The sequence below is a fragment of the Schistosoma haematobium genome, chromosome 2, assembly GCF_000699445.3.
Source record: "Schistosoma haematobium chromosome 2, whole genome shotgun sequence".
NCBI classification, from domain to species: Eukaryota; Metazoa; Platyhelminthes; class Trematoda; order Strigeidida; family Schistosomatidae; genus Schistosoma; species Schistosoma haematobium.
Window position 1 is genome coordinate 32,545,532 of NC_067197.1, and position 126,730 is coordinate 32,672,261.

The 126,730-nt window shown below is 34.2% G+C and overlaps 4 protein-coding genes across 5 annotated transcripts; 1 reads left to right on the plus strand and 3 right to left on the minus strand.

Moving 5' to 3' along the window:
* Positions 1-15,272: 15,272 nt before the first annotated feature.
* Positions 15,273-16,248, minus strand: MS3_00006744 (uncharacterized protein). The gene has a single exon (XM_051214976.1). It carries the CDS (start codon positions 16,204-16,206, stop codon positions 15,832-15,834), a length of 375 nt encoding a protein of 124 aa, XP_051068163.1. The 5' UTR covers positions 16,207-16,248; the 3' UTR covers positions 15,273-15,831.
* Positions 16,249-20,020: 3,772 nt separating this feature from the next.
* On the plus strand, positions 20,021-100,780 carry MON2_1 (Endocytosis and vacuole integrity protein; the record flags this gene model as incomplete). Of its 2 annotated transcripts, XM_035734253.2 has the most annotated exons (33): positions 20,021-20,087; positions 32,276-32,391; positions 32,423-32,486; positions 32,523-32,650; positions 32,682-32,813; positions 33,801-33,960; positions 34,249-34,325; positions 35,021-35,146; positions 36,314-36,631; positions 37,698-37,822; positions 40,678-40,799; positions 45,725-45,842; positions 46,508-46,777; positions 50,585-50,751; positions 52,599-52,951; positions 56,939-57,249; positions 59,384-59,471; positions 60,803-60,904; positions 66,024-66,134; positions 71,104-71,282; positions 72,250-72,412; positions 74,869-75,105; positions 77,333-77,531; positions 79,977-80,341; positions 81,577-81,879; positions 84,090-84,257; positions 85,342-85,470; positions 88,296-88,476; positions 89,728-89,797; positions 92,239-92,299; positions 93,919-94,559; positions 98,401-98,486; positions 99,899-100,780. In XM_035734253.2, 33 exons carry the CDS (start codon positions 20,021-20,023, stop codon positions 100,183-100,185), a joined length of 6,024 nt encoding a protein of 2,007 aa, XP_035588993.1. In that variant the 3' UTR covers positions 100,186-100,780. The 2 variants fall into 2 exon arrangements, with proteins under 2 accessions (XP_035588993.1, XP_051068164.1); XM_051214979.1 differs by lacking the exons at positions 20,021-20,087; positions 99,899-100,780 and having other exon boundaries at positions 32,232-32,391; positions 93,919-99,646.
* On the minus strand, positions 62,156-64,074 carry MS3_00006747 (uncharacterized protein; the record flags this gene model as incomplete). Its single annotated transcript, XM_012943608.2, has 1 exon — positions 62,156-64,074. Exon 1 carries the CDS (start codon positions 63,857-63,859, stop codon positions 62,156-62,158), a length of 1,704 nt encoding a protein of 567 aa, XP_012799062.1. The 5' UTR covers positions 63,860-64,074.
* A 6,857-nt stretch (positions 100,781-107,637) lies between the features above and the next one.
* On the minus strand, positions 107,638-108,194 carry MS3_00006748 (uncharacterized protein; the record flags this gene model as incomplete). Its single annotated transcript, XM_012943610.2, has 1 exon — positions 107,638-108,194. Exon 1 carries the CDS (start codon positions 108,013-108,015, stop codon positions 107,638-107,640), a length of 378 nt encoding a protein of 125 aa, XP_012799064.2. The 5' UTR covers positions 108,016-108,194.
* Positions 108,195-126,730: the final 18,536 nt, after the last annotated feature.

The window sequence follows — 126,730 nt, forward strand, 5'->3', positions numbered from 1 at the left end:
AGTTTTTCCGCGGTAGAAACATAATTGTTCAAGGTATACCGGAAAATGCAGACCCTACTCAATCACATTCTGACATCAGGGAATGGAAATTCATCAAACAGTCCTTGAGGCTCAAACACATACTGACTACCATGTACACCATAGCATATACAACCTTAGTGAGAACTAAGCTTGAGAACTGCGTTCAGGCCGCAAGCACGTTTAAAAGGTGACTCGGATATCCTTGAAAACAGTACAGAGGGAAGCTACCCATGCAATTCCAGGACTCCGGGGTTTACAGTACAAAGAGCGGCTTGAGAAGTTAGACCTGTTTTCTCTGGCCTAGAGCAAACTAAAAGGATTTAATTTTGATGTATAGGATACTAAGAAACGATTTTTGACCTGATATATTCTTTTCTTTCCATTATATCGGAAAATCTCAAACGATATAGCAGGCGAGTAGAAGGGCCAAGAACTAACAAAATACCCGTGGTATCCAGGTTTTCACATCGAGTCATCAACACTTGGAACCTGTTAACCGTAGCAGTGGTGTCCGCACCTTCAGCTGAATCATTCAAGAAAAGACTGGACACTTATAGAAGTATACGAGAAAAGGAATAACATAGGCCATAGGCCTTCTGTCCTCACTAAACAAATCTGAATCTGTAGTTTGGATGTTTAAAACTTGCTTTAATTTGGTTGTGCTTAAACAAAGGATAAGGGGGACGTGTCAACAGGATTGTACGGACAATAAGTGGCATGATGGCTATAAGGATCTAGATTATCTAAAGATTTGGGATTATTTAGTCGTTAATTAACAAGTATTCCTTGGAATACTTGGATCGTGGAAGTTTATCTTTTACCGAAACACCATCAATTAAGAAGTTAGTACTTACTTCTGGGGTGCCCTCATTGTTGTTTAATAAATGCTGTTGCTTGAGTGGGCTTTTATGCGAGAAATCATTCCAGTTGGTATTTGGTATTGAATTTCTAGAGTAGTTTGCTTGTGGGAAATACGGCATTTCAGGATTACTCATGTTGTGAAGTCTGTTTGATACTTATAACTATAAATTATTGGGTTTTATTGTCAGGTACTCAAAAATACAAGCCACTTGAATACTTCTTTGCAACTACTAACTGACTAACATACTTGATTAAATAACCCTGAAGCCGCACCACGTTAAACAACATCATTGGCAAATTAAAAATACTTGTCGCTCAATATCCAATTAAGGTTTGTAACTCTGTTGAGCAAAATTACTGGCCTGTGAGCTCTATGGAATGTGTCTGGATTACAGGAGATGTTCCTTTTGCATGAAAATGTTCATTTTCTGGAAATCTGAAGTAAATAATTTTTATGTGAAATTGGATTAACGCGACTAATATTCGTGGTGCAGCAACTGTAGCTGGTCAAACGTGTGTCAAGCTAAACTCCTATTCTTGTCATGTCTACGGATTTACTCCGATGTCAAATCTAGACAACCGATCAAGTTGAGGAAATTCTCAAGTAATTTTGTCTATGCTCCTTTAAGTTTTCTTCCAAAGATTTATCCTCAGATACGTTTTCTGATAATAAGAATGTATGATGGAGGTTTTAGACAATACAAACTACTCTGGAGTTGCCTTTTCATCTTCAAAAAGATAGGAGACTTCAAAATGAGTTTAACAAGAGGAGGGTTTCCGTTTTTACTTAAGTATGTTGAGGTACTGATTCCAATCCAGATCTCTCAATAACTTTGAGAAACAAAATAATTTTTCACAAACACATAAGTTTCTGCTAGCTTTAACGGATACTAATATGTAAAGGCGCTCGGCCAAGCATACTCATCAGCTCAGTGCGTGAACTTAAGTGGGATGTTTCTCTTCCTTCAGATAGTTATTTTGGAATTCGCAACCTCTACTACGTAGCCATGGATATCTAGTCTTAGTGCTATATCTGGACATTTCTAAAGCCTTTGACATGGCTAGCCACGAACTTCTTATAGGTAAGCTCGCATCTTATGGGGTTCAAAATCCTTTGCTTGCTTGGCTTGATTCCTTTCTCTGCGATCGATAACAAATAGTTAAAATTAACTCTTCATTGTTTAACGCTGTCCCTGTTAGAAGTGGAGTAATACAAGGTAGTATCTTAGGTCCTTTGCTCTTTTTAGTGTTTATCAATGATATTTGTGAAAGTTTTTGTGTCGGTAAGCCCTTTCTATATGCAGATGATCTTAAAGTAGTATATTCATTTTCTCCACATGAGCTGAAAAATATGCAAAATTGCATCAGCATGGAGCTTAACAAGGTAACACAGTGGTGCTTAAAATGGCAACTGGAGCTTAATATGGCTAAATGTGGATGGATATGCTTCGGCGATACATCACTCAACCTAGACATTACCATAAATGGTGAAGTGCTATCTAGGTTACATACAGTAGTAGACTTAGGGCTTAGATATTCCCAAGACTTGTCGTTTACAGAACATATATTAAAACAGACCTCTAAGTCTCAACGTCTAATAGGTTACATAACTCGAAATCTTTACAACACTGAGTCACGTATTCTAATGTACAAAGTTTGTGCTCGACCTCTTCTAGAATATTGCACGTTTATTCTTAGCAGTGCGCTCATAAAGGATAAATTAAGGCTGGGATCAGTACAGAGACGATTTACACTTCGTATTCTTGGAGCTGATTGTACCTTAACTTATAATTCCAGATGTAATAAACTTGGGGTAGACCCTTTATGGAGGAGGAGACTCAAACTAAATCTTATCTTTTTCTTCAAACTACTTCATAAACTATCGTTTACATCTGATCACACGATTCAATATGCAGAAACCTCTCATTATGACATCCGTAATTCCTTGGCACTAGTGAAACAAACTCATTCTAAATCATCTCTTTATATGAATTACTTCACCTGTAAATTTTCTAGACTCTGTAATAACCTACCACAACCTATCCGCACGATAAAATCACTCCCATTATTTGTTCGCTGCATCGATGCATACTGTTCTTCTGAAAATGCATTGAATGGTCTAGCGCCTTTAAGTGTATCTCATTCCACAAGTGATATTTTAGGAACCTTAAATGTTTAGCCATCTTTATTAGTGAATTCCCTTAGTAAAACCACCCACTTGCTGTCAATATGTCAACACCGCCCCTAGCAACTTTAACTAATTTGAATAACACAAACAGTATATCACTGTGTCACATGACACACGCATTTAGGTAGACCTGATTGATGTATTTTAATAATTACTTTTTTGTTGTTCCGTGCTCTCTGTTTTCGTTTTAATTTCTCTAGTTGTAGATAATTATCATTATTTCGATCTGGCACACGAATTGACCTTAATTACACCGTTCATAAATCAACAGGCTGTTCATTTAAGAAATATAAAAATTCCCGGCTGATGCTTTGGATCACTGTAATATATGTACTACTTAAACAACTACTGAACTAGTATACTTAAAACTTTCTTTTATCAGATGTTTGTTCTGCACGTCTAACGTTATTACTTATATCAAACTGATCACGCCTGTGAACTGGCGTGAATTCTGTAATTATTATTTTTCAGAATATAAATTATTATTTATTTATTTATATATCGGCAATCGAATGTACTTCCCATGACGTAAAGAGGTACAAGAAAATCATCAGAAGATCACTTATTCTGAATTGAGTACATCTTCAAAAGATACTTCGTGGCTTTTATTGACGCGCGATTTTCGAACGGGAAGTTTAGTCCTAACGTGATTTGCATTTATCAAACTTTTGCTGTGTTCTTACGCAACAAAAGTACCATTTCAGTTCTAAAGAATCTATCCTGAGCTATACGTTCGGTAGATTACTTTTTTTGAGTCTCACTATATTAAATAGTTACCTGTGGTTTTGCCTCAGCTTACTATTCGGCTTTTTTTGTTTTTCACGTATAGACTAGTTTCAGTTTATATCACTCGTTTTGTCCATTTTTGTCCGTTTTCAGTGTGCTTTTTAGTGTTTTTTTAAAAGGCTTAGGCTCTTGCAAGCATCTATAACATAGTTTGCTTCAACACAGTCATGAAAAACTCATGCAAACGTCCGGGATGCCGTTTTGCTGTCACAACTGACATGCAGTGCGACGACTGCAAAGGTTGGTTCCACGAAGCATGCACAGATCTGACAGCAACTTCTTACAACAAACTCAGCAAGTCAGACCAAAAGTGGGTATGTGTCACGTGCAGCACGGACGCAGTTGTCTTGCTGAGTAACATCATTGTCCTACTGACAGGTCTTCGGAACAAGTTGTCAGTTAACTTGGATAACACTAGTAAAAAATCCGGTCGACAAACAAGAGCGTGTGACGGACTCAAAAATAGGGATGTCGACAGGCATACCAACGATGGAGCATCCATCAACACTAATGACGACGTGTTGAGGCTCAGCACCATCATTACGTCGACAGTACTAGACTCCCTAAGCAAACTCGGGTCTCCCAGCTCAGGGTCCCTGGACACAACAGTGGTTCCCAAAAACCCTGTAGGTGATTCGACCCACGTTAAGAGAGCCCATAAGAACCAGGCATCACCGCCTAAGCCGAGCAACCCAAGTGTTGCTGCACGGAAAATAACTGGTGAGTTGGTCGCACAGTCTACCCCGAAGACTGTCCGTCCGGTCAATAAAGAGCCCAAGATTCGAAAACGCACACTGACCTCCAAACAACAAGTTATTAAACCTGAACTCATCGTGAAACCTGGTAAATTAACAACAGTTCGTGACGATTCTCTCATTATCATGAACCTCGTTGACAATCCTGACCTTCCTCTCAGTCTGCAGGACAAAAACGACAGGATGCTCTGGAGTGAATTGAACAAGAAGCTTGAACTTCCTAGAATAGAGCCTTTAACGGTCACCCGGCTCACTCGAGGAAAGGATTCTAAGCATCTAAATCACCCGAGGCTTCTCCGAGTAACATTTAAGAATGCTACCGACGTAGAGGACGTCTTGCTAGCAAGTCACTTGCTGAAATCAGATGGTAACGTAAGAATATTGCCCGACATACCGTACTCTGAGCGCAATATCATACGAAACATCCCTAAAGAATCTCGCGAGAAGTTTTTCCGCGGTAGAAACATAATTGTTCAAGGTATACCGGAAAATGCAGACCCTACTCAATCACATTCTGACATCAGGGAATGGAAATTCATCAAACAGTCCTTGAGGCTCAAACACATACTGACTCAGCATGTGACGAGACTAGCCAAGAAGGACGGTGACCCCAGACCCCGTCTAATGAAGATAACCTTCCCATCTTCCCACATGGCGGCTGCAGTTCTGGAAGCATTTCGTGCTAATAGACGTCGATTGCCACCTGGAATCCACATGCACCCGGATAGGCCATACGAAGTTAGGACCATGAACAAAGGCAAGTTGGAGCTGACCATTCCACTTGTGGACTGTCTAAACGATAAAAAAACGTGTAAAGGACAGGGCCTACCACCTCGGCAAACCTCATATAGGTGGGCTACCTGTCCATTCACATAAGGTTCATACAGAAAAACAGGACGAAGCTCACGCGTTCCAAATTGAAAGCATAAACTGCTTATATATGAACGCCGCGAGTCTACCAAACAAACTGGATGAACTACGTGAACTTAGCAACGCTAATAAGGCCTATCTGATAGGAATATCTGAAACCTGGATATCTTCTCAGTTCTCGGACCAAGAGTTAGCATTACCTGGGATGACTTTGTTCCGCAACGACAGAACAACAGGAATTGGGGGCGGAGTAGCCATATACATAAGCTCTTGCTTGGAGGTGCACCAAGTTCACAACCTCGAGTTTAACAATCTTGAGGAATCCATATGGTGCTCTGTAAGATTGTCTAGTACTTCGAGGTGTCTAGTCGGAGTCATTTACAGAAAGCCAACTGCCGACATCGAGTACGATAGTCGTATGCTGGAAGGACTATCCCGCTCTATCCGTCTCGGTTTCACACACATCCTGATTCTAGGGGACTTTAATCTCCCTAGAGTCAACTTCGCGGAACACACGTACACTGGAGGCGACAACTCAATTGAAGCTCGGTTCTACAACCTCATCGATGACTTGGGCTTATATGAAAACGTGAGGTCGGCAACTCGTTGGAGAAACTGTCAGACACCATCGCGCTTAGACTGTGTATTCACTAACGAAGAATTCCTAGTCGACAACCTCTCAATCCTGGCTCCTCTGGGAAAGAGCGGTCATGCCGTCATAGCCTTCAGTTTTGTCATCAAAACTAAGCTAAGGCATCCCAACAATAATTTGCGTTGGAACTTTAAACGGCTGAACGTCCCAGCTCTACATGACTATCTACAACAGGTGGTTTGGGATGTTCACCCTCAAATCGATGTGGATGGTCATTGGGACTTCTTACTGCACACGCTCTTATGTGCTACAGACCATTCAGTTCCTCAAACGGCTCCCAAAAGCTGCAAGCCACCTACAGTAATCAAGAACCGTACCCTTCGCCTGCTAAGCCGCAAACGGCACTGCTGGGCGGAATACAAACGAACTAATAACGATGGAGCGTATAGGCAATATAAACATACATGGAACATATGCACGAAGGCTATAAGAGAAGACAGGCTTCAGTACCAGACAAAGCTTATGGACAAATTCGCCTCTAACCCTAGAAGCCTATTCCGTTATGCAGCCTCTCTTCGTCAAGCCAAAACAGGAGTTTCTCAACTGCTAGGTCTTAACGGCCCGACCAACAACGATGGCGACGCCGCTAACCTTCTGGCGGCCCATTACTCTCAAACATTTCAACCGGCTGACATCAACTTTATTGACGACAGTCTCATCTCCAACTCCACAGGACTTTCTGAAGTGGACCTAAGCGCTGACTTGGTGTTCCGGAAATTGCAGCACTTAAGACTTGACACTTCTCCTGGCCCGGATATGGTTCATCCTGCCATACTGAGGGAGGCAGCCTCAATCCTGGCAACGCCGCTTAGCGTGATGTTTTCACAAATGCTTAGCCGAGGCAAATTACCGGAAAACTGGAAGTTGGCTCACATCACACCAATTTTCAAAGGTGGTCGACGCAATGAACCTTCAAGTTATCGGCCGGTGGCTCTTCTGTCATTACTTTCAAAACTCATGGAGTCCCTGATATGCGACGGTTTAAATGACTATCTACTGTCCTTAAATTTCTTCTCACCCCAACAGCATGGTTTCAGGAAGGGTTACTCTTGTATAACCAACCTGCTGACTGCGGTGGACAGATGGACAAGCATCCTCGATTGCAAGGGAAAGGTTGATGTCATCTACCTTGATTTCTCAAAAGCTTTTGATAAGGTTAACCACATGTGTCTTATCAACAAGCTCAGACGACTAGGTATCAAACCACCCCTAATCGATTGGCTTACTTCATACCTAAAAAATCGACACTTTAAGGTTAGGGTTAATTTCACTTTATTTCAGGCTATGGAATGTCCTAGTGGGGTCCCCCAGGGCTCAGTACTAGGGCCTCTTCTCTTCTTGATCTACATAAATGATCTTCCACAGCAGGTAACGTCAGATTTATTACTTTTTGCCGACGACGTGAAACTTTGGAGAGAGATACGCAACCAAGACGATACACAGGCACTTCAGGAGGATCTGACTCGACTTCAAAGTTGTGCAGACGATAACGGACTTACCTTTAACACTTCAAAGTGTAAAGTAGTCCATCTGCGACATGTTGCAAACTACAGTTACAACTTAGGAAACTCCTCTCTAGTAGTATCCCAAGTCGAAAAAGATTTAGGAGTCCTGGTGCCCGATGATTTGAAGTCTTACGCCAACTGTGACAAAAATGCCTTCCGAGCAAACCTTGCACTGGTAACGTTGAGGCGCATTTTTGGACAGTTTGACGGAAGAACTTTCCACACAATCTTCAATAGTTTCATCCGTCCCCATTTAGAGTACGGAAACATAGTACTCCCCCCTCACTCCAAAAGGACAAGGTCACTTTGGAGCGTATCCAGCGGCGAGCCACGAAATCAGTTCGAGGACTCAAATGTAAGCCTTACGAAGAACGCCTCCGTTCACTAGACCTTTACCCATTAGAATATAGGCGTCTTAGAGGTGATTTATTAATGGCTTATAGTAATCTTAACACTTCTGGACATCCTCTTAAACACCTACTTAAGCTTAGTTCGAATAACAACCTAAGGGGTAACACCCAGAAACTGGAAACACAACATAGCAAGACGGAATGTAGACACAATTTCTACTCCTTAAGAGTTGTCAAAAGCTGGAATTCGCTGCCAGCCGAGCTGGTCCAAGCGACTTCTCAGGAGTCCTTCAAGAGGCAACTTGACCTATTCTTAAGGACCAAGAACAGCATCACATTATGATTTACCAATCTCTTTTCCTCTTTTATTGTTAACATACCTAGGTTCCTGCCTGGAGGATTTGGTGATCCCCTGCTACTAGACACGGAAGCCTGTTAAGCGAAAGCTTCTTCTATTCCGTCCACAACCATTTGAACCATTTTGTAAAGAGATTTATATTTGGAATTTTCCATAAATATTTCTTTATAGTAATATTATCTACCGAACGGATGTCTAGCGATTGTGAAAAACACAAAAATCAGACATTCTGTATCGAAATGAGTTAATTTCATTCCAGGCGCTAAAGCAGTTTGTTCAAAGTCAAAAGAAAGTATAATCATTACCTGATCTAACGCCTGAATTCAATACAAAAGTGTAAACATATTAGCAAACAATCTAAAGATCGAAAAACTGTTTGAAGTTTCACAACGACATTATGCGTAACATCTTTGTAATCGTAGTATGCCAACTAAGCCAAATCAGAAGTCAAAAATGATGGAGTTCGAAAATACATATGGAACGCTAACGACATACCGAGAAGCTTTTGATCTAGGTAGGTTGGCAGTTAGACGGAAAGAGTGCCAAGGCGTATTCACTAGCCATCTGGTGAAGATGAGTGACCGAGCGCCTTCGGCTAGGCACATCCAGTAAAATTAGTACGGTGACCATCAATGTCGAACATTTACAGTACTAATTCTTTCGGGAATTTATTAGCCGCTACAACTCACTCCCCATCAACTAGGGCTGTGATGACCACAAGACGTGGACGGTCACAATTTTAAGCTCAACGAGCCTGTCGTTGGTAATCACTTATCTAATAGCTTGCCATGTTCAGCAGTGTCTGGTCGTCCGTCCCTAATATACGGGGCCATGTGCTACAACACAACAATGACAAATATCCAATGAAAATTTCTATTCGTCGTTTTTTGTCGCTTCATCCTACAAAATTAAGCCAAAGAAATTTTAAGTGCGTGTCGAAAAGCACTCGCACGTGAGTAACGACACAAAACGGACGAGAATAAGAAAAGTAGACTGGTATATATATAGAATTGTGGTCTAGTTCGTCATTTTTATCGCCATAATACTGAACCTAGATTGTGTATTTGTCATCGTGTAATTACCTAATTTTTATGATCTTTTCATGTTAACTGTTGAATAGCCATTTTCCCATTTACCACATGTTCAAATTTGTGGATTGTGTGGTTGGTACCAATGCCACTACATACATGCGCACTATTACCATACTGTAATGTAAAAACATTTTTGCATAATTATAGTTTTCGCGTTTTCTTAGGAAACAAATATACACACATATGTGAGTATATTAGAAAAAATGATGTTCGTTTTGGGTCTTTTCACAAAGTAATACAAAAAATTGAAATATAACAAAATGCTGTACAGTGTTCTACGCACAACAATTGTTCAAGTGTTCAGGAAACCTTATCTATTTTCCAGAGCTCGGTCTTTTGGGCCGGTTGTCAGATATCAGAGTAGTTTCTTCGTGATTATTTATTATCGAGTGATGTATAGTAGTTATGAGGCTCGTGTCGTTCGAGAATATCGTAGGAATATCAACAATATTACGGTTTCCCTCTAAATAAACAACATTAAAACGGTAGATGCTGACGTTATCACTTGTTCTATTCTATCGACTATATAGTGTTTAGGTTAGTGATGTGGAGCTTTGAAAGGTCTTTCGTATACCCTTTCCGAATGGTCGTCGTAATGAGTCGCGACATACAAAATTGTGTGTACTATGTTGTAAGTCGAGTCGAACGACAACACTCGTTGGCTGCTATCGAGTGGAAACAGGTTTAACCAAACGCCCGGCGTTTTCATCCATGCTTGAGTAGGATTTCGGATCCTCATTCATTGAGGATGAAGGATCTACGAATACTCCTAGAAGTCGAAATGCCGTTCCCTAATCCAGTTGACCTGCAGTGAATCCAATGTCAGATTTCACTGCATTGTGAATGCCAAATAAAACGAGCAGAATAGCGTCAAAACACTGTGAAGCATTTACTGCTGAGAGTGAAGCTTTCAACTGTCGGTGAAAGCGTCCTAACAAACCGTTCGCTTGTGAATGGAAGGTGGTTGTTCGGATTTGTGTGATTCCTAGTAGTGTAGCAAGACAAAGGAAAAGTCCAGATTCGAACCAGAGTCTACGGTCTGTAGTGATAGGTGAAGAGCAGTCGAAATTTGCTACTCACCGCTTGTCGAAAGCGCAGGCCACTCTATCAGTAGTAATGTCCTTGATGCTGCTGTTTCTGGCTATCGCGTGAAGTCGTCTACACAAGTTAAGGCGTAAGAATATCCATTTGAATCTGGTGAGAGTCCTACCAAATCCAGATGAACATGGTCAAAACGAGTGTCTGGAGTTCTAGATGAGCCTGAGGGATATTTGTCGTGTCTAATCACCTTGAATTTCTGGAAGCTCACACAGATGCGTGCACACTTCATTACGTCTTTGTTCATACCAGGTCAGGAAACTAGTTATGTGATGAGCATGATGGTTGCTCGAACACCTGTATGCGCAAGGTTGTGCAGCGTATTGAAGACATTGCGTCGATCATGTTCCGGCAAGACTGGACGGTCCATACCTTTAGATGTGTCACATTTCAAAGTTTCTTTACTTTTTCCCATGTGTTTAAATACACAGTTCCAAGGTTGTCGAAGATAACTCGGACTGAACATCAATGTCTTCTTTTGAATAGGGAAGAGCTTGAGAAGGTCGATACCCTGGAAACTGTTCTAACAGGTCATACGAGACAAGGCGTCTGCTACTACATTGTTTATCGTTGAAATATGTTTTATATCTGAAATGATCTGTGAAATATAGTCAACTTGTCGAGACTCACGACGAGAATACTTGTCTGTATTCGGGATTAGAGAAAAAGTAAGCATTCTACAATTCATAAATAGAGCGAATTCCTGACCTTCTATATAAAGGTGAAAGCGGCAACAGCACAGTACATGGCTTGTGATCCCTTTCTGAAAATGCTATACCTCGATTCAGTGTCGACCGTGTCGAGAATAATGCTGAAAATTGACAGGTGTTGTTTACCCATTTTCATAAGACTCCTTTGATTGCTGAGTCCGAATAGTCCTCTGAGACATTAATGAGTTCTTTGATGTCCTTGTGTACACGCGTCGTTGCTTTAGCTCTAATTTCCCTAACTGTGGAGAATGTCGTACAAATCGGTGAATTTTGCATCCCTGCGTGGTTGATCTGTCAAGGGTCTTATGATAGACGGGTAAATTGATGAGAACCGTCGATAAAAACTTACCGTGAGCTCAAACGTGCGTAACCGTTTGACTGCGGTCGTTTCTGGGTAATCCAGAATGGCCACTAGTTTGCTCTACAGTAGGCGAATACCTTGCGCATCAATAGTATTCCTGAATAGGTCCCGTGAGTCAGCTCCGATCTAACATTTCTGAATGTTAACAATAATGTGATGTGTGTAATGTGTGTGCACATAACCGAACAATCATGTCTCTTTCTTTACAATTGCTTCAGTGAAACGATAGATATTGAATAGAAGTGTGGTTATATATGTAGGGCAAGTGAAATGTCACTGAGACCTAGTCAAATCATCCGGCATTTGGGTCACTGAATATCAAACAAATCATCGATCCTTGTCAAGATCAAGGACAACCAACGCTCATCAGCTGGTCGTATGTCATAAACTGGCTCGTACGGTGGTGGGCTCGCTATTTCTTTGTGCTCATTCCTACTAACGTGTTTCCATAATAACGTCCTTTGTGTTATACGGTCTTCCAAGCAGCCATAGTACTTTGATACGTCAAAGGAATAATCCTGCAGTGGCATTGGGCCCTAACCACACAATCCTCAAATATGAATACGAGACAACTGGGAAAATAGATATTCAAGATCTAACGTGGAGAAAAACCCAACGATGGAGAAGGCGGAAAGAATGAGTTGAATTTATTCCAGTTGATCGGATGGCATGGCTCGGCCCCGTAGGCATAGTCGCTCTGTACAACTTGCTGTTACTCATATTAAATATATTGTTCTATCTCCAGCCTGAATGTGTTCTTCATCATATATTGGTAACTGTTACGATACGATGAGTCAGTGTAGACATTGATGTGACTTCCACGTAAGATCTTATAGATCAGGCAGTTACATCGTAACAAATCTGCAACTTAAGGATTAGGTCTATTATTAGAGCAGTACTGACATCATAGTGGACCATAATTCTACAATTCACGTTAGATGCTGACCGCGAGGTGTGACTTCGAAGTTGGTTGGTTCGTCACACCATCCCCATATAACTCGAATATGCCTCCAATAAGTCGATATAAATCATCTACGGTGGTGATCCACATATATAAAGTGTGTCAAATAGGGAAAGTGCGGTTTTATTTGGTGTTACAAAAATAATTGAATAAACATGTCACAATAAGCCTAGTTGTTGGCGGTAATATATACTGTACAGGATTGCAAACGATCCGATAACAGTTAATTAACAAGGGTGTGTGTTCGATAAGGCTGATTTTTACATTGGATAAAATAAAGACTCATGCTTACACCTCCTAGTGTTTGGGAAATATTTAGTACACCAATTGGGAATGAGTGTTAAAACTGTTGTGCACAGTCAACAATCATACAAAACTAGAGACAGTTTACAACAGTTGGTAACGAGCAGGAGAAATGTGTACATTTTTCAAATACTAGAAGAAATGTTTCGAAAATATGAATTACGTGTAACATTTTTACGGGTGTGTGTAGAAAAATAGCTTCTGTGCGTATTTCCTATGGCAATAGTCTTTTGCTTCCCTTCAATTATACATTCATTTTATTCAGTTCTGTGAAGTGTTCTTTGGTTCGAAATAAAATTATTACCTATAGATATCTATTATTATGGTTTTGAATTCACAGCTACTTCAACGGCTGCGTTAGTTTTGTTTTACGTAGGCTTTCGTTCTAACAGTTGCCATATTTGTTTTATCGTGGTCTTTAGTACCCTGAACTGATTAGTTGTCAAGCAAAAAGAAGTGGTCCTACCACGATAAAACAACGCTTTGACCTAAAAAGAATATTGATCAGTCCATTTTGCCTAAATTCTGAGTAGTTAAACTTATTGAGTCAACTAAATATTACCAAGATCTAGTTGACAGGACTAATTCATTTTCGACTTGAAAATAGCAATATGGAACACAAGAAAGATCAGCAAAATAATATTTAAATATGAACAATGTTGGATGGTGGCTAGCAGTGGAATCCAGCTTGACGCAAGTCTCGTCCTATTCGGGACTCGTCAGCTGGATGTACCTGCAGCTCAGGGTTGATGTTCACTCTGGGACTCGAACCCAGTAGCTTTCGCTTCAAACGCTATCGCGTTATTCACTTAACTACTGAGTCCTGATAGCCACTTGCTTGTGCAATGGGGTGAAGTTTAATTCACTTGGTATTGTTTTACTTGAATCTTCCCATTGATGTTTAGGACTGAACCTGAGCAATCTCTTATTGACATATGTGCATACTGTGAGTATTGCCTCGATATTTCCTTAATTTGCAAGCATTATAATGTGATAACTATAAGTATTTGAATTATAGTATGAACTAAGAATCCCAGAAATAACGTAATCGGACCAAGAAGTACTAGATAACCACAAACGAATGTACTGCATTTAGAATTCGAAATCAAGCATTCAACAAGTACAAAGGAATCATCATTTCATTCAAACACCACATATAAGCAAAGATGGATCAATTTCAGTCCTAAACATCAATATGAAGTCTCAAGTAAAACAATACCAATTGAACTAATGCTTAAATAGTTTATGTTTGACATCGCTATGTACGATCACAGATATAGCTGATAATAAGTTGCAGCTGAATAAGCAACACATAAAACAACATAAAACCACAAAGATCTATAAACACAGTCTCAGGCTTATCATTAAACATTGAAAATCAGTGGAATAGAAATATAGTCAACGATTTATGAAGTAATAGAATTGAAACAAAGATCAATGGCTGGGAACGTGATTCACACACCAGTTACGGAAGTCATAAAGCAAAGTGCAGACGCAGTAGAACCACAGAGCTCCATCTCCTGGAAACATAGAAAAACAAAATCTACGGATCCACAAGCAACAAGCAATGACGGTTTAGGACAGCACAAACAAACACACACAACAAATAATGAAGTCACAATCCAATTAAAAAGTCATTCAAAAATAATATCCCCCTAATCCATACAACTCGAACATGCAAATGAACGGTGAGTGGTATTCACACACAAAGTTGTCCAACATTTCGGAAAGTATAGATGCAAGGACATCCGACTAAACTAGCAGCATGTGAAAGCGAAAAGAAGTGTGGTGAATAACTGACAAATTTAAGATGGAATTAAATATTTAGTGGTGTGTTCAAACCTACCAGCACAAAATATTACAATTTCATACTGCCTACGTAAAACTCAACATCTTATTTGAGTGCTGTCAAATTTCTAGAATTATTGTGATTAGTAGCATTTCATGACCTCTTCTCAAATCCATAAAAATCTACAACTGATGACGGTAATTGAAATGCAACAAAATGGATAACATCACTCATAACTAAGTTGTGTCGTTCTTAAAAATCATATTCGTCGTCACACATCCTTCTGAGTTTTACCATACATTGTCCGACAGTTGCTTAGGAAATTGAAATAGACTTATCTAAGAATGTCAAATATTCTAGTAGACTGTAGGCATCCTTCCCGATGGTTGTGAGAAAATAAGCCATAATTTGAGCATTCTTAACATCTATCCTGGTCATAACACAGATTTCGAAACATCCCATGTAATGTTCGAAAAATTCAGAATTTAAATACATAAACAACTATTCAAAACTACTCACCATTGAGGTGCCAATATGATGGTTAGAAGTATTCAAATTATTGTACTAACCAGGAATTTCCAAATTAATGCAATTAACTGTAAGTAGGAAACGATGAGCACAAATGAACGTTTTGTATTTGGAAATCGAGATGTACACTGAATCAAATGCAAAGGAGCATTGGTTCGTACAAATACCACAGGTTCACATTACATTATCTGACACTACTAAACACGGTTTTCCAGACGATTGACGTCTATTCTATCGTCAATGAAATCCATACTGTCACACATCAACTCTTCCGTGTTCCAATAATCACCCTTACATACTTGTCCTCTTCCATTAAACACTGAGCATTGAGACAAATTTACTTTGATAACATTTGATTAAGAAAACATAAGACAAACCATTCCTCAAGTGTCATTTCCCATCCTGAGGTGATGAACGAACGACTCATTAGACCGATTGTCGCACAAAAATAGAATCCTCATTCGGAAATCCTGCAAAAATACATTCCGTCATTGCATTTATTGTTCACATAAAACAAAATGGTGCACAAGGACCCAACAAAATCAGATGCGAAAAGCACAGTTCAAATTCAAAAAAGTGAAACATTTATCAAGATAACTACATCAATACATCGATCAGGTCAATCCTGTTCAACACTGCTTCGCTTATATCGACTTATCATGAAGATCGTTCAGTGTTGTTGAACAATAGTTTGTGAAACCACAAACGTTCATCTCCCCTGTTCGAATCACTGACTTGTACACACGTCTCACGATTAAATACAACACAGAGTAGCTCAGTAAGATGTCACCCGAAATCAACACACATATTCCAGTAGCATATAGAATGACAGATCGGATTTGCTGGTTATCGATCTGATGAGCAAGAGCTTCATTCACGTCAACTGGTTGTGAATAATTGTATTTGTAGTGTTCAATGGGATGTAATAAGTGAATGTATTTGATGGATGAACCAAGTGCGTATAGCAAAAAGACAAGCGACAACGTAATTCTAAATGATGATTTATTATTTCTCAGCATTTTTGATTATGCGTGTGAAATGTGCCCACAAAAATACAGTGTGATCGAACAAACGTTTGATCTTTCTGAGTGCACTTGTACTCGGTTAATCATTGATTGTCTGCTCAGTTTACTCTTCATAATTTCATGTTTTCCTACGTACAAGTGCTTTTTGTATTGTTTCAAAAAATGTTTGTAGTGTAGTATTATTGTAATTAATTGACAATTATTGATCGACGTCGTGAATATTTGTCATTGTTCTGTACATCCGTTTTGTTGAACTAGGACTACATTTTCGAAAATCTTGTCTACACATCAGAGCTGAAAACATAAGCGTGATTCTCTGTTCAATACACTTAACAAGACTTCAAGTAGCATTGAGGTTTTACTTGTATAAACAGCTTGTACCAATTCATTGTTAATATTTAGGCGGATCTGATTGACCAGTCGTTTCATGGTGAAAATACTCGTTGTTGATTTCACTGCTACTCATCAGACGACATAACAGTGGCGATTTTTCAGAGTACATCATACCCAATAACCACTTATCACTAAACTACTTCATCTCATTGGATGCTATATCTGAAAATACTGCATTTGATCAGAATACACCGGTAATCAACTCGGATGTGCATTCCATATAAAGTCTGATTATGATAACTTCGTGATTAACAATAACAGTACAATCAGTGGTCTCGTGAATGTAGGTTGTCTCGAACAACTCGTAACAGTTCCGTGTAATCCACCACTTCTAATGGCATTATCTTACAATCAGAGTGAAGAAAACAAATAACCAGATATTCATTTATGACAAATTGCTTGCATGGGATTTGATTTATTCTAACACTCTCAGTGGCTAAATTGTGGTCTTGGAGGGATATTTCTCTAAGTCTATGACTAGATTATTTGTTGGACAGTGTGCATACGAGTTACGAGTTACAATTACCTACTTGAAAATGACGATTTGTTATTTCTAAGCATAATTGTGTTATGTGTTTGAAGCGAGTCAATATAAATCGAAATATGATCAAAGAAGTGGAAAGTTTTCCTGAGTACATTTACTTTCCGGTATTTATCGATCCACATGCAGTCAAATAAGCTAGTACATTCAACATGTTGGAATGAACAAATACATGTAATCTCATACTATCTTTCGATGTAACATGATCAGGGTGTATATTCATTTAGTTTTCGATGTGTTATTGGTGGACAATACAGCAATTATATCGATTAAGATAATCTGGATTGAGTCGTTCAAATTTATATTATGTTTAGGTAAACTCACACATAAAAGCTTTCGCAAATACTAGCCGAATATTCTAAACGCTGACTATCAATAAGACTAGTCACTGGTGTAGTCCACACTACTTACATCTACAGTCGTCAATTCTAGAATGGACCGAATCGTGACATACGTGGCAAGTACTCTCTCACAAGGGTTTATAGTTAATGCGTTCACTCGATCCGAGGATATTTTAAGATATTGGTTATACCGTGAGTTAGGTGATGTGAAACATGAACTTCTATGAACTTCTCGTTTCGATTAGTATGCTTTTGTATGTGTGATCAGGTTATATGACAATCGTTACTTGAACTACATGAAAACTCGTTAATTTGAAATGTTGCTATTTAGTTGACGAAATGTGACCTGTGTAAACATGGTATTACAGAGATAAAACTAGAATAATGCCTTTCAGCAAATGTGGATCGATGAATAATCGGCTCACCACAATTGGCTTTTTTAGGCGATTCTCCATCAGTTGAGGCATGTTCGAAGTTGTCGCTGACCAGGTGTAGTAGTTTCGAGTCGCAAATGACTATGGTCACCACTGCAGATCGATTATGTGCCAATTACCAGGTTGTATCCCTCCCAAGGATAAATATTATAATGACAGTTGTAGATTGTAGTTTGGATATATTCGTTGGTGATGTCGTGGTGTTGAAATAATACCGAGATAGTGCCAAAGTTTACAGGTGAGTCTACCATGCGTACGTGAGTAAGCTCAAGGTCACAAAACAATGGAAAAGGTATGTTTTTTTGGTACAATTAAATGAAAAATTACAGTAAAACAATCACTGATGCAGTTGGTTACAAGAATAAGTGTTTCCATTACACCAACCGCGCTCTTTTCATAAAAGTAGATCACTACAGTTCTCAGGTAATCTAGTTTTGGAACTAATCATAGTTCTACCTCTTACTGACAACAACGAGTAGAATTTTTCGAATCCGTATTTCTGCATGACATTTAGTCTTTTCTGATTGGTCGTCATTACTTTCGATTTTTTGATTTTCTACGTGTTTCAATGTCATAATTTGCTATCATGTGTAGTGTGGCATCGAGTCGCGGTTGACTATGATCACCACTACACGAAGACTACATGCAAGTTAACCGATAAGATCCCCTGTAAGCCAAATATCAGAAGGCAGTTGATGGCTGTAGTCGAAATGCATTAGTTGGCGATCTCGTGGTATCGAAAGAACACCGAGATTGTGCCAGGTTACAAGTGTGGTTACTGAGCGTAACCGGATTCGTGCAAGGTCACAATCAACGGAAGAATGAATGTATTTTGGTACAGTTAAACAAACATGTACGGTAAAACAATCGCTGGTACAACCGGTTATAATAGTAATTGTTTCGATTACACCAATCGCGTTCTGTTGATAAAAGTAGGTCACTACACATGTATATATGCCTGTTACACCAGCGTTTGTTCGAGTTATCGAGTCCTTATCAAAACGATTTTCTTCCTTTAGGGTCTTCTATATCGACAATTATTGTTCCTAAGTCATTCGTTAGTTGCTACTTGGTTGAATTAGGAATAGGTTCCATTTGCGTTAAAATAATTTGCAAACAATGGTGGTCTAGTTTCGAATGACTCATGATTTCAATCTGTGAAATTCTAAAATTTCCACAAACCCCTTTTGAAAATAATGATTACCAAACCGAGACAAATAGAAATATGTAAAATATACCTGAATGACTGTTTAATTTCTTGATAACATCAGTCCAGAGTTTCGACTATCTATAATTTTGATACTAAAGAATTGATTCCTTGTGCAAAACCACCAATCAAACCGTTTACCATACATATGTAGAAAAGTTTTATTAAATAATCTAGGGTGTCATTACAAATTATTTTTTGAAAAATTGACGACAATATTCTAGACTTAGAAATAAGTTATTATAAAATTATTCAAATTAAGATAACCATAATTCTAATTTATAAACCACAAAATTACACTTCTTATTTATTTTGTAGTAAGTATTTGTGATGATTAGGAGTATTTGAATTATAGTATAAACTAGAAAACCCAGGAATAAAGCAATTTAATCAAGAAGAGCTATATGAACACGAACAAACATAACGTATTTGGAATTCGGAATCAAGCAGTCATCAAGTATAAAGGAATCGTTAGTCCAGACAAACACCACAGTGTTCTTCATCGCAGGGGTGAAATTCAATTGCTTTTTTTCTAATTTTCCTTGAGAAAATCGTTTGGATTGGCTTCGACATAGATAATTTTTGTAAAGAAAGACATGAGTTTCGTCTTGAAGATTTGTGTGACGAGTTAGATTGTTTTATCTTTAAAAAACCTTAATTACTTTCACTGTTTTTCAAAGATGTGAATGTTTGTAGTTCACTTACTCACGTAACAGAAAAGCATTATTTTCCTAACCGGATGCAGATATCCGGAATTATATGATTTTCTAAAATACTTGATATGAAATGTTCTATATAATGTGAATTGTAACAACACAAACAAGTATCATATACTTGAAAACTTAATTTTCATACAAATCAACACAAATCATAAACACCTGTCTAAAATTTAATGAAAATAACATTTAACCGTCATAGAAATTCACATGAAGATGTGGAACGCGTGTCTACTCTAGAAGGTACGTTGAATTATGCGTCGAAATAGTATTATCACTGCAATACCATGTTTACACAGGTCACATTTCGTCAACTAAATAGCAACATTTCAAATTAACGAGTTTTCATGTAGTTCAAGTAACGATTGTCATATAACCTGATCACACATACAAAAGCATACTAATCGAAACGAGAAGTTCATAGAAGTTCATGTTTCACATCACCTAACTCACGGTATAACCAATATCTTAAAATATCCTCGGATCGAGTGAACGCATTAACTATAAACCCTTGTGAGAGAGTACTTGCCACGTATGTCACGATTCGGTCCATTCTAGAATTGACGACTGTAGATGTAAGTAGTGTGGACTACACCAGTGACTAGTCTTATTGATAGTCAGCGTTTAGAATATTCGGCTAGTATTTGCGAAAGCTTTTATGTGTGAGTTTACCTAAACATAATATAAATTTGAACGACTCAATCCAGATTATCTTAATCGATATAATTGCTGTATTGTCCACCAATAACACATCGAAAACTAAATGAATATACACCCTGATCATGTTACATCGAAAGATAGTATGAGATTACATGTATTTGTTCATTCCAACATGTTGAATGTACTAGCTTATTTGACTGCATGTGGATCGATAAATACCGGAAAGTAAATGTACTCAGGAAAACTTTCCACTTCTTTGATCATATTTCGATTTATATTGACTCGCTTCAAACACATAACACAATTATGCTTAGAAATAACAAATCGTCATTTTCAAGTAGGTAATTGTAACTCGTAACTCGTATGCACACTGTCCAACAAATAATCTAGTCATAGACTTAGAGAAATATCCCTCCAAGACCACAATTTAGCCACTGAGAGTGTTAGAATAAATCAAATCCCATGCAAGCAATTTGTCATAAATGAATATCTGGTTATTTGTTTTCTTCACTCTGATTGTAAGATAATGCCATTAGAAGTGGTGGATTACACGGAACTGTTACGAGTTGTTCGAGACAACCTACATTCACGAGACCACTGATTGTACTGTTATTGTTAATCACGAAGTTATCATAATCAGACTTTATATGGAATGCACATCCGAGTTGATTACCGGTGTATTCTGATCAAATGCAGTATTTTCAGATATAGCATCCAATGAGATGAAGTAGTTTAGTGATAAGTGGTTATTGGGTATGATGTACTCTGAAAAATCGCCACTGTTATGTCGTCTGATGAGTAGCAGTGAAATCAACAACGAGTATTTTCACCATGAAACGACTGGTCAATCAGATCCGCCTAAATATTAACAATGAATTGGTACAAGCTGTTTATACAAGTAAAACCTCAATGCTACTTGAAGTCTTGTTAAGTGTATTGAACAGAGAATCACGCTTATGTTTTCAGCTCTGATGTGTAGACAAGATTTTCGAAAATGTAGTCCTAGTTCAACAAAACGGATGTACAGAACAATGACAAATATTCACGACGTCGATCAATAATTATCAATTAATTACAATAATAATACACTACAAACATTTTTTGAAACAATACAAAAAGCACTTGTACGTAGGAAAACATGAAATTATGAAGAGTAAACTGAGCAGACAATCAATGATTAACCGAGTACAAGTGCACTCAGAAAGATCAAACGTTTGTTCGATCACACTGTATTTTTGTGGGCACATTTCACACGCATAATCAAAAATGCTGAGAAATAATAAATCATCATTTAGAATTACGTTGTCGCTTGTCTTTTTGCTATACGCACTTGGTTCATCCATCAAATACATTCACTTATTACATCCCATTGAACACTACAAATACAATTATTCACAACCAGTTGACGTGAATGAAGCTCTTGCTCATCAGATCGATAACCAGCAAATCCGATCTGTCATTCTATATGCTACTGGAATATGTGTGTTGATTTCGGGTGACATCTTACTGAGCTACTCTGTGTTGTATTTAATCGTGAGACGTGTGTACAAGTCAGTGATTCGAACAGGGAGATGAACGTTTGTGGTTTCACAAACTATTGTTCAACAACACTGAACGATCTTCATGATAAGTCGATATAAGCGAAGCAGTGTTGAACAGGATTGACCTGATCGATGTATTGATGTAGTTATCTTGATAAATGTTTCACTTTTTTGAATTTGAACTGTGCTTTTCGCATCTGATTTTGTTGGGTCCTTGTGCACCATTTTGTTTTATGTGAACAATAAATGCAATGACGGAATGTATTTTTTGCAGGATTTCCGAATGAGGATTCTATTTTTGTGCGACAATCGGTCTAATGAGTCGTTCGTTCATCACCTCAGGATGGGAAATGACACTTGAGGAATGGTTTGTCTTATGTTTTCTTAATCAAATGTTATCAAAGTAAATTTGTCTCAATGCTCAGTGTTTAATGGAAGAGGACAAGTATGTAAGGGTGATTATTGGAACACGGAAGAGTTGATGTGTGACAGTATGGATTTCATTGACGATAGAATAGACGTCAATCGTCTGGAAAACCGTGTTTAGTAGTGTCAGATAATGTAATGTGAACCTGTGGTATTTGTACGAACCAATGCTCCTTTGCATTTGATTCAGTGTACATCTCGATTTCCAAATACAAAACGTTCATTTGTGCTCATCGTTTCCTACTTACAGTTAATTGCATTAATTTGGAAATTCCTGGTTAGTACAATAATTTGAATACTTCTAACCATCATATTGGCACCTCAATGGTGAGTAGTTTTGAATAGTTGTTTATGTATTTAAATTCTGAATTTTTCGAACATTACATGGGATGTTTCGAAATCTGTGTTATGACCAGGATAGATGTTAAGAATGCTCAAATTATGGCTTATTTTCTCACAACCATCGGGAAGGATGCCTACAGTCTACTAGAATATTTGACATTCTTAGATAAGTCTATTTCAATTTCCTAAGCAACTGTCGGACAATGTATGGTAAAACTCAGAAGGATGTGTGACGACGAATATGATTTTTAAGAACGACACAACTTAGTTATGAGTGATGTTATCCATTTTGTTGCATTTCAATTACCGTCATCAGTTGTAGATTTTTATGGATTTGAGAAGAGGTCATGAAATGCTACTAATCACAATAATTCTAGAAATTTGACAGCACTCAAATAAGATGTTGAGTTTTACGTAGGCAGTATGAAATTGTAATATTTTGTGCTGGTAGGTTTGAACACACCACTAAATATTTAATTCCATCTTAAATTTGTCAGTTATTCACCACACTTCTTTTCGCTTTCACATGCTGCTAGTTTAGTCGGATGTCCTTGCATCTATACTTTCCGAAATGTTGGACAACTTTGTGTGTGAATACCACTCACCGTTCATTTGCATGTTCGAGTTGTATGGATTAGGGGGATATTATTTTTGAATGACTTTTTAATTGGATTGTGACTTCATTATTTGTTGTGTGTGTTTGTTTGTGCTGTCCTAAACCGTCATTGCTTGTTGCTTGTGGATCCATAGATTTTGTTTTTCTATGTTTCCAGGAGATGGAGCTCTGTGGTTCTACTGCGTCTGCACTTTGCTTTATGACTTCCGTAACTGGTGTGTGAATCACGTTCCCAGCCATTGATCTTTGTTTCAATTCTATTACTTCATAAATCGTTGACTATATTTCTATTCCACTGATTTTCAATGTTTAATGATAAGCCTGAGACTGTGTTTATAGATCTTTGTGGTTTTATGTTGTTTTATGTGTTGCTTATTCAGCTGCAACTTATTATCAGCTATATCTGTGATCGTACATAGCGATGTCAAACATAAACTATTTAAGCATTAGTTCAATTGGTATTGTTTTACTTGAGACTTCATATTGATGTTTAGGACTGAAATTGATCCATCTTTGCTTATATGTGGTGTTTGAATGAAATGATGATTCCTTTGTACTTGTTGAATGCTTGATTTCGAATTCTAAATGCAGTACATTCGTTTGTGGTTATCTAGTACTTCTTGGTCCGATTACGTTATTTCTGGGATTCTTAGTTCATACTATAATTCAAATACTTATAGTTATCACATTATAATGCTTGCAAATTAAGGCAATATCGAGGCAATACTCACAGTATGCACATATGTCAATAAGAGATTGCTCAGGTTCAGTCCTAAACATCAATGGGAAGATTCAAGTAAAACAATATCAAGTGAATTAAACTTCACCCCATTGCACAAGCAAGTGGCTATCAGGACTCAGTAGTTAAGTGGATAACGCGATAGCGTTTGAAGCGAAAGCTACTGGGTTCGAGTCCCAGAGTGAACATCAACCCTGAGCTGCAGGTACATCCAGCTGACGAGTCCCGAATAGGACGAGACTTGCGTCAAACTGGATTCCACTGCTAGCCACCATCCAGCATTGTTCATATTTAAATATTATTTTGCTGATCTTTCTTGTGTTCCATATTGCTATTTTCAAGTCGAAAATGAATTAGTCCTGTCAACTTTCGATGTTTTCTCATGCTTCTTCTATAATTTCTGGTACCAATATATACTTGCGTGACTCATTCTGAATTTTAAACGAACCTGATTCAGTCATACAGCATGCGAAAATTGAGTCAAGTTAACCTTCTTAATAATTTCATTGTTCTATAAGAAGTTATGACCTTCAGTGCACATACATGTCTTATTTTTATTTCCTTATATGTCTGTGTTAACGTATTTTGTATGTGCTTGTGCATCCATCATATATTATTTTATCCAATCCTTGTCTCCTTGCCACACTACGCATTGTATATTTGGAGTTAAATTAGCGCTTATTATGAGTAGTACAGAGATTTCGTATGTTTGCTTCCCTTCTTTATTTATTATATTATTTGTCTAGGATAACGAGTTTATAAAATGTGCAAACACAAAACTCGTTCTCGTAATTGACCTGTTTTATTCCATTATTCACGGACACGAATTGTGTCGATGATTACGTATGAGGGTAGGGGGCATGTATATGTCGTCAAAATCATCACACGATCGAATTGGAGTCAGATCGTTTGCACTAAAAATTACTGTCAGTAAGTAGATTTACTTCTACTTGAAATATTTAAGAAACTATATACATAATTAAAACCGAATTGATTTATTACTAGTGTACATTATCGACATGCTAAATGTTTATCAGACAAATCAGCTGATGCAAATAATGTTTGAAATCAATGTAGAGTCTTGTGTTCTGAGAATGTCACTATTTTTGTATTATATCCAAATTCCTCAGTCACTTTAGCATTTACTTAAATATACATTAACATACGAGTTTATGTTGATTATGGTGTTACTGAACAATACTTTTATAGATTTACATGGCCAACAGTTTTTTTGAAGACCTTATACAATCTCATATTTTTCAAACAAGATACGTACCCGTATCCGTGAGATAGAAGTAATCAGGCAACTGGAATCCAACATTCAACCACCAGGAGTCAAGACGATAGTCGTCAAATTAAGAGGTCAGGCAGAACAAAATTAATTCAGCTAGTAAAGCGCCAAACAAAGCCAAAGAAATCATACAAAATGTAAGAGAGTAAACAAAACGATGGGAATAACCTTTCTTGAGACATAACCAAGTCATTTTACATGTGACTGCAAAGATTTAGGAAAGTAACGCCATTCATGTGGAGACGTAGAATTACTGTAACAAGGAGTGCAAACATAAAGGGATTTTTGTACATATGCATACAAAAATATAAGCGACATGTCAGTACTAAGATGAATGGGTATGCGAGTTACAAATTATTAATGGGACATCTTTATAAGCACTAAGACCGAAGGTAGAGATGTCAGCAGATACAAGTACTGAGATAAATACACAGTTGCATTCAAAGTATTGAATTAATACTAGCATATAATCCTGTTAGTGAATTAGGTAAAACATGACTGAAAAAATGTTTGGAAGAAAACAAGTCGGTATAAATTATAACGTATATGGATTTACTACTTTAACGTCCAAACTGCTGTATTTTGTATTTCTGTGAAGAGGAGAAGCACTCTCAAGCAATCTGAGGGCGGAATTCTACCGTCAAACTATATGTCGATTCAAGCATCAACAACCCAAATACGAAGGAGTAGTATGGGTTTATCCTTCTTTACACGCGGTGTGTCAATCATGTAAGAGGACACTTAGTAATTCGGAGAACTCCATTTGTGATGCTTACCCAAAACGTAATTCCCAGATAGATTTCATTTACATAACAGTTGTCATCATATTGTCGTCTAATATGTATATTATCTTGTACGTGCTGCTCTTCCTGTTTGCATGCTGATAAACAGTTTGTCATCGTACTAATTGTGACATTCATGTTTTACTTGAGATCGTTCTTTGTTTTACTGCCCTTTGATTGGTCATGTATAGATTGCTTAGTTTCGCTCCATCTAACTGAAACTGGGGTGAGTTCATTGTTTGTTAGGAATTTTTGATGTTGTTGTTGGCCGGTGATTGGTCAAACGACTTTTGTATTTCATATACCGTTATTACTTATTACTTGTAGAGCACCAACTTAGGTGACCTGTTTGGATGATCAGGCTTTGCTCCTGTTGGTCGCGAATGGTGTGACCTCCTAACTTATGTCGGAGTCATACCATAAATAATACCTAACCTGCATCATCGTATCATAATACTAGCTTTCTCAACTGCTTGGAGACTGTCCAAAATAGATTACATTACCGCTAAAAAGGTGCACTAATAGGAACAGATTATTGTAATATAAATGAGGATGCGTGTGATTGCCCATAATGTTGACATGACTAGTTCACGTTAACCAACCTTGATCTTGACGGTTTTCGATAGGCTGTAAAACGTCAATTGACCTATCGTACAAGGTAGCAGAGGTTCAGACTGATGGACGATTTGACTAGAGCTTGGTAATGTTTAGTTGACTCAATAAGTTTAACTACTCAGAATTTAGGCAAAATGGACTGATCAATATTCTTTTTAGGTCAAAGCGTAGTTTTATCGTGGTAGGACCACTTCTTTTTGCTTGACAACTAATCAGTTCAGGGTACTAAAGACCACGATAAAACAAATATGGCAACTGTTAGAACGAAAGCCTACGTAAAACAAAACTAACGCAGCCATTGAAGTAGCTGTGAATTCAAAACCATAATAATAGATATCTATAGGTAATAATTTTATTTCGAACCAAAGAACACTTCACAGAACTGAATAAAATGAATGTATAATTGAAGGGAAGCAAAAGACTATTGCCATAGGAAATACGCACAGAAGCTATTTTTCTACACACACCCGTAAAAATGTTACACGTAATTCATATTTTCGAAACATTTCTTCTAGTATTTGAAAAATGTACACATTTCTCCTGCTCGTTACCAACTGTTGTAAACTGTCTCTAGTTTTGTATGATTGTTGACTGTGCACAACAGTTTTAACACTCATTCCCAATTGGTGTACTAAATATTTCCCAAACACTAGGAGGTGTAAGCATGAGTCTTTATTTTATCCAATGTAAAAATCAGCCTTATCGAACACACACCCTTGTTAATTAACTGTTATCGGATCGTTTGCAATCCTGTACAGTATATATTACCGCCAACAACTAGGCTTATTGTGACATGTTTATTCAATTATTTTTGTAACACCAAATAAAACCGCACTTTCCCCTATTTGACACACTTTATATATGTGGATCACCACCGTAGATGATTTATATCGACTTATTGGAGGCATATTCGAGTTATATGGGGATGGTGTGACGAACCAACCAACTTCGAAGTCACACCTCGCGGTCAGCATCTAACGTGAATTGTAGAATTATGGTCCACTATGATGTCAGTACTGCTCTAATAATAGACCTAATCCTTAAGTTGCAGATTTGTTACGATGTAACTGCCTGATCTATAAGATCTTACGTGGAAGTCACATCAATGTCTACACTGACTCATCGTATCGTAACAGTTACCAATATATGATGAAGAACACATTCAGGCTGGAGATAGAACAATATATTTAATATGAGTAACAGCAAGTTGTACAGAGCGACTATGCCTACGGGGCCGAGCCATGCCATCCGATCAACTGGAATAAATTCAACTCATTCTTTCCGCCTTCTCCATCGTTGGGTTTTTCTCCACGTTAGATCTTGAATATCTATTTTCCCAGTTGTCTCGTATTCATATTTGAGGATTGTGTGGTTAGGGCCCAATGCCACTGCAGGATTATTCCTTTGACGTATCAAAGTACTATGGCTGCTTGGAAGACCGTATAACACAAAGGACGTTATTATGGAAACACGTTAGTAGGGATGAGCACAAAGAAATAGCGAGCCCACCACCGTACGAGCCAGTTTATGACATACGACCAGCTGATGAGCGTTGGTTGTCCTTGATCTTGACAAGGATCGATGATTTGTTTGATATTCAGTGACCCAAATGCCGGATGATTTGACTAGGTCTCAGTGACATTTCACTTGCCCTACATATATAACCACACTTCTATTCAATATCTATCGTTTCACTGAAGCAATTGTAAAGAAAGAGACATGATTGTTCGGTTATGTGCACACACATTACACACATCACATTATTGTTAACATTCAGAAATGTTAGATCGGAGCTGACTCACGGGACCTATTCAGGAATACTATTGATGCGCAAGGTATTCGCCTACTGTAGAGCAAACTAGTGGCCATTCTGGATTACCCAGAAACGACCGCAGTCAAACGGTTACGCACGTTTGAGCTCACGGTAAGTTTTTATCGACGGTTCTCATCAATTTACCCGTCTATCATAAGACCCTTGACAGATCAACCACGCAGGGATGCAAAATTCACCGATTTGTACGACATTCTCCACAGTTAGGGAAATTAGAGCTAAAGCAACGACGCGTGTACACAAGGACATCAAAGAACTCATTAATGTCTCAGAGGACTATTCGGACTCAGCAATCAAAGGAGTCTTATGAAAATGGGTAAACAACACCTGTCAATTTTCAGCATTATTCTCGACACGGTCGACACTGAATCGAGGTATAGCATTTTCAGAAAGGGATCACAAGCCATGTACTGTGCTGTTGCCGCTTTCACCTTTATATAGAAGGTCAGGAATTCGCTCTATTTATGAATTGTAGAATGCTTACTTTTTCTCTAATCCCGAATACAGACAAGTATTCTCGTCGTGAGTCTCGACAAGTTGACTATATTTCACAGATCATTTCAGATATAAAACATATTTCAACGATAAACAATGTAGTAGCAGACGCCTTGTCTCGTATGACCTGTTAGAACAGTTTCCAGGGTATCGACCTTCTCAAGCTCTTCCCTATTCAAAAAGAAGACATTGATGTTCAGTCCGAGTTATCTTCGACAACCTTGGAACTGTGTATTTAAACATATGGGAAAAAGTAAAGAAACTTTGAAATGTGACACATCTAAAGGTATAGACCGTCCAGTCTTACCGGGACATGATCGACGCAATGTCTTCAATACGCTGCACAACCTTGCGCATACAGGTGTTCGAGCAACCATCATGCTCATCACATAACTAGTTTCCTGACCTGGTATGAACAAAGACGTAATGAAGTGTGCACGCATCTGTGTGAGCTTCCAGAAATTCAAGGTGATTAGACACGACAAATATCCCTCAGGCTCATCTAGAACTCCAGACACTCGTTTTGACCATGTTCATCTGGATTTGGTAGGACTCTCACCAGATTCAAATGGATATTCTTACGCCTTAACTTGTGTAGACGACTTCACGCGATAGCCAGAAACAGCAGCATCAAGGACATTACTACTGATAGAGTGGCCTGCGCTTTCGACAAGCGGTGAGTAGCAAATTTCGACTGCTCTTCACCTATCACTACAGACCGTAGACTCTGGTTCGAATCTGGACTTTTCCTTTGTCTTGCTACACTACTAGGAATCACACAAATCCGAACAACCACCTTCCATTCACAAGCGAACGGTTTGTTAGGACGCTTTCACCGACAGTTGAAAGCTTCACTCTCAGCAGTAAATGCTTCACAGTGTTTTGACGCTATTCTGCTCGTTTTATTTGGCATTCACAATGCAGTGAAATCTGACATTGGATTCACTGCAGGTCAACTGGATTAGGGAACGGCATTTCGACTTCTAGGAGTATTCGTAGATCCTTCATCCTCAATGAATGAGGATCCGAAATCCTACTCAAGCATGGATGAAAACGCCGGGCGTTTGGTTAAACCTGTTTCCACTCGATAGCAGCCAACGAGTGTTGTCGTTCGACTCGACTTACAACATAGTACACACAATTTTGTATGTCGCGACTCATTACGACGACCATTCGGAAAGGGTATACGAAAGACCTTTCAAAGCTCCACATCACTAACCTAAACACTATATAGTCGATAGAATAGAACAAGTGATAACGTCAGCATCTACCGTTTTAATGTTGTTTATTTAGAGGGAAACCGTAATATTGTTGATATTCCTACGATATTCTCGAACGACACGAGCCTCATAACTACTATACATCACTCGATAATAAATAATCACGAAGAAACTACTCTGATATCTGACAACCGGCCCAAAAGACCGAGCTCTGGAAAATAGATAAGGTTTCCTGAACACTTGAACAATTGTTGTGCGTAGAACACTGTACAGCATTTTGTTATATTTCAATTTTTTGTATTACTTTGTGAAAAGACCCAAAACGAACATCATTTTTTCTAATATACTCACATATGTGTGTATATTTGTTTCCTAAGAAAACGCGAAAACTATAATTATGCAAAAATGTTTTTACATTACAGTATGGTAATAGTGCGCATGTATGTAGTGGCATTGGTACCAACCACACAATCCACAAATTTGAACATGTGGTAAATGGGAAAATGGCTATTCAACGGTTAACATGAAAAGATCATAAAAATTAGGTAATTACACGATGACAAATACACAATCTAGGTTCAGTATTATGGCGATAAAAATGACGAACTAGACCACAATTCTATATATATACCAGTCTACTTTTCTTATTCTCGTCCGTTTTGTGTCGTTACTCACGTGCGAGTGTTTTTCGACACGCACTTAAAATTTCTTTGGCTTAATTTTGTAGGATGAAGCGACAAAAAACGACGAATAGAAATTTTCATTGGATATTTGTCATTGTTGTGTTGTAGCACATGGCCCCGCATATTAGGGACGGACAACCAGAAATCGCAGAACATAGCAAGCTATTAGATAAGTGATTACCAACGACAGGCTCGTTGAGCTTAAAATTGTGACCGTCCACGTCTTGTGGTCATCACAGCCCTAGTTGATGGGGAGTGAGCTGTAGCGGCTAATAAATTCCCGAAAGAATTAGTACTGTAAATGTTCGACATTGATGGTCACCGTACTAATTTTACTGGATGTGCCTAGCCGAAGGCGCTCGGTCACTCATCTTCACCAGATGGCTAGTGAATACGCCTTGGCACTCTTTCCGTCTAACTGCCAACCTACCTAGATCAAAAGCTTCTCGGTATGTCGTTAGCGTTCCATATGTATTTTCGAACTCCATCATTTTTGACTTCTGATTTGGCTTAGTTGGCATACTACGATTACAAAGATGTTACGCGTAGAAACATTACCAAACTCCGACTACGTGAGGCTTATTTCTCTGCTTTGATGACTGTACAACACAAACGACATTATTACAGAAATACATTAGTAAGAGCACTGTTAATTCTTAACTGCGGTGGCGTCATTACATATACCTGAATGATCTGGCAGGCAGTAGATACGAAAAATTCCTAAAACATAAAATGGAAAATATACAGACGTCATAGTGAGCGAAAACAAGATGTTTCTAATGGAGCACTTGCTTTCCGAACCTTATTCAATATGACAAAGGGATTTATACATAGTAGTTTAAACCACGTTTTGGAGTCATTAAAAAAAATCGAACAAACGAAATGACATCTCGAAAGCTATAAATAAGGATGATAATCGTTCACAGATGAAGACCAAGGTAATCATCCTTGCAGGGTCTCATCAATAAGGACCAAATTAGAGGTTTTATACATAATAATCCATTACATATCAATTATTTCAGCGTTTACACAGTCTTGAATATATGTGATCTAGGTCTCAGGAAAACAATATATTAATTTCCAGTTCAGTTTCCTTTTGTGACGATCATTTCTTATAACAATGCAGAGAGATTTGTAAGGTTGGCCCCGCTGCATTCAAAGCTTGAACTTGTTGTTAAATTCTGTGTGAGATCTACCTATGTCGGACAGAGACACTGCATCACTGCTCAAATTCACGGAGAATGTGCTTCAAGATTATCGCAGTCTTATTTCAGAAACAAAGCGGAGATTTGTTCCTATTAAAGAAGTAGTCACATTCAAAATTTTGACATTTCTAGGCAACTGAATCACAAATTCCTAAATTAAGAGCTATCATAAACAGTGACACTGAACTCCGTGGAGGTTAGTTATTATTTTATTTGTTTAATCATTGAATAGCCTTACAGGGATCGTGCAGTTCTCTAATTTCTCCATTTTTAAATGGTTGCCTTTCGAAAAACCAGAAGATAATAGTATTGTGTCTAACGGCACTTCAGCGTTTCATCAATCAGAGGTGTTTATCAGAGGTAAATTATTTGTTGTCTTTGACTTGTTCAGGATGCCTCTGAAGCTATCGTTAGTACACTTTGGCAGCTTGCGGAGTCGAATATAGAGGAATTACGCCTACTTCAGACGACCATATTGCTTCTCACAAGCTCATCCTTGATACGTGGACCTCAACTTGCGAAAGTAAATCGTACACCCTGAACATTTTTTTAATATTTTCGAAACATGCTGATATGGACGCCATTAGCTAGGTTTTGATAACCCAATTACATGTGTTTGTGGTTGTGTAAATTGTAAATGGAGTCCAAGTTAGTATGTATACCTCTTTTTAACATTCCCGTATTTGTGTCCTCATGGTTTTCTGACTTACTTTACAACTAAATGAAAATCTTTATGCAGTGAATATATTAATGGCTCGAGGACTGCTTTTATTACTCTTGCCATTAATAACCATAGCTAAGCAGGTGATATAATTACTGTTCATGATAATTAGAATATGATTATTTTTTATCTCCATCTGATAAGCACAGAGGAATGTCATTAAATGAATCGTCTATAGTATCATGTCAATATCAGGTTTTATCAGCTCTGAGCTTTCCCACGCACCATTACCATCTTATTTGTCTAAACAACAAAAATATATCTTAATTAAAAAGTGGCATAGGTTTGCGACATTAGTGGCTACATATTTATAGATCTGTTGATCATACAAATGAGATATGAGTGTAGAAATCACTGGCTTTAGATTGTAAGTGATCAGCGGTCAGATAGGACCATTTAGTTCTTGTATTGTAAAGTATAATTTTCTTATGGTGTTACTATGTATTCTCATCTGGTTACCGTTCTCGCTATTCCATCCTTAAGGTATCCTGAAATAATTTGGGTCTACAGAAATCACTTTGATCGAGTAAGTTAGGATAGCACCAAGTAAGACGTTCTACTTGTACACACTTGCTACAAAATTAGTTTGTTAACTGGCACTAAATATTACTCTGTAATCTTGCCAATTTCAATTCACTAAGCTATAAGGAAGATCTGATGTGCTCAGTCAAATTTGAATAAGTAAGCGCAGTTTGAATTCCTGAACATGCTTTGAAAATAAGTCCCTAAACCATTAATGTGTTATTTCTATGCTTGGATTCTAAAACTGTCTCCTTATTTTTCTCTTAGGCCTTCACCATTTGTTTGAAGCTTCATCTTTCGAAGTCACCTTCCACTGTAAACACAGCAGCAGCAGCTGTTCGCCAATGTGCAAGTGCTATTTTTGACCGTGTGTTCAAGGAAGAGTTGATCATACAACCTACGGATTCCAGTAAACAAAAAGCTACACGTAAGTTCAATCTTCTCCAATTAGCCAGAAAATTGTGATTTTCGGGACTATAGTTATTAGTATTACAAAAACCGTAACTCAAAAAAATTATCATCGGATTTTCTGCATTCCATCAGATACTTCCTCTAATTTGTTCTCGAAATTACATTAGCGTTTCCCAGCGAAAATGAATTGTTTCTTTAGTTCGTTTCTTATATAGGTATCACTTTGACTTCCACTTCCTTGATAGTGTTTAATATCGGGCTCTAGTAATTTTTTATATTACGTTTTACACTTTCGAAATTTTAGCCGGAGTCGACGATATTCTTCCTGTTAACCCTCTGGACTTGAAGTCCTCTGAAAGGGATGCCTATATGCTTTTTCAGGTAAGCAGTTCCAATCTCGATCGTTTGTAGTTAACGCCTAACACTTCCAAAGATTTTGTTTGATGCATATATCACAGTTGTTAGTTTATTTAAGCTGTATGTCGTTTGTTGTTTTACTGTACACGTTTGATATACTTCTGTGGATGGTATTGACTATAGTTTACTTCCTGTCCTTTACATGTACAAATTTTCTATAGATAATCTTGAGTTTAATTCATAATTCGGTGGACTTGTTTTTAGAAAATCTTTAGTACTTGTGGCAGTAACTAAACATAGGGAAAACCCGAATTTTTGAATCCCGGTGGCACCGAACCTATCTGTGAGTTTTACGGTCAATTGTTATTAAACTCTATGCTAATAATAATGAAAGATGAGCTTTGTATTTCGGACACAAATTTTACAATGTAGATTATTGAAATATGGCATTCTTTCCAAATCTGGTGATTACACCATATCTCTAAGTTGTTGAATTTTGACTGACACTGAAAATTTAGATAGACTGATTTAGTTGGGATCTAATGGTTGTTTCATATAAACAAACGTTCCTTGCTAGTGTAAAAAAAATGTTTTCAAGTAAATTGTTTTTTACCTTGTTATATATACTGGCAATTGATATGAGTTCAATGAGTGTTCACTTGTTTCTGTACATATTAAATCATCAGTAGTTTGTTACCGTTCTGTTAACTTTTCTGTAGGATATTTGCCTACTAATAAGTGACGATACATGTATTTGGTTGTGTGGCACAATACAGATAAATAAAGTCCTGGGTCTGGAGCTAGTTGAATCGCTTATCTTTTCTTATCCTAGTTTATTTTGTCAGGTGAGTTTTAATTTGGCTGTGTTAGTAACTATGCTTTTTGTTGGCTTCCATCACAATTGCGAGGTACATTTAAAAAGCCAACTCTAATCACATCTTTGTCTGATTTCGGCATGCGAATAAGACTAATAATATTTTCAACTCTTATGAACAACGCATACATGTATAGAAAAGTCATGTTCCCGCAGGTCATCCCGATATGTATAGTAATAGTATTTTTGAAAATAAAGTCAAGCATAAGTATTATTTTTATAGATATAAGATTCGTTCATATTATGAGTTTGAAGGAAAATGTAGGGCATATCTGTTGTAAATTCTCTTCGTACGACCCAGTTACTCTTATTGATTAGCAATCTCGGACGCTACCTCACTCGACAAGTCCCCAAATCAGAACACGGTTGAACAAGAGCGTAGTTATATTCCAAATAAACACGGTTGGATAAAAGTAAGAATCGCAATCAGGAAGACGTTAGTATTCTAGAGTCTTCTCCAAGTATCCGCTACCGCTAATTGGTTAAGGAGTAGCCAGTCAGCGTGCCTCAACACATTCCTGCGTGGGAAATGCTTTAATCCAATCCATATCCTGCTAACAATATTGATTTATGATGAAGTGATGAGATTGAGATTATTGATGACTGGTTCTCTTCACGAAAACTAAATTCTCAATTGAGACTAGGCTACTGTAAGAGTGTTTCTTCAGCAACTCATTATGAATTATTAACATACTATAGTCGGATGCGTAATGGCTTTTTTGAATATCCTTCCCAAGTGCATCAGGTTTCATATCACTATTACACAAATTTTGTCTGATTGACTGGCTTCAACTGTACCACATCTCAACTTCTTTGTTCTTAAAGTAGTTCAACTGATGTATCATGTGCTGTGCAGCGTTTTTGAGTATAAAGATGAGGACCAAGAGTAACAAAAGCTTGTTCTAATTTGGTTCATAGTGTAGGAATTTCATTAAAAGGCGAGTATTTTACTAGTAAATGTTAAAATAAGTGTAATATATACTGGTCGTAAACTATGAAGATGCGCTGGAGTTAGGAAGAAATAATTGCTTATTACGTTGTAGTTTTTAGCATTTGTTTGGTCGTTATCGGTTGTCTACTACATACTTGTATATGGTATTTAACCAATGAAGCCTGTTCTTTTTACATTCCAACACAGCATCCTGCTTTTGCATATTTACTGAAAACGAATTTATGCCCACTGGTGATAAAATTATTTTCTCCAAGTTTAAAATTGCACTTAACTCCATTGGCTACGTCTGGTGGTGGGGGGATAACAGATGTCGCCTCAGCTGCGTTCGCTGCTGCAACGGCTGCATTAACTAGTGTCAGTGGAGTGACATCATCGTTGTCATCACTATCATCACCGTCTGGTGTTTCGAATGACGTGATGAATAGTGAAAAACCGAATTTCGCATTGTTTGTTCGTTTGAAACGTTTGGTCATTGTCATCGTCAATCATTACTTCCATCTTTTGGTAAGTTGGGTTAGATTCAACTCTGACGAAGTGAATATGTATGATTCAATAGCTTCAGTTATAAACATGGCTTTAAGCATGAGTAAGATTGCACTTCTAGTCAAAGCTTTCGGCTAAAATACTTTTGAATATCGTGCTAACTATCATCCACATTTAATTCCTGTTTGATATTGAGTAAAGTCTTCTACTGCTGTCCCTGATGGTGAGTGGTTTTAGTGTTTCTGAGACATTCGTAAAGAATCAAATTACTGTTATTTTCCTTGCTTCACTCAGCCTTTTTAGTGACTATAAATAAACAATACATTTGTAATATCCCAGTGAGTAGAAAAATTAAATGTTCTGACGTTTCGTAACTTAGTGTAAGCCACTTCGGAGAATAAATAAATAACCAAATCAAAATTAATCCAAGTTTAAATAGTACAAACGAAACAACAAGTATATTATGTTATAATATCTTGGATTACGTTTATATTTTGATCTGTCCGTCCTCTTGAGGATGATTTAATCCACATAATATGTTTATCATATTCACTACTTCGATTTTTATTTTTCACAGTTTTGTGTTGATTTTTTCCACCATTGATAACGTGTTCACAGATGCTGTAGAATGACATTTCCACAACATATGTCCAAAGGCATTATAAATAAATAATTGCATTTTTGCAATAGTCATTAGCCTAGTTTAGTCTCATTTAATTTCTTGAATAAATGCTGTGTTGAAGATTGAACTTTTGTTTTGTTTGGTTACCAGATAAATAGGTTGCAAATTGTACATGTTTATTATCCTAAATATTTGAAGTTAGGAGTATTCATCTGTATAATCAAGTGGTATCACGTACTTTCTAATCTCTTTCCAAACTAATTATACTTCAACCATCATTGAGAAGTCGTTTTATGCAACGAAAAAAATTTTTTATAGCCCTTTTAGAAAAAATACCATAATGCTTTCTTTTTGCTGATACTTTAAGTAGTATTCCAATTATTTCTGTTTGGATAGTCAAATTTTTAACATTAAAGAAAACTACTTTTTGTTCTGTTCATATATATTTTTAAAAAAAATATTCAGAATACAGAATGTGAAATCTATCTCTCGTTGCTTATACGATTTTTGGATGTGAATAAGTTATTGTGGCAACGTGCATTGGCATTAGAAGTTCTATTTAAAATTGTGGAACAACCTGAATTAGTTAAGTAAGATTCAAACTACTTAATTATACTTTGATATACCAATTTTTTAAAATGTATAATTTTAAACTGAATATTCATTTTATTTCATGGATCTTTAAAGTTAGTATATTTGATGAGGTAAACATTAAGTCGAAAATGAAAAATATGTTTTTGATTTATCAATCAGGAAATCGGTTTTTTTAGAAGATTAACATTTTAGAATATAACTACCATAATCAAAGTGATTATGAACGAGGGAGGATTTATGTAAGGAGTATACTGTTCATTGGTAAATCAAAAAGTTACTGAAATTACTTCTTGTAACTGGCCATAAATGAATAGGATTATGTATCTATTTATTTAAACACATGAACATTTGTACAAAGAAGCACCACACAAATAACTGAATCGTGTGTAATTCAAAATACTCCCCAAGCGCCCAGATCAAAGCAGATAGTTTTAATAGGGGGCCACATTTTGACGCTTTAACTTGGAAGTCTAATCCTTAAGGCAATGGAGCAATGTTGGAAGATTGCACCACAAGTAAGCCGGCAGCCAATAATAGATTCATACGCCATTTGTCCCCTCAGAATTCTTGATCCCATGTTCATCATCGGTTTGGAGACAGGGTTTTCCAACTCCCTCAAGTGGATGCTCCGTATTCACTAGGTCAGTTTAAGTGCCACAAGAAGGCACTGAGTAGGACTTCCGTGAAGTGACTTTATACACGTTACCACATGAGGGCATTTCGGTGTGGGTGGAGGACGGACTCTCCTCACTCTCGGCTGTATCAGGATTTGGCTACAAACATGTAAATGGGATTACTTCAAGTATTATCATTTCATAGTAAGTTATTTGTAGTAAGATGTTTATTTTTATTGCGTAAATTATCGTTGTTTTGTTATGCATCTTTCACTCTGTAATAATCTTTAATCAAAAGTTTCTTCACTTTAACACACAGTAAATCTTTGAAATATTTACTGTAGATAATGCTTTTCATATCGTAAGAATGAACTCTATTCGTCTCATCAACTGAATCATTTTTAACTCAAAAAATGATGGACTTTTACATTGTGATTTTATTCAGTAGTTGGGGTCCTCGATTATCAACCTATACATGTGACTTGACAGTTCATTCAGTTTTTTCCAGTTTGTCTGTAACTCGTCGAAAAATTTGTTTAGGAGTACAAAACTCATTACTATTTCGGATTCCTTTCCTCAGATCTCTTTTTACCACATTTTCTTGAGAATATGTTGAGGGTATGGAAGCTATGGATTCGATTGAGAAGAAAACCCCTAAAGTATGTAAATCGGCCATGACGCTTTTACGTCGGTCTGTAGAGTGTCTTTAGCTTTAAACTAAACTAGTGTTTAGAATTAAACCACAGGCTAACTATTTCTTATTCACTTTAACGGTTCTAAAATCAAATCTCGAAACCATTAATTTGTTGATGGATCTGTAATTGTACATTCTTCGATTTACATGTAATTAACCATGCCTGATTTGTACTGTATTTTTGTGATGTTAATAAACATTTCACATAAGACTTAGATGGTTCTGAAATCTTGAGTACTGTAATAACTGAACACCTTTGTATAGAGATTAGTAATCACCTACTATCACAATCGCTCATATTCAGCATTTAAGCATAGTTATTGCCTCTGAATAAATATTGAGTAAAGCGATTTACTAAAAATAGTTATTACTATACAACTTATCGATCATTTCATTACATTTTGAATAGTTGAAACCTTTAGTATTGTGATTAACTAACCGTTGGCATCATTTTGTGACATACTATTTTCATATTTTGTTTTGACAATTTGCTTTACAGTTACAAATCTGATTAAAATTTATACTAAGTAGAGAACATTCAATAAAGACAAGTGTTTATCTTCAATCTCATGCTTTTACGGCCAGTCTTTTTAAATAAATATGGACTTTGATGAAATGTTTCGTGAAATATTTTGTCATTTGTACTGATAAATGTACCAAGGTCAAGTATTATTAACTTGGGATCTCGTAGGTACTGGAATTATTATTATGAATAAGTTTATAAAGATAACATTGATCAAGATGCTTTACATTTCGTTTTAATGTTAAAGGATTTAAGGGTATCAAAAGTAAGTTCCTAGCTTAGGCTTCGTTCATTGGCATTCGTCGACATGATGTATCTTCAAACACGCGGTAACTGATGTTCCTTGTGTTGTAGTTACTACCCTATCGCTAAGTTATTTGTATTAAAACTTATCTACTGTAGAGTTGGTCACTGAGTCGTAAACAACGTTTAACCTGGTTTTTATTGCTGATCGAATTATTATCGACCAAGTTAAAATGTAGTCGTTTGTCTAAAAAACTCGACAGTGCATAATACTACTACATTGGGTAGAATGTATTTGAATCCTTCAGGGAACATTCGTTTTCCAAGGATTACTGATACATCTTGTTGAAGAGCGCTATTTAACATGAAACCTAGGTCATTGGCTCTCTGTCGCTTACCTTTGATCACCGAATACCAGGACATAGTACATGCTGTTTTGAATCGTGTAACCTAGTAGTTATATAGAAACTTGATTGAAAGTATTCAATGAACAGGGAGGATTAAAAAAGATGGTATATATAATAATTTATGTAACCAACCAATATTATAGAACTTCTTTCCTTACATGAATTCTTTTCAGTACCTGAATTCTCAATTTACAGAAGTGTACCTCGAGCATTCTTTCGTTCACTTTAAAGGATAGAGACTAACTCTTGTAATTAGATTACAACATGTGATGTCATTTCCAATTTCTAATAGACTCGTTTACGTTACAATTTGAGCAAAATATGGCATCATTTATTATTTCGCTTCTCAATTTTGCTATTTTTTTTTAAGGCATATTTGTATTTCATACGATATGAGACAGCATGCAACAAAAATATTTCATGAGCTTTTAAATGCTTTCGGACAGTACATACAAACATCTTTAGCCAATCCATGTCCAGGTGATGAACTATGTAAGTATTTTCCTTTTAAATGTATTTCTTTTTATATCAAAAGTTTATGGCTTTGTTTGTTGCTCAGTATTCATATTTAGTTTGAATTACATGGTTTTATGTCATGGTATAATTAGAAATTCCTGTCGGTAATGTGCATGTTTCAGGCTTTATCATGAATAAAGTATGAAATCTTGAGTGTCTATTCATCGATCGTAAAATGAATGTTACTATCATAAGATTCGTTTCATGCTTGAAAGAACTCACTCCTATCTGACATTGTTGACCGGAGTTGTTTCAATGATCATTTGGATTTAAGTTTCAGTTTATTTATATGAATAAGTAGGGAAGATCTTTTGTTATCAATATTCACTGTCAACGATCTTATGGTTCTATTCTAAGTCAGTTAGGTATGGTCGTTTCATAGGGAAATGGAGATATCCTAAGAGTTGAAGTTGTGTGGTTGGAATGTAAAAAAATTGGGATATAAAATAAACAGTATAAAATAACAGTATTTTGAAGATTTCAGATTAGGGGATGTATTTATTCGACCGGGAATTTTTAAAAACTGCGTGAAAAACAGATTCATTTATTTCGGTTATCTTGCTAATTGTATTGATTAAATCTAATGTTCCATATCTAAATCAAACCATCAAATTTAAACCCTCGCATATAAGTTCCGTGTCTTAGTCTATCCGTCCACCAGTTTCTTTAAGGAATTTGCATCAGTCTCTCTTGTAAACAACAGTGAACAGACAGAAATATTCACCGAGCTAAGTTGTCACACTTCATACCGTTATAGGTGTGATGTCACTTAAAAGCGCTTATTTCGAGGCTTTGGCGACTGTTTTCCATTTTAACTGACTATCAGCTGTAACTTTTCAGGGGAATTTTGACCATGCTAGTAAGTGTTTAGAATGTTTGTTTTATTTGTAATAGCGTCTCAATCAGACATTTTAAGTAGTATCTTTTGGTTTTTGTATATGAACGAAGTAATTAGTTGGTTGCGGATTTCTTGTTTCTATATCTCCCGCAAAGTTTTTTCTTTTTCTTTTTTACTTACTTATTAAATGTAAGTAGTCAGAAATGTCGTTTTGAAACACATTGAAGTACAGTATATCATAGTAGAAATAAAGATCGTCAATCAGTGTCATTGTTAGCTGTTGCATACCAGTGATACTCATTCTATAATACTTGGTCTTTTTCTAGCTTCTTAGAATCGATTGTTTTTTCATCTGTTCAGAAAATGTCTAAGGATAAAAATATTAGTGGAAGTGTCATTTTTTAACTATGTTATAAATTGTGTTCCCTCATAATCATGGAAACTTTCCCTCGCCTCAGTGGATATAAAATTCGATTGTATTTTTCTACTAACATAATAAATAAGTCCATGAAAAGAATTTTATGTGAAACTATTCAAATCAATATCTAAAACATGAATTGTCTTGTATATTTCCAGAAACAATAACACATCGAATTAGAGCAACATTATTAATTTCAATTTTTTTCCGTAAATATTGGGTTGATACCTGTTAGAGAGTACTGAAAAGCTTGTCTTGATTCCGATTACATTGATTTTTATAAGATGAAATATTGGGAGATAAGTCAGTGAATAAGGGGAAAGATATATGTCAGCAACATGAGTTATTGATCGATGCTTGATTCCCCGTAAGAATTTACATTATAAGGCATAAAGCAAGATTCATAAGACATTCCTATCGATTACATGGAGTAAACATCCCGTCTAAACTACATATATGTCGAGCAACGGAACCTACTTATTTAAACAGTCCTCTCAAATATTTCTGTACTGCCAACAAGGGAATCTTCTATACAGTACCATATTGTTGCCTTTTTTCCCCGTACTCACTTTGCTCGGTTATCAGCTTTAATACATTACGTACTTACTTACTTACGCCTGTTACCCCTCGTGGAGGGGTATAGACTGCTCACTAACATTCTCTATCCAACTCTGTCCTGGGAAATCCTTTCCAGTTGCTATTCATCCTGTTGATGTCTGCTTCCATTTCTCGACGCCGTGTATTCTTTAGCCTTCTTCTTTTATGTTTCCTTTCAGGATTCCAGATTAGCACTTGCCTCGTGATGCAGTTTGATAATTTCCGAAATATAGATCCTATCCACCTCCAGCTTCTTTTCCTAATTCCCTATTCAGTTGGAAGCTGATTTGTTTCCTTCCACAGTAGGCTGTTACAAATGGTATCCAGTCAACGCACATTCACTATCTTGCGTAGACAACTGTTTAGAAATACTTGTACATTCTTGATGATGGTTGTAGTAGTTCTCTATGTTTCAGCTCTGCACAGTAGAACTGTCTTGACGTTCGTACTGAAAATTCTCACTTTGATATTGGTTGACACTTATTTTGAGTTCCGTAAGTTGTTTTGCCCAAATGGAAATAGACATGAGAAAAATGAACAAGAATTGGATGGAACTAGAAAAGAAGGCCCAGGACAGATTGGGTTGGAGAATGCTGGTCTGCGGCCTATGCTCCATTAAGAGTAACAGGCGTAAGTAAGTAAGTAATGTTGTTTTGCCGATCCTCGCCATTACGTCTGCATCAGATTCTTATTGCCATGGAAGTTGATGTATAGTGATGAGTTCCATTCAGTTGATTGTTCAACGGTGATCCATAGTGTGGCGATTTGGTCTGTGTACAACAGGTCCTTACGGAGTCCGGTCTGTTGATCTCTAAGTTAGGTGTCTACGGAATCTTTCATTGGTATATTTTGGTATCTTGGTGATGTGCCATTCTTTTGAGTTTGTCTGCACTTGTTCCCCATCCCAAATCGTACAAGATAGAATGTGGAGCATGCTTCCATGTCTGACTTTAGCGTTTCAGGTGGTATGTTGTCAGATGCTGCTACTTTCCCACTCTTAGTTTGTCTGATGGCCATCCTGATTCCTTCGATCGAAGTATTCTGTCCAACTGAACATCTGTCCTTGAATCTCAATGACTCTCTTGCTTTCTTTGTGCTTGACTGACCTTCCTGGTTTACTATATTTCCATGCCAATTTCTTCGTCTTGTCATATAATTTCATATTTCCTTCTGTTGCAGCTTTTTACGCTGTCATTGCTAGCTCTTCCACATATTTCTACTTTTCAGCTCTAATGCTCTTGTTCACTTGTTTGTTTGCTTCTGTGTATTCGGCTTGTGCCTTGACTTTCTCTGTTCTTGTTCGACTATTGGTAATTACTATCTTCTTACATTGTTGAATCTTGTTCAGGGTTTCGATAGAGATCCATTCCTTATAATGATGCTTCTTGCTGCCCAGCACCTTCTGACATGTTGAAGTTAGTGCTTCTTTGATCCCTTTACAACTATCCTCCATAGTAGTTTTTTCTTCGAGTGGATCTTACGAGGCTTGGAATCTGTTGTTGAGAGTTACCTTGAATTCGTTGAGTTTGTTAGTATTTCGAAGGAATGCTGTTTGGAACCTTTGTAATGCTGCTTGTCCAGTATTTCTTCAGCTTCAGCTTCATCTTGGTCTCAATCAGGTGGTGATCTGAAGCTGTGTCAGTTCCTCTCCTGGTTCTCACGTCTTCTACTGATGCAAATATGATCGGTCGTCCATCAGGATGATCAGGTCATTTCCTGGTAACTTCTGTATGATAGATTTCAGTCTTCCGTAAAACTGGTTTTTGTCGTCGTCGTTGCTATCACTGGTTGGTGCATGACATTGGATAACATTCATCGTGATTCCCTTCTTGTTTGTTTTGAATCATGCTTTGCTAGCTTTGGATCCATGAGATCCCCACTCAATGAGTGCATTTCGTATTTCTTTGGACAGCATCGGAACAACTCCCTGAGTGTGTGGAGCATTTTCCTCTTCGTGACAAAAGTACAGCAGCACCTCTCTCGTATCTAACCTTTTCCGTCCAGCTTGGATCCAATTGGTTTCGCTGATTCCGAGCACTGCCAAGTTGTATCTCCTAATTTCCGTAGCTATTCAATTGGCTCTTCCGGTCTCCCACATTGTTCGAACATTGTATGTGCTTACATTAATTATTGCTCTGTTTGTTTGAGAGGTGTCGGCCTCGTGACTTCCGAAAGAACTCGGCTTTCATCATGAGGCGTCGTAATTGTTCCTTCAACTCGGGAGGTTGAGTTCCAGTGGTTTAATTTATTTGTTCTGGTTAGTGTCTTTTTAGCAAGGTTGTTTTCTACGGGGCGGGTTAGCCGACTCCATGCTCAACCCTTCTTCTTTATCCGGTCTTCGAACCAGCAGTAATTCTAGAAGAGCTGCAGGCAGAGTTTTTCATACATTTCATTTTTTATTTAATGGTAACTAACAAATTTGTTGCTATAGCTACTGGGATATTGTTCACAGCCTTTTCATTTTTTTACCCTTTAAAATCAACTATAAACACAAGCAAATGAATTAATGAATTTCGCTATTATTCAGTTTAGTACTTATCATCCTCAGATTGTTTTTCCAGTTTCAAACAAATAAAGTTATGAGTTAGATTTAATTGGTAGTATTTAAAAGTCAACTATTATTCATCTACAAGTTGTTATTACATTTTGATCCGCTGTCTTTAATAATAAATTTGGTTATTTATGACGAAGCTGATTAGAAATTGTTAGACTTATTCGTAACGTAAATCCTTGTATGATTATTTCTGTTTATTATTTGTTGGGTTTAAATCTGTTGACTGAATTTCTTTTAAATAAATAACTATATGTTTCGATAAAAAATTGTTACGAATGACTTGGATTCCTTCATATGTCATTCATATGGACAATTGATATTATTATCTCTCATATATTGTCATGTCTTTTGGCGCGTCCTATTTACCATCCTATACATAATTATTTTGGATCTTAAATTAATTTTAAAATACCATTCACTTTCGTTTCTAACGTTGCAAACGTAGTTGTGGTTCATGTTTTTCCATATTCTCTTAATCGATTACATTTTAATAGCTAAAGATAATGCTAATCAAACACCGAATCAAACGGTTCATGTTGGAGGTATCAATCAATCCATGTTATATTATAAAGGGAGTTATTTTCCAATCAATATACAATCAAAAGGAATGCTGTAAGTCTAAATTACTGTCCATAATAATAATAGTTATCATTATTATTATCATTGTTATTAATTTTTTGGTTCATATTTCCCTTCAATTTAAAACAATAAGACAAATAAATCCTGGACATATGAGCACGTAGTGTTGACCTGCATACGCTGATAAACTAGATGCTGTTACATCCCGAAATAGTTTATGGTTACCGTTTTTGATATTGAGATAATGATACGTAAATCATTCATTTGAAAATCTTTCATTGATAACCATTGGAGTTTTTGTGTAACTCCTGTTTCGATAGCTTCTTTTAACTTCTGATAATCCATTCTTCGACTCTACTGTAACAGGCTTCTATCTGTGCTTTACAGTGTGTCATAAACTAATTTTAGCCAAACAACTGCATAGAACTAGGAAGCATTACCGAGTTCCGTCCTAGTATGAGACCTCTCAGAAGCGAGGACCCATGACCCTACTGCTATCGTATTCAGGACATTCAGGTGTCGTGACGAGCACTTAACCCTTGGACTATTGGATTGGCGTTTATGTTTTAAATAATGCAAAGATGATTTTAAAATATCCATGTTATTTATTTTATCCTTTTACTTGTCTCTGTATTTAAGTTGCATTTTCATTCACTTAGATCTATTGTTTCTTGTTTTTATATTCGATTATTCCTTAGTCTTGAGATGCTTGATCGCAATGAACCACCAATTTTACCTGATGGTTATTGCCTTTCATTGGCTTTAGTATGTCTACGTAAAACAGTGGACTCACTAAAGGTCATCATCAATGCTAATGTTCCTGAAATTATTAATCATGGTGATGATGACATTAATAATAACAATGAGGATAATACTTCAAAAAAAAATGATATTGTGTTTTGCAAACAAATTGTATCTAATTCATGGTGCAGTATATTATCCACGCTCAGTTTATTACTTGAATCAAGGTAAGTATATATATATATATATCGCTTAAAGAATTTCAGTCATCTGGTTCTGATTATGCAGTGAATCTTCATATCCGTTCTACTCTAATCAACTTTCCATACAACTTAATTGTGTACCAAATGACTCAGTAGTTCAAAAATTTGATTTCCAGATTTTAAATTTCAAATCACCAACAGATAGTCGCATGCTATAAACAGCCATGTCATTTTATGCAGAAAACACCAAATGTCCTTAATGAATGCTTAGTTATAAATATCGAAATTGTTGTATTTCAGGCCATATTGTGTGAAGAGATCCTTTAGTGGAACTATACTTCTCTTTGGAGCCGAATGAGATTTTTAAATCTTACAGTTAGAAAGAAAATTTGCTCCCTTTAATGTCATAATATTATTAATTTATAATCTTAGTATTAACAGTGGCACAAGTAAAAAACCTTTAAGACCTGAAGGTATGATCTGTTAATACTCAGTTAACTGACGAAAATAGATCCATGGAAATCCTCAAAAAAGAGAACTTACTGTAATATTAATTCAATAATAAAGCTATCTACTAGTGGAAAAAAATAGTTCACAGATCATTAATCATCAAAATGAATAATGTCGCATACATATAAGAGATTTAAAAAAGAAATATAAATTAAGGTTTCAACTTAAAAGAGCCGAATTTCTACTTTGTATAGTGACCATAACTGAATAGCTTAATGATGACATTTGAAATGATATGTTAGCCATTGTTTAAGATATAAAAAAAGATGTTTGAAATAGTTTATAGAACCTAAATTTTTGGGAAATATTCAGGACAAGTTACAAAAATACATCCTTGCGTTATTAAAATTATTAGAAAAAGAATACATGTAAAGCATTGACAAGAACTTACTTTAAGAAGGCTCATAGAATAACGTATATCAAGTTGCGAAATTAAATGTTATCTATTAATATGTTTTTTTCAAATAATTTCTATTCTTAAGAATAATTCAGTGAATGAAATATCACGAAATAACTAGGCAAGGCTATTGGACAAAAGACATTTATTCAAAGTAGAAGTAACCGGTTCACAATCTCAAATTTTTTAATGCCGATCATAAGATAGTTGTTAATATTTTATAATATATCGAAATAGTGCGACTTTCGTAATCATAAAGTAATGATGTATTTATAATATTCCGATGAGTAAGGAATTGAATTTCTGAAGTCTTAAAATTTGCATCTTCTTGTAGTCAACAGCTGTATAGAAACTGAACTATCTCCATTTACACACAACTTGAGCGAAGAAATAGTGTTTTTCGTAGTTCTTAAATTATAAACTGATCTTAGACAACCATTGAAGTCCTTGAAGCACTGGACGGTCGTTTCATCCTAGTATTTGACTACTCGGAAGTCCGCATTCGTGTGTACGAATAGTGCTAGCGAGCAAGTCTGATCGTTTTAATATCATGCTGTTCAGATCAAAGGTAGTTAGAGATGCGACATGTTTGTGGTGTATATGATGATTATAGTAAACTTGATATCAATAATATAAACGATTGGTTCAATTCGTATATGTATTTGTGGTGTAAGTTTTGTTTGACAAACTATCTTATGAGGTAGGGGGAATTAAATATAGAAATTCTTGCCCATTTTATCTTTGAAAATTATTCGTCTGATTGGTTTGATGTGATCCTTCGCTTATTTGGTCACTAAAGGATATAGCCCCACCACCCTTTTATTATTTAAATCTGGTTACTTAAATGTAGTGTAGCGTAGGCGCGTTTTATTGGATATTGGGATTTGTAATTTTGTATCTAAGTGAAGTCAATCGCTGCCCGAATAGCTCAATAACAACGTTTCAGGCTATGAAGCTCGGGGACGCAGGATTGAGTCAACCAGGGAGCATCAGTTACCACGATAATACAGGTACACCTTGCTAAGAGTTCCAAATTGCATGAAATATACATCTAGGGTTTCCTGTCGGTTAATTCCAACCACCTAAAATTTCGACATATTACGCGATGTTCATTCACTTAGATTAATGGCCACTTTGCAATTCGATTAGTATTAAAGGAATAGATAAACATTCGTCAGTCAGTTGGAACTCATTTCGTCAACCATTTATAAAAATAAGATTTTCAAATAACCAGGCTCTAATTTTTCATAAATAAAGATGATAAATTATATCAAATTAATGTCTCAAAGAAAACAGAATATTCATTGGGAATCTCTAATATATTATCTTTTGTTTCGAGTTTATCGGAACCGTATCATTTATGTTATATACAACTTAAAGGAAGAAATAAAGTTTTTACGTTTCAATGGTGGAAACTGCCAAACTAATAAAAAAAGCTTAGATAATAAATAAAATGAAATTCAGAATATTATTAATTAATTAATTAATTAATTAATCACATCTACACGAAACGAGGTATTTCAAGCCATTTATAATATTTTTCTTTCGTTATCCCTAAAAGAATAAATTTGTATCTGACATATAATGTCAATCGAGTGAGTAGACATATAATTCAGATAAAAATTGAGGAAACTGATAATTATTCGCTTTTTCATATCCACTTACATACAGATGGATACATAAGGACATATTACACAACTATCCTTGACCTGAACACTTTTACCTATATGTTTCAGATTGAAGATTACTAGTTTTTCGGGAATAAGCTCTCTTAAATCAAAACTATCTGTTAACATTATTATAATTAGATAACAATAAAAAACCATAATATTTACTTTTGAGTTTTCTTACTTAGAAATGAAAATATAAAAATGATGTCTAACAGTTAATTATTACCATTTGAATGGTCTATATTATCAAATGACTCATATAATCAGGTTTCTTTTGTTGCTATCAGGCAGCTTAGCCAACGAGTAAGTGAAAATCTTCCTGGGTGGTGTGGAACAAATTTAATATATAGCTCTGTTCTATCACGTTTAGTCAGTAGTGGTAATGTGGCAAATAAATCTAAATGATTCCTAGTGACATTTTACCTGATTTTTAGTAGGAGCTATAGCGATTTGAGGACGACTATATTCACTGTATTCAAAAGAAATTTATGAGATCTGTATCTTTTATTGGCCAAGTTAAAACTTGATAGTCGACTTTGCTCGTTTTTTTGAAACCTTTGTGTCCTTACCTTACTTATTTCGTGCCTTTTCACTAGTTATATTTTTAAATAGATTAATCACAGATTTTGTTTTGAGTAATTTTTATTGATTTTTATTTTAATAAGTTTGTCTTCCCAAGTTTTGACCTACTTTTTATGTTGAAATATTTATTCAAACTGTCTTTGTTCTTGTCATTCAGTCGTTTGTTCATACATAACATAGAACATAACAAACGTGAATCAGTTGAAGTTATTGCAATACATTAGCACGGCGAGATGAGATTATTATGACAAATCCCTGTGTAACAGATGTACTAGTACTAATACGTATGTCATCTTACTGTCATTTTATAGTCTCTACTTATTATCGCTAGTTATATAATTTATTCGATTAATCTTTATCACTGACTCCCAATGTGATTTGATTTGTTTAATATTTCTCATACATGCATATAAATATTACTCATATTAAGTTTTATTCGCTGATGTGTCGTTCCAACAACATAAATCTGTGTATTGTATCTGAAAAAGTCAATAACAGTCAAGGACATAGCACAAACACACCCGTTCAGGAATTAATTTGGTCCCTTTTGACAGAGTCCAGAAACTATTTCTCCATATAGTTAGTCAGGCACTTATGCAATGTATTTTTAGGATGAATTACTTAGCTATTTTAATTACTATTTTTTAAAATCTATACTTCATTTGACTACAGTGCTGATCATCACATAACATCAGGTCTTCTTCAGTCTTTGCAAATTATGATTGAATTAAGCGGAAAGTTACATTTGGATGAATCTCGAGATGCTTTCTCTATAACTATGTGTAAAGCTGCACTGCCGTCTTCATTTGGACGTTCTTTATTGGCAACACATTCTAAAAGTATGTTCTATCATTTGGTGAATAATAAACCCACTATTTCTATATCAAATTATAAATTAAAGTCATGTTATGAGTAGTGATTAACATAGGATCTCGTCCCATGTGTTACTCGTCAGATATATGTATCTGTTTCCTATTGTTGGTTTGTCCACTAAGACTTAAATTATTTACCTACCGTTTTAAAAGCTAAACCATTGTACACCGAATTATTAAATCACTTTAATTATTGATTTGTTCAATGAATACAGTATTTTCACCTCCCTATTCGTAACATTCAGGATTGAATTCAATACTTCCATAATTTTTTAACCATGTGTTGGGAATTATGCCTTAGTTATTTATTAAATTACACTCGGGTCTGTAGCAATATTTACTGGGGTTATGAACATTAGGAATATTTGTGCAGCCCAGCTAACCGTTATCAACTAAGAGATACAAATAAAGTCAAAGTATCCATTCAATTAACCCACGTACTAAGGAGAACTAAATAGATGGATTATATGTGAGTTTTAAACGTTCGATTTTATTCGCATGTTAATACATGAACTTGTACTAAATAATTAAACTTTATTATTCATATTCATTGGCTTTAAGATATCAATGTCAAGGTTGGACTTGATAGTTCCAAATAAATTGAGCATTGGGTAGATGGTTAGTAATAAATATATTTTTGTTATATCCCAGTGAATAGGAAAATTGTATCTCTGGCGTTTTGTGACTTAATGTAAGCCACTTCTTCAGAGGGAATTGTATTGTTTCTTCTGTACTATTTAAACTTATGTTAATTTAATTTCGGTTATTTATTTACTCTAAAGAAGTGGCTTACATTGAGCCACGAAGTATCAAGAATACAATTTTTCTATTCATTGAGATATAACAAAAATATATTTACTAGTATAGGGGTTGTGGAGATTATTAAGTTTTTGATTGAGATCATGAACCGATTGACGTTAGACCACCACAATTGAAAACCTGGAAGCACTGGACGGCCGTTTCGTCCTATTGTGGGACTCCTCAGCAGTGCGCATCCACGTGAGGGAATTCTCGAAGTTCGAGTGAGAAGCCGTGACTAGTGGAGCTAGTCCTTGTCGGGTAGAGACAGGTATCTACCTCAGTACAACGGAAGTTGGTCGCGCAATTTCGTGGATTGGTTGATGTTAGAAACTATCACCATTGGATGCCGGCTCAGTGGTCCAGTTGGTTAAGAGTTCGCACGCGAGACCGAAGGCCCTGGGTTCGAATCCCGCGAGCGGGATCGTGGATGCGCACTGCTGAGAAGTCCCACAATAGGACGAAACGGCCGTCCAGTGCTTCCAGGTTTTCAATTGTGGTGGTCTAACATCAATCGGTTCATGATCTCAATCAAAAAATATATTTATTATTCTGTAGTTTTAGGTTTTGGTAGCTCTTAATTCTAGATAAATGTTCACTGTGTATTTGTTTCTTTTTGACAAAAAATGCTTAAGCTTCAATTAATTTCTTGTCAATAATGCAATTTCACTGTTGAATTAATGACAAATAGTTCCATGTGAAATCAATTAATCAAAAAAAGGAGTTCGTTTATTACATTATCTCAGTTTTAATCAATTTGTTCTACTAGTAATGCACACATCACAATTATGTAACAGTTGTTACTTTTTTTAAAAATTTACTATATCATCACTTCTGGATTTGGTTGTGATAATTTCTTTTTTGAAGTGTTGTTGATCAAGGAAGGAGAAGGAAACGTTAAAACATTTTTAATTTCGAAACTATCTTTTCAAATTATCTCTTTAACTAATCACTCTTGATTTCCTATACTTATTAAAATTGATAAAAATATATATTTATGGTTTACTTCTATGTAGATTGTTCGGTAATATCTCAGTTATCTCCTAATTTCAATGGTGCAAATAATCATGATGATATATTTGAACGTAGTGGAATTGCTTTAGTGATTTCTCAAGGTCCTGGCCATACTGTTCATATTAATCCACCTACAAATATCTCATCTATTCTTCAAAACATATCAAGTCAGACTACACCTACTGGACATGTTCAAAGTGGATCCGGATCCACTGGAAATACCGATTCTTTGTCATCTGGAAATATACTTCTTACTATTAAACATTTACAAGCAGCTTCTGCTGTTTTAACAACTGCTCATGCACACGGTGATGTTTTAGATTCATCATGGATTATATTTCTAACTACAATGCAGGTATATTCCTCTTTTTTCAACAATCTTACTTTTATCTAGATTATTAAATTTTGACTTAATTAGATTTTAATATGTGCTAATATTCATCTATATACTCAATATATGGTTTTTGATCAATGGTTGCAACATATCTATTGAGAAAATTTATTAATTGTGAAGAGTCCACAAATATTTTTCGGTAAAGTACTATATAGGCCCAGAAAAAGGATAGAAATGTTTTATCCAGTCAACATTGAATAGAGGCTTATCAGGGAAATCTAGAAAAATAAAGAATTATGTGTTGCTTTTAAATTAGATAATTACTTGTATTGTTGTGATACGAACTACATTTCCAGACTTTTTTTAGAAGGCCAAGGTTATACAAAACTATATAAATGCACTCGATTTCCTGTACACAAATTATTCTTTCAGTAAAGCTTTTAATTATATTCTAGACTTTTTTCTATTGTTCATTTTTAGATTTGGAAGTACTCTATCGTTTTAGTCATCCATTCAGTAGACTTATCATCAGTATTCACAGTATTTTTGTACACTATGTTGTATTCTACATGTTTATTGTTTATTTACACAGCATATAGGTTCTTTGTAAATAATTTTAAACTGTGAAATTCGGGCAATAAAGGTAGAGGTGTTGTGTAAGTTACAATTATTTGACCACAGTAGACTTTAAAACATCACTTGTTTTCGGTGCTGAGGTTAAGTTTAGGATCCTAGATATAAGCTCTAAACATTCATTGACTAGGGACATGTATTGTGCACGCTTAGTCACTTCCTTGGCTGAAAGAAAACTAAAGACACATTAATTAATACAAAGTTAGTCGATTAATTCATTTGTCATTTGACTGAACTACGCCTCACATATAGACCTTTAGGTTGGTTTGTATGCAAAGTTCGTAATCTATTGTTAATATCGTTAATTTATCTTTTCGAAAATTAGTCTCATTATCAAAATTCCGTCCATTACTTATCTGACTCGAATGCTAAAATTTCATATATTTTTGATTATTTCCCTTTTTTCATGTCATTCGTTCGTTTTGAAAATATATTTTTTATTTTATGTTTTTTAATACGGTTGATATTAGTTGCCTTTTCTTTAGTTTTCGTCACATTTATTAACTCTTCCCATGTGCCACCGGCATGATTTGTAGTAATCTTAACATTTGTGTCAAGTTACACATCGTCTATGACTGCTTTGATTAATACAACTAATCTTAATTTCTAGTTTTAAACACATAAAAGTTTTTTATCATTTTAACTGACTGATGTGTGCTTGTTTGCTTTTTGATAACAGTTTGACCTTTCAGTCATTAATAATAATAATACTAATAATGATAATTGTAGTATCTGTTATCCATCCTGGCAGCGACATCCCGTTTATGGTCAGGATGGTCGAGCGGTCCAAGGCGTTCAGATAGCGGTCCACTCTGTGAGCGTGGGTTCGAATGCCACTGCTGACACTAAACTTAGCCCTCAAATACCCTGGTACGACCGAGGGTGGGGAGAGTCAGCTCTTTCTCGAAATACTCTCACATGGCCACGCATAAACAACCACTGACTGACTGACTCAATTCCTTGTTTACGAAATTGAGACAATGGAAAGCAAATGTCCGGCGTTTTAACCGGGTTAGTGGACGCGGAGAGTCCACCTACGGAAGTTGGAAAACCCTAATTTTTAACCAATGGTGCACATGGTCTCCAGGTTCTTGCAGGAACAAATGGTATATGAATCAATTATTTGTCACCGGCTACCATGGGACTGTATCTACTATTGTTGTTCCACTGTCTTGCGGATCAAACCTTTAGGCTGAAGGCTCAGTGTGCGACTCCTTAAGAAAACCACCTGCTTCTGTCTGGACACCCGGACATTATCATAGCCCACACACAAATCAAGTGACTTGTGTGGCGCATATGCATTCAGTGCCCCTTTGTATCAATATTTATGTGTTCAGAAAAATAAATATCCATGAGTTTTATTGTTATGATTGTCAATGATGATGGAATATTACACTCATTAAAGTAAAAAAACCTCTTTTTAATACATTCAACAAAATTACTTTTGAGAGATGCGACAAATTAAAAGCAGTAACTTGATGCAGAATTCAAAAAGACATGACAATAACTGCGATTTCTGTCCTTTCATTTCTGACATAATGATGAATAGACTGTATTGAATTGCACGTAAATTTGTGTAATGTATTTTCTCTTTGTGAACCGCAATTGACAGTTAGAAAATGGATTATCTGTGTAGTACGTAACAGAATGATATATGCGTCTCAATAGTTTATTTCACGATTTTACTGTTAATTGATGCGAAAATTTAATCTGAATGTTTATTCCAAACTTAAATAAATGACAGTTTGTTTTATTCTTTAATTTAATACAAAAGTTAATTTTTACTTTTAAAATCATTAGGATTTTTTTTGATGGTTGTAGAAGAAGATTTCAATGTTTAGTTAATAATTTACCATCATCTATACATTATCCCTGACCATCGGTCATTAACAAACTTTCTCTGGAAGATGTGTGTACATGTCAATATTAAGGATTTTTCTTGCATTAATTGCTTAAAATAACCATTTCATGAAACACATCATTAATCATGTTCCCTCATAAAACGATGTTTTTTGTAGTCTTTAAACTATCTGATATTATCAGATTGGGAGTTTGTGGAGATTGTATTAATTTAATAGTTGGGTTCCTGAGTCGATTTCAGGTAGACCACCATGGAAAACCTGGAAGCACTGGACAATGATGGACGGTCGCGCAATGTAGTGAATTAGTTGAAGTTAGACATTAACACTGTTAGATGCTGGCTCAGTGGCCTAGAGGTTAAGCGATCGTGCGCGGTCCCCAAGTTCCTAGGTTCGAATCCCATGCGCGGGATCATGGATGTGCACTACTGAGGAGTCCCTTACTAGGGCGAAACGGCCGTCCAATACTTTTAGACTTTTAATGGTGGTCTAGTTTTAATCGACTCATGAATTCAACTATCTACTATTATTCATTACTAGTAGTAGCGCTGAAATAACATTGTTTTTAACAGTTCGTTATTCTTATGATCATTTTGTTTCTTGGTTATCAGTTTTCAGAGTAATTCTTAGATTGATTCTGTCCGATTATAAACGGGTCATCCGTTTTTTTTAAATTTCTTAATGATTATTCCTGAATAATTTACCCTGTTCATTTGTTATAGTTCGACTTGATGTTTTTTATTTCATGGGATAGTTAAATTAGTTCGTTAGAAAAAATTAACTTCCGTCGTCGAAAAATAAGTTTTGAAACTTGAACCAATAATTAAATGGTTAGAGTATTCAAACATTCGGATTATAACTTGTAACTTGTTTCATTCACTTCAATATATGCAGTCATGTACGTCAAACTATACTTGGTTGCGGAGTTTTATTATTCTATGAAATTTTAGCACCAATTAATTCCTTTTTGTATTGGATATATATCTTGTTGTAATTTTCACCTCAAAAAGAGCCAGGTTGGGTAGTATCCAGTGTCAATGGACTTCAAATCATAACAATAAATTTCTATTTCTCACAAATTTTAACCCTTAATTTCTGATTTAGACTAAATTAGAGTGATAATGTTTTGACATATAACTTGAGAATTGTTCATTACTGTTACGAAAAACTTAAAAGGTAAATTTAAATAAATCTCATGAATGACTTATCAATGTGTAAAATTTCTCACCGCTTTAATATATAATCGAAGTCCGTAACTAATTTCAGGTTCATATATTTTAAGTCATATTCTAGATGTTTGCGTTTTTGCGATACTAATTAATCACCCAAACCGAAATAGGTCTTACGAGGTTTTCACGAACAGCCTAATTGTTGAAACCAAGTATTTTAAACACTAAGTCGTATTCTTTCTTTCTTTCTTTCTTTCTCTCTCTCTCTCTATATATATATATATATATATATATCGTTCTCGTAGTTTCCCCCTTGACTGATATCTTGTTTAAATTAAAATTTACAGCATTTAGTTTGGATGTTGAACTTGAAAATTGAACCATCGGCTAAATTATTTTTCAAACCTGTTCAAGAATCATGCACAACTCATACAACAAAGGAAAATGTTAATTCATCAAGTGATACAATAAATGAAAATGCTGATACTGGAACTACCAGTACTAATATTACTACTGGTGTTGCTACTACTAGTACTACTATTACTACTAATAATAATCAAGTTCCTACACAAAATATCTCTATGACAACACTTTTCTCAGTGACATCTGAATTAACATCATTATCATCAATGCTTACACAAATTTTTATTCAGTCCAGGTAAGTAGTTACTTTTAACATTACTTGAGTTGTAGGTTATTTATTTCAAACCTTTTTGTCTAATATACGATAGTAATCCTTAAAATCACTGTTACAATCGACTAACAATACTATTTAGCGTTACATTTTAAAATTTAACTTACGAAAAAAAACAATCGAGTTAAAACAATATTTTCAGTTTGTATCCAAATATATTTACCGTTCAAACAATAAATATGTGTCATCTATAAATGTTTATTGTGACAATGATTTAATGTAGGAAACGAACCAAATGATAATAATAATAATGTATTTCATTATTTTTACTATTTAAATCGTTAAATAATTTTTAGCTTTTATTCATCTAATTCATTTTTCAATTTTTCTTAATTTCTATTTCCTCTAGATGATTCTTTTCTTCTTTTCTCTTGTCTCTTTTACTGTAAAAAAAGAGAAAATATTGTATGATAGGGATAGTTAGAGTTAGTTTACTTCTTAATGATATTCAGTCATTATTATTGGTATTGTTACTTTAATGATGTTATTTAAGATAACTAATCTCTATATCCTTTATACATCTGCTTCGGTTTGGGCACCCGGGCAGTATCACAGCCCTCACACATCGAATGAGATTTGTGTGGCGCATATATATTTGGTGCCTCCCTGTACCAATATCTATGTGTTAAAATAAATAAATATCCTTTATACATATATACATCATATTGATTAGTGTCGTGATTTAAATTAAAATTAAGCTCAAAATGTTTCATTGTTATCCTTCTCATATGATCAACTTCAGTCTATAGTGAATTGAGATTCAATGATGAATTCATCTTTAAGCTAATAAAAACTGGTTAATTTATTTCGATATCTTCGGAATTATAAAGTAAATTAAATTTATTCTGAAAATATTATCCTTTTTTGTATACTAATCGGAATGATTTTTCTGGGGGGGGGTGGCTGATGTCGAGTACATACATAATTTAATACTTTCTTTATTTATTCTTGTAAACAGTCAGGTTGTTTAAAAGTATTAATTGTTCTACGTTACCGTAAACATTAATTATATAAATAGGTTTTAAACGTTTATAGTAGTGAAGTACTTATAAATCTTACAATATTCTATTGCGTATTGTTGTTTGTTACTTAGTTTAATTTAGTCATTAGTGTAAAAATTATCCTAAGTTGATTGATTTACATTTAATAGTTTATTTTTAACTATTTGATCTCAGGTTTGAACACCATCATATATACTTCTATTTGCGCAACCAGACAGTATTTATGGTTTATATTCATTAAGTGTTGTTCATAGATGAGTACATGAATTTTTGCTTTGTAAACAAGTTGTATTACAGTTTGAATTCATGTTTCAATTAGTCTCTCTCTCTCTCTCTAGAAGCTATTTTTATTTAGCCCAATGAAGGTATCAGTGTAACTTTCACTAAACCACTAATTTAATAAGCATTGTCAAATTATATAGTAAAGATGTCATAGGTGTCATTACCAATTTTTGACTTGATTATTTCAACTAAATTGAGTATTCGGTAGGTTGTTATTGATAAAAGTAATATACTTGTAATATCCTAATTAGTGGAAAAATCAAACTTTTAAATTTTCTGACGTTTCTTGACTCAGTGTGAGCCACTTCTTCAGAGAATAAATAAACAAATTAAATTAAACCAAGTTTAAATAGTCCTTCGTACTATGTTAGTTAATCTTTTTTGGTATAATATGTCATCAGAAAACTACCACTCTATCTAAAGTAACCTAACGGATAGTATTTATGTGTGTCTGTGTTATTGTTGTCATTCAAGGCATCATTCTTCTCGTGCTTCTAACTTTCAAATTACAACAAACAAAACGTACCGTGCTCATATTCAAGAAAACATTTTACTCAATATTATTTCATTTACTATCTGATTTACATTGTATACATTATTTTCGTCCTGTGCACACGTACTTTATTACAGTCATACCACTCTCCAGTAACACGATCTATAAACTTGGTGACTAGATTTAATTTTAGTGAAATGTATCGAAATTTAACCAGTTTAATGGAATAAATGCTCAATTTTATATCATTATACTTATTTTGCACTTTTCTCTTTCTCCAATATTTTGTACATTATCAATCCCTTACAATACGTACAAAAAGCGATTTGAGTGTAGATGCTCTACACAGTTTTATCTCAGCACTTTGTCGTCTTTCATCAGATGCATTAGAAGCAGTGAAAAACAATCGAGTAAGTTCATATGTCACTTTTTATTTTCTAGAAAAATATTGACTTTTCACTCCCCCCCCCCGTTATTCGATAAGTTAAGGTTTAATTTTTGACACATACATATTGATATTTATTTTATTTTCAGTATTACGTTTGATCTGTGAGGATGGTTGTTATTTTAGCCTGGATTGTTGACAATAACTAACTAACTAACAATGTATCCGAACGCCGAGTTCATAAACCTGTACTTCGTAAATGCATAATACATTCATACTATAAGGGTAATTATATCGAAATTCCTTTCTTTTCGCATCACTTTCTCTCTGTTTTATTATAGTTATTTTCTCTAATTGTTCGAAATATATCGTGCGCATATATTTCCTCCTTTAAATAAGTATCATCCCTATTTCACTGTTTACAACTTTAGCCTTAAATAATCAGTAATGGTTTTCTTCATAAATAATCTTATTATCATATATATTCGTTTCGTTTTAATTGTTTGAGTAATTATGGGCTCACTCACATTTTTACTGCTTTTGCCCACTTATTACTAGTCTGTTTCGATTGGATCATCTTTGATTTTGTTTGCAGAAAAAACCTAAAATTATTATGAATCATTTGACACAAAAATTCAATGAAAATGAAGAAACTAAATAGCTATCTTCATTGGTATCATTGATAAACAAATAGCTGGATATAATTATTTGTAAAGGACACCTACCTACTTATGTTTCACGTTAGAAAATGACCAAATGGTGTTTGTTAGTTGTTTTAATTTTCTGACAAATCAACTTTTTCCTCATTTATTTTATCAGCATTTTATTCAATAATAACTGGAAATCCTTCATAATGGGTTGATTTTTAATCTGCTGATGAAGTTAAGTACATTTTAATCCTACATATTGGTTAGTCAGCTTAGCTTATAGTAAATTATAACCTTATATATATATATATATATATATATATATATATATATATATATATATATATATATATATATATTCTTTTGAATAGAGTGATAGTTAATTAAGTTTAACTAAAATTTAATTTATGATAAGATGAAATCGTTTATCGTAAACTATTACTAACCTATGATACAAGCTGTAATATCTCAATTATATTGTCATGGATTTCTATACAAATTAGGTCAAGAATATGTTACAGATTATTAGTTCGGATTTTACGTTGTTAATTACAACTGAATTTGTTGTATATTGAATAGATGAATGAGTACAAATGCTTGTGTTCCTTAGGGAATTTCAATGATACCATCTTTGTTTATTGCTACATTTATTTATATCATCATATCTCGTGTATCGTGTTTACACAATTATTTGTTTTTTTTTTATTAGGAACCAAGTCAGTTTCCTATTGCTAAACTAACAGAGATTGGATTAGTTAACGTGCATCGATTGGATTTATGGTGGAAAATTATATCAAATCAACTATTAACTGTAAGTCAGTCCATTATTTCGAAATGAAATTATTTTGTATCTCTACATATTATTCAGAATATAAAAATTTCCATTTTATAAGCATCCTTATGAACTTAAAATAAATGTTTAGACCTATTGAGTTTGATCACAAAAATTACTTCTAAATAAATCGAGCAATTTTTAAAATAAATTACATAAATCAAGGAGTCTAAAGTTTTAAGGAATAATCTGTTATAATTTGCGCACTTGAAATCACGAGTTGATCTTAGTTAGACCACCATTAAAAACATGGAATAACTGGTCGGTCGTTTCTTCCTAGTATAGGACTCCACATCAGTACACGTCTACAGTCCCACACACAGGACTGGAATCTAGTACTTCGAATAACGTTCTCACATTCAACATGGATTGAACTGCACTGGTCACAGCTTCTCACTAGAACTCCAGGAGTTACACCTTGAACATGATTGTTATCAGTATGGGGATTTGTGGAGGTTGTAGCATTTTCACAGTTAAAATCACGATTCCATTTGTTATAAGCTAATTTATGTATTACTAACTATTCATAATAACAATCTCAAACTTGTGTATACTATAAACGAAAAAAAACCCGATACATTTACTAGTTGCCAATTAGCAGTAAGGTTAATTTTGTTTCGATTGTATCTTACATAATGAATTCAACTGATAGGTTCGCGAAATATATAACATGTACATATATATATATATATATATATATATATATATATATATATATATATATATATATATCCTTTTCTTATGTAATATTATTAATAAATAAAGGCTTTTATTAGCAATAATAATTGTATATAATAAATCAACGCACAATCATTGAATGCCAAAACTAACAATGATGGATAAAGATTGTACATGATATCCTTTAAAAAATAAGCAAAGTTGTTTATGCGTTTATTCATGATTATGGTGTATCATGTTCATACAATTAATTGTATTATTCGTTACATTACTTTTTCAAATTTTTCCGATGGTCATTTGTTTTTATTTCACTTAATTCAATGTATACATTATGTAACATATTCACTTAATCTAAACATGAAGGATTTCATTGGAATTTTTTTTAGTTTCATCATTATTGAATTCTTCAGTAGTGATTATCTTCATTATTATTATTATTATTATTATTATTATTATCATAGTTATCCTCATTATTACGTAATATTCACAATTATACAACGAATAAATTAACATTCATAATGAATTGTTTAGAATTGCGTCAATAAACAATCATCACAATGTGAACAGTAATAATTTCTTTAATAAATTAACAAACTTTACACGAAACACTTGTGACATTGCACAATAGAGAATAAAATTAATTGAAGAATTTAATAAAACTAATAAATCTAATAAATCACCTAATGGTAAATAAATTGTATGTAGAAAACATTCACCTTTAATTGCAACAAGCGTATTGAATACACCTTGTGGTGCTTCAGTTATAACAAAACTTATTACAACTATAATAAGCATAATTGTAACATGTTGACTTTCACGGGATTTTTGAAGAAGACGACTTGAATGACGACGATTAGGTTTTGTCATTGGATTATTATTTTTTCTACTATTACTATTATTCAAGTCGTTTCTTAATTCATTACTTGGAGTTAAAGAAGATATTTGTAAGAATAATGGATTTCTAGTGGTTGTTGGTACTGTTGACAACAGATCAATATTATTATTAGTAGTATTAGTATTTATTCGATGCTGATGACTTTTTATTCTTAAATCATTGATATAATCACTATTGTTAAGATCCGAGTTTCTTGTCATTACAATACTATTCGAAGGATTGTTATATGTGATTGGACGTAACAAATTAGCTGATATTTTTCTTGTAAATATGACATTATTACTAGTATTTCCTATATTACTATTATCCAATTTTATTTCAATTGGTAATGTCTGCAATTTCCGATATCGTTGCCTTGCATCATGTAATACCATTAATATTAATACAGTGAATATAACAATAAGTATCGATGCTAAAAGTTTTACAAAACATCCATATAAAATAAAATGAACACGTTCCAATAATTGACTATTAGGATATAGCTTGAACCAATAGAAATACTGATTAGTAATGGTACTATTATTATTAATGGTAATGTTTGCTTCGACGTTTATTATTTTAATATTGCTATTATTATCATCATCATTAAAATTGTTATTGGTATTATCTAATCGTTTGTCATATTCCTTTGTCTCCAATGTTATTGATGAATTCACCACATCAATTAATTCACATTGATATAAAATAAATGTTGGCATACATAACAAACATCCTATAATTCCTGCACTAATATAACAATAAATAATAAACCGTCTATGTGAACTAATCATAATCCATGCCAAATGATGATGTAAACTTAACAGATATTTTAATTTTCTTGAATATAATACCCAACAACGAAATGCTGCCAATTGAACTAATAAACATGTTGATATTGTATGACTGCCTATACTGATTGCATGATTTATTAATATTAAGTAAACAGCTAATTGACTATGAGGATATTTGTCTGGATATGGTGATGTAAGAAAATGTAAATAGATAACTTGTAGACTGTATGCTAACATTGTAAAACTGTCTACAATTGCTACACCAGTTAATAAAGCATTTGTTGGATTACGCATTTGTTCTTGTGTTAATATAATGGAATTTAAAAGATTTGTTCCTGTGCCAAATAAGCACACTGTACAAGCTAAATAAGCGTGTATTGTTGAATAGAAAATCTCAAATTGCTTTAAACTAGGTATTATTGGACATCCATTTGATGTGGATACTGTAGATGAAGAATTGGTAGTATATAATGATCTTGACGATGTTGATGGTGTTGTTATTGATATAAAAGAAGAATGAAATGAAATATTACTACCGATAAGATTATGTAATAAATGATATTTTTCATAATTGTCACTAGTATAATTCATGTCGTCATTCAGTAGATATTTGTACTGTCCTTTTTACTCGACGAATTATATTTTAATTATCAAAATATTCCTGACACTCATACCTCTGTCTTTATTCTTCAATCGTTATGACATAAATCGGTTTATTAATATGTGAATATAGACTTGCAGATCACTAGTCTGTTGTTTCGCGATTGGTTGGTTAGATTCTTTCTTCTGATTGGTTGTTGTACATTATGGTCTATGGGTTGGCGCGTTTAGCTTTAGAGAGAAAAGCTATAATGCATTGAACGAGTATGTATCGTATTTCAATTAAAGTCGTGCCATGTGGACATAGAATTGGACTTTCTTGTTATTTTTTATAATTATTCTGTTTGCTTTTTATTCATTAAAAGTCTTTTCCATTTAACCAAAGCTCATATCAAATATCTCTCATTGATAACTCGGTCTAATTTCTTTTTCATGATAACTTATGAATTTAACTGATAGATGTCAATCATATGTTTGCTAATTGTTGTTCTTATATTTATTAGTTCTGCTTTGATATTATAAAATGTCAGTTATCAGTACGGTAAAATTCCTGTTTTCCCATTTTACAAAAATCTATGTGATTTATGATATATTTTCCTATGTGTATTCAAATATTTTCTTTTGTTCCCTTAATATCTAAACCTTCTTTGTCTAAGATATGTCTTCATTCCTTATATACAGCTTGATTTGCGAGTTATGGAACTTGTGCTTCTGTAATTGTATATTTGATCGGTATGAGTTCATTTGTGTTATACATGAGTTTCAAGTTTTACAGTATTAATTCCGGTGATCAGTATGTTCAAAAATGGTAGTTTTTTGACTGATTCTTTTTCTAATGTGAATTTCATAGTGTCAGACACGCTGTTAATAGAATTTGAAGTAATTCTAGTTAATTCTTTTTAGTTATGACATATGTGTAGTCTGGATATCCTATTCATATCAGTTTAATCATTCGTAAAACTACAACATAACTAAGTTTACAATCAATCCGGGTGCCTGTGATCACGTTGGAGTACCTTTTCTTTGTTTGTGTAGCTCTCTGTTACTCTGAAAATGTGTTGTTGGATACATGTTGGTGAGGTCATTTTACGTACTGACTGTGAATTTTGGTGTATTCTGAAAGATTCCTACCGATTTTGCAGCCTTACTCATCTCAATCGACCCGAATCTGACAAAGAACGATCTATCCCTGCTTCTTACCAGCGATAGGTCTTTACGTTTAGTCGATTCGATAAACAGTTACCATTCTACTTGCTCCTATTAAACTATGGATCTTTGTCATCTTTGCATTCAAGTGCATCTACCAGAATAGCTTGAGAAAAGGCAAGACATGTCGATTGTATAGTTTATTCTACAAGGCATAGTCAACACAGGAAACTCAATTTCATATTCATCATTTGATCTCATAAAAAATGTTTACATCGGTAACTGGTAATAAGTTCAAATCAGTAGATAGCAACAAATGTAATCTTTTTTATATTAATTAACTAATTGTTTGTATTTGCTATGTTTTAGTAATTTTTCAGAAACAGCTTGGTTTAAGCCATTCTGTGTATAAGATTTTATGTTACATATGGTTAGAACAACACTCACATATCTTGTGCAATTGAATACTATTTATTTAATGTAACTTATTAAGTATGGGTCTTCCACTCAGATCTGAGCCACATGTTTTACTTGTAGGATACCCAAATGTCCGAATCAAAGTAAGTCGATAGTTATTGGAAACTCAAGTGCCTTAACCACTAGTCCACCTTTCCAAAATTTTTCAAATTATACTGAAATATTTAAGACCAGTTATCCTTCGTAACATGAACTAAGACGGTAATCAAAGTATTCAACTTTCAGTTTCAGAGTAGCACGTTCTCATGAAGCTTTATCAATTGAGACTTGAGCCATCGTGGTGTGATTCAAAGTTGAGTACTTGAGTCTGTACCTCACAAAGAAGTTTATTTGGCAAAACTATTCCTATTTTTCGTGTATAGTCACCTGTCAGTTACTAATGAATCTCCTGTTCCAAGCGATAAAAAAACACACTTTTCTGGAAAATATTTCTCATCACGTAGAAGCGTGCCATACCATATTGTTGAGCATGACCATGTTTCTTTCTAGTGTATGAATGATTTCTTCTTAATTTTTACATAACTATATCTAGGTGTGTAATTGCACTCATGCCACGCTCCGTCAGCTATCTTCAAGCTGTTTGACCAGTTTAATCAGACAAGCAATTGCTGCTCCACAGAATCCTCCTTTTTGGCAAAATGAAGTAAGTATTCACTAGAATCAAACTATTTATATATATAGGTTACCACTAATATTTCTATTATTATTTTTACTATTATTATAGCTTTCGCATCCCTCGTTCATATATTTTGGATAGAATATAGCGTGTCACCAATTTTATTTGATATTAATCATTGTTGACTAGCAATTTGTTACTGGAATACAGAAACAGGTTTTCAGATCGCACAAAACTCAACTTTCATCATGTTTAGCGAATGGTTACTTCTAGAAAAGGTTTATGTGTTAAATGTTGATGTATCGATAAACTAAACTCTATTGTTTGTCTTATCTATTATATCTTGTACATGTAGGTTTTTGTATCTACCCAAAATCAGTACGTGTTAACGTTGTGATTGAATTAACCACTGACAATTATCTGGGCAGTAATAAAAATGTGATCCGAAAGTATTTGAAAAAGAAATAAAGGTAGGAGAATATTATACAACAGTCTGCAAAAATTCTCTACGGTGATTATAACTATGTATTCACTAGTGACTGCTTTCTGAAGGTTGTTCATTGACAGAGTTCTAGTGAGAAGTCGTGACAAGTAAAAGTCAATCGTGTCGAATGCGAGACAGTTATCTAAGAAAGCTTTCTGTAAAACTCATCTTTTACATCATCTGAGCTGCAGTCAGTGGGAGAATAGGCAGAGACGACGAAGAGGCAACGACGAGTGTCCCTATCTTTCCGAGTCCTTATTGTTCCGTTTAGTCGGACAGCGCACAAACGACTGTCTACTGGGATCCAGTTTAAGAGAGCTAGTTCTGCTCTAGGACTCAATGCTATACCTACACCGGTGTGTCCACGAGAAGCAGCATCTTGGCTTCCAGATACACGAAGTGTGAATCGAGTTGGTTCTTTGTTTTGACACGGTGATGTCAAATGAATGACATGGCTCAAAATCGTTTGCAATGGCGCAGGTGCATACACTCTTTGTGTTCTCCCAAATTTTAATCTTCTGACTCCTCCTTGTCTCTTTTTTCTCTTCCCAAATTTATTTCACTGGGTTATACTCTTTAAATAACATCTCCAAACCCTAATCTTCCTGATTACTACTTATATTCTTACCACCTCTACCACTACGGTATTAGAATCGACAACTGCATCTCTGTGCTAATGTGGTATGGCAACTCGAACTGATGTACGTACGTACGAAGTTCTACGTTGTTACTGACTGACTGACTGAGTTATCTAAGAATACCATTAGGGGATGGCTGTGCAATATCACTATTTTATTGAATTCACCCAATTAGGTGGTGTAGAGAACAAGTGTTCGCCATAACACCTGAAAGTACTGGGCTTGAATCCTAATGGGGTTATAGATATCCACTGCTGAATAGTTTCATACTAGGATAAAACAGCTATTCAGTGCTTCTTTATTTTCACTGATTCTCTAATCAAAATCACTTCATCATATCAACCATGAAAGATCTTATACAGTGTGTTGACAAGATATAACACAGAAATGGGCAATATTTTTGTTTCCAACTCTTGTATTATTCATATTTCTTCACTTTAGTGCGAAAGCATTTCATCACTGTCATTATACGTCTTTGTTTCTTTAACTATTGTTTACACAATAGTAGTGTTTGTTCACTGTTTGTCAGTATAACTAATTTGTTTAGTAATGTTTTACTAGAAATAGTAGTTATTCGCTTGTTTTCCTGTTCAGTTAACTGTTAGTCTGTTTTTAGGTTAGTTTCTTTCATTCATAATTATCTTACTTTTCCTAAGAGGGATTACTTGAAAAGTAACGATATAAAATTTTTGTTGTTGAATAAAACGTTCTCTTTGAATACGAGATCTTTTCTCTGAATATTTTATTGTTTTTTTTTGAATTCTTCAGAAATCAACGTAGCATAAGTCTAAATTATCTTGAAAATTTGTACATTGTTTCGTAAAGTAATTCATTTTGTAAAAAGAGAACAAACATTTAAATGTAAAATATTTTATACGAAGATGAAAGTAATTGAAATCTCATAGAAATCCGAACAAAATTAATGTCATTCTCTAACAATTTGTTCTTTAAGTGTTTAAATGATTGTCAGTGTAAAGTAATTAAACAAGTCTGTATCATCTCTAATTGATGGGAAAATTTAACTATCAATGTAATAATAAATGAATCAAATTAGTGTAGGTATTAGAACAAAAAAACACATTCAGTTATGTTATACTCGTTGAACTGTATTATGTAACATCTCAAATAATGATGAAATAGCTATATAAAAAGAAATAACTATGTATTAATCAATGTTTTTGTTTATACTCAGTTTATATTTTATTCTTGTTTTGGTTTTAATCATTTCAAGTGTATCCAAGTCGATTTAAATTGGATATTTGCATTTTATATATAAGGTAGTTTTCTTGTTCAATATTCATTCTTCATAATATATTCTGTTGAATAGAAAGATCCACCTAATTTTAATTATGAAATAATAATAATGAGTAGTGTACAGCTGTGCAACTTGTTGTTACGATATTTGAAAAATGTATGAACACAACATTATCAATAATTAAATTGTTAGTTTCAGAACAGTTTGAATCTAAAAAAACGAAAGAAAAAGAAACAACAACAACACTATTTACAGAGTAGTATGAATTCATTATATTTCGAAATTTCTCATTGACTAACAACGAATTCGTATTGCAATTAGCAACATTATTACTTTTTCCTTTAAAAACATTGTCGTTTTTCTGTACTCTAGTTAATGAAGCTCAGTTTGAAACAGTACGGAATTAAAATGAAAATTAGTAGAAAAATAAACTACTGGATGATTTAGTAGATAAGATGGGGGCGATGTTATAAATGTCAATCAAGTGTCGAAGTGAATGAAATAACATTTTTAAAGAGAGCGTTTGTTTTTTTGTCATGGCTTCACTCAACTGTACGTTATCAGTATTGGGACTTGTGTAGATTGTAATATTTTCACAACTGAATTCACGAATCGATCTGAGCTAGACCACCATTGAAAACCTGGAAGCACTAGATGGCCGCTTCGTCCTAGTATGGGACTCCTCAGCAATGCTCAATAGTGACTAGTTTCAAGATGAATCTCCTGGAGTTCTTGTGAGTGTCCGTGATCATTGGAGTGCAATCCACCTCAAACAATGGATAAATAGTTACGCTAGATCATAAATCGATTAAAGTTAGGCATTAACAGGGTTGGATGCCGCCTCAGTGGTTTAAAGGTTAAGCATTCATACGTGAGACTGAAGGTCCTGGGTTCAAAGAAGTGAGAGGAACAGGTGGTTATTCACTAGTTGCCAAGATACACATTTGGTGAGAGAACTAACAAAATATTTTGACAAAAGTTGGTGCGTGAATAGTTAGGTAAGAAAAAGAGATGAATGTCAAAGTTGGGTGGGAACACAAAAGTAAAGGAAATCTATAAAACGTTTGAGAAATAGGAGTAAACCAATGTTCTTTAATAGCCCACTTTTCTTTAACCTTTATCAGTGAATAAGATAGAAAAAAAAGTTGTGCAATCGTCTTCTGAGTACGATGGTCAAGTTTCTAAATGTGAATTATTATAGTTTTAGATGTGTGGACCCGTAAACTATGTAGTATATTCGATGGAATAATTTGGAGAACTTTAAAGGCTTTATTTGAGTCAGTTTGATGTCCTATGTGTGCACCAAGTGACCGATAATTACAGCCTTTATCACCCTTAACTCTCCTTTGCTCAATCAGGCGAAACGATGTTTGACGATATAGTGATAAACATGCGTGATTGTACACCCAATATAACTCATTTAACATTATACACTGATGAACATAAATTTATATGGCGACTTCAAATAGTCTGTTTTTATTTATGGTTTTCATTATTGGTCTGACAACCGCACTCATTTCGGCTACACTGAAGGTTTTGTTAGCAGCTTTTATTTACTTTTGTGCTAGTATATCACTGGCAGTGTTATTTTTGAACTGTAAAAGTATTTTCTTCAGAACACTCAATGGTCTTATTTTTACCTCGTCCACATGTTTTTCGAAGTAAATCATTTAAGCTCGATGGGTCAGTAATTTTACTTATCTTCGTTTATATCTGAGTATTTTAGAACTATAAAAATGAATATTGTCCAACTGACGATTTTCTAATTTTTCAACTAATAAGTTAGTTGAAAATCAAGCCACATAATTGATACGAAAAACTAAATTATCATATTTAGTGAATGCCAGCGTAATGTTAAAAATCTAAAATAAAATAATAAGTCATGTAATATCAGAATGGGTTTTGTGGAGATTTTCAGAAATTTCACAAGTTGAAATTATGAGTCAATGGAGGCCAGAACACCATGTTAAACCAGGAAGCACTGGACGGCCGTTTCGTCCTAGTACGGAACTCCTCAGCAGTGCGCATCCACGATCCCGCACCCCGCGGGATTAACACCGTTGGATGCCGGCTCAGTGGTCTAGTGGTTAAGTCATGTAATAGACAATACTACATCACTTTTTTACGGCAACAATAAGGGGTTTATCATAATTTCTTTATATGTACAAAGATCTGGTCGAAAGTACCTAAAGGCAATTGCCTCGGCAAAGCAGAATATGAAATTATCTACATGTCACGCTAATGGAAATTAATTTCTTATCGAATTGTAATAAATTTGTACCATTTAAGAAGATCTAAATAATTTAACTAAAAGCGTTCTGTAACAAAAATAACAAATACTTTTTCATGTTAATATACTAAGTTTTGAGGTTGTCTTTTGGAGTTGTGCTTATTTAATCCATAATACTGGATTTATTTTCATTTACATATGTCTTTCATCTATTGTTATATGATCAATTTACTAATGCATTTAGTTTTTTACATTATTGTAAATGTATCTGCACAAAATGCATGAACCTCTACTTACTTATAGAAACAACTTAAGAATAATATTATTATTTGTATACTTGTCTTATTAAATCCACTCTTACCGTTTGTTTTTTCTCGAAAAAACTTAAGGCATTAAATATTCAAGTACTTGATCCATTAACGGATTTATCTGATCGCATTATATATGATGATGTACGAGAAGAACAATTAAAATGTGTTCAACAATTATTACACTGTTGGGGTGAACAAGTACGATACAGTTGGCTTAGATTAATTAAAATTATTGGAGTCATAAGAGAAAGTTACAAGTAAGTAGTTGATTTATTATCACTATAATCATTGTTGTTGTTCTCATTCGTATCTTGCATTGTACTGTTATGAACATTAATTACTCTTTCATCAAAATGTCAGTGTACGAGTTCCATCTATTATCTATTTGTGTAATAATCAGATTATTCTTTACTATTTTTATAAGTTGGATAGAAGCTATCGGTATTGAACTTAGTTCACACAATAGTTGACACTCATCAGTATATTGTATCTACAATTGAATGGATATTTTTTGTGGGATTTGAACCCAAAAATACAGCGGAATTTCTGGTTGCCCAATGTAAATAATTACATTACAACTTGTTATAACTGGTAGTCAATTTTTATGACTGTGTCGGTAGTTGTTATGTATGAATCGCTTATTACTTATATTTGTAGAACGAGGAAGCACTGCAACTCCTACGACACAGTGAGAACATCAAGACTAGTACAAATGAAGATTTATTAGCCCCAAAGCATGACGACGACTTTAGTAGAAAATACACTCATTTATATGTTGATTGTAAACTCATTTTGACTATTAATTAGAATGAAATCACATATATGAAAATTACTTAGAGTTAGGACAAACCATATGATGCTTGTCATGTTGTGCATAGTTCATGTTAATACAAGAATATGTTATCTTGAATAAACATCACACTCAAATAAATTAATATTATACCGAATAATATAACACACCGAAGAACAGAAACATTGAATTAAAATTTCATTAATAAAAGAGATTATATAATATAGTTAATAATTATTTAATGATTATATGATGTACTTATATATATTCAGGTGATAGCTGTCTATATATATCGACCTAATATATTTTGCTTGAATCCCACTACTAGTTATGATTCAACTTTACTTAGTAATTGATTTTTCAAATGAATTTTTAGCCATTAACTAATGATTGTTTTCCCTGCTTTTGTGCAATTTTCTTTATCAACTATGCAGAATAGACTTGATCCAGACATCATTTAAATGCTTCAAATTGATTGTTACAGATTATTTATCCACTTTACCGTCGGATTGCTACTTAGCATGTGTTGAAACTGCAGCAAGTTTTGGACACCAAAAACAAGATTTAAATATTGCTTTATCAGCTATTGGGTCGTTAGTAAGTGTTATTCTTTTGAAATATTTCTTAATTTATCTTTTTGAAACAATATGAATAAATTTCAGCCTTTATGTTATATTACGCTGGTACGGCCGAGGGTGGGGAGAGTCAGTTCCCCCTCTCGGAACGTTGTCACATGGCCACACGTATACATCCACTGACAGCGAAGTCCTACTCACTGCCTTCTCTTGGCATCACTGTTGTTTACGAAATTGCGAGAACAAAAGGCAAGTGTCCGGTGTTTTAACCTGGTTGATGGATATAACGGATCCATCTAAGGGATTGGGAAAACCCTGATTCGAGACCAATGGTGCACATGATTTCCAGGATCCTGAGAGCACAAATGGCTCGTGAACTTATCGTTGATCACTGCCTCTCGTAACGTCTATCCCCTGCTTTGTGTTTTAGACCTTTAGGTCAAAGGTTTCAGGTATGGTCGCCTAACAATGTGTTGATTAGAGTTTTGTATAAATTTTACAATATAATGCTACTGATCTTTTGGTTAGCAGACAGTTTTAATGAAAGATGACTTTTTATATGGAGTGAATGATTTGTTTAGATGTATTATACCATCAAATTCTATGAAAAATAATGTGAAGGCTTGAATTTGAACTTACACGAAATACTTTTTCCGATACAGTATCTATACTTGTTGTATGTGCTTCTAACCAGTTTTATCATTGCCTTATTGATTTTCAAAGCAGTGTACTATTTTGAGCGTATTCATATCATCTGTGTATAATGTGAACTCCTAGTTGTTGGCTTCAATGTGTTACACCTTTTGTATTCAATCATTGTTAAACATTCTCTTTCCCGGTGGTCAGAGTCCTTTTACTGGTTTCTGAGATTAAATAACCATTTTAAAAATTACGGTTTAAACAAACTTCACTGTTGATCAACTGAAATAATGCTAACTGTCTGTAATCTGATCTATTATTTATTTTATTTATTTATTTGGACACATAAATATTGGTATAAAGGGGCACCAAATACACATGCACCACACAAGTCACTTGGTTTGTGTGTGGGCTGTGATAACGTCCGGGTGTCCAGACAGAAGCAGGTGGTTTTCTTATGGAGTCACACCCGGAGCCTTCAGCCTAAAGGTTTGATCCGCAAGACAGTGGAGCAACACTAGTAGATGCAGTCCCTATGGTAGCCGGTGACAAATAATTGGTTCATACACCATTTGTTCCCTCAGGATCCTGGAGATCATGTGCACCATTGGTTAAAAATCAGAGTTTTGCAATTTCCGTAGGTGGACTCTCCATGTCCACTAACCCTGTTAAAACGTCGGACATCCGCTTTTTGTCATCTCATTTTCGTAAACAATAGTAATGCCATGAGAAGTCAGTGAGTAGGAATTCCCTAGCAATTTTTGTTTATGCGTAGCCATTTGAGAGTATTTCGAGAAGGAGAGCTAACTCCTACCCTCGGACGTATCAGGGTATTTGAAGGCATACATACTGTATATTGAAGTATCCACTCCTTATAAATATACCAAAATTTTCTGTATTTTGTCTAACTGTGATCAAATGGGATTCATAGTTTGTATTAAGAAGTAAAGTATATTTTTTAAGAGATTTTGCTTACAGGAGCTATACGGTGTTATTTTCATGGAGCGTATTGTAATAAATATATTTTCTATACTACCCTAGATGTGTAATATAAGCGGAATTCATAGGAAGTGAAGCTAATATTAATTAGTAAAAAAATCATTTAATAAATAGCTTACATCACAACTATTGAAAATTAAAGGACATTAAACAACTGTTTCGCTCCAGTTTGTGAACACGGTAATGGTCATCCAACACGCCACCAGGTATCATATCCTGGGACTTTAGGCATCAAATCGGCGCTTAACCTTCAGATCACTGGGTCAAAATCCAATCGTTTACATGTCTAGCTTTCTATTCTAAGATTTTGGTCAACCGACCTCCAATACCATTAGTATTTGACTGTCTTACACTCGACATAGTGGAACTCCACTGGTTATGGCATTTCATCAGTAATCATGTAATTTCCTCTCGAATTTAGTTACCAGTAAACATATGATTATTATTAGTATAAGAGGTTTGTGGAAATTTCATTTTTGTCACAAAATGTTTTTAGTTAAACAATCATTGGATTTCTATTTCGTCCTATCAGCCTCGATACCAGTATTAATAAATAAATCATTAAACTAATCCAAAATCATATGATGCATAAAAGACTTTAGTTCAAATGCATATCTACTAGATGAAATATTTCGATATAATTTTCCAAGTGGATAAATGATGGTCATTGTCAGTAAAAATATGAATTAAACTAGAAATGATCATTTAATAACGATATTAATTAAAATAAAGTTATTAAAAAGAAGACTTTTCCTCACTACAATAGTTTCTATAAAGTTATTATCTTAAACTTTGTCTTATCATTTTCTCTCTTTACGTTGTGGTATGCTTTTGTTTCAGCTTCATTTAGCTGATTTTTTTGTGGAACAAAAAAATATTCCACTTGTAGTATCAGATTCAATTAATTCTTCAATTGATTTAAAAGAATTATGGATTTGTGTATTTCATAAATTGGCTGATTTGTGCTTAGATCGTAGACCAGCAATTCGAAAATCTGCATGTCAAACATTATTTAATACAATTGAATGTCATAGTGAACAATTTGATGAAGATACATGGTCTAATTTGCTATGGAAAGTTAGTTTATATGTATATAGGTGTTTGTTTTATCGAATCAAATCACTTTTAGGAATAATTTTTTCTCATCTCGCGTTCTCTTTTACGAAGCATCTTGATGGGTCCTAAAAAATAAAGTCCTTCAGCTGTTTTGTCAATACACGTATTAACACTTCCACATTGTTACAGTGCTGCCTATGTACAATTTTAGAACAAATTAGCGCAACATTCAAATTACAAACTAGAATTTCTCAAGCATATACTTCTTAATATATTGTTGCATTATCGTGAAGCAGTGACTATCCTTATGGATTACAGAAATTTAATCTCACATAGTCACATATGCGCTCAAAGAAATTCGTGTATCAGGCAGCATTCATTGATTATTGTAGACGGTTTATTTCATTGTAGATAAGAATACAAATGTCCTGTGTTTATTAGTCAAACTGATCATATTTGTTTGTCTGATTTGCTGTTAAATGTTTGCTGAAATAAAGTGTATAGACCAGTCAGATAATATTTATTTTTTAAACGATTCATACAAAACAGAAGTTAAACATTGTAATTGTCTGCTTATAAAATTATTTGTTGTTTTTTAGAGTAGCTTTTATCTTTCGTCGATTTTCGTTTAATGAATTGTCATATTTTTGATCTTTTTTACGATTGATGAGTTTTCAAAACTTAAAAAACCCGTACTGTTTAGGATTTTCGGTTGTTACGCTCCCATAGTATTGTTATATAGTATGACATACCTTTATGAGCTAGGGTAATTTTACATTGGTTTTCTTGAGAATCGGACACCATACAGATTTTCATGTGACAACCCAAACAATACAGCTCAGTCCCACTTTCAGGAAAACCAGACACCATCCAGGCTTAAACTTTATAACCCGAGTGGTACTGCTGGACCCCGCTTCATAAGAGAACCAGACACTATATAGGCTTTAACACTACAATCCTGTGGTGTGGACCATTCATATACATATATAAATCATATGTATAATTATTTCGATCATTGATTGCGTTAATCAATTATGCGCAGCATGAACATGCCAACGTTGACCTATTCCGCTTACACGACAGTCAAACTCATTAATGTTAGCAATGATGGTATGCCTTACAATGTCCTAATGACAATGGCTCTTGAGAACACTGAAAAGCAGCTACTAGTATGAATGAAATCGGTTAACCAGCAAAACAACTTTTGTATGTGAACAGATAGCAAAACTTGCCAGAGTAAGCCGTACAATCCACAATATCAATAGCGAACCTCCAGTGTCATATGAAACGTTCAGCTCCACATAGCAATATAGCTTAGCTTATAGCCTATACTACATACAACACATGTAGGGTGGTAAACGAAATAACCCAGCCTGAAGCGTTAGGGCTTAAAAAGCTCTTGAAATCCATTGTCTTGTGTCGAAATACAATTACAAAACCACCAATATCGTTTTTATCGCATTTGCTAAATTTTCATATCCCTTAACGTAGTATTGAATTCATGCTTATTTTGTGTACGAAACACTTCGGTGGGTATTGGGCCTCCAATATGTTTTTTTTTAAATCGAATGCCGGTACTGGTGTTGTTATCTCAATAAAATATTCCACTGAATACGAAAGTAGAAAACCGCTATTATTGGAGTAAAATAACTATACCTTCGATAAAAAAAACTGCGGTATATTTAGCGTTAGATTGATACCAAACTGGTTCTTATATAAGTCAGGACTTCATTGATTTTAGAATAATTAATCAGTCACGGTCAACGCAGAAGCTGGTACATACATACTTCGGCCATATTATACCAGTGCAGCGATCTGAGATTATGAGGAAAATGCTGGATTAGTAGATGGAGTAGAAAAGATTAGGCAAGGACAATGTAATTCGACAACAAAGAATGACTTTGTAGAATGAAAATTATCCGCATTTAAGATAGACTGACTACATGTGCATCATTTTGACCAATCCTGAGCCATGTAATCTACCTTGTCCTACTATTGGTCACGTAAGTTGCGAGGGCCCCAATCTGCTAGTCTGTGCATAATGGATTGATCGCTATTTTTCGTTTCTTTGTTTCCCTAATTATCTCAATACACACCCACTGATATGGTTCAATAATTCGACTACTCGTTTTGCAACATTTTCATTATGAATTCCAATTTACTAATGAGATTTATTATCGTTTGTACAGAAAACCATATGTGACTGTTTTATATTATTATTCTACTTGTTACCCTCTCATTCTCTTAGATATTGTTCCCTTTGTTATCGAAGGTGCATAATTTATATCAAAGTGCACCTGTTGAAAAAGTCGGCGATAGACCAAATAGTTTATTAATTCATCATAGTCGTGATACTGCATCAAAACAATGGGCTGAAACAGTTGTATTAACTTTAACTGGTGTATCACATTGTTTTATATCAAAACAATCTCATTTGTTAACACTTAGTAAGTTCTCTGTTCTCTTCGGCCTCTTTTCGTTTCTGTTCGTCTATTAAAGTTTACATTGTACTTAAACTGAATACGTTGTTGTTACTGGTATGCATTATGGAATTACTCGCTGGGTCCAAAGTTGTTTAATGTTTATTTATGTGATTGACATTTATACAGATTACTCTAATGACTTCTTGAATAAGGATACAACAACTACTTTTCATCCATGTGCCAACTACTCTAAAACACACGTTATGCAATGAAGGTGTATTGGTAAACATACTAGAACCAATAAATTACATGTACATTGATTAAATTCATTGAGTATTAGTTACAGAAATAAATAATAAACTGAACAATTATCATATGAATGCAAGATTATAATAAATAAAATTTTCACACAAAATTAATTTATTCTGCAAGTTAACAAACGGAAATCCCTTTTAATTTAATATATCAATGTTACAAGTGGTTTCTTCATCAAAATGTTTTTTTTTTCTATTTCGGGGATTTCACATACTTAACAGTTTTCACTTAGATCGATGTCATGAATGGATCAATGTTAGGCCACCTTAGAAAACCTGGAAGCACACGACGGTCGTTTTGTCTTTATATGGGACTCCTCAGCAATGCACATTCACGATCTCGATAGTTTTTATTTAGTTGAAATAAGTGCTAACGAACATAGATCTAGTGTACATTCTGTTGTTTTCTGGTCATTTAAGGTAGTTTTATTCAAGTTTATTTTCTGTTTCTTACTATACATTCTTCTTATGCTTTATTCTTTGTTCTTTATTGTTTGAATCGTTTAGTTCTAGTACATTGAAAATGCATGATGATAATACAGATTATAAGCACGTAAATATTAATCAAACTGATTGTATGCGTTATTTTTCAAAATAGTAGCTTGTCTATGCAGGTTTTACAGATCATGTATAATTACTATTCTAATGAACGACACTAAGTGTAATAAACGAAGTCTTCTTTTTGCGAAATTATATATATATATATATATATATATATATATATATATATATATCGCTTGCACATCTTCCTTGAATTGTCCTTTATATACTGTATCATTCTTGCAATCCCGCTATTATTCAGATTGCTCTCTGCTTTCTTTCTTCTTCTCTTTCCTTCAATCTTCTGATGGTAAGCAATTCACTTTCAATTCGTACCACATACTAATATCTATCTATATACGTAGCTCACACATTACTACATAATCTGTGGACGGTATAATGAAACAACTATATACACTTTTCAGTAATTGCTTGTTTGAACAATAATCTTTGATAGCAATCATCATTCATAGATATTAAATTGCTGTCATTTCATTTTTCGGTAGACATTTGACTAAGAATAATACATATTATATTCGTAATTCCTTTTTTGTTCATGCAGAACATTTTGACAGTAACATCCTGATAATAATAATAATAATAATAATAATAATAATAATAATTCATATTAACCGACTGTTTCATTGTCAACTCGAACTGATGTACGTACGTACGTACGAAGTTCTACGTTGTTACTGACTGACTATAACAAATGTTTGGAAGCATGATAAAACAAATATATTTCGTTGAATAGTGTTTGTTTTAAGCTCATCCAATAAAAAAAGAATTAAATTAGTCAAAGTGATGTATGGCATATTTTATTCATGGCCTAAAAACATTAATATTATGAAACGTGTTGTTATTTTTAATTTTTTTATTTTTCAATTTTCACTTTAATGATTAATTGTTCTAATGAAAATCTGTTGAAATTTATGTTTCGTTTATATTTCAGGGGATTTTTTTTTCATAAAAAGATCTCTCTTTTCAAAATTATAATAATCAAATCACGAATTGCTTTTGATATTCCATATTGTCTCATTAGTATTTATACACTTCTTTCTCTGTAATATTATCGAATGATTATCTGCTTACATTTATTAGTTTTTCACGATTTTTGGATCAAATGCCTTAAATATTCAACATTCACTGTACAAGTTTCATCATGCTCGTTAACTCAAATCACTCAATTATTAATGAATTATCAGTATATGGTTGTGGAGAATGTTGACGCGCACTGATGAAAAGTCTGGGATGAAACAGCTATCCAGTGCTTCCTAATATTTAATGATAGTCGGTTCATGATCTCTATAAACGAAATGCTTGAATAGGGAACAGAAAGTTTGCACTCTGAATAGTAAACATATTGTTATCCATTTTATGATTGTTTAATTTGTTAAAGAAATTTCGAGGAGTTCAATTGGCATAGGTTTCAGATAGTTACTTGAAGTGATTGATATGGATGATTTACGGTTCAGTTTGCTAATTTTGATAAATTATTTAATGTCGTGCTGAGTGTTTTTTCTTTCACAGAAAAAACGATAACATTTTAATTTTAATTGAAACGCAATTTAAAAAAAAAATTCATTTTGCTATCATTTTGATTAATTTCAAAAAGGTGATTTTATAAAATGTTGGCAGATATTACTTGATTATTTGAAAGTGACTGCTTATATGGATAGTGGAGAAATTTCATTAGCTTCATTAAATTGTATGCAAATTTTACTTGATATACAACTCCCTTCTTATCCTACACCATCCTCATCTTCATCTACAACACCATTGCTAACATCAAAATTGATTTGGTCTGCGTATTGGGAAACTTGGTTACAAATTGGAAAACGAGCGATAGCGTTTGCTCAGTCTAATAATAGTAATAACACTTTTCCACTTACTACAAATTTATCTGTAAACTCTTCTGATTCTCAATATATTAGTGACAACAGTAATAGAATTGTAACGGTTAATGAAAGTGGTGAAAAGGTTAGTTTGTAAATTATTTATGATGATTCGATCGTTGTTTCACATATACATGTATTGTAAAATATAAGAATATTCTGTATTTCCCAGTAAACTACAACTAGTTTATATGGTCTAGTTTTATTTATTTGATCGTTTCCTTAAGCATCAGGTACATACATGAACAATTCATTAATCTTTACCGACGTACATTCACTCATCGGGATAAATGTGTCAAGTTCCTTCTGTTGCATTTATATATGCAGGCCCGAGACTAAATGTTTAATTATGAAAGTTTAGTTTTTCTAAGAACTAATGAGCAGTATTGCTGTCAGATATGTATATCGACAAAGAATTGACTTAATCTAAACATAATTTTGGTCGTTAGTTTAACATCAACAAGTTAGAACTATAAAAGTCGGGACTGTTATTTCGTTTTAATTTACAATATATTATTAATAAATACCACTGATCTCACACGAAATCCAATTGTAAATTCTCAGGTTTCTATGTTAGAATAGTAAATATTTAAAAAACTTAGTTGGAATTCACTGGTCTACATTTTCGTATTCAGTTTTTTTTCTTTTCATTATACAGCACGTCATCGGATATCATCGATAGACATTCACTCAACTTACTACTGATTGGTTGATCTAATAAACAGTAAACCCAGCTGTTGAGCAAAACTTCGAGACATGTGCTTTGAATATGACTGTCTATAAATAAATAATTATTTTCGTGCTTATGCGTATTTTTGCCACTTCATGTAAATAGAATGTTAAAAAAAACTTTATAGTCAAGCTTTTATTTGCGTTACCTCGATCATTACATTTTCCACGTAACTGAAGTAATAAAAACTGATTATTCCTAAATATTTACACAGTTCAGTTTTTATACTTTTAATTGTCTAAATCAGTGCTAATTTGAAACAGTAACACGCGTTCCCCTGATAGTTTATGCAATCAAATGCTAGAAAAAACTATATCATAAGCAGAAATGAAGGCAATATCGAAGCGATCCGCACAGGATGCACCAAATACCAATAAAAGACTAAACATCAACGGAATGATTCAAACAACCAATATAAAAATGAATTAACTGTATCACTTCTTAAACTTATCTACATTAAATTGTTTTGCACAGAAATGTTGAAAAAGCAAACAATTTTTAACATTATACGAAACTGTACTAAAGTATAATCGATCCATAATTATTTGTTTTGTTTTTGCTTTTTCTTCATATCATTTATTATCTTCAAGATTTGTTATCCTCCATTTATATACTTGCCAAGTATATCATTTATCACATTATACTTTGATTTATTCATACCAATATTTAATTATATTAAAGAAGATTTTCATCTGAAAGATTTCGATCGATTAGCTGAATTATTACAAATTGGTGTATTAATTCCATTGTATATTAATTATTTATTTCCAACCGTTTCAACTACAACTATCATGACTACACTATTATCAACAACACCTTCAATGATAATTGATGATGGTGCATTGAATTCGTTACAAGAGGCTGTATTACGTTGTTTAAATTGTCTTGTACAGGTGAAGTTAATGTCCCTCTTTTTTTGGCTTACGTTTCATTAATGTGTGTATTTCTCGGTTTATAAACATAATATTCTTCGAAAATTTTACCTCTTCATTTCAATCCAAGTTTTTTTCCTGTGAGCAGTTCATTTTTACTTTCATTGAAGACATATCTTCTCCTCCTTGATTTGTTAATCAATACCGAATAGCGACAATATTTTGAGCAGCTTCATATTATACTGACACTAATATATTTCATAGTTTCTTATTTTTTACATTAAAAAAGTGAATAAATATAACAGTTTATGTAATTGGATAATAATTTTAACGGAATTCAATCGGTTGTAGATGTTTTGCATGTCATATCTTTGAAGCAAGTAAACCAAAATCTAGACTCCAATCCTTGAACATAGTTGAATGTCTTAGCAACAGGTAGTTTATATTTAATGCGTTTACATATTTTTCATAGCCGGTTAGAAACATAAGAATGAAGTTTTGTGTTTGAAGTAACTAGTGTTCACTGTGGTGTTCAAACGTCCATCATCCAGCTCTATAGTGTGAATCACCAACACTGAGCTATCGGGGCCACGACTGACTTTATTTATGCTTTACATATTGACCACTGATTAATCACTGAATAGTGACTAATTTCATGTACATTTGACCCTTCATTACTAATTCGATTCCGTTCCATTATATTGTATCTGGCTACTAACGAAAGTTACTAAGTTACTTGTATAAACTAAACTTTTCTTTTTAATGGTTGGAAGTAATTATCAGGAGACCTTGGATCGAATCTGTTTTTATCTGTCAACAAAGAGAATGGCCTACAATATTTTTTTAACGTTAGTGTCATATAATCTTAAATATATATCAAGAGATGAGCAATCATATCACAATTAACAGAGATAGACATTTTATTCTTACTTATTCTCATTTGTCTTTTTATTTATGGTTTATTATTCATATAACTGAAAATTTATTGATAATCATAAAACTATAAGCACATTTGAAGAAAATTAACACTTTCGGAATTCTAAATGGATTTAACTGATATGAGTCAATAAAATGAATAGTGTGTACTGATTTCTATTTATTTGTCCGTCAATGCGATTGTAATTGATGTCCCAACGTTTTTGAATTGCTAATTACCAGTGCCAGTACAAATTTGGTCAGTATTTCCGAACAGTAGATAATTAAATTTTAGCTCTAATATTTCATTCGGTTATTTATAAGTGTTTATTATGGTCAGTTATCCATGAAAACCTGATGCTATAGTTAATTATTCATAAATAGTTCCGATACCTTTCTTACTGTCTGTCATTGATTATGTTACACGATCATATGCAATGTGAATATATATTCAAAGTTGACCAGAAGCTTAGGTGTATTTATTTTTTCTGGTTCATTAATACAAAGGATACCTGTGCTATTCGTTCCGATGATATGATTAATATGATAACTGATTTTGACTACCAAGTTAGTTAAATAAATAATATACTTAATGAAATAGATTCATCACTCTTCAATAGTTACTTTCTGTAAGAAAACTGTTAATATTTCAATTAGAAGCTATGACGTAATAAAATATGGAATATATAACACTATGGTTAGCTAACACGAAACGTTTGGCAGTATATCATCAATCTGTTTGGTATTATAACGCATTGACAAAGCATAAGTTTTATGTTTCAGACTTAGGGGTTCCTTATTTCTCTGAAAGGTAGTAAAATTACGCGGGTGATAAGATTAAACTAAACGAAAGGGGTTTCAAATCTGCAACTTATTGAGAGCCTCACGGTTTAACCAATAAACCACCATAGTATGTAATTCAGTCAGGTTTCAAAATACTATTGAATTCCTACCCACTGTAAACATTGAACAATTCTGGGTTGAATTTTATATATGATTAAAAATGAATACTTCCTATCGGTTAATAAATCCATTCATTCTTAGTAGTTCTGTAATTAATATCTGTTAATTATTAAGATTTTATTTAAATAACAGTTAACGATACTCATTATCTACTTTCTCTACTTACTCGAATTATCTTTCGTTAGGTTTTATGGGCTACCAAATTATCTCTGATTAGCTTTAATAAAACTTCAATGAAAGAAGAGTTTGTAATGAGTTCAAACTTTTATGCCTAAATTCTCTTTCTTTATGAACGAACGTGCTCTTTATTTGATTTTCAATACATTGGCCTAATTTTCTTTTTTTTCTTACAGAATTTCGGTTCTGATCAAAATAAGGACGAAAATAGTAATAATAAGAATAATAGTAACATAACTAACAGTCGTTCCTCTTCAATACTTCCACGTGTATTACAATTGCTGCTCACTATAGCTGGTTATGCTGTTCGAATTCCTAAACCACATCATTCGGACAATCATCGAGTGAGTTTTTTGGTTATTATAACACCTAGAGCTTAACGGATGATCTTATTTTGCAAATAATGTTTATCATTTTCCCTTCCGTTTTATATTTCATTCGTATTTTATATGGATAGTAAGTTTGTTATTTGAGTACATTATAAGTCGTTCAACTGTTGATTAGGATTAATACACTTCTATCTGATTTAAATAATCCAGTTGTATAGGTTGTTCTGTTACTGTAGAATTACTCAGCATGTTTTATTCCATTGTAGTTTTACAATGATTGATAATAATTCTTTATAGTTACAACCTAGGTGATATTTCAGCATATTCATCCGTTTTCTTAGCTGTTCTACATCGATTTGGTAAAAAAAAACACCTTTAGATTCTGAAAATTTTAAGTCGAGCATATTTGTTTCCTTGTTTTTTGTATAATATAAATCAATCTTTTGTTGGTTTATGCATCAGTTTTCTACATATTGTGTCCGTCACTAATAAATATCATTATAATGTGTTTCATTGACCTTATGTACTGACACAATATTCAAAACAATTATTATCATAAGCTGATTTCATCTTAATATATATAATTATACAGAGTTTAAACAGATGTATTGTTCATTGAAGTTTCTTTAAAACTTTTGATTTTTCATAATCTCTGTCAATTACCTATGGAACATTCACTGATCAATATATTTGAAGTGTCCCATCAATCTTTCGTATTTAAAATTAGGTCGAATTTCTTCAGACAGAAATTTTAACTGCTTATTATTTTGGTATTTCCAAAGCATTCGGTTTTTAAAAAACCAAATTACAGTAATTTTTGCTGTTTAAAATCATTGGAAAGAAATAAAACTGGCAGCCTAGTACTGTTAGCATCGCTTAACGCTATGCTTCACTATTCAATAAACAATGTTCTGTTTGATTACTTTGCCATATATTTGAATAATACTAATTTTTTGAAGTTGTATAGTTAATACGTTAGATATTCTACTTTATTCAAGATGATCTAATCTTTATCAAAATAGGTTAATGTATATTATCGATATTGATTAATTTCTTGATATCTTTCTTCTCCTACCTTTTTACATGTGTTTGTTAATAGCTTGATGTTGTTCCGCTCAATTATATTGTATTTGCTGAAAAATCTTTGTTAATCGCTGTGGATTTATATCAAACAACTGTTACATGGCCTGAAATGTGCAGTGTTGAAATACTTGACTCCATAATCAAAGTATGTTCCTATCATTAGTTTTTGGATTAGTAGGTTTCTAGATGTTTTATATAATGAAATTGAATATCGAATGTTTATCATGTAAATTAAGACATCAATGTTTAAATGGGAATTATCTGTCAGTATCATGTAAATGTTTTTTTTCGAGCAGATTTTTCAGTATTATTATTCAATAAAGTACATTTTTTATAACCGCTAAAATCACATGTTGTTGTTATCTTTTAATGATAATTCACAGAAAAACGTTAACTAATACGACATTTGTTCATTTTCTTATAAATATCTTTGAATTTTCAACATTTATTTATCTCATTTTGATTTGCATAGTTGTTTAAGCATATGTTATTTGCTTTTTGTCTTTCGATTCTTAAGTTAGACATTTATTGACAAGTTAGAAGCAATTGAGATCGGTTTAGTCCCTAGTATGAGAGTCTTCGGTAGTGTACATTCAGCCTTGTGTATGGACGCATAATTTCTAAATCTCTGAGCTGAAATTCAATGGCATATATGTCTAACCTCAATCGATTTACGATAGTGCGAGACAATTTATCATGCCCTTCAATAGATTACTGACCGACACATCAATTTTCATTTCTACTAATCACAGCTCTTCGCTAGAATCCTAGGATTACCGCTTAAAATTAAGACATGATAATTATCAATATAGAGTTTTGTGGAAAATACTAAGTTTTAGTGATATCATGAATGCAGCTACTTTTCTTTAGAACATATTTTCGTCAAAAAGTAGAAAGGAAATTACTAGAAATGTTTATACTACACTGATATCATTACACACATGGATTTACTGTTATAGATTATTATAATAATTAATAAGGTTTACCTGAGCTTTGAAGAATATTAACCGGTCAATATCAGCTTATTTGGTCAGTATTGAACACTGGAATCTCGTTATTAAAATCTCTTTTTCCATGCTTGTTTATTTCATCTATCGCTGTGCATTTGTAATCTGTTATGATAAATTTAAAAGATCTGAATTTAATTTTGGTCCAAATCGTACGTGTTATATTTCTAATACATTTGGTTTTATCTATCATTCTATTCTTTTCATATTGTTTGATCTGGTAATCACGGTTAAGGTAGGGCGTAGAATAAACGGTATGGAAAAGTGAAAACCTTAGGTTAATAATTAACTCATTTTTACCTACTGTATGTACAACTGGACAAAAAAAGTGAGATGTATTTCTCAAATAAGCTGATGATTATTTTAGAAAATAAAAGAGAGTTGAGCAGTGCAATGAGAAAAATAAACGGATAAGAATACTGCATAATTTTAAAATACCATATTTAAAAACTTCATTCATTAGTTGAGTTTGTCTCACATCTATCAAAAATGTGAAAAACGAATTATAGGACGGTCTTCACTGTTCTCTATTCTGAGCTATGTTTCAAGCTATTGAGTTACGTTGTCTCTAGGACCCCAATCACGGAGTTGTGATGGGCGAACAAATCTCAGTCCTATACAACTTTATTTCATACCACGGGCCTATATGACAAACGTTTGGGAAGGGATTGATAAATAATTTTAGAGAGACTGTTCTATCCGCTCCGCTTAGCTACCTACTCAAACAATTCGCACAATAATATTAAACTCAAGTTTTCACTTGTTTCTCTTCATATATGTATATATTCTTCATTTCTGAATTAGATGCTAAATAACTTAAGGTTACGGATTAGAAACACTAGACTCAAACTCGACTGTTCCTGACTCTTATTAAAAGAATGATTGCAAGTTTTCGGATTCTTAGATGTTCCTATAGTTCACTAACTAATAAATTTAGGTATTATTGATCTATTTATGAATATATATACCATCGATCTTTTCGTTAAGTTGAGAAGATAATGTTCAACGCTGTACCGTATTTCTTTTTCTATGTTTTAAAAGCAAATACGATATATTGTAATAATATTGATTGTACAGTACTAGAATACAAAAAAATTCTTAACATGATTTTGTTGTTATTATTATTAAACTAAACTTTTTGAATAATTTTCCCAAAGTATTGATTTATTCCTATCTTGTTGCTTATTCCTCACGTTTTACGCTTCTCAACATTTCTGGTTGCTTAATTTTTTATTTTCAGTTAAGTAACATATTTCTTTGAATTTATGTTTTGTTTTATCCTAATATCATTACTGTGGTGTATGCTACTTATGTCGACAGACATGAGTCGTATATAACACCAACCAGAACTCTAAGGCCTGGCAACAAAAGTTTAAGAAGATCGAATTGAAGAGAATAGAAATGGAAACAGAGTAATTGTAATAACGAGAGGAATGAAGGAACGATGAAGTTTGTAAGAGACAACCGATGGATGATGCGCAAATGAAGTATTTAATGTATAGTTTTCATATTTTACGAAATCATTCTGTTATTTGTTCGTTTAATATTTCATTTTTGTCCTGGTATCATCGAAAAATGTATCAAAATATATAATAATACTTTTTTAAACATACCCTCAGCCAATTTTTCCATCGTTTTGTCGTAAATTTAATATCAGATGAGTTTTTGTGGAGATTGTAGTAATTTCAATGGTTAAGATCATGAGTCAGTTGAAGCTAGACCACCATGGAAAACCTGGAAGCAGTGCTTCCAGGTTTTCCATGGTGGTCTAGCTTCAACTGACTCATGATCTTAACCATTGTAAATTAAATATTCAGCTTATTTGCTCATTCTGTTCCGTTTTACTCAATTCTTTTATTTTATAGTAGTATGATGATAATCTTTATGTTTAAATTTAACACTTTCTTCCACTAAATGCATTCTTGTCCTTTCTTTTTCTACTTAACTGTTATTCCATTTACAGACATTACATCAACCAATGGCATTGAAATATGCTTGTCCATCACAGACTACCTGGTTACTTGCATGTCGTTGCTTTTTTCAAGTGATTACTGCTGGTATTATTGTATTGTCGAACAAACCAATGAATATGTCCAAAACTTATAATTTCAATAAAAAAGACTCTATTCCCTGTAGCGGTGGTGGTAAGTTACGTACAATTTTCTTTCAATTAATCAATAATTTAAAATAATAATGAAAGCTTCTTCGCTTGTATCCTTTTTCTTTTATTCGTGAATTATTATCTATCTTACCAACTTTCCATTATATAATTGATCCAGTCCGAATGTGTACTGTGAACCGATGTTGTTTTGATTCTCAGGACTAAAATAAATGTGGAAATTTCAAAATAATAACTGTAATAGTTGTACAGAAGGAAATATAGTTTTTTATATTATGATTAAGTAATCGTGGCTGATATAAAAGTATTCGATAGAACAATTTTTCTGTTTTCTAAGATCATTTACCAATAGTGACCGGATTGTAATACAATAAGCCTCATTTTCTATTTGTTTGGAGTTTATTATCTTAAAACTACTGTTGCTGATCACTTTGATGCTTTATTTAGCGATCGAAATCTTTATGAATATCATATGATTCGATGAAATGCTTACCAACTAATAGAAACGATTCTCTTCCATTAATCTGAGGAGATAGAAATAACCTTAACAGTCATATTCTTCGTTGGAGGACGAGCGACTTATATAACTGGTTTTATCTGATCGTTAATGTAATTTCATCGTATTACTTTTGTGTTAATCGTTTTTTATATAAGCACGTTCTACTAAAATCAAAGCCAATTCTTCTGGTTTTTAGTTTTATTCTTTATGTTAAATTACTTAACATCTGACGTAAATAATGCGATCTTGTATGCGGCCAGCACTCAGCCATGTTGTATCTCTGCATATCATTTATCAATCAGCATTCTTTCGTTTAATTCTCCTGATGTATTGGCGTATTTATTTCATTAATGTGACAATTCGCAAGTGGCTTTTCATTACAGACCACAAAATCTAATCCATAATAGTCATTTTGGCATGTGGTACACAATCTCCTGTATTTGTTAAATAGAATATATACCAACACAAATATATCTGTAAAGTATCCTCAATTCAGATTCCCTTGATAGCCAAGTTACTACTGACCATTGTTTCATGTTTGTTTAGCATGTTTTTCAGTTGGTTTCAGTTCTTAGCTAAGAACTTCGTTCTCAATAAATGTTTATTGTGTAGGTACCGTATAAAATATGATGTCCAATTTTCCGCCATAATTTGATCTATTTTCTAATCAATTAGGAAAAGAAATTTCGAAAAATATTCTTCATGCTACTTATCTATCAGTAGACATATGATTATTCCATATTGTTTATTTCCACTTTTTCCATTCATATATTACAGTGATATCTTCAAATCATGATTTATGTAAACATATTGTGGACGCTATTCAAGATTTTCTTTTTTGTCAAAAGTAAGTTATTTAATTAGAAACGCATGAATTATTAGCATAGGATTATTGAAAATGCTTTGAAATATTTTCTTTAATATATTTTCCTGTTATAACGTATACATACAACGTAAAGAGCTTTGTCCAGATCCAGGTCAAATAAAAATTCACTAATTCTCAAATCTTATGCGAGCTATACTTATACTGAATAAAAAGTAGTATCTAACTGAGTTTTCTATAAATTAGATAACATAACTTTGATATTACGGTCTAATAGATGAACGTGTATTAACTATAAACTATTATTGTGGTGTATGCTACTTATACTGACTGATATAAGTAGTATGTAGCACCAATCTCAGTGGAACGCCTGGCAGAAAAACATTGAGATGTAGAAAACAGGAAGGAAACTGGAGTACAATCGAAATAACAACAGAATTAGATGAATAATGAAATATGTAAAGGACAAAGCAAATAATGTATTTCATGTATGCTTTTCATATTTTACTAAGCCACTGTGTGATTTATCATTAAACAATAAAGTGGTTTACCCTTCCTGAGTATATAAATAGGACAAATGTAATTCATTTTATTATTATTTTTTGTTTCTATCCATAAAATTTAAAAATAACTTCTGTTTAAAATGAAATGAAATATAATCATTACAAATCTCAGAAAATTACTTTTATTGGTCATGTATTTTTTGAAACTATAATTTATCATTTCAGTGATAGTAACATGTTAAGTGTTTATGATTGATCTACAATAATTCCTAGTTACAAATGATTTGTATACTCTAATAATTTGAGATTGAATTCAGTTGTACTGCTTCATAGATTTGACGACTAAATGATACAACACTTTAGGAATATTCTAAGCGTGTTAGAAAATACGAAGAAGTTAAGAGTTCAGGACAAGGTAGATATTTAAGAAAACAATTTTTAATGAGAATAATTTTATATAAAAAGTAATAAAAAATAATGTAGATGAAGTTTTGTTCTCTAAGCACAAAGCTACAAATTTTCTCCAGCATCTCAATAAAAATGACTTTGGGCCATATAGACAAATTGGTAAACTACAAGTGATTATAATCAATTTCAATGGTGAAGAGTGTCATTGTAGAGTTATAAATTTAGAGAAAACAATCATAATTCTCCTTACAGAATTTGAAACTAACATTTATTACCAGAAAAATTTAGATAATCTGAAATCACCCTAGCAACACCATCAGAGAGAGAGAGACATTATGAATAGAAAATAAAATTATCATTTATATTCGGATGAATGCTAAATACTAATACATCCTCTTTTAAAACAAAATATTATGCAAAGTTTGCAATAACACTATTCATCAGTTTGGTTCCAGTTGTTACTCTGAAGTAGTAATTCAGTGTATAACATTTTTTAAAAATGAGAAAATTAAAAGTAGTACTGTACACAATTGGTTGTATTAACAATAAGAAATTAAAGAAGAAAATTTTCACATTTCAATTTTAGTTTGAGATAATTTATTAGGATATATGTGATATTACTAACATACTTCAGACTATTGACATTTATATCTTCCAACATATTGTCTCCCTGTTACCAGATCTATATCGTGCAACATACTTAATTCTTACTCAAAGCTTTTTAAACATCTATGCTATTCATTCGAATACTACATTTTGACTGGCCACCAGGGCCCTATTCAAATTTCAAGGCAAATTAAGTAATCATATATATTGTTGTCAAGCTGAATCACTACTCTTCTGGTCAGTGGCCTATGCTCCACTGATAGTAACAGGCATAAGTAAGTAAGCTCAACTACTCGAAGTTGTCTTTAAGAAACAATTTGTCTTTGCGTTATCAGAGACTATATTCACATTGCAATGTTTAATGCGCTATCTGTTTGAATGAACTGATTTCGTAGATATACTTTGTGCCATGCTTTAACTGTTAACCAAATAAATATAAAAACAAACATATCTTCCAATCAGTTTTCTAAATTAATCGTATTGTAATAATAGAACTGCATTTATAGGAACGATTATACTGTGTTGATACAGTTATATATTACACACTAGATTGAATATGTCCCTAATCTGCAGTGAAGGTGGGATTCTCCATGCAATCAATAATAACATTGAACTCATTCTGATTTTTCCAATATTATCATTACAAATTGTTTATATTGCTTTGCCGTATCGAAATCTTCACTGAACTAGATTGTATTGATTTAAAGGAACTTGCGTTAGTGATCACTGAGATTGTAAGGTGAGCAAATTAATCTTCGTTATTATCTGTAATACTGTTGAATAGAAATACAACTGCTGAACATAGCTGTAGGACACAACCAATTAAAGTCAGTTTAAAAAAACAATATTTCGTAAATCATGATATATATATAGTTTGATAGTCACGATGACTTTTATACACCTCATGTTTATTTGTTAATCTGTTTATACCAATTACTTCACTTTTAGTGAACCACCATCATCCTTATCAACTGAAGAGTTCCAACTACACGAAGAATTAGATTGTAAAGTTAGTTAACTGTATGAATATTTTATGCTTTTGTTTTCATTAAAACAACAGGCTTATTTACTTACTCTAGGAGTTTTTGTTGTGTTCTTATGCCTCGCTAGATATCACGTAATAAGATCTCTAATTAGAACACCCACCTATTTGACATTGGCACTGTGCCAAATCAATGACGCGGTAACCAGTACAAGAAACCTAAAGTCAACTTCGAGATTCTGATTAGTCCTCCAAGATAGATTCCCGCCCAACCTTACTCGTTGATTCCAGAACACAATCTTAGCTTCCACTGTTTGAATCTTTTATTTCAGACATGCTCTGTTTGTATACAAGTAAATCAAACCGTATTGTACCATAAAATGAAAAAAAACAACTATACAAGATCAAGCCAAAAATGTCTTTGAGCGTGAAAGACTAATTGATAGATTGGAAATAACTTAAGAATAGTAAATCGCATCATAGTAGCGGATAGGTCATATAGAAGCTTATGATAAAAGGAATATAAATATATATAATGTTATACAATATATACAACGGTCTATGAATAGTTCACAGAGGTTACCCATAATTTAATATTCGTTAGGATATGACACCTCCCTTTTTTGAAGATCTGCAGCTTAGATCCTGATATATATATACATATATATAATAAGTATTTTTGAATTTCCGACATTATCTTCCCCCACAAAATAATGTTGGATTGTCACATTGACTAGAAAATCCACTACAAGTGACTACATGTTGAGGATAAACAACATTTGGTATGAGGTTATCAGAATTTAATTCTTCTGAAATATTTTACCCAATTTTTTTAAGAATTTCATTGGAGAATAATGGGTCATTAGAAAAATCGGCATCTATCAAAACTGCATCAGATTTCCGATCATGATTTGATTCATTCGCTATATTTTTATAAGAATTTTCATAAAAAATATGTGAATCATCAGGAAATGCTTTTTCTGGTAAAACAACATGAGAAATAAGTTAAGAAATTGATTCAATAGAAGCTTTTATCTCACAATGTTTTTGAGTTACATTTGATACACTTGTATTCTCAAAGAATTTATTGTGTATTTATTTTGAAGACCAACACTATATGGATGACTGGGTTATTATGTCCCTGTCAGAAAGGAAACGCTTCCGACTATCTATCACTATCTACTTCCCTAATTTACTAAACAAAACTTTCATAAATAGTTAGAAAAGCCAACTTGAACTTGTTCACATGTATTTCATACTTTGATTTTAAACAAAAGCTTGGTAATTCAAATTCATAAAATTATTGGTTTTCAGTAGTCCTGAATAAAATGTTTGTGTTGAGAGTACTCCTTTATGAGCTATTTCTGTTTGATTAATATGTAACTAACATTTCAACCAATCAGAACTTGTTTCTTATTATGTACTATTTATCAATTCGTCTCAAGTTTCACTAAGCGTAACCACATGGTAAACAAGCTTTATTTTTCGAGTGAATTTAGAGCAATTATTTTACAATATATGGTATATAATCATGTATGAGTTTTGCATACTACTATTCTAAATTTTTAAGTAATATCTCTTCGTTTTTTATCTTTCTATCCCTTCCTGTTATTTTTTTGCTATGAAAAATCCATAAACAAACCTAGTTCGTAGATTTAATCAGCGATTTATTCTTGTCGAATCCTGCGCAATTGCCAGAATTTTTCATCAGTCGTCTAATTAATTTACTCAGCCTGGGTTCTGTACAGTCGGCTATTCCAGTCAGTACAACAGTTAATGAAGATGTTAATAATAGTAATAACAACAGTGAAGATTTTAATAAGAATGGATTATATCACCATAATTCCGTCGATCATCATTCTAGTGTATCTCACAGTGGAATAAATTTTTCTAAAGGTCTAGGTCGAGCTGTTCGTCAAATGAGTTTGGTTACCTCACTACCTCAAGATCACCTTATGAACGAATCTTTGGGGTGGGACATTGATCTTGATCGTTTGAGACGGTTAACGTTTCGTGAAAATTTCGCTCGTTTATGTTTTGGAAAATTATTGTCACATGCTTTTTCAGCTCCTTCAGACGTACGATTATCGTCAACCATATCGACACCAGTTTTGTTAGAAAACGGTCATGTTGGAAATAACAACGGCTATAAAATTAGTCCATCAAGTACAAATTTTTCACTGATGGTTAGTAAAACAGCTGTACGCAGTATCCTGCAAAGATGTCGTTCTGTATTGCTTAAGTTTTATCAGTCGTCGCGATTGATTGGAAAATGTCCACTACCTCGGTGAGCTTCGATTTTAATAAATTATTTATTCATTTCTTTACAAAAGTTAATTGACTTTGTTTTTTATATAATTCAACTGTATATTAAGGCTTATCTTCTGTTTGGAGAGGCAATCACTATCAAACGTTTCCGACCTGACCTGTGTATACAGAAGGAAAGTGTGATTAGCCTTTCCCTACCATGGTGATTTGTAGTTCATCTAATAAACTTTGTCAATTTCAACATTTCTTTTTTCCTAAAGACAGCAAGAACGAAGATTGGTGCAGAATAATATGAATACATTCTATTTCGTTAGGTTCTTACCAGCTGCTTACAACCTAAAATATTTGAAAATCAACATTACAGGTATTGACATACTTACACATAAGAGGCTGATTAAAGCTGAATATATGTATCACGATGTAGCGAAGATTTCAATAGAGTTAATAAGGTCATGAAAAATTTTGTTTTGGATAAATAAAGTTTGGGAGGGAAAGTTCCAGAACATTGAATTAGTGACTAGAACTCATGAATTTAACAAACATTAGGTGATTATGTAATGAAGCAACTGATAATAGATTAATGGTAATAAAGGAAAATATGAATTGAAATCACCCAGTTATGAATTGATGAAAAATGATAATGATGTAACTGAAACTTCAAAATAATGGATGGCGTAATAAATGTAAAGAGTATAATGTTACCAGGGTAAAGAAAGATTTATTACTGTTTCTTTTTGGATTCATAGATCTGGTTTTAGACGTTTGATTGCGATCGCTTCGGCAAATTTCAAAAGGTTGGAGTTTGATTATTTTTTAATCACCTTGAAGGACTTCACTATATCGATTTCATGTCCTGTGTCACGGAGATTTCTTACTATGGCACTACTGAATTCTTTTAATCCATTTGATCTTAAATTTTTCGGAAAATGTTCCTGAAATCGGACATAGGCTCTCCTTTCTGTTCCGTCAATGTAACTGCTTTGGCAGATACATGTAAATTTATACACACGAGTGGTGGTAACATGAAAGGTATACATATCGACCTTTGATTGTGTTAAAGAACATGTTGTTTTGGACAGGACAATCAGTTTAGCTACAGGATAAGTTCTTGTCAATTCAGTTTTTAGTCTCATTGATTGACCCTGTGACATCATCACCATTGACCTTAAGCAGTTTCTTTGGGTTTTTTATCTCCACGTTTTTCATATTTCTCAATAAATTTCAGTGGGTATCCGTTATTCTCTAGACATCTTTTAACATCCATAACTGCCTTTTCTGATGTATCGGCAGTACATATTCTTTCCCTTCTGTGAAATAGTATTTTGACAAGTGCCTTTTTGTAACTGATTAGTAAAGAGCTATTGAAATTAAGATAAACCCCACTCCATTAGTCTTTCTTATAAACTGAGCGTTGAACTGTTACTTCATTTAATTGCGACCCTGTCTCTAATCCTTTTATCTTTGTTTTTGTTTCATCTTTTGATATACATATCTTACATAGTCTTATCGATTTTGGTATATTTGTTTATTTTCTCATGTTGACTGATTACCCAATCACTTATAAATTTAATGGAAATTCCCACTTTGACATTTGGTAAAAAAAAAGAATGAATTGAGTAGTGACGTTATGTATTAATTATATGATGTTATAATAATTGTAAAATAGCATTGAGCAGTTGGAAGAAACAAAATTTCGATAATTAAAGTAATTATTTGAAAATCAAGCAGTTGCTGCGTTGCATAATACATAGAGAAACAAGGAACTAATAAGATATTTTGATGAAAGGTCAGTATTTCGGGCTCATAAATGCCGTGGTACGGTTGATAGTGGGGAGAATCAGCTCTCCCCCTCGAAATGCTCTCACATGGCCACACGTATACAACCACTTCAGGGAATTCCTACTCACAGCTTTCTCGCGGCGCGAGTGCACTGTCACTTCGCTGTTTTATTTTACTTTTCCTGAATCAACGTTACGCGAATCGTTAACTTTTCATATGGTTTCTCTTAATAAGGACATCTTCACTATAACTTCGCTCTTCCAAATTTTTCCCCAGAAAGTATGTTATAAATTCTTTTTATGTCTGAACACGTTTTGTGTTTTATCTAAAGGACAAGACTTGTAACCGGATGTAATTTTTTTCTCCAGTATATATTACGTTGATATTTGTTGTGTCATTTTTATTTACTTATCGAAACAACTTTAAAGTCACGCCAAATTATTAAGAGATAGTCAGACAAAAATATAAATTCGAGTTTTCTTCGCTGTATGTAACGTTCGAAACTCCAGTACAAACTTATCAGGGTCAGGTGTTTTAGTATTTATATCTTTTTGTGAAAATAAGTGTGATCTTAAGTTAAACACACGAGTGTATACTTAGTTTTCGAGTATCAATCGAAATTTTTCTATCAGAGCAGAGATATCGCATGCAATTAGTTCACTTTATGAATGTAAATAAAGCAAGAACAAATCTTGATGCAGAATAGTATGAATTCACAATATTTCGAGGTTTCTCGTCAGCTGCTTACAACCAAAAATGTGATAGAATTTTTACATTGAGATAGTGTGAAACAGTTAACATAAATGAGTGTAAATAACTGGACTACAGTTGACCGGTTAGCTAATATAAAATATTTTGCTTATATTTGTAAATAGTTTCTCATACACCGTAAAACTCACTCTATATATCACATATACTACCATATCTCTTTCTGTAGACTGATATCAGAGAGAAATTAATAAAAGCAAAGGAATACCTAATAACTGGTATGAGATTCATTTATTTATTTATTTTAACACATAGACATTGGTACAAGGAGGCACCAAATACATATGCGCCACACAAATCTCATTTGATATGTGTGAGGGCTGTGATACTGCCCGGGTGCCCAAACCGAAGCAGGTAGTATCCTTAGGGGGCCACACCCGGAGCCTTCGGCCTGAAGGTCTGACCCACAAGGCAGTGGAGCAACGTAAGGAGATGCAGTCCCATGGTAGCCGGTGGTCAACGATTGGTTCATACGCCATTTGTTCCTTTAGGATACTGGAGCCCATGTGCACGATTGGTTTGGAATCAGGGTTTCGCAACTACCCTAGGTGAACTCTTCATGTTCACCAACCTGGTTAAAGCCCCTGACATTCGCTTTTCGTCCTCTTAATTTCGTAAACAGTAATGCCACGAGAAGGCAGTGAGTAGGACTTCCTTGACAGAGGCTATATACGCGTGGCCATGTTAGAGCATTTCGAGATGGAGAGCGGACTCTCCTCACTTTCGTCCGTACCAGGGCATTTGGGGGCATTGGTATGAGAAATAATTTAGTGCTCATTAACAGTCTCAATTTTTAAGTATCACTAAGTTCTATTAAGAGCCTTCAAATACCGAATCCGTTAAGTCCGATGTATTAGCTAATAATAATGTATGACAGTGATTCTATATGGTGTTGAAAATAAATTATGTCATCGCTAAATCCAATATCTTGGTAGTGGCACATACTTGTGTGATATCTGTCACAAAAATGTGTAAAATGGTCACCTATTGTTGTTGAACTTCGGTAGTTCTTCACACAATGAGATCATGATGAAATATAATCGAATATTTAATTAATTCTAGTTTCTCTTAAATAACGGAATTCCATTTTCTCAGAGAAATTAGAATAATGGGAAATTTATTTCTCCTATAGCTGGAAAAAGAATAAATATCAGGAAACATAACGGTAAGCATACCTAGAAGAGATTTATAAAATTTTTGTTGCCTCTTCACTTAAATGGTGAATTTAATATACAACTTTTTTCCTAACACTCTCCAATCATATTATATAAGTACACACCAAAGTTAACTGTTTTCTCTCTCTTCATACGCAGTGCTCGTTTGTCAGAAATTAGCTACGTATTCAAAGCGTTGACAGTTATGTTAACATCACTTCAGTCTGTTCCAATACAACATGACGGTAAGTATAAAATTGATATTTTTGGGTTATTTCTTACTCTTTTTAACCTCATACACTAAAAACTCTAAACAAGCTGTTTAGGCAAATCCATTAAGCTTTCCTTTATATGTAAATTTGGTTTGAAAAATTGTATTTATCACTGACAGACTTCAAGGCCGATACATATAAAAAACATTTGAAAATGTGACACGTGGATGGGATTGTTCATTAGGTATGTAGTTTTAAGTTGATATCACTTTAGATGTACCTTTAAGGTTGTTTCATTAACGTCTAGTTGTGTTTACTTTCACAGTAATTACTTCAGTAACCTTCATTTCTTAACTCTGTTAGTTTTATAAGCACAATTATATAATCAGGACAATTGGAAAATATTTAGTCGTTTTTAGGGTAATACTTTAATAAATCAATGAATTCGCTTATTATTCGCACTGCCGTAATGTGGAAGTGCTCTGTGTCTATATGGATAAATGGATTTTCCACAAAAATCTAAAACACGCTTTCTGGTTAATTTATCCGCAGAGTATAATGCCACCATGTTAAGATTGATTTTAGAATTGAGATTTTAGATATTTCATCGATTCGCCTATTAAATACAGTCACCGCCATAAATGCACAATCAAATATTCAAATCGAGTACTGCGTTTTATTACTCTTCTTTCCTCAGTTTTTACTCACATAATGACACATCACAAAGATTTTCTAAAATGAGCTTGTGACTGCCACTAAAAGCCTCACATTTGAATTCTCTGGTAAATTCAATAATAAATTGACAATCTCTGTGTAATTGTATATCTTCATCAATACGATTGATACAATGATCTCTTCCATAGCTGTTTATAAGTAGCAGGAAATATGACTTTTGATATAATTAGGAGTCTCTATTGATTCTAATCAACAGATTTGCAATAGCCAATTACAAAATATTTTTAATGCCACTTCAGTTATTAAATACTCCGCCGGATTACGTAATATTATCATTTTCACTTCATAACTCAAATAACCCATTATTTATGTCATAAATTATACTTTAAAGCACATTCATTCTTTGTAATTAACGTCGTTTACAGATGATTAGAAGCTTTGATTTCTTTCTTGTTCTTATCTAATGGAAAGTTATTAATAGCATTAATTATGTAACTTAAAATAGCTATTCACAGAAGAGAATGTCAATTTAATCTACTTACAAATGAAATCATTTTTGCCGATATTATGAGTAGCAAAAGTAATGAAATCTGTCAGGTATTGTACATACATCTTAATGATTAGTTTAAATGAACAAGTTTACTTTACAGCTTAATTATTTAAACTATTTCCACATTTATGAAATGTTTTTTTTTCTTTATGTTCCCATTCTGGTTACTATTATCCTGATATATGATTCAATGCCTGTCCAATATACTCAAAATATACAGTGGATGATTCAATCTGGTCTAGTATAATTGAATTATATCCTCATATTGTTGATTGTATTCTGGTGACCGGTGGAAGTAATCAAATAGCATTAGCTTTACATCATCTTTTACGACTTTATGGTGAATTTCTTGCTCCATCACATTTACGTCCAGGAGTCAGCAACAATACTACTAATAAAGATTGCAGTAGTATTGTTAATGACAACAATATTAATAGTATGAATATTGAGAATGATATTACCAATAATAATATCAGTCAGAATAAAACATCATTGAATGGAATATAAGCGAACTATACGTGATTGGTTTTTGTGAAGAATAATTTTTACATTTGTGATATGTTTTATATGAATTTCTAAATTATATACTTTACTCATTTATTATATGATGGCTGTGGGGATCTTCGTGTAATCTCTTTCCCTCTTTCTCTCTCTCTCTTTCTTCCTCTCTTCCTCCTCCTTAGTATAACCATTGTCTACCTTTTTTTTAAAGGTTGTTCTACTTTCTATTTACAGTTTATCATACGTAGTTTTATCTTTGTCATGTTTTTTTTCTCTTTGTTCCACTTTGTTCAACTAATTTATGTCAAACATACAAAATATCTTTTGTCCGTTTCCACAGTCATACCTTCCATGTTTGTTTGTTTTTGAGCAAATCAATTAAATTCTTGGTCGATTTGTTTTTCAACTTATATTGTATAACTTTTTTGTTTTGTTTTTTTTTTCATTTTAATAATAAGAGACAAATGAAAAATGCTGATTACTTTGTTAAATTACTTTTTATTCTCTATGTAAAACGAATGAATGAAATAAAACTATAATAAGCTATTATAAATTTGATTTTTATTAAAGATTTAATAATGTGAAAGTATTTTCATGATCAATGTAGAATTTTTATACTCACTCTATTTCGGTTTTTATCTATTTCATTTGAAATTACAACATTTTTATTGTTTTGTCAATTGACTGAGTACTAGTTTGATAGTTTGAAATTATTATCTCGTGAATATCAGAAGGGGTTTTGTGGATATTATTAGTAATTTCAATGGTTGAGATTATGAGTCAGCTGAAGCTAGACAACATATGCTCACTTGTGACTGACTTCGAGAGGTGTATCCTGAAGTTCTAATAAGAAGCAGTGACCAGTGGATTTCAACCAGGTCTGTTGTGAGACAATCACTCATTGAAGACAATGGTGGATTAGTTGAAGTTAGGCATTAACACCATTGGATGCCGGCTCAGTAGTCTAGTGGCTAAGCACTCGCGTGCGAGGTCCTGGGTTCGAATCTCGCGGGGTGTGGGATCGTGGATGCACACTACTGAGGAGTCCCACAATAGGACGAGGCGGCCGTGCAGTGCTCTCAGGTTTTCCATGGTGGTCTAGCTTCAACTGACTCATGATCTCAACCATTGAAATTATTATCTCGTTGTTGAAAGATATTTTGACGAAAATTTAATTAGTCTTAGTTGGAATATGTGAAACCTGTGCAACTTGCCACAATGTAGCCATTATGAAATGAGTTTATTGTGATTAACAATGGAATCCATGCCGCACATCCTTGGTTGATTGTTAATGTCGCTTATGATACTTATGTCTCCTGAGCTTTATTCAGAGGGTTTATTGTGTTTTATATCTCGGATTAACATCTTGAAAGAATTATAAATATTCTGCAAAATTAATTTACATTTTATTAAATTTAAATACATTTTGTGGATTTCACTGCAGTTTTTCATCTAAGTACAACTAACCAATCGTTTCATTAGTCTAAAATCAAACAACAATTAGTCCCTAAACTAGTGACCCGACATCGAACGTTGTTAATGTCTAACTAATTAATCCACGACTTTGCGTCACCATCTTTCACGTTTTCAGTGAGTAACTACTTCACGCCTGACACAAATTAGCTCTACTGGTCAAGACTTCTCACTAGAACTCCGGTAAATTTGTCTCGAAAACAGTCACCTTTACAACTTCTTACTGACTAATTAATACCTTTTGTTCTATATTTGATTCCGACTACTTAAATACTTTTACAATTGACACATGAATGAGATATAACAATAGTTGTTTCATTCTCGATGAGAATAGTCAATATTACAAAACAAACTAATTCTCAACCATTACTTGGTTATACACATGGTTGATTTCCTGCTCTTTCGGTGTAACAAATAAATTTGAAACAAAATTTCGTGACTTCCGACACAATAATCCTAAACCGATACAGCATAAAATTCATTGATTTCGAGTACCTATGATTATCGTAACTGCTAAACACAAAAAGAAGTAAACCCACTTAAATTACTTTTTCTTTAAATTTCAATGAAATTTCTCCATCCTAATATAATGAAAATAAATTATATTTGTTCATTGGATATCTCAAAGTGAAAGACTTACGTGAAGTTACTGTTCACTTAAAGTGCTTTTTACTTGTGTATATGTATATACTGATTTATGTGTGTGTAGATTTAGTCTTACATATTACTTTATTCTCAAACCATTTACAATATAAAGAAACAAGTTCTCAGCCAATATTAGTTATGCTCTTACACTTTTAGACAATATCATAAATAGTTCTATTTTATATCCGGAAATACAAGATTAGATTCGTGAGTATAATCTAATAAAGATTATTGAATCAGTGATCATAATTCTGAAATACCTTCGCCAAATGACGAGTCAGACCTATCTTCGATTCTTTGAACATTGTGAGATAGCTCTGTCTTTTCGTTCAAGCCTGATGTAATCCAAATGAAGAGACATATTAGCGACTAAGTAAATGTAAACTTGGCTATTATTTAGTTACTGGACGGAATTTCTTTAAAAGTAGCCTTGAAAGTAAGAAAAAAAATCGATCAGTAAAAAGTGTCTTTTGCAATGAAATGAATTGAAAACATGTCACTTGAGGAACTTTTTTGTAGTGTGAATAGGAATACGAATTCATAGAAATCAATAACAATATTAGGTTACATAAATATTTCATGTTACTGAAATCGCTTTTCGAAGATTATTTACGACATGTAGTCAAGCGATTAAAAGTTATCACATCTTACTTAACAAGTAATTTTTGAGTGAACATTATTATTATCAGCTTTATTCAATATTATATCGTTGGTATAATATAGAATTCTCAGCACAAAGTATTTCCACAAGTTCCCGTTCCTTACTTCTTGGTCGATCCTGACGATAAATATTGAGTGATCGCCAGTTAGGATTTAACAGTTCAGTCAATCGACATCTAAATAATGTACTTTTTTTCGCTACATATTGCCAGCAACCACGATATCTCTGATTGGGTAATTTGTAATTTATACAACGAAAGGTTGTACACTTTTCAAAAACGCACCTGAATAGGTTATGCCATAATGATGTAATAAAACAAGAAAATAAGATAACTTGTTGAAATATCTAGATGGCAGGAACAGGTAGCCCAGATATTCAAGCAGGCGGCCTTCCTGTTGGATAATATATTTTTAAATCTTTAGATAATTTCTCTTTGCAAAACTCTGCACGGTTTATAAATAAACTTTATAAATCGAAATAATCGGTGTATCATGAAAGAAATATATTGTAATCTAAAAAACCAATGAAAATCAAACAGTGAATTATATAACTTGAAACATATTTGTTGAAATTATAATTCACTTAATGGCATACAGCTTCACACTCTTCTATGCTAGCGAACTGGTTGGAATTCCCGTGACAACCACCATAAATGAATTTGATACATCTCCATTGGTCTACACTAAAAGCAAACATCTCGATGGAAGCTCTGCATGGACCTGATTCAATTGGTTCCAAACATATTTTATTGATCGTCTCATTTGTCGTGGAAGATATCACTTTAATGCAATAGTAAAGCATAACAAAATAAATTATATAGTTATGAATAAAAACATTCAATCATTTAAACCGTTCCTTAGGACCATAACATTAGGGACGATTTAAATGCTCTTTTGTCACTAGTAAAGTGATAATAAGTTATAAATATCATACTACGGTCGAGGAATTTTCATCAGATTACTTAATTACACCCAGTTAATGATGAATGTAACTTTTAAGCACCAAATGAAACAGCTATCCAAACCATACTATATTTCAATCGCCTTGTGAATTATGTAATTTTGTAATCCAAAGTAGCCTTAAATTTAAATATACAGATAAATACCAGTAAACTGGTTTCTTCGCTATTAAATTTAAACGTGTGTGGGTGTTCGATAATATCAAAATCTGTAGTCTTAAGGTAACTATTTTCAACTATTAGCTTTGTACATTCATTATGTCATTGTTCAATGTTCACTTGAACCAAAATTCAAATTTCTAATCACTATCAACAATTGGTTTAATTTTACACTTAAAAGTCTCTATGATGTAAGACTTAGTATTGTATAAAAGTCTAATACTGTACACTATAGCATATATTGCATTTAACTATCTTTTATAGTAAATTTAGTCTGTAAAACATAACATGTAAAACACTATCAATTCGATCATTTTTACATCTCAAGTTATTAGGTATTTATTCCAAAATGTGATGTTTACAAATTAGAATAAAAAAAACTTCGCCCATGATTCTTGTATATTGATTTCAATGTACTTAGAGTGAAATTAAGCGTAAACCGAATTTAAATTTTACACAATGTTCAAGAACAGTTTGTTTAAACAATGAGAACAACTCATCCAAAAATTCATAATCATTCAAATAGGTACATATTTCAGCATTTTGTAAAACAAAAATGTTTGACTACCAAACACATCAGTAGGGGGTTGTGGAAATTGTTAACGTCTCGATTGTAACCGAAGGTCCTGGATTCAAATCCCACCTGCGAGATCGTGAATGCTCATTTATGAGGAGTCCCATACTAGGAAGAAACGGCTGTCCAGTGCTTCCAGTTATTCAATAGTGGTCTAACATCAATCGAATACTAAGTATATTGCTACTATTCTTACTTATTCATTTTAGTCAATTGTCTACAATACATAACTATTGATGAATATCTGATATAAAATATTTAAAGCGGATATAAATTCAACCCTTATTATCAAATGTTTAAAAAAATTACATGAATTAGTCTTATGTTGTCAAGGTGATGGAAATAGCAAATCCTCAAGTGGACTTTTAATTTTTTAAGTCCATCATCAAAAGTCATTGTGTCTGAATTGATCTGCTGCATCAGGCATTTTACTAGCGATTTTAGAATTATTTAGAAACCTCTTGTACATGTCAACTTCGTAAAAAAAAGTAATGATCTCATTATCTATCAACAATGAATAACCAGTCAAATCTGTAAAATACTTTAAAATATAAATAAACGTTAACAATGAATACATGTTTTCAACACTCTTTAACCGAAAGATAGGTTGTATTGTCAACAACAACAAAAGCATTTAAAGAACAATGTGAACTTAAGTAATATCATAAAACTACTATGAGTATAACAAATAAATAAATTCACACATTTTTGTAACGTTAGGAATTGAAATTTCAATCGGCTTTCGCTTTCTCTCTTAGAAATTCCCATTATATTAAAACACAATTATATGAACAAAGAATGTTCTTTTCAATTTCTCATCGGGTTCTACAATTATCATATCCAAATTAATAATCCATAAATTTGGTCAAGTTTAAAGCAGAGTACATTATCATCATTATTATTATTACACTAGCTAACCTTTTTGAGAGATTTACACAGTATTCACCCCTATCTGCTGATTCTTGGCTAATTCATATTACTCTATATATTACGCAATTCCTGATTTGTAACTATATTATTCTCTCTCTCTCTCTCTCTCTCTTTCTCTCTCTCTTACCCCATGTTGACCATATTTATTCTGATCACTATTTATCACACAATTTCATTTCACTTATAAACTGATTCAAGTTAACACTTCATATTAGTCAGCTCCAACATTAACGATTTGACTTGATTTCTAATGACAAACAATCCTTAATTCACATGTTACAATCTTAATTGATGTACTCTACCTTAAAATTGGCCAATTTTATGGATTATTAATTTGGATATGATAATTGTAGGATCTGATAAGAAATTATTGAAAAGAAAATTCTTTGCTTTCTATCAAGTTTCAGTTTAGCTACCACTGTTTTAACTGAAGAAAAAAACAACTTCTGAATAATTAAGGTGATTTTTTCTTTAGAATTCTTATTTAATTCAAAGTAAAAATCTACATTCAAATAAAAACACATTAGGAATCAATGGAAACCAAAAACAAAAACCGATGAACAATATTTAGATTCTTAATCAAAACTTTCTTATCAGTCAACTACAACCAGGTTCAAATGTGACTACTTATGAAATATTCATATTTCCAAAAACTTTAATGCAACAATATGATTTATGAGTAAAAGCTTATTTAGAAATGGTTAAACTCAAATTTATGAACAATATAGAAAAGTATGTGTAGATCGAAGGCTTAGAACTCTACACACTCAACTCCCAACTGATAAACCCGAACCTCATTCTATTGAAATCCATTCCCATAGGCCTATCACGATAACTGAATTTAAACATTTTTATTAAGTTGTACTGGGAAAATTTCTTGATATATTTTATGACTTCATTAAAACTTAGAACTATTGATCACTCATCTAATGTTAATCACCTTAAAATTATAGATTAAGTTTCAGTAGGTTATAATGTCTACAATCCTGCTGTAGTTGAGTATTTCGAAATGTATTTGTTTAGAGTGATCAAGCAACCCATGAGTCTAAGATATTCTTAAATATAACTCAGATTAGAAGTCGACGCCAAACCAAGTATAATTAATTTCTATGTCTTTTTAAAGCACTAGAAATTTAGATTCACTTGGTATTGTTTGGCTTGTATCTTCCCATTGAGTTTTTAAGACTGCGATTGATAAGTCTGTTATTGGCATATGTGCATACTGTGCGTATGCCACTTTCTTGCGAATGGCACTGGGTTCGAGTCCCAGAGTGAACATCAACTCTGAGATGCAGGTACATCCAGCTGACGAGTCCCAAATGGGACGAAACGCGCGCCCTGGATTCCACTGCTAGCCACTATCCATCATTGCTTACACTAGAAATTTATTTCTAAGTAAAACAAAATTTATCATCATTGTAATCATATTTGATCTTCTTTCGTTAGTATTCTTATTTTATTAATTATTACATCTTACAATTTGTAATGTTTTACTAAACCATTATCTCTTTTGTCCAGGTCATTTACTGACGCCATATTTAAAAAAATAACATTTTTTCCTCTCAGAAATGAATAGAAGGAATTTCAAAAGATGAATTTATTGATAAAATTAAGCATTCATTTTATATTAATCAATATTATGTCACAATCCCCGTTAACAACAGAAAATAAGAGAAATGTAAATTTAGTCCATTTTACTCTTATAAGGTGTTCTAATTATTTCTTTTGTTCATTTAGCTAGAAAGGATAATACATTTAAAGTTAACCAGAGAAAAATAAACATGAAACTACTATGTTGACTATCTACTTGGTTGTATCTGGAATGGTTACCATGTTTGTCCTGGAATCGTTAGTTATTAGTATCCATTAAGCCTAACATGTCCAGTACTTTTGTCGAAATTTTAAAATACTATTTATTTTAAAAGTTATTTATGGCTAAAATTCAAACATTGAAATTCTAGCATGTCAGATCAATTTGTCGTATAACTACAGAAAGAACATCAATCTAATGAATTACTCAGTAACTGAAAAAGTCTTTATATCTCATAGAAATTTTTTTTACTTGCCTTGACTACCACCTGGTACTTTAACAATATCTACACCAGATAATTTGGACTTACAATTTACAATTCCAAACCAAACAGATAATAATGCAATAACAATTACGATAATTAGAATTAACAAAGTAACAATCCATAATTGATTAGATATAAAAAAGCTTCTAATTCCTTCCTCATTCTTTAATGATTGATTTGTTTTATGCTTTATTTGGTTTTTATTATTTCCATTATTATGTAAGGTTTTAGTTAATATATCTTTTTGTATACAATCTGATGAGTTCAATACTTCAGTAATTTCATCAGAACAATTTAATTGAGCTTCTATATTGTTATCATTTTCAACGATTTCATAGATTAATTTCGATGGCATTTTCATATAATTACATAGATTTCTTCTTCTTCCTCGTCGTCGTCTTCTTCTTTTTAAATATATATCAATATTGAATTTGCTTTGTTTTAATTTAAATTAATTGTCAATCAACTAATCCGATCAATTTACAGCTTGATCATCACCATTAAATTCATTCACATTTTAAGGATTTTATCTATATTTAAACATTATTAACATGATCACAAATATATATATATATATATATGTTATATCATGTTGAAGAATTAGTATCTTACATTAAATTTAATTTGAAAAATCACGTAGATTTTTTCATAGGTCCATTACAATTTATGTAAATCATATTTGATCTCAGTAGAGATTACTGATATATAATAGTCAGTAAATAACCTTTTGTATTATAGGCCCTAGTACGTGCATATACGCTATCATCACGTGACAGGTGATTCTCATGAGCTTCATATATTAAAAGTGACAAAAATAAAATCGTATATTTGGTATTTAATAGAATTATATGATTTCAAATAAAGTGACATCATTTATTCAATCAATATGTTGAAATAATCTTAATGCCATGATTATCTAGTTAACCTCTGATAAGTTGAATGATCTGGAAGATCAGCTTTAACCAATTTGATCTTATCATAGGTTTTTTTATTTGAACAGGTTCAATGAATATCTATTTGACAGTTTGGTGATTGTTTAAAATGATAGAAGCTATGTAAGATTTAATTCATTTATTTAATATGTAAATCTATTCACAATCTCTTCTAGTCTGTATTCCCATCTGTATTCTTATTACCGAGGTACGTTTCATCCGACGTCACAGCAGAACTATACACTGGTCAATGGAATATCTTTAAGATGTATTGATACAACAGATTTGGATTATACTGCTGCTAAGCACTTAAATGTGGTATTCAGAAAACATTCATAAAACCACAGACATAAACAAACATGATAATAAATCGTAAACAGAGGTAGAATATTGTGAGACAACAGTCAAGTTGATAGATAAAACGTGGGAAGGAATCACCAACCATTGTTACACAGTGTCTAAATGTTCGGCAGTTACTGAAAAAAGGTCAAAGAACATATTTACTTGCTTACTCAGGCCTGTTACCCCTCGTCGAACAGTATAGGTCGCTCACCAACATTCTCCTGTCCTGGGCAATCTTTTCCAGTCGCTTTTCCATTATTTTGATGTCTGCCTACAATTCGCAATGTAATGTGTTCCTTAGTCTTTCGCTTCTCCGTTCCCCTTCAGGATTCTAAATTAGCACTAGCCTCGTGATGTAGCTTGATGATTTCCGAAATGGGTATCCTATCCACCTCCAGCTTCTTTTCCTCATTTCCTCTTCAGCTGGAAGTTGATTTGTTCTTTTCGATAGTACGCTGTTACTGATGGTATCCTGTCAACGAACACTGAGTGCCGTGTGTAGGCAATTGTTTATAAACACTTGTAGACTTTAAAAATGGTTGTAGTAGTTTTCCAAGTGTCAGCTTCATACAGTAGGACTGTCTTGACGTTCATATTGAAGATTCTGACCTTGATATTGGTTGACACTTGTTTTGAGGTCCATATGTTCTTCAACTGTAGGAATGCTGTCCTTGCTTTGCCAATCCTCGTCTTTATGTCTGTGTCAGATCCTCCTTGTTTATCGATGATGCTACCCATGTACGTGAAAGTCCACAACTCTTCAGAGCTTCTCCACCAAGTGTGATTGGGTTAGTGTTCCTCGTGTTGTGTCTGAGGATCTTGCTTTTTCCCTTGTGCATGTTGAGACCTACTGACGCAGAGGCTGCTGCAACAATAGTTGTCTTTACCTGCATTTGTTGATGTGTATGGGATAGAAGAGCCAGGTCATCTGTGAAGTTCAAGTCGTCTAGTTGCATCCAACATGTCCACTTTATTCCGTGCTTCCCTTGAGATGTGGAGGTCTTCATAATCCATTCAACCACTAGAAGGAAGAGAAAGGGGGAGAGTAAGCATCCTTGTCTAACTCCGGTCCTTACTTGAAATGAGTGTCGCCTGTCTCTCCATGCACCACTACGGTGTAGTCTGTCGTATGAATTCCGTATGATGTTGACGATTTTATGAGGTACACGATGGTGTGGAAGAATGTTTCATAAAGTCCTCCAAGGAAGTTGATGTATAGTGACGAGTTCCATTCAATTGATTATTCAACGATGATTCGTAGTGTGACGATTTAGTCTGTGCAAAAGCGATCCTTACGGTGTCTGGCCTGTTGATCACGAAGTTGGGTGTTTACTGAATCTTTCGGTTGGTCCATCAACACTCTGTTGAAAATCTATCCCAGTATCGATAGTAGTGTGTTACCTCTGTAGTTCTTACATTTTTCCAGATATTTCTTTGGTATCTTGGTGAGGTGTCATTCTTGCCAGTTTGTTGGAACCTGTTTTTCATCCTACATCTTACAAAATGGAATGTGGAACGTGCTTGCAGCTGCTTCTACGCCTGACTTTGTTTCTTCATGTGGTATGTTGTCAAGTGCTGCTGCTTTCCCACTCTTGGTTTATCTGATTATCATCCGGATTTCGTCGATCAATTATGGAGTGATCGGAATAAGAAGGCCTGTGTGTGCTGCTTCGATGACTGGTGTATTCAATGAATTTGGAGTACTCGAGAGTTCTTCAAAGTGTTCTACCCATCTATTTCTCTGTTATTTGAATATTGTGAACATTTTGTTGAATCAAATATGATCAATCTGGGTCTCTGTGAGATTCATCTAGCTTTATGTGTGCGTTTGTGTGAGAACGTGGTGTTATCTATAATCATTTTGCTGAACGCACATACATCTAAAAATCTCTCAACATTCTCATTCCTTCTTGCAAGTTCATGTCGTCCTATGATATCTTCATGCCCAGTGTTGTCCATCCCTACCTTGGCGTTTAGGTCTCCCACCACGATTGTCGGATCGTCTCCTGAACACCTCGTTATGATCGGTTGTAGCCTCTTATAAAACTGATCTTTATCGTCGTCGTTGTTATTATTGTTGACCGCATAACAGTGGATAACATTCATTTTAATTCCCTCCCTCTTTGTTTTGAAGTATGCTTCGATGATCCTGGATCCATGAGATTCCCACTCAATAAGTGCACTTCGTGCTCCTTTGGACACCATCAGAGCAACTCCCTGAGTGTGTGGAGCATTTTCTTCCTCGGGACTAAAGTATAGCAGCATCTCTCCCGAATCTAACCTTTCGTGGTGTTTGAATGAAGTAATGGTACCGTTGTACCTGTTGAATGCTTGATTTCGAATTCCAAATACAGTACATTCGTTCGTGCTTATCTAGTACTTCCTGATCCGATTACGTTATTTCTGGGATTCTTAGTTCATACTATAATTCAAATACTTCTGATTATCATACCTTTTCTGCCCGACTTGGATTCAATTGGTTTCACTGATTCCGAGTACTGCCATGTTGTATCTCTTCATTTCCGTAGCTATTTGATTGGTCCTTCTGGTCTTCCACATTGTCCGAGCATTCCATGTACTTTCATAATTTTTAGTTCTGTTTGTTAGTGGTATCGCCTCATCATGGGGCGTCATAATTCTTCTGAATAAATATCCTTTAACTGGTAAGACAGAATTTAAGTGGTTTTCGATCTATTTATACTTACTTACTTACTTACGCCTGTTACTCCTCGTAAACGAGCATAGACCGAATAATTTACTAACTAGGAATTCCCGAAACAGAGCAAATTACTCCAAGCAGAACCAAACGAACGCACAGTATTTGGAATTCGTAATGAACGGGTCATCAAGTGCAAATAAATTATTAGTTCGTACAAACAACACACCAACCCTCCTCTGCCCGTTCTCGGGTTCGGAAATACCCGTAGAAGTGCTACGAGCGGTGTTAAGGCATAAAGGAGAGTAAGATAAAAGTAATCACTTAGCTCCTGTAGCTTTGACATGCCGTCAATGAGCGTTTATGGTGAAGTTTCATTCTCTGAGCTCGATCATTTGGCCGTGGAACTTCGACTGTTCTTCTGAGTAGCATCACCAGCTCAAAATTCAGGTCGAGGTGAACTACTTTCAATTTTTCCATATATGATTCACAGCTTGTCTTGTCAATCTTGGTCTTTGCTGTTTATTGTTAACCTTCAGCTCATCACTATCAGCCTCTTTATTTTGATTGCCTCTCTCTTTAATCTGGCTTTTGGTATTTGGTATGTTTATGTGTTTTCTGACTGATTGATTAATTGAATTGAGTTCCATGTGATTGTCCATTGATCTCAGTGTATAATTTCTGAAAATTCCCCCATGTTCTTTAGATTCCTTTTGTTCGAAATTCCGACGTTTTCCGGACGACTTTATCCACAGTTGTCCACATACATTGATAACAGTGAAGATTTGTTATGGCATTTGGCTGCTAACTGATGTCTATGCAGGTGAAGATGAAGGAAGGGTGTCCACTTTGTCCGATGTACTGATCAAACCAAAAATGTGGATTAGTTTGGTGGACGACTGAGTCTTCATTATCAGAAGAGGCAAACTGGAAAATATCTACAATCTGATCAACAACATCTTCAGTGACAAACATTTCATAATCGAAAAAGAGTTAGGCAGCAAACTATCATTATTTATTATATCGACCACCCGAACCGACACAGGAAAGCTGGAGAATCAAGTATATCAAAAGCCAACCCATATAGATCAAATTCCCAACTACAATGGCAATAACCTAAGAGTTCAAACTAGATAGCCACATTGAAAACTGAAATTTCTTGAGCATAAAGGTTATTATGACAGTTAGAAAGACCTTCTTTGGTCACTAACAAAGCACTCAAAGTAGCATAAAGTGATAGTCATTAAATAAAAGAGCGAAAATGAAATAATGACGCCTCTAGATAACCTGTTTAGGAATAGATGCATTTGCTTCTTATGTAAATGGGACATAAGTATTAGCAAAGATGGACAGGTGCATATCCGTACCGTTACAAAGGGATTAAGTAAAGTATTTTAATGGAAAACTAAGGCTTTTGGTCGTAGTTTTTGGATATTTAATATCCCGTAGAACTTAGTTTGGACCAGCCTTTGAACTGATTTGAAGGAGTAGTATTGTGGTATATGTAGCTTATACTGACAGATATAAGTAATATGTGCACCGGTCGAAATTGGAAAGCCTGGGGACGAAAGATTAAAAAAAGTGAAGAGGAGGAAAAACAAGGAATTCGAATAAAACAGAATTGCAAGGATGAACAAGAATGTATAAGAAAAGTGAGGAAAATTGTACAACTAATGTATTTAGCGTATAGTTTCCACATTTTATGAAAGGCCTCCGTGATTTTGCATAGCGCAATAAACCTGTCTTTCCTACCTGAGTTTTCGTTCGCTATAGTACAGCAATCCTTCTTAGTCGTTGCCATGTTTGAAGAGACTACGAGTTCACCTAATCTGAGAACGAAAAGAAGACTTTGTGACACAATGACAGATAAGCTAGCTATTCCGACGCATCCCAGCAGAGCTATCTAGAGAGAGACATCCGATTTCGGAATAAGGAAATATATCCCACAACCAGCCAGAATCACGAACTACAACAACAAGCACAACTCAAGCGTATCCCGTGTCAAGCATCCCTTTCAAATACTAGCCATCTTAGATCGAACGCTTCTCAACACAGAGACAAACCCTCATATTCGTCTGCGAATCCATTGACTACCGACATCTAATTTGACTGCGTTGGTATCTTTCGTTTACAGGGCATTGTCAAACCCCAAATATATGTGTCATCTTTATACCACCAAAAACTAAAATCACTCATTTAAATGATTTGACCAGCAACTTGCTGTGTGACTGTTGGATTTTCACGCGGTGAATGTTTTTTAGTTGGCCAGTCACCTTCAGGCCAGATTGAATTGATATTCCCCAACTTTTGAATGAGTGATGAAAGTGTCAACCTGACCAAAAGTTATCCAGGTATTACATACAAACGTTTTATTCAGGTTCCTTGTAATTCTTAACATTAGAGTAAGTGCCTATTCAGGTGGGCGTATATGGAGGACAATAGTATAGGAGTTTACATCACGGATCTAAACAAGCGGGGATTGCTTGTCAAGGGATTTAGCACCCATCACGATACTGAAACAGTCACTACACTTGTGGATAGTAAAGGTATATGTTATACATATGGAACTATAAGCTAATTGTTGTTAGGCTGAAGGAGATTATTTAACCTGGTACAATTGAATCTGGATGACCGTTGTGTCCAAAATTATATAAAAGTTAAGTAACCGGTGGCCTGGGGAATAAGATGAATTTGTATGAATGTGAGACTAAACCAAATGAAGCTTATAATCTGTGTTTCCAAAGTACGAGGTGATACTTTAGCAAACGAGAACACAAGTAGGGACAATTGGATGTGTTGGAGTAACGATTTTTTATCAACCAACAGATAACTTCGTTACGTTCGACATGCTATTGGAGGTAGAAAACACGCCTTAAAAAACAATGAAACCATTTGGATGCAAAACGCTTTGGAATCGGTAACTAAGACGAGACGGATACAAGTGGCTGTTATATAATACAGCGTGCTACGTCACAGCCTAAAAATCAAATTCGTGAACTCATAACTATGGATTACATTGAGAAGTTGTTGATGACATGAATGTTTTCATTGTCAACACACAAAACTAGATTAGAAGAGTAATGTTAAGCATACCAGAGCATGGAAATAATACTTTCTGGTTGATGAATAGGAGACCTCTTTGAATTCTGATAAGACTCAATTGTGGTTCAAAGTGGTTTGGTGCCTTACCTGGCGAAAAGCATTGATGAATTGAGAGGCTTACATGTGAATATCCACGGCTGTATCTATTATGTTTGATTTCCGTATGATAAAAACTTGATCTACGGTTTTTTGTGCCTTTTTAAAGCTGATTTATTGGACCAATCACCAATAAAATATGAATTCAGTTATCCCCTGTTTGTACATTATTCGCCACTATACCCTCCTGTTCACAGCAATTATAGGCTATTCTCACTGGTCAGCATTGACTGATAGCACGATTTCAGTGGAATGTGAAGTTTAAATGGGGCATCAGTTTTGAATTGCGATGTTTGCAATGGTGGTTGATGCCACGGTTTCGTTTCCTTGTGTTGAAACGTGAACATTCACTAATGTGTTGATGTGACAGATTCCACTCAATCTGAGTGTTAATAAACGACTGTCAACTTCATATCAATTAGAGATGTGGATATCACTGCCTTGGGTAACAGGTTCCAAGAATTGATGACTCGGCGAGAAAATCTGTATGACACTGGTATTTTATTCGTTCTTGGCTTTTCTACTCACCTGACATGTCCTCTGCCATGTTCCGATCTAGTGAGAAGAAAATGATGAAATATGTTAGGTCCAAAATCATTTCTTAATATCCTATACATGAGAATCAGATCACCTCTTAATCTGCGGTAGGATGGAGTAAAGACGTCTAGCTTTTTAAGCCGCACTTTGTATAATTAAATCCGAGTTCTGGAGTTGCACAGGTAGCTTCCCTTTGTATTTGTTCCAGGCTATCTGAGTCACCCTTTAAACAGGGGCTTGCAGCCTGAATGCAGTTCTCAATCTTAGTTCTCACCAAGGTTGTGTGTGCTGTAGTGAACATAGTAGTATCTAACTTGGTGAATATCTGTCTTAAAGCTCATAGAGTCCGAAACTATTTGGTTACAACCTCCAGCAATTGGCTGTGGTCATAAGATCATGACTCACTGTCACTCCAGGATCCTCATGAGACCGGGCCACAGGTACAGGCATTTCCCCTATGCTATTCCTACCAACCTTTGTATCCCTTAAGTGCGTGTAGACATTTTGCCGCGATGATAGGTAACAGCCACTCCTTAGACCAATTAACCACAATATTCAAGCCTGCCTGAAGTGCGCGTGCATCTGCATCTCCCGTTATTTTTCGCCAAATTTTTACATCGTCAGAATATAATATTTGTTGGTACCTTGTCAAATACCCTACTGAATTCTATGTAGACAACATCCACTGATTTTCCATTGTTTATAGCCTTTATGTATTGCTCTCCTCTGTAAGGAGGTTTGTTGTGCAAGATAAATCTTTTCAGAAACCATATTCTTCGACAAATGCCATTATGATCAATTTGACTATCCTTTCCAGTATTTTAACCGCAACACTGGTGAGGCTGACAGGTCTGTAGTCATAAATAAGTTTTCTTGGTCCCGTTTTATGTATGGGAGTGACGGTTGCATCCTTCCAGTGTGTAGGCAACACAACTTGGTCAAGTGACATATTGAATACCACAGTAATTCGAGCCGCTTATGCTTATTCGTGAGGATGTTATCTACTACACCTTCTGTACTGCGGCATACTACAACTAACTCAATATCTTGCCGCACCATTTCACACGTCCCTCAGTCATAGTACACTGCCTCGACAGCTCATATGGTTAAGGTACTTTTCGCGTATAGGATAGCCCTCACCTCCCCTACAGTTCAGTATATCAGCCCTACTGGGCAAAATGTCAGTCAACTGAATTGTATTATCAAACATTTCTGACGTTAACCATGCTTTCGAGACAACGATCACATGCGGTTTTTCTATATCCACCACTGTCTTGAGCTTCGACATTTCATTTCATAGGCTGCGAGTAGTTGTGTAGCACACCTTGGATTTTGTGAAGAACTTTGCATTACCACCCAATGTGACTTCACAATATCAAGCACTATCAATCAGGCTGAAATTCTCACGTATGTATATTCCAGATCTAGTCAGTTTGTGTGAGTTTCTGAGCATTAGGTTTCTTTCTTCAGCCAAAGCAAAGTTAACATTTAAAAGGCGGTTATTCTGATTGCTTTCAGAACCCACATTTTCTCCTATTCTATAAAACCTACAGATGCTAACTTCTGAAACTGATTCTGAGAGTAGATTGCTTATTATGGACTTAATGCGACTGAGGTCGTGCTCAATTCTAGCCATTAGTTCCTTTTCCGAACGCTCTCTTAACTTATGAGAAATGACTGACCTGCCAGCGAGGTCCGTCTTAACACTCTGTGAGCGTTTAACTCCTGAAATCTCCCTGCAGTCCGATTCGGCATGAAACGTGGAGGTCTCACTCTGTTTCCTTACTTTTATTTTCCTGGGTGTGACTGTTAGCCAAATATTTACCAAATCACGTCTCTTGATTACACCCTCTACACCGCTTTGATTTTGCACACCCATAGCCTGTTATGCGTTGATATGTGAATCCGGAGCTGAAAGGGTAGATTCACATACACTGATGCTGCCAATAATTTGTTTCTTCTCAACGCGCTTTTTCTTTTCCCTTGTAACGATGACTACCTCTGTATGCCTTACATCTTCTTTTCTAATGGTGTTCACTTTGATGTTCTCACACTTATCCTAAGCTGGGCTCATGATAACCCTCGCTATTTCCTCGAAAGCAGAATCCTGCTCATCTACAGCTGCCTGTTTATTTGAGGGCAATTTTCTAGCGATGTTTAGCAGCTCAATCGCCTCACGAATCAGCAGGGACTTTGTAAAACAGCATAATTGCACAGCCAACGTGATAGTGGCTTGCAAAACCTTTTATGTGCAGCCGGTGTGAGTCCTTTACACACATTGTGATAACACATATTGCAGTTGTTGCATTGCGTTTCATCATCGACAGAGAAATATCGTGCAGGTCTGTCATGACTATGTTCTTTGCGCCATGAATTTTTTTGTGATCTCACAGGGAGAAATGGTCTCTAGAAAAAAATGTTTTTAAGGCCTGATAGGTGATAGATACTGAACGCAAAAAGAGGTTTGTATATTACTGTTCCTAACAACAATAAAAATTCCGACTTCAAAGAATACAAAAAGACCTTAACGCCTCTCGATACAAACAAATTCTAAAAGATGAAATCGAACTTTAAAAACCACAGATGTCAAAATTCTCTACACAAGACGTTACTCCTGGAGATTACGTAAACTTAAATAAATTCACTTAAAGCAAAAACGATAGTCTTGATGCGTAATTAAAGGGTCAATACTATGAAATATACTCATAGGAAAAATACCACCGTCCTTTTCAAAAAACGAGTTGATGCAAGTCAAATAATGTATTCCAGGCTTGTAAGCTTCTTTAATGTATCATCGTAAATCCTGCGTTTAGAAATATAAGGTAAATGAGGCCGTGTCAAAAGCAAAGTTATGATCGACTAAGTTAATGGTTGTGTGTTATTCAGCTCCAGTCCTTTTGTATGAAAAGGGAAATCGATTTAGTTACGCTAAGATCTCGTTATACATGTTTGCGGTTCTGGGAATCATCCACGTTGCAGTCCGTTGATATCTTTTACTTTGTTCCTACAGCTATGATGAACGAACGACGTATAAAAATTAAAAGCATCGTCATTGCCAAAAGCTCTACAGCCATTATCTTAATAGTATTCACCGTTTATGTATATTTGACTGAGTGACAATTATGAAAGACAATGCACTTTGATGAATTCACTAGCTGTTGCAAAAATCTAGACTATTTACATGATTTCTGTAGATAGTTTTGAAGCTGCATATTTGATTTTCAAAAGAAATTATGACTACCCTTACCTGGTGGGCCATTTAATTCTTAGCCCTTCGAAATTTTACCGACCTGTTGCACTAAAGGAGATGAAGTTCTAGTTTCATACACCAGTTTACACAATGTATTCCACCTTTCTCATGAATAACCATTTATCTACAGAAATTCTAAATATATACCTCAACGGTATTGTCAAGCTGCAGGTTCAAGCTATTTTTCTTGGCTTTCAATGACAGCTGCACCTGAAACCATATAAAACTTAAGCCTCTGTGACGTTTAATAAGCATGAATGTTTATTGAAAGTGTTTGCCACTGTTAACCAAATCGTATTTTATGAGAGATTTTCTAAGTTAATTATTTTCCGTAATAGCTAATCAGCCCAAACCGACTTCGCTGATGTGTTTCGCAGAAACCTTCAATGTAACATGGATGGTGTAAGATCCATTTTGAATCTTTTGTGTGAAAATCCCTCCATATATACATTTGCAGTTTGTTCCCATTGATTCCTTTAGCTGTACATTTTTTATTCCATTTGAGTTGTTAATATTTGTATTTTATTATAGTTTTTATTTTGCTTACGCCTTCACTAAGTTTCCATGTTTCTTCCTGAACTGCATTTATGTTATTTTACTTGATACTTAGTCTTGGCGGCAGCCATATTGGTTTGTTCCTCCTTTTGATTATTTTGCTTGTATTGGCTGGAATTGTGCATTTTTGATTGTCAAATGAGGTACTCTGCCAGAATCGGAAACACTCTATGTTATAAAGCAACCAAATATGATCTTTTGAACGAATCTGTGCGTGATTTATCCAGACATAATAGAATAGCATTTATTTGTTGTGACTGATTTGATTAATTGAACAAATAGTGGTTGGATAGCTGGGTGGTCATATTTGTTTAAAATTGTAAGATCCAAACTAAGGTTTGGACTGAAGAATACCTGTCTAGGTAGGTTAGATATGCGCCCTCACCCAGTTACTTTGTTTTGGCTTCAATCGGGGAAGGGCGCATATCTAACCCACCTAGACAGCTGTTGTTCAGTCCAAACCTTAGTTTGGATCTTACAGATGGTATTATAAAAACTTGTAGTCACAAACACCCATCTTGTGCTTCAAAATTAGAAGTTATTTTTATGATGGAAGGATGGCACGATTGTGTGAAGCTTTAACCAGAGACTAAGCAAACATGGCGCTACCACTTCCTGCACAGTGTTTCAGTTCTAAGGTTGCCGATATTGCTAATAGATAATGGAAGAAGTAAGTACTATTATGAAGCGATTTAGAGAACTCATTGAAATGTACGACTTTTTAATTAAGATATCCTAATCTCAGGTGACCAGATTGTCCGAGAACGTATGTGAAGATCTTCGGAAATCAACCGAGGCGTGTCTACCTTACATCCTAACGCCGGAACTTGAAATAACCTATACCCTACGTAGGACTGAAAGTAAAATTGGTATCAGTAATTATAACTCTACAGGACGGTTCAAAATAAGTCCATACAGCAGTCTTTATAAATTTATAGACGTTTTGTGTTCACGGTTCCCAAGTGCGTTCTGTCTAGCGGGCCAGGATTTTTTACACGACGCAAGAGATGAAGTAAATAAGAGAGAATGGCGGTCCAAGGAAAGGGTGTGCTAAATGGACTTTAGATCTGTAATTCAATAGTGGTTTTGTTTTTAAATTAGGTTCCGGGAAATATTTATACTAAAATAATTATTTCTTGTCTGTCTTATTTTCAGCTGGCTCTGCAAGTGTTCACAGACCTAAGTGTAAGATTTAATCCAGCAAACATTATTGTTCTACCATTGATACACATTATGGGACAGGTGATTACTTAGACAGAGGGCATTCATTTGTCTATTATAACCAGTTTGGCTAGTTTGATACTACGTTTGTAATATAGAGTGACCTTTTTTCTCTTTGTCGAACACTGTGAATGAAAGTTCAACATGAACCTGATGTACATAACCAGTGTATGACAGCGATTGTTCAAAATCGCAAAAGGATATTTATTAACGAATAATTGCGCTTTTTAAAAACTTTAATGAACATCTTCATTTATAGCACATCAACCTTCTACGGCAGTGCTTGTCTATCGTGACAGACAGATCCCTGTTGCCAAAGATGGTTTAATTGCTTTGAAACTGTGTTCACTTTGCTAAGTTAGCTGAAAAAAGTCAGTAGATGTAAAGTCAGCTTAATGACAGTAAAAGTTAATGGATGTGTGATTTCTAAGCAGTACAATAGTACGGAATTTGACCTGGTAGTATAGGTCACTATGTTCAGGGTTGCAGTATTCTGTGAACAGTCTGTAAGACTAATCGGCCGCGCTCCAACATGGTAATAGTTGCACATCAACGCAAACCAACATCCCTATGTTTTACGGCCACAGCACCGTATACGTTTTCTGTCGTAACGCTGTAAGGATAAGGCCATATAAATGAATTTATGTAAAACCTAAAAGAGTACGATGTTAAAACTTCTTTTTATCAAGAATCGTAGGTGTGGTCAGTGAAAAAAATATTCTGACGATTTATTGTCATCATTACGACTGATTAAACTCTTAACGTTTGCATACATGTCTTCCAATGCTTTGAGGCATGAACAGATGAGTTTACTGACCAGAGGTTCAATAAGAGCATGGACTGAATGCTAGTTATTAGTGAAATTCTTTAACAGATCTTCACTCCATGTAGAGATTGATATGTTTTCAAACGCACAAGAAACCAAGTCCATTATATAGTTTATTACCTAACAGCTGCCATGACGAAATAAATCTACAATGCTTATAGAGATAAAGAAACGCAAACCACAAATTAGACGTCAAATGTCGTCTTGAAGGATCTACAGAAATTTATCCCTATGTGCAAGGATGGTCGTGCACGGTTTTAACACAGGTGACTTCTAGCGAACCATTTACTACACAGACTCAAAATCCAGATTTTTAGTGGCAATATTTCGACCTAAAGGATAAATTCATTTGAAATAAAGCAAACGTAGATGACCTATATCGTCTTCTTTGTCTAGGTTGTGATGATGCGTTAGAAGTTGTATGTTCTTCGGAAGAGTACGAATCACTATTGTCATCTACATCCTGAAGACAAGTATCTGATTCTGACGAACTGTGCTTACGTCCATAAGTATAGACATATCTGACGAAAAAATAATTCAGTTGATTCATCATTGCTCTTTTTACATACTGACATACTTAGTGTACTTTTACTGTTAAAATAATTATCAACCACAGAAGTCCTACTATTTTATGTACTTCATTCAAACAAAACTCAAAATTGTTCCAACTTGTAAATCGTCGTGACAACTTAATGTAATTGAGTATTCGTCTTATATCATGCATCATTACGATGCCACCACTTTCGTTACTTGAAAAATGGACGCTGTCAGACTTAGTGTGGCTGAACTCAATTTAAATCTGAAAACGTCTTGATTTGACTGCTTCTGCAAAGCCTTACGGATTTTCGACGTGACGAACTGATTGTTTTACGACAGTTTAACCTCCAAGTGCCCAGTAACCACCAATAGTGGACGATACCACCGAAGCGTTGCCTGCTTTTCCTCCCTGAGTAAATTTGATTGTTTCGATCGGTTATTACGTATAAAGACTACTGTTTACACTTTAATTGAATTTATTTCGGTTAAATTATCCTCCAAGAGCATCGTCTTCGTTTCCAAAGCAGTTAATCGTCAGTACTTTTGAGTACTTATTTTCTTTTGTATTTTTTTCTAACTTTTTCGTCCTAACAGTTTTTCACTTTGTTGGTCATAAATTACTTTTGTCTCTGGGTATTATTGCATCTAGTTTTTTTCGAAAACTGTCACGTCCAAGTTTGGGTTTTTGCCCGTTCCAGTTATTGAAGTACTGGCCGTCGATATTCGCAAATCACGTACCCAAGTAGGCAAGAGAACCAAAACTCCAAATTAGGTACCAAGTTTATTCGCAATTCACAAATAATCGACCAAAGTACTTCTAACAACAATAATTATAACAATTACAAAACAAACCTTCAATTTTGTAGGTTCCCGGAGCAAAAACTCCCAAATAACAAACCAAAGACAAAGAGAGCACCAAAAAAACAAACCAAAATGTCCAAAAAATAGTGATATTAACAAACACGTTCAAGAGTTCAATAAAACAATTACATCCCAAAACACAGTGAATTAATAATATTTAATATAAAGGTTTTTATCAGCCCAATGTCTTCAGTTCTCCCGCAACAAAAACATCTGTTTGGTGGCTGAACAGTTCAAGATAAGCAATTGCCATCGCCCGGGCAGTCGATGAGTGCAAGGGCTGGCACCACGACATTTGCACGAATCTAAACCATGCGCCTTCCAATCTGTAAAGTGGAAATGGTTTTATCAGCAGTGCTGCTCAGACACAAATAGTTTGTTAGCCGAGGCTATTTCAATACTGTCAAAAAGTGTATTAGCAAACGAGATAAGGACCCATCGGACAGGACTCGCTCTGTCGACACACAAAATGAAGTGGAGCCGCCTCAAATGGGCTCGGAGACAGCCGACTCACATCGATCAAACGAGGACTGGCTAACTTCAAAACGGTTTGTCCTAAATAAAAAAAGCAAGAGATTAAATTTACCCTGTCTCTCGTCCTCTATATGGTATCGGCAGGAAACTCCTCGAAATCCCACTCGCAATGCTGGATCTATTCCTAGCAGGAAAAAAACCTAACTGTCTAAGTCGTCCATAATCTTCCACAATCCCGCAAAGTGTTTGACGCGACTGTGCTTGCTACTCCAATGAAACTTGATGGATGGGTACAGAGAGAGAACAAGAAACGACAAAGCATTATTAAAGAAAATCCAGACCCCCAAAATGTAGTCGAGAAATTAAACACAGGTCACTGTGACTGGTTAGTTATCTTTCATAGAGTGGAATTCTCAGAACCTAAAACTCGTTTTCAGCATGACATTGGGTTGATAAAACAGCTACTAAATCAGCTACTACCTCAGGGCATCTCCGGAGTCACCTTACTAAAGGTTTATAGACTAGATAGCCAAATGAACTTGAAACAGAATCAAAACAGGCAGCTTAAAAAGGTGTCTAAACCTCCTAATGAGTGGGACCTAATATTACAGAATGGAGTTTCTGTCTATAAAGACTCGTCGCTCGCAGACCGTGTTAAAAGACAAGGAGCCGAAAAAAACTAAAACTTGGGTTATATGCTTACAAAGAAGACTCAAAATTTGTAAATTATCATTTTGCGAGTCTTCAACGGAAAATGATGCCGAGGCTACTATGGGTGCAGCACGAAGTCATTTTAATAGGCTATGGATTTGTTACACTAATCCCCGAAGCTTGTTCAATTAGCTGTCTGAACTAGATATACAGACTGGTCCTACCTAGCCAGATATAATCACAGCTAAAGAAATTTGGCTGATGCAACTTTTAGATAGTATACAGCTTGATTTTTAAGGTTTAACGTTAGTAAGAGCCGACAGAATAATAGAACTCGAGTTCCCAATTGAAATAGCTTGAGACGTATTTTAAAATTTATACTTAAACGTTACGGCATCCCACACCCCTTGAACTACCCCAAAAAGGCCGAGATACTCTTCATCATGCCTCAGTACTAAGGTTCACACAAGACAAAATCTCAATATCGAGAAGCTCGGAATAATTGTTTCTCGACGCCCCGTAAGTCTAGAAGGCTTCACGACAAAAAAATGTCAAAGAATCTATGGAACGCCCTAAGCGCTTGTATTCGTATATAAACCAAAGGACTTTAGAAAGAGGAAGTATTCCAGCAGCATGGGGAGACTAATGCTATGACTTTGGTTAGGCTCAAGTATTCTCAAACTACTTTGTGAATGTATATACCGTAGAAACACCCTTCTCGTCAGTTCACGCAAATCCCTCCACACTGGACAATGTGGCCATTAAAAAACTCGATGTCTTTGGTCTGCTAAATAAGCTTGATATAGGCAAATACATGGGACCCGATGAACTGAAAACTAGGTTATTAACGGAACTAGCTAAATTCGTTGTGAACCATTTAGGTATATGCTTTAATTCATCCGTAAATCAGAGTCGTTTACCAAAAGACTGGAAGAAAGACAAAGTAAGTCTTGTCTTCAAAAAAGTTACGAGACATAAACCTGAGAATTACTGACCCATCGGTCTAACTACCGTGGTTGTTAAAATTTTAGAAATAATTCGGTAGGATACGTACACGATGAATAACATTGAGCCACCTGTTGTCCAGGCACACAATGACATAAGAATCATCGTTAACCAGGACTTAAAAGCTGCTGCACACTGCCATACAATAGCCGCCATATAACCTCATGGTCAATATTAAAGATGCCACAGGTATTCAGGGTTTGATAACGCTTTAACCAGCAACACCTTCTACTATGAACCGTACCCACCAAATGAAATCGGCAGAGGTTCGAAGATATATTTGATAGGCCATCAATATATCGAGGATCGTCTGATCTAATCTGGCTAGCGATCGCAAGGGTTGTTGACCACGGCGTTCCTACTCGTGATCTGGGGAGGATGCATGACCGAGTGCCTTCAGCTAGGTGAGTCCATCAAAACTAATGTGGTCAGTATCCAATGTCAAAGACTTACAGAGCTATTTATTTTGGAGATTTATTTGCCGCTACAATATATAGGGCCTCTAGTCATGTCAACGCTAAAACGTTTCTGACTTTGTTCACAGTATTCGTGCGCACCGAATACGAGTGACTGACCTCTGCTTTGAAAAACGCAGTGGGCTTTTGAGAACAGAAACTAAGTTGACTCTTGAGATAGCGAAGCCCTCGTATGATGCTCGACTGGCTAAACTAAACCATTTCCCGTTGTCATATCGACGATCAAAAGGTGACCTGATTGCAGTATCCAAACCACTGAGTGACAGATTTTCACCATATCTGTCCTCATTTTCCTGTCTTCTAAAACAGAGAATTTATGAGGACACTCCAAAAATTTCACCAGTCCAGAACAAATTACGTGTTAGCTGACCATCGACTTTCCCATCGAAACATCAAAGAGTGAAATTCATTACATCAACACGTGATAGATGCTCCATCTATCGACCATTTCAAAATAACAACTGAGGGACCATCATTGCCAAAACTAACACAAACCAATAAGCCTGCTGTCCTTGCCGAGCCGAAACTGAAACTGTTTGAGCGCTACATTCTTAAATTTAATGACCCTCAAAGTTACCCGCTGTTTTTATCAACAACAACTGGTGTTGGCAGGCACGGACTAGCGGGTAAGCCAGGGATTTTCGCGCACACGTTACATATTGTCGTGGATTTTTTGTGTCGTTATTTATCAGCTATTAACAGGCTTTTTTGCATGACACATCAATTTCTGTATTGCTAGTGCTTGTAACATAGTTTTTATTCCAATTTATTGGCAGTTTGACGTATTTCTTGCTCACCACGTAAGTAAATCTGAAGTTAGCTTAATATAGTTATTTGTAACAATACAAACTCAAGCAAGTAAAGTTCACCGTGTTTCTAGTCAAAAAATACATCACAGATTGAGTTTTCATGAAAATGAACCGTAAAATCTTTTACATATGGTTCACCTCCTTGATTGCGGTGACGGTGAACATGGATGTCGGTAGTTGTTTATAAAATGTAAGTAGAAGCAATAAAGCGTTAACCTAATTGTGAATATTATATAACTTGTTTGTATTTAGCCATAAAAAGTTATATCCATTAGAGGTACCATTGTTTTGTACTGAAGTGACATAATTATGTAACGTATCTGAGAAAAATTATGTGAGTAACAATTGACGTTTATAGTGTTGTCCAGCGGCTTTCTGAATGTCTGCAGTAATAGTGTATAACACCACATCAAGTAGGAACAAAATCTTCATGAATAAAACGATCGGTGTTTCTTGTGAGAATGGTGACACAACCATGTTTTTTAGTTAATACTGATTTGTGACGTGTCTGTTATAGGGTTAACAAATGAGTTATTATATACTCTTCACTCCGTTTCGGTAATACAGTTGTTGTGTTACTTAGGAAGTTATGAATGAATGTCACTACTTGTTAATAAAAGACTTATAGGCACAGTCTGTTACTTGCTATTTGAATAACTTATTGAATATGATACTGAGAACAAAGTTTAATTGTTTGTCTCAAAACGGATTTGTTGTTTTTCAGAATAGTATGAAGCTTATGGAAT

Excerpts from the sequence above, each read along its gene's own strand:
- MS3_00006744 (XM_051214976.1), bottom strand. The coding sequence starts at position 16,206 with ATGCTGAGAAATAATAAATCATCATTTAGAATTACGTTGTCGCTTGTC.